Source organism: Sus scrofa, chromosome 18, assembly GCF_000003025.6.
Source record: "Sus scrofa isolate TJ Tabasco breed Duroc chromosome 18, Sscrofa11.1, whole genome shotgun sequence".
Lineage (NCBI taxonomy): Eukaryota > Metazoa > Chordata > Mammalia > Artiodactyla > Suidae > Sus > Sus scrofa.
The window spans coordinates 50,961,189-51,076,329 of NC_010460.4; the positions used below are offsets into that span (position 1 = coordinate 50,961,189).

At 55.9% G+C, this 115,141-nt stretch overlaps 6 protein-coding genes and 1 long non-coding RNA gene across 13 annotated transcripts; 3 read left to right on the forward strand and 4 right to left on the reverse strand.

Annotated features, from left to right (window-relative positions):
* On the reverse strand, nucleotides 263–10,196 carry YKT6 (YKT6 v-SNARE homolog). Its single transcript, NM_001244914.1, is given in 7 exon segments — nucleotides 263–564; nucleotides 1,422–1,523; nucleotides 3,443–3,508; nucleotides 4,114–4,218; nucleotides 5,313–5,413; nucleotides 6,574–6,656; nucleotides 9,605–10,196. Coding segments are annotated over 7 exon segments (597 nt in total). The 5' UTR covers nucleotides 9,709–10,196; the 3' UTR covers nucleotides 263–528.
* Nucleotides 17,979–63,312, forward strand: GCK (glucokinase). 2 transcript variants are annotated; one of them, XM_013985832.2, is made up of 10 exons: nucleotides 17,979–18,633; nucleotides 52,747–52,909; nucleotides 53,725–53,879; nucleotides 54,920–55,039; nucleotides 57,189–57,284; nucleotides 57,485–57,584; nucleotides 59,441–59,624; nucleotides 60,939–61,094; nucleotides 61,778–62,011; nucleotides 62,192–63,307. In XM_013985832.2, exons 1-10 carry the CDS (start codon nucleotides 18,589–18,591, stop codon nucleotides 62,334–62,336), a joined length of 1,398 nt encoding a protein of 465 aa, XP_013841286.1. In that variant the 5' UTR covers nucleotides 17,979–18,588; the 3' UTR covers nucleotides 62,337–63,307. The 2 variants fall into 2 exon arrangements, with proteins under 2 accessions (XP_013841286.1, XP_003134931.2); XM_003134883.2 differs by lacking the exon at nucleotides 17,979–18,633 and adding an exon at nucleotides 47,731–48,423 and having other exon boundaries at nucleotides 62,192–63,312.
* On the reverse strand, nucleotides 21,388–35,740 carry LOC106506864. Of its 2 annotated transcripts, XR_002340280.1 has the most exons (6): nucleotides 34,774–35,740; nucleotides 30,885–32,205; nucleotides 29,630–30,582; nucleotides 26,072–27,589; nucleotides 24,852–25,953; nucleotides 21,388–21,848 (listed from the first exon to the last, which is right to left on the reverse strand). It is a non-coding gene; the product is annotated as an uncharacterized LOC106506864 (long non-coding RNA). The 2 variants fall into 2 exon arrangements; XR_001302479.2 differs by lacking the exon at nucleotides 21,388–21,848 and having other exon boundaries at nucleotides 25,565–25,953; nucleotides 30,684–32,205.
* Nucleotides 65,248–67,729, forward strand: MYL7 (myosin light chain 7). The gene is made up of 7 exons (XM_003134885.4): nucleotides 65,248–65,352; nucleotides 65,591–65,704; nucleotides 65,898–65,973; nucleotides 66,297–66,401; nucleotides 66,813–66,891; nucleotides 67,069–67,117; nucleotides 67,554–67,729. Exons 1-7 carry the CDS (start codon nucleotides 65,350–65,352, stop codon nucleotides 67,653–67,655), a joined length of 528 nt encoding a protein of 175 aa, XP_003134933.1. The 5' UTR covers nucleotides 65,248–65,349; the 3' UTR covers nucleotides 67,656–67,729.
* On the forward strand, nucleotides 77,084–85,594 carry POLD2 (DNA polymerase delta 2, accessory subunit). 5 transcript variants are annotated; one of them, XM_021078484.1, is made up of 11 exons: nucleotides 77,084–77,172; nucleotides 78,447–78,721; nucleotides 82,343–82,464; nucleotides 82,649–82,772; nucleotides 83,042–83,156; nucleotides 83,285–83,513; nucleotides 83,798–83,878; nucleotides 84,016–84,173; nucleotides 84,303–84,430; nucleotides 84,924–85,025; nucleotides 85,328–85,594. In XM_021078484.1, the coding sequence occupies exons 2-11, from the start codon at nucleotides 78,496–78,498 to the stop codon at nucleotides 85,486–85,488; spliced, it is 1,446 nt and encodes a 481-aa protein (XP_020934143.1). In that variant the 5' UTR covers nucleotides 77,084–77,172; nucleotides 78,447–78,495; the 3' UTR covers nucleotides 85,489–85,594.
* On the reverse strand, nucleotides 85,707–95,601 carry AEBP1 (AE binding protein 1). Its single transcript, XM_003134886.4, has 21 exons — nucleotides 94,896–95,601; nucleotides 92,947–93,288; nucleotides 92,359–92,418; nucleotides 92,174–92,245; nucleotides 91,936–92,070; nucleotides 91,782–91,856; nucleotides 90,927–91,004; nucleotides 90,736–90,819; nucleotides 90,566–90,619; nucleotides 89,863–89,972; nucleotides 89,646–89,785; nucleotides 89,242–89,326; nucleotides 89,001–89,145; nucleotides 88,814–88,899; nucleotides 88,554–88,677; nucleotides 88,097–88,293; nucleotides 87,837–88,016; nucleotides 87,286–87,637; nucleotides 87,053–87,192; nucleotides 86,807–86,906; nucleotides 85,707–86,581 (listed from the first exon to the last, which is right to left on the reverse strand). The coding sequence occupies exons 1-21, from the start codon at nucleotides 95,146–95,148 to the stop codon at nucleotides 85,971–85,973; spliced, it is 3,423 nt and encodes a 1,140-aa protein (XP_003134934.1). The 5' UTR covers nucleotides 95,149–95,601; the 3' UTR covers nucleotides 85,707–85,970.
* Nucleotides 95,411–97,757, reverse strand: LOC102163456 (merozoite surface protein CMZ-8-like). The gene is made up of 2 exons (XM_021078660.1): nucleotides 97,651–97,757; nucleotides 95,411–95,737 (listed from the first exon to the last, which is right to left on the reverse strand). The coding sequence occupies exons 1-2, from the start codon at nucleotides 97,680–97,682 to the stop codon at nucleotides 95,440–95,442; spliced, it is 330 nt and encodes a 109-aa protein (XP_020934319.1). The 5' UTR covers nucleotides 97,683–97,757; the 3' UTR covers nucleotides 95,411–95,439.

Below are 115,141 nucleotides of genomic sequence, written 5' to 3' on the forward strand. Positions count from 1 at the left end.
GGAATGAAAACAAAGTCTTGGAATTTGTGAAGCCCAGTGACCGTCTCCCGCCAACGTGGAAGCGCTGGCCTGCACCCCCCACCCGCTCACCCTGACAGCGGCCCCACAGTGGCTGCCCCACAGCAGCCCGGTAGTCGGGGCCCCCTGCTCACCGGGATGCTGATGCTGCCAACGTACAAGTAAAACCACAGGTGACCTCCCGGGGCCTTGCCCAAGGCGGGGCCCGCATCCTCCCGGGGTGAGAAACGAGCCCTGCAGCATCTACGGGAGTCACTGAGCTTTATGGTTTCATTTGGGCCAAAAATACAGCTTGAGGGGCCTCGAACGACCGTCTCAAAAATTACTAGACACGTGGATGTGAACGACCCGCCCCCGGGTCCCTTCCACCACCCTCGTTCCTCCCAGGAGCCCTAGAGCGAAAACTGAGTCCGTCCCACGCTGGGTGGTTCCCCGCGGCTCCGCGTCCTGGGGGCTGCGTTCCGATGCGGATGACGGTGACGGTGGGCGCAGGGGCACTGCCAGCTGCCGTCACATGATTGCGCAGCACGAGTTTTGTTTCCGGGCCTTGAAAGAGACAAAGAGGAGCTGAAGTGGACGCCGGCAGGTGCAGTGCTGGGAGCTCCTGGGGGTCTGCGGCTTTACTGGGGGCTCCGGGAACCAGACCCCTGAAGGCCCCGGAACTGCCGAGGGGAGAGGGAGATAAGGCCTGATCCCGACCCCTGGAGGGGAGCTGTCCGGAAGCGATTCAGCCCCCGATCCTTCTGCCCGCCCCCCCCAATAACGCCATCAGTAAGGAAGTAAACTTCCCACTGCTAAGCCAAGGACAAAGACCCGTGATGGAAGTCGGACTGGCTGAAGCCCTTCCTCTGCTCCAGCCTTGTCTCCCCATAAAGCCACCTGACCCCGCAAGGCTGTTTCTTACTGACCCTGTCCTCAGAGACCAGAGTCTCCGCTTGGTTTGTGGGGCCTCTGTTACCTTCTGTCACTGCCTGTTCACGGCCACCCCCGGCCCCACGACACCTCCTCTAAGGCACACAGGTGAGCTCAGGTGTGTGGATGGACCGAGACCGCAGCGCCCCCTGCCGTTTAAACAGTGAAGGACACGGGTCGAAGGGAAATTAGAAGCGTGAGAACCTCTGTGGCAGAAGAACCTCTTTCTTCAGAAAGGCCGTGATCACGGCAGCTGGAGGGGGACCCTGCCTCTGGCCTCCGGGGAGCAGCTGGAGGCAGGGTGGAGCCAGGCCTCCGCCGGCCTTGGCTCCGCAGGGCCCGGCTCCACTGGCCACTACTGACTGGGTCTGTGCAGCTGCCTTCGGCCTCCGCAGTAACTGAACGCCCCACGGAGGCTCACTGTGCGGCGAGCCCTCAGGAGGGGCGCTGTCACCCCACTGCTCATGGGAAGGGGTGAGGGGGGTCCTCACCGTTTTATAGAAGGCTTTAGACTGCACCCCCAGCACTTCGGACTTGGACACCAGGTCATCCAGCTTCTCGCCCCGCTCCAACAAAGACTCCATGGTGTTGTGCTGGACGGGAGGCAAAGCAGAAGAGAACGCTTGGCTCGGTTCGCAGAGGCGGCAACGCCAGCCCCCTCTCCGTGAAGCTCAGGAAAGCCCTTCCTTTGGGCTCCTCCCCACTACACGAGCAGAAGACACAGTGTCCCAGACCGGAGGAGGAGACAGGACCTAGGGACCTTCCTGGACGATCTAGAAGGTTCTACCTGGGACCTAGAGCACTTCTCCCAGGTTCTGTGCAGCACAGGCTCAGAGCCACACCCCAGGAGATGGCTCACACCTGTACTTACACACATTCCCACTGGACAGAACGACCCCCGCTTCGCCCAGGGGAGTACACGTCATTACTGCCAACCCTGTGAGAGGAGCCCTGCTCTCGGGGAGGAACGGCGCGCCCCCGGCCCCGCTGCCCGGGCCATCAAGGAGTGGCCGACTCGCTCCCGCCCCAGGTGACCGTGCCGCAGAGACGCCTTCAGAGCGAGCGGCACAGATGCGGGATGAGCAAGGACAGGCCTCCTCCCTGCAACAGCCAAGCAGCTCAGATTTCCACCCCAAAGAGTGAACTGGATCAAGGACCGAATGGGACAAAAGGCAGCACACCCACAATCCAGACGCTGCCACCGCAGCCGGAACGGGGCTGGGTGGCGAGGACCCACGTGCCCTCTGCAGCGCGGAGAGAAGCAAGGCCAGAGTGGGTGCCTCCCGGCTCCGCGCTGCTCACAGGCGCCGGTTCTGAAGCCGCAGGAGGCAGACGCAGGCCTTGGTCAAAACACATGGTACAAAAGACAGATGCCTGAAAATGTTCACATCGAACTTTCATTTCAAAGCCCAGAAATGTTATTCGAGGCCTGGTTTAGAAGGCCTAGGCCTGAAGCCCCTGGGATGCTCCTTACAGAATGTAGCTTTCCGGGGGCCGCCCCAGACTTTATACCGACGCACATGAAAGCTGAGCCAGTGGTGGCAGGAGTTTTATCCTTGGGCCCGGGGTTCTCGGGGCCCCTTTCCTGGGTTTTATATCCATCACTTAGGTGTCCGGTAATAACTGGGCGCTGGTGAAGCCCTGACCCTAAGCCTAAGCCAGGCACTGTTCTGCGAGCAGGGCTGTGAAGACAAGGACAAGCCCCCGGTCCTGGGAGCTGGCACACTCGTCAGGATTCACGTAGACATGTAGTGACAATGCGGTGACATCCAGAGAGGGCCTGCCACAGCCCCCAAATCCTTGGGAAGCCTGAGTGTGGGGCGCCTGCGTAGGAACCAGATAGAAAGGGTAGGAGGCAGATAGGGTCATGAGACCATGTCAGGGAGTCTGCGCTTTAGGCTGGGGCTGCTCTGAGAGCTGCTGAAGGACTTACAGAGAACGACAGATCAAGAGCTACTGTCTGATGGGCAGACTGAAGGCAGGAGGGAAGCGAGGGACCAGTCAGAGGCAGAGGCCGCAAGAACCAAACTTGATCTGCTCAAGTGCCAAAGGCAGCTGAGAATTTTAAAAAAGCTGAAGCAGCAGTTAGAAACCAGGAGATTGCAGATAAAAATGCAGGGTTCCTGCTCCCCTAAAGCAGGCCTGTCTGACAGCTGGGTCTGTGATTCGTCCGTGCTGAGACCCTGCAAGGGAGGTGCCTGCTGGGCTGTGAGGCAGGCTGAGGCAGGCACCCCAGAGGAGGCAGAATCACCTCGAACCTGGTAGCTGTCCAGACGGAGCGGGGATGGCAGGACAACAACAGGCGCCATGAACCAAGATGGGCGCAGGAGGGACCCTGGAGGGTTGTCTGAGGGAATCTGGCTTTGAGGCCTCTGACGCATGGGGAGAGGGAGCAACCCCACTTTCCGAAAGGTGCTTTGGTCACAATTGAAACGAGCCTCGGAGGTGCGCCTGACTGCCAGCCAACCTGTCTGCCCCCAGTCTTCGGACCTGCTCGCCACAGCTTGCTTACCAGGATGATTTTGGTCTCGTCTAGTTCAGCCTGCACTTTACTCATGGGGTCAGCTTCTCGGGGGTTCTAGAAAAGAGCCAAAAATAAAAACCACGTCAGGACTGAGTGGCCACCGAGAAACAGGGCTCAAAACCAAGAGAGCTGGATACACTTTTACAAGTTAACAACCACAGGCTGTTTAAACTCGTGACAGAGAAGCAAAAGTCTGTCTAGGAATTCAGGTCCTAGATCTTTTGTTTCTTGTGTTTTAGAGCCACACGTGCAGCATATGGAGGTTCCCAGGCTAGAGGTTTAATCGGCGCTGCAGCTGCCGGCCTGCACCCCAGCCACAGCAACGCCAGATCTGAGCTGCATCTGTGACCTACACCACAGCTCACGGCAACGCTGGATCCTTAACCCACTGAGTGAGGCCAGGGACCTAACCTGCATCCTCACGGATGCTAGCTGGATTCATTTCCACTGAAACACAAGGGTGAGGCCAGGGATGGAACGCTCGTCCTCATGGACACTAGTCGGGTTCGTTACCGCTGAGCCATGATGGGAACTACAGGTTCCAGGTCTTAATGGGAGTCCCTGTGTTTTTTCAAAAGGACATCGCCCGGAGCCACAACCACCAGGGGCCTCTGGCCTTTCTGGTTCCCGTGGTTCCGGCCACCGTCTTTACACCTCACCTGGTATCTACTGAGGTGACCATCCAGGCCTGTGTAGAGGATGGTGGCAGGGGATCCCACTGGCCATTCTATCCTGTCGACCTGCTTGGAGAATTCGTCTAGTACCTGCAAGACAGAGGAGCTTAACACCGCCCCGTGCTCATCCACGAGAGGGTCTCAGGCCCCCGGCCCCAGGGAGGAGGGCACAGGCGGGCGGCGAAGGGCAAAGGGAAAATCTAGGTTCAAGTTCCTCCTTCCTCAGTATTCTAGGGATTAAAAACCCAGTAGGCCAGCCTGGTATGAACCTCATCTTGGTGAATGATAACAGTACTGGAATTTTAAACTACAGATTTCCACTTTCACCAGATTATGAATTTCCAGGAAAAAGGATATTGATTGGCCCTCTAATTTTCCAAAACAATTCTTCGAAAAGGTTATTAGGTTCTTTGAATTTAAGCAACCACCAGTTTGTTTTTTGTTTTTTGTTTTTGGCTGCACCTGCGGCATATGGTAGCTCCTGGGCCAGGGATGGCACCTGCAGCACCACACCCTTAACCTGCTGTGCCACATGGGCGCTTCCAATCACCAGACTTCACGTGCTTCGAAGAGCATGAGTGCTTTGGGAACGGTAAGGCCAGCGTCTCTGAGGAATTTACCGTCCGTGGAAGCACAGAGACACTGAGGGACGCGGTGGGGAGGCGCTGGCCCCACACTGGGGAGAGGAGCGGCTGTAGCTGCACGAGGAGCCGGCAGGGGGACTCCTCGAGCAGGAGCACAGAGGCGGGAGGAGCCTGGTGTGCGCAGGGCGGCAGGATGGAGAGGAGGGGAGGTGGGTCACGGGGCAGACAGAGCACAGAGTCTAGGGAGGCTCAGAAGGAACTGAAAGTCCTGACTGCGGAGGGCAGAGGCAGGAAGAAGGCCAGCTAGAGGAGTGACCGGGGCAAAAGCACAGCCACCGCTGACCTCAGAAGGAGAGGTGCTGTGACTCTGGGGCAGACAAGGAGCATCAAGGTGGCACCAGGAACGCTAGGGGGATGCGAGGCAGAAAGCAGCGCCAGGGAGGGAAGTGGGAAGGCTCCCGGCTGTCTCCTGGTTTCGGGTGAGAAGAGAGGCTGGAACAGGGTGACCGCAGATACACCCCTCACCCCTCGGGCACTGTGGTCACGCCTGCCCCCGATCCACACGCGTCTAGGTCCAGTCTAGCCAGGCTGCAAACTCACCTTCTCCAGCAAGGTAAAAGCCACCCGGGATGGGTATTCACTGTCAGCAATGACCACTCCCGCAAGACTGTCGTTTCTCACGTAGACGTGGCACAGATATTCTAAGGAGGCGAGAGGTCGGACACACGGAGGGTGACACGGGGCTTCAGACTTTCTCACCCCCAAAAGCCAAGTGTTACAGTGCCGGGCTCCCGCCTTCTGGGTCACTGAAGCCACTCCGAGGGAGCCGTGTGGAGAGGCCCTGCACACGGGCCAGCGCATGCAAGAGCCCTGCCTGTGCCGGGGCCCAAGACCTGCCCGGGGGCCAGTAAGTGCCCCGGGGCCCAGCGTGCAAAGCCAGGATCCAAAGAGCACCATCCCAAGCCACAGGGCCGGGTGCGTGTCCAAGTCACAACCTTGAGCTCAGAGTCAGCGTCAGGCTCAGCCGTGTCTCAGGAAGCTGCAGCCCTCTGAGGCTCTGCTCTCCTCCCCCGACAAGCTACACAGCCTCCACCTCCTTCAAAAGCCCCGTAAGACTGGGCACAACCCCGACATCAGCACTCAGGGCCTCGGGCTCCCTCATCACAGCAACCTCCCCTGCTCTATTCTATGCGGGCCTTGGCACGGAGGGAGCAGGGGAGGGAGAAGAGACAGGTCCCATCCAGAAAAATGAGCCGCTGCTGCCTGAGGGCTCAAGTATGACTGTGATGAAGTCGTCAAATCGTCCAAAGGTACAGTCTGTGCAAGAGCTGCTGCAACACAGTCACAATCTATGAAATTAATTTTCATCACTTTCAAACAATTCAGAGATGACATGGCTAATCAAATGCCTCTCAAATAACTGCCTAAAAACTTCTTGCGGGGAACTCCGAATCATGAGGAGGAAAAAAAACCTAACGTCATGAGGCAAAAACTAATGAGCTTCCAGACTCCTGGGCCCAAATCTCAGGCGTATGGAACACAGTGTGACCTCAGCAGGGCGAGGGCCCCGTCTGCGATGTCTACAACGCCGGGGGTGGGCGTGGGGGACACACCCAGGAGGCCGCTCGCTGCTCCCTCATCCGAAGGAGTCCAAGCTTCGGGCGTGATTTTAACCAAGCACCTTAGACACCAACAGTAGGCACAGAACTTTGCGTAAGAGGAGGAGGAGGAGGAGGAGGACAGAGGAGCCGAGGAGGGGGTCCTGCCGGCCGCTCCATCACCGGGCACGGCTCCCGCGGAGAGCGGCCCAAGGCGGGGCAGCCGGGCCAGCGCATGCTCACAGGGCGGCAGGTCCTCTTACCTTGTTCCTTGACAGAAGCTCTGCTGCCTTTTGCTGAGCGCTCCACAATCAGCTGACTTGTGAAGGTCATGAATTCCTGAACACTAAGAAACACAGCACATGTCACCCGCTCCTGTCACCCTGTCCCCGACACAACGGAAAGTGACCTTTGAGCGAATACGCGAAGGAGATTCGGCTTCTTGATTTCCCTCCCTTCCCTCCCCACCCTCCTAACAAATAAGAAATGCTCTGGACGTGAACGCAAACACAGGGGATTACACAGCCTCACAAGCACTCAAACCACATCTGTTTGCTACCTCGCTCACCCACGCCACCCACTGCCAGACGTCTGGGGAATTTTCTACAGGTGAAAATTGTAGATTTTCACGTGGCCAGACAGAACAGTCACAGATGACAACGGTCCAGCCGGAGGAGGTGGAATTCACATGCCTCAGACCAGGAATGCTATCCCAAGGGCCATCAGAGCAGGGTCTTGACTTGTGGCGTCCACACTTGGCCCCAGCAGATGTGGACGCTTCTGAAACCCACCAAGCGCCACAGAGAAGAGTGAGGACTCCCGACCCTGGCTGGGATCCCAGCTCCACCGCTTGTGAGACACGGCCTCTGACGGCACACTTACTGCACCGCACTTCACTATAAATCAAGATCCGCTGTAATGATTAAATGGGCACTTAGTGCCAAGTCTGGCGCATCGTATTACTTGCTACGATCATTTTGAGTGACAGTATCAAAATAATCCCTTAGAGAAAAGTCTCAAATTAAGGAAGTGCTTGCAGTAAAATGAAAAAGAGAAAGAACTTAGAGTAGAACTATAATTAGACAAAGGCAGCACTGCATTCACTGAGAGTCTGCACCCAAGGGCCAGGAGAGCTGGAAAAACCACTCAGAGGTTTGAAGCTTAGGTTCTGATAATCATGAGGCAGGCAGGATGGAAGCGAGGAAGACTTCAGAAGAAAGAAAAAAGAGCTCAGCTGGAATCCGTGTGGTTTTAAGAGACACTGGTAGAGATGCCCCTGTGCCACTGCACTTGTGTTAACCATCTGAAACTGGTCTGGGTGTCGCAAACCAGTCAGGTGACATGGCCTATGGCAAAATCTCTGCGGGTCTTCAGGACACGGGGGCAGGGGAAAAAGAAAAAGAATCAGGGTTAGCTAAGGTAGCACCAACGGCTCCATCACAGAAAAGGAGCGACACAGACAGGAGGCGTCATGGTAAAGAAAGCCAAGTTCCAGGGAGGACCCAAAAAAGTAGTAAGTTTCCAAGAAAATAACAAGAGGAATTGTTTCAGATCCTGCCAGCAAGAACAAAACAGCTGTAACAACAACAAAACAAACCCGACTGAAAAATGGGGAGAAGACCTAAATCAACCTTTCTCCAAAGACAGACGGATGGCCAGGAGGCAAATGAAAAGACGCTCAACATCGCTAATTACTAGAGAAATGAAAGTCACAACTACGAGGTTCCATCTCATACCATCCCATTAGGAAGTCTACAAATAACAAATGCTGGAGGGGGTGTGGAGAAAGGGGAACCCTCCTGCACTGTTGGTGGGAATGTAAGTTGGTACAACCACAATGGGTAACACTATGTAGGTTCCTCAGAAAACTAAAACTAGAACTACCGTATGACCCAGCCATCCCACTCCTGGGCAGCTATGCAGGCTAAACCATAATTCAAAGAGGTACATGCACCCCTGTATTCATAGCAGCACTGTTCACAGTAGGCAAGACAGGGAAACTATCCAAATGCCCACTGACAGATGAATGGATTAAGAAGATGTGGTATATATATACACACATACATACAATGGAATACAACTCGGCCATAAATGTATTGCCATTCACAGAGACAGAGATCCAACCGGAGATATCACACTAAGTGAACTAAGTCAGAAAGACAAAGACAAAGACCGTATGATATCACTTATATGTGGAATCTAAAGTATGGCACAAAGCAACTCATCTACAAAACAGGAACAGACCCACACACTTTGAGGACAGACGTGTGACTGACCAGCAGGAGGGGAGGGGGAGGGGATGGACTGGGAGTCTGGGCTTAGTGGATGTGCAAACTATTACATTTAGAACGGAAGAACAATAAGGTCCTACTGTACAGGACAGGGAACTATACCCAGCCCCTCGGGATAGACCATGATGGAAGATAATACTGAAAAAAAAAAAAATATGTGTACGACTGAGTCACTTTACTGTGTAGCAGAAACTGGCAACACACTGTACATCAACTATACTTTCACTAAAAAAAAAAAAGAAGAAGAAGAAGAAGACAACTGCACTGAAAGAATGAAAACAGAATCCAGACGGCAGATTCTACCAGACTTGGGGACTGGGTGACCACAGACCTGGATTCCGTCGGGTCCTTCTCCTTTTGCGCCTGAGTCACCCCCACCCCCCCACAATCCGGCTGGAAGTGTCTGTGGTTCTCCGAATACCCACCTTACTGCATTTACACGCCTCACAAATGTTTGAAAGCTTGGAAGCCCTACAAATCCCACGCGTCCTCCCAAACCATAGAGAGGACCGTAAAGAGCATGTAACTTTGGTGAGTCCTGGCTGGTTCGACATCATCGCTTGGGGCCTCAGTGACTTCATTCACTCGACGGGAGAGTACAGCACTCTCTCCGAGAGGAGGGTAGAAAGCCCCACCGGAACGTCTAAACGTGGCTCTTGAGGCGTGGCACACAAGCTTCCCGGGTCAGAACTACTGAGCGGGAGCTGCGGGCTTAAAACAGAGACTTCTGGGTTTCAACCTACTAGTTCGGACTGTCTGGGCGTGAACCTGGGGAATCTGCACTTTTTCACAGCCCCGTTCTACTTCTCACGCGACCGAAATCCTACAGGAGCCCGCCCTGGAGCGGGGTGCAGAAAGCCTTCCGAGGTCGAAGGGAGAAGGGTTCCTCAGAGGCACAGTCCACAGCCGGAGGAGGAGGCCGCCGCTGGGCTCCGCTACGGGGGGCCGAGCCGCGGGCCTCCCCCGATTCCGGGCCCGGCGATCCCCGCCCAGGCCCGCTCACCTGGACCTCTGGAAGAAGCTGAAGGAGGACACGTCGTACGCGGCTTTGAGCAGCACCACCTTGGGATCGCCTTTGTAGAGGACGCTGAGGCTGTAGAGCTTCATGGCGCCGAGGCCTCGGGCCGGCCACCCGCCCGGCCGCGGGACCGGCTCGCAGGGAGGAGGGCGGCGCCGCCCCTCGAGACCGCCGCCGGCTGCTGACGGGTCGGCCACCGGCTTCCTCCCCCTGGCTCGGGGTTCACTTCCGCTTCCGGTCCGGGGCGGCCGCCTGAGGCTTAACGAAGAGTTTGCGTGCCCCGGATGCAGAGAGGGGCGGCCGGAAACGTGAGCGAGGGGCGGGGCATGGTGCTGCGCGTGCGCGTGCGCTCGCCGCGGTCTCTCGGGGCTGTCTTGGGCCGCCCGGCTCTTTCTCCCGCAGTCTTTAGCCTTTTCCTGCAATCGTCCTCTCCGACGGCCGTCCCTTTTCCGACTGGTTGGTTCTGAGTCTTCTCGGGGGGTCCAGGGTCCCCCAGGACCGTCCTCCCTCCGAGCAGTGAGATCCAGAGCAGCACCCACGAGCCAGTGCTTTGTGCACCCTACAGGGGCGACTTTGATTTATGGGCGAACCGCCTTCCCGGTACCTGTTTTGTAAATCAGATCTCCTTTTGAGTAAAGGGGAGGAACCTTTTCTTCTACAGGCTCCTGCCAGAAGGTAAAGGCATGCCTCTCATTTTCAGATGATCTGATTCCGCTCATGCCCTTCCCAGGCCTTCCTCCTGCCCTCGTGGGAGCAAATCCCTGGTCACACAAGACCCTTGAGCACAACCCTGCAGGGGTGAAGGCTCCCGGGCCTGCCCCACCACCTGTGAAACCAGTTGTCAGACTAACCACTGATTTGAGAGCCAAACTGCTGACCTCACCGAGTAGCAGGGCCGCTTCACCCCAAAAGGGGCAGGTGTAAAGTGACTTGGTGTAAAGTCATTTTGCTTGAGATGTAAAAATAATGCTTTTTTCCGTGGATGGCCATAAATGAGGCTCCGTTCCCTAGGGGTACCGCCTCTTGCCCTTTTCTTGTTTATTAAATGGTAATCAGAAAGCATCTTGAAGGACACACACAAAAAGGGACCTTTTCTTTGGAAGTTGGCAGTAAGCTTCTACAACTATCATGCTAGAAGCAGCCAGATCTGAAATGATGGGAAAGAGATGGTACATTTGAAAAATCAACACCATCCCTCTAAACATTCTAAATTAGGGTGTCTCAACCTCGGTGCTATTGGTATCTTGGGTTGGATAATTCTTGTTGTTAGGGGGCTGTCCAGGCATTGTAGGCAGCATCTTAGGCCTTGTACCTACTAGATGTAGCATTCCACCCGCCACTGGGCAACCAAAAATGTCTCTGGACATTCCCAAATGCGCCCTGGGGAGCAGTGGTTTAGAGGACCATTGCTCTAGATATTCTTGTGGCTGAAGGAAGTTCCCACCACCTGCCCTTTCACTCAGCACCTTCCTCCCCAACCCTCTTCCCTGGGTATTTCCAAGTGCAAAGGATGGAAAGGGATTTTTCTTACATCTCCTTCATTGTGGTACCAAACCTCAAGAACAGCCTTTGGCCAATGCCAGGCCAGCTACCCACAGACAGCACACTAGACAGTGTCACAAGAAGACTGGATGGTGGAGAGCCGTCAGTGTAGTCCTATCCTAACTGCGCTGACACCGCTGCCCGATAGGGGGCGAGCGAGAGCCGTTTCTGAGGAAAACAGGCCCCTTTTCTTTTGCCCCAAAACTTGTACAAAAGGAGGAACCAGGAGGACAGCGTTTGGTTGGAATATATTTAAATGTATTCACTTGACACATAACAGTAGTTTCCCTTATAGCAAACACTTCCTATATGCTACCTTATTTATTTATGTCTTTTTAGGGCTGCACAGGCCGCATATGGAGGTTCCCAGGCTAGGGGTCGAATCAGCTGTAGCCGCCGCCCTACGCCAGAGCCACAGCAACATGGGATCTGACCTACACTGCAGCTCAGGGCAACACCGGATCCTTAACCCACAGAGCAAGGCCAGGGATCAAACCAGCGTCCTCATGGACACTGGTTGGGTTCATTAACCAATGAGCCAGGACGGGAACTCCTATATACTACCTCATTTAATCCTCACAAAAACAGAGGACGATATACCACCTTAGAGACATAGAAACTGAGACCCAGGTTAAGGAGATCGCTAGTAAGACGCACATACCAACACGAAACCACATAACAAACTCATAGCCAGCTCCACCCTAGCAGCTCTCTCCCTCCTCTCACCCTTGCTCAGCCTCCATCCCCCCAGAAAAACTAACTTGGCCAAAGTGGTTACAAACGCCCCACGTTCATCCATCTTTCTCAGAAGCAAGACCCACCTTCCATTCCGTCCCTCCAGCTGTCACCCCAACTTGGATTCAGTCCCAGCCCTGCCACAAACCACCAAACCACAAAAGTGAACAAACCATTAACCTCTCTGGTTATGGTTTCTCTTTCATTTGCAAAACTGGAAAAATATCTTGTTGCTGGAAATGATAAGACATTATATTCCAAGCTCTGGTCATAGTAGATGTTTAATAAGTAACAACAGCAATGATTATATGTGTCGTTATCATTCATGACAAACAGGAGGAGAGGTCACCGTAGGTTACAGGCTGTGGGAAATGGAGATTTTGGCCACAGGCTTAAATTTGTTAGAGGCCTATAGATTGCAGAATAGTATTGTATCTGTTTTAATTTCCTGATTTCAATCATGGTGTTGTGGTTATGTAAGAGAATTCTTTGGTTTTAGGAAATAAACACAAGTACCGAGGGGTAAAGGGATGTCATGTCTGCAGTGGGCTCTCAAAGGGTCCAGAAGTATTTATAATATATATGGAGGGGGAAGCAAATATTGTAAATTTATGTATTTATTTTTATTTATTTATTTATTTATTTTTTAGGGCCACACTTGCGGCATGTGGAAGTTCCCAGGCTAGGGGTCAAATCAGAGCTACAGCTACCGGCCTCCACAGCCGCAGCAACACGAGATCCAAGCTGCACCTGCGACCTACACCACAGCTCATGGCAATGCCGGATCCCTGACCCACTGAGCGAGGCCAGGGATCTTACCCACATCCTCATGGATACTAGTTAGATTCCTTTTCGCCGCACCACGGCAGTAACTCCCAAATATGGTAAATTTAAAGAGTCAGGATGAAGGGTATCCAGGAGTTTACTGTACTGTTCTTGCAGCTGTTCTGTAAGTCCGAAATTATGGGGATAGAAAAAATTGCAGGGAAGACTGGCTGACGTTCTGCATGCAGCATCCACAGGTGAGGGGGTGGCACAGCCCTCTGGAGTCCAGGCCGCCCTAGTGAGCTGGGCTCTAGAGGACCAGCTCATCCATCTGCAGCTCGTTTGTCCATGACAAATGCTTGAGGTCCCTTAAGTTGCCCCCACAGAGTGAGGCAGGCAGCCACCCACCTTCCAGGCTTTGCTCAGCTCACAGAAAGTGCTTGGTTTAGCTGCAGAGCAGAACCCTCTAGGGAGGTGGATAAAAGCTGGGAGAGAGGCACACCCCAGGAGGCCCAGCCCAGGGGGAACCCAGCCATTCAAAAATGGGCAACCGATGTGGTCAGGCCTCCAAAGGAGTTCAGAGCATGTCACCTTGAATATGACACTTTGACATACTGATTATTTTGAGTTCTTTGAGAAATAGCAGATGCAAGAAGGGCTCTCTGGTCCTCATTTTTATTTTTATTTATTTATTTTTTTTCTTTTTATGGCCACACCTGCAGCATATGGAAGTTCTCAGGCTAAGGGTCAAATCAGAGCTACAGCTGCTGGTCTACGCCACAGCAACGCTGGATCTGAGCCACGTCTGTGACCTGCACCACAGCTCAGGGCAACGCTGGATCCTTATTAACCCACTGAGCAAGGCCAGGGATCAAACCTGCGTCTTCATGGATAGCAGTCGGGTTCGTTAACGCTGAGCCACAATGGAAACTCCTGATCCTCGATTTATTCCTGAAGCAGGAGATTAAACTTCTGTGTGAAAAGTACCCTCTCTGTACCAGGAGGAAGGAAGCTATTCCTATCACCAGAGATGAATGGAGGCCAAGAGAAATCTGTACAAACCAACCCTGTTAAACCAGCCCTCATCTCCCTAGTCACTTCCCCTCAATTTACTCTCCCTACCCACCACCCCTTCACAAATTTACAGTTTCTTTCATAAAGGTATAAAAGCGTTTTCTCTGGTCATGTCTTTGGATCTTCATTCTCTTGTGAAGGCTCCAATGTATCAGTAAACATTTAAATGAAACTCTTATGCGTTTCTCCTGCTAATGTCAGTTTAATCTTTAGGCCCAGCTGGAGGCCCAGAGGGCAGAGGAGAATTTTTCCTCCCTTGCTCCTCCTTGGTAGTTCACCAAGTCTAAGGAGCAGAGGCTTGATGCCATCAGCAGACCAGTCCCCAGGAACACTGCTTACTATCGCAATGGCTCACCCAGATGTTCTGTGCTCCCACCAGGTTCTCCAAGTCACAGAGAAGACAGGCACAGACATGGCTCTGCCACCAGCAGAGAGAGAACAGGAGGTGTCAGAGCAGGAGAGAACAGGCATGTACTATAAGAAGGTTTACCCTGGAGATCACAGCCATGAAAGACAGGAGCCAGCCAGCTGGGAGCTCCCTGAAATAAAGGGTCCCCCCCCACCCCCACGAATTGCCCCTCGTGTAGGGGCTTCCCAGGAGCTGTATTTTACCACCAGGCACCCCTCCCCTACTCGGGTCTAGGGATGGATGTGTAGCCCACTCTGGACACATGGTCATTTATTTAGACCGGTTAATGGACCTGAGGCTGCCTTACCGCTGTGGAGATGAGAGTGGAAGAAAGTCTGCAGAACAGGAAGGGGGCCGGGGGCCAGGCAAAGGCCCGGCGGGTGGGGCAGAGAGGCCACGTCAGCTCGGGCCCCAGGACCTCTGAAAGCAAAAATCAAGATTGCAGTCAACACAAAGAAAACATCGCAAAGAGGACTGTGAAGCCGGGTTCGCTCCTCAGCCCCGCCTGCTCCGCTCGCTGGCACGTGGGTAGGAGGTCTGAGCCAATCAACACAAGCCCGTCCCTATTGCCGCAGAGATTGGTCTACAGACAGGCACCTGACCTAGGCTTCAGCCAATCAATGCAGACCATACCCCCTACTGGCAGAGCAGGCTGTCCAATCAGAGCAAAGCCAGGACACTTGGACGCCTCAGTGGGATTTGCGCAGTTTGAAAAGGTCAGTGAACCTGGGAGCAAGTATCAGTACAAATTCCTGGTTAAACATAGATGAATTACACGTTTGTGTGAGCTCTTCTAGAACAATACAAAGAGGGCAGGAGGAGAATGACTAAAAAGTGGGAAATGCTAACTTCTTAAAGTGGGGAAAGGCACGCAGCACAAGGTCCCGGAACGGGGGTGGGGGGAGTTCTGAAGAGGCTCCCTCCCCTCCCTGCTCCACAGATTCTTCCAGGAATGTACCTTTGGGAGTTTTGAATGCTCAGAAATTCTGACACTTTCAGGCCCTCATAAAACCTCCTGTTGTTTCAAGTAGGGCCTATTGGTTAAAAGTCTCCTGTGAGGCCACCCCCAAGGCTGTGACCAGTATGCAGTATGGTTACCCTTTGGATCAGATGACGTTTCTTTCAGTCATTTGTGATCAGGGAGGGCAGGGCTTTGCAGCAGGCCCGGGGACCTTTGCTTGAGGACTGCCTTGGCCCCTGTCCTTGGGGAACAGTGAGCATCACAGACCTTTGCGGCCCAATCCTTGAACCTTCCCAGTTTCACTACTCATGAAAGTGGTAAAAAAATAATAACACCCCTGCCCACTGTCCCAAGACTGATCAGATGACAGAATGAATGGAAAAGTACTTTGTGAATCATAAATATTTTAATCAGGTATAATGATAATTTTTCCTTCTGATAAATATGTTTCCTTTCTTTAGGAGTAATTAAGAAATGTTTAAGATCTATATGAGAAAAATAATAAAACATTATTTTAGTGAAAAGAGATGAATAGATTCTAAAACTTACATGAAAGATAAAAGGCTTATGGTGAAGAAAATTTTGTAGGAAAATAAAAGGGGATGCCTATCTGGACGGATATCAAAAAACTAAAAAATTGTGCCCACTGAAAAAGTGTGGGAAACACAGGAATGGACAGAGAGATATCCAGCTCACAGGCAGAGCTGAGGCCAAGGCAGGCAGAATATCAAGAGCTGCTTTTACATTCAGACAATCTGTTAGGCACACAGGCAGGAGAGAAGAGATGAAAAAAAGAAGAGTAGAAGAGCATCCAAGGCCACTGCTTCCCATCCTTGTCTCATGCAAAGGATGACACCCACCCAAAGAGGCTGGACGCCTGCACCCCAAGTCACTCTAAAACTTTACTTCTGACTGGAAGCCCATTCTATTTATTTATTTATTTGGGGGGCCACACCCATGCCATATGGCAGTTCCCAGGCTAGGGGTTGAATCAGAGCTGCAGCTGTCAGCCTACGCCACAGCCACAGCAATGCCAAATCTGAGCTGCATCTTCGAACTACACGGAAGCTCAACGCAATTCCAGATCCTTAACCCTCTGAGTGAGGCCAGGGATTGAACGCACATTCTCATGGATACTAGGTGGGCTCGTTACCGCTGAACCACACGGGAACTCCTGGAAGCCCATTCTAGACACAGCTGCACCTCGAGGGGCAGGGGCAGAAAGCCTCACATCTTGGAACCAGAGATTTGGGGAAATCCCAGGCAGATGGGGAAGAGAATGTGAGGTGGCCTCGGAGCAGCTCCTTACAACTGTGGCCTCAGTTCCCAGGGGATCACAAAGTGTTCTGATAGCTGTGGTTCCAGACTTGGTCTGCTGGCTTATGATCACACCTGCGAGGTGATCAGAGCTGAGCCATTCCCTCAGAACAGAGAATTACAATAGTGGAGCACAAACTGTGGCGCAGTCCACAATACAAATCAATGGAGAGAGGCTAGCCTACCCAACAAATATTAGACTCCTAGCTGTTACTATACACTAGCGAATTCTAGAGGGGCCAAAGTGTTAAATGTTTAAAAATTTTGGAAAAATATTAGAAGGAAGTGTGGAAGAACATTTTTCTAATTTTGGGTGGGAAATGCTTTTCTTAAAGACACCAGCTGAAAAAAAAAAAAAAAAAAAAAAAGAAAGCCAAGACTGAGATTCAGAAAAAAAGAAATACTTCTGTATGACGGAAGACACCACTGATCAAGCTGTAAGTTTAGCAGTAGACTGGAAGAGGGTTTTTTTTCTTTTTTTAAGTTTTACTGAGTAGAGTTGATTTACAAGATTGTGATAACAAAGTGATTCAGTTATGCATGTACACACATCCATTCTCTTTCAAATTCTTTTCCTACATAGATGATCACAGAATATTGGGTAGAGTTCTCTGTGCTATACAGCAAGTCTCCATTGGCCAATTATTTCATATACCTCAGTGTGCATAGGTCAATCAGCTGGGGGAGGTATTATAATTATAGCATATTTAACAAGCAGAGTATTAATAGATCTTATTGATGGAATATAAAAATAGTTCATACAAATTGAGAAGTAGAAGACAATTCAGTGACAAAACAGTTAATATATAATGTCATATATTATATAATATATAACAGTTAATATAAACGAATCATCCTTAGACAGATAACCATAAACATGTGAAAAAGGTGTCCAGCCCTTATGCAATTCAAATGGCAGTGATGGGCAAAAATCAGAAAGATTCTTCATCTCAAGTTTTGGCCAGTAAGTAGCCAAACTCCTAATGAAAGTGGAAGGACTCATAAATTGGTGAAACCATTTGAGGGGCCAATGCAGTCCTGTTGCACAATCACAAAACGTGCACAGCATCTGATCTAGCAATTCAGCCTCTAGGAACCATCCAAAAGAAACATGTGCATGTGTTCATGAAACAAACAAAAAATCTTGGTGAAAGACCAAGATTTATAACAGAAAAAAAACTGAAACTGCCCGGATGACCATCAACAGGAAGTTGGTTTAAAAATGTTACAGCACATCCATCTGGCGAGGTCCCACCGGGCACTCCTTGCTCCTTCTGCGGGATCCCAGCTCAGGCCGGGAAGGCAGTGACCAAAGCTCGAGGGTGGTCTGGGCACATGTGGCAATGCTGGTGGCCAAGCTATCCACTCCCTCTCCTCTGGTTCTTAGACTCATGGGGCCTCTACTTTTTAGGTCGTGAGTTTGGAAGACCCTGTGACCCTGCCATGGGAACTGTGCAGGTGGCAAAGTCTGCGATGATAAGGCGATTGGGCTGTTGCTATGGCGATGGGAATGGAGGCCCAGTTTTCTGCATGGCAGCTCTAATGACAGGATGGTCAGCCCTGTGGAGGCTGGAGGGTGTGAGCGCAGAGGCCTGCTCCTGGTTGCCATGGCAGTGTGGGCCCTCACGGGAGCACAGAAAGCCCTGGCAGGAGAATTTCCCATCCACACCTGGTTGGAGCAGGAAGTGTTGGGCAGTGACTGAGCCTTGGGGAAACAGGTTGGGGTGTGAGAGAGAAACACAGTCGCCTGCAGCCTAATTACTCAAACGCTGCCCCTCAGAGAAAGAGTCTGCTGAGTCTATTAAGAGAACACCACGCCGTCAGAGATCAGCACAGCCCAGAGAAAAAGCTGACCAGCCCTGACCAGCCCTGGAGCCCGGCGATGGCCCTGCCCTGGCCACACCCAGCCTGACGAGGCCTCCGTGGGGAAGGGTCCCGGCTGCGACCCAGAAGGGGAGGCTCTCAGGCTTGCTGGAGAACAATGAAAAGGAGGAAACTCTGTGATTGAACCTCAAGCCAGAGTCCAGCCAGAGGGTGGGCCCTATTCTCCCAGACACCCAGGCTGGCCGTGCCACTCACCTGGAAGAAGCTGGGGCTATTTCTGCCTTGGAAGCCTGTTGGGGAACGCAGAGGGGTCCCAGCTCCCACGGGCTGGCTGCAGTACAGATGCTGGATGACAGAGCCAGGATGGAGAGCGCCAAGAAGGAAAAGGTAGGTCTCTGCCCCTTCTGGTTTTCTACAAGGGTTTCTCATACTCTCCTCCATCCAGGGGCTTGTTTGGCTTGGACAAGTGTCTGCTCCTTGGTATCTGACCGTATGTGTAGCTGCTTTAGGGACGATCCACTTGGGGTGAATTGTGTGGCGCTAACTTTGTTGGGCAGACCAGGTCCTTTCTCCAGGGCTCCAGACTCCGGCCCTGTGACCTAGAAGGCACAGGCTGCCAGGAGGCCTGGGAGGTGACCCCCACTCCGTAAAGGGTCTGGGAAGTTTAGAGCCCCAGCCGGGGAGCTTGGGGCCTGGGATCTTGGGGGTAGAACCCACTTGCTTAGGGGCAGAAGCAAGACCCTACAGTCATCATGGAAAGGCTCAGAAAGCCAGGCTTCCCCGAAGAGAGCTCTCTTGCTCAGGAGCCTGAGGCCCATTGCTCCAGGCCAGGAGCAGAGAGAGTTACATTTTCCAAAACCAAGAAAAATCCAGACGTCCTCTGGGGCAGCCCTGTGCCCAAGCAGTGCGCAGAGGAGCCAGAGCTGGCGGCAGGGTGGCGGGGAGAGCAGGCCGCTCCTCCAAGCCGGGCTGGGCGGAGGCGTTGGAGGAAAGGGCCCGCGGCCAGTCCCTCCGGCGTGGTTTCCTCCTCCCCTGCCGTTTCTTCTCCTTGGGTGAAATGACGAGGTCAGCATAAACCCGGGGCTGGTTCTGCTCCTGGCAGAGCTAATGATGTCGGGAGAAAAACAACCACCCAGAGCCGGACGCCCACAGCTGCAGGCAGCAGGAAGCCCATGTCTGCCGGTCCCTGGGGCTGTGGTCAGAGCTTGGCTGAGAAATCTTGCACAAGGGGCCGTGGGGGGCACCGGGGAGAAGGGAGGTGGTGTCTTTGGCACAAGCAGAGAGCTGGTGTGGTGACAGCGGGAGATGGGGCCTGTGGCCTGCTATGGGGACCTGGTGTGGGGAGCCCACCACCTCAGCCCCATGGGGCTGGCCCACGCCCCTGCTCCTTTGTCCCCGGGGACACAATGCTCCGTGTGGGAAACCATTTCTGTTCCACCTGCACACGGGGTGCTGGTCCCCGATCAGGAGCCAGGCTGGCTCCTGAGCACAGGCGGGTGGGAATGGGGGGGGGGTTGTCTCACGGATCACTGACAGCCTTGTCAGGCCTGGGAGCATGGGGGAGGCACTGCCTCTGGAGGCGCTTTAAGAGGACACCAAAAATATCAGCCATCAAGACAAATAATGTATATATGTTTTTTATGGCCTCACCCACCGCATATGAAAGTTCCCAGGCCAAGGGTTGAATCCGATCTACACAGCGGCTTCAGCAATGCCCGATCCCTTAACCCACTGTGCCGGGCCGGAGGATCAAACCCATGCCTCCGCAGTAACCCGAGCTGCTACGGTCGGATTCTTACCCCACTGTGCCACAATGAGAACTCCAAGACAAATATTTTAATGCAAATTCCTAAGAATCAAAATTAATGCAAAAAAATTATGATGAGCAAAATGCCAAATTTCCAAAGAAAGAGGGCCTGAGTGCTGCTGGTTTTTTTTGTTTTTTTTTTTTTTTTCACTTGTCTCAGCCCTGTGTTGGCTGCCCTTAGAGCTCCAGTTAGCAAGGTGCCAGGACCAGACAGGGGAGGCATGAGACTGCGATGTCCACACCCCTCCAGTCTGTCCTGGCTGCACAAAGGACCCACCTCTTGTCTGGGCTGTGGGGTGGGGAGCAGGGCGATAGATTGCTTTCAGGGCCATCCTAAGGATCTAAGGTTTTGCTGTCAGGCCCACCCAGGTCCAGTCCTGCACCCCCAGAAAGTGCTCCCTCCACCCCAAGCCAGCATTTAGCCTGGGGCAGGGAGCAATGTCAAAGCTGTCCGGACGGGTCATCTGTGGCTGTACCCACTGCAGGCTCCCAGGCGGGGGAAACCGAAGTGCTGCCGGTTCTGCTCTGCCTGTTTCTCTGGTTCTTCTTGCCTGTGCTGAGTTTTCAGATCACCTGTGGTCAGCCCTCTGTAAGGTGCAGGAATGTGTGGCCTCCGAGCCATTTTCAGTGGCTTCCCTGCATGGATGGCCCCTCCTTACATGGTTTTTCTAGAGCTTCCCCGCATGGATGGCCTGCACGTTTGGATGCTGCTGCCCCTCCCCCGAGCCCCTGTCTGCGGAGCGCCAGCACCCTCGTTTATTCCCTTGGCATGGAATTCTAGCACGCACTCTTGTTTTTTCATAGTTTCAGCATCTGTAAATGGGTTAAAAATATCATCTTTTTCTTTAAAAAGTTTTTCACTGAGGTAGCGTTGCTTTACAATGCTTTAGGCATACAGAAGAGTGATTAGGATAGATACATGTATGCGTGTAAGTACATAGCTATCCTAACCACTCCTCTGTATAGGTGTCCTTTTCCAGATGCTCTTCCATGGCAGGTTACTACAGATATTGAATATAGTTCCCTGTGCTCGACAGTAGGTCCTTGTGGTTTATCTATTTTATATCTAGTTGCGCGTATCTGCTAATCTCAAATTCCTAGTTGATCCCGCTCTCCCCCTTTCCCTTTGGTAACCATATGTTAGTTTTCTAGGCCTGTGAGTCTATTTTGGTTTTGTAAGTAAGTCCATTTGTATCATTTTTTTAGATTCGACATATAAGTCATATCATATGGTGTTTGTCTTTGACTGGCTTACTTCATAACTTAGTATGGGAATCTCTAGGTCGATCGATGTTGCCGTAAATGGCATCATTTCATTCTTTTTTATGGCCGAGTAATATTCCATTGTATATATATGTACCACATCTTCTTTATCCACTCATCTGGCGTTGGACATTTAGGTTGCTATGGAGCTCTATCTCTTGATGGCCAGCACTTCTTGGGTGGCCTGACATTGGGCGCTAGGAGCCCCCTTGGAAGTTCCTGGTCTGTACTTCTCCCTCCCTCATCTGGGCCCTTCTGCTCGTGCACGGGAGGGATGGGGACTCCACAGCCCACACAGTTAGCCCAGGTTTGGGGAGCATGTCTCAGGAAGAAAGCTGGGAAGGTGACCCTCCAGGTGCGTTGGTCTGCCCAGCTGCCATAGCAACGTACTGTGGACCAGGTAACGACCAACAGGTGTTGCCTCCTCTCGATTCTGGAGACTGGGAGTCCGGGATCAGGGGCCGGCACAGTCAGGTTCTGGTGAGAGCTTCCTTCCTGGGTTGCAGCTGGCTGCCTTCCTGTGTGTCCTCGCCTGGTGGAGACAGACACAGAGAGAGAGCAAGCGAGCAAGCGACAGCACTAATGACTTCCCCAGTCACTTCCCCAAGCCCCCCCCCCCCGCAACACTGTACAGTGGGGGTTAGAGCTTCAACGTGTGAATTGAAGGGAACACAATTCAGCCTGTAGCCCCAGGGGTGGAAAGTGGGAGCAGCAGGGTAACTGACTCCTTCCATTTGGGCCCCCCAGCACCCCGGGCACCTTGCTGCTGAAGGAGAAGGCTCAGAGGTGGTGAGGCTATATAGTCGGCATGCTTGCCCAGGCTATATAGTCGGCAGGACTTGTCCCAGCCGGTCTGGGGCCCCAGTGGGAGAGATGCCCCACCTCCCACCCCAGGCTGCTTGGAGGCCCTGCTACTGCCAGATGTTCAGGATGCAAAGCTCCAGGTGGCCCCCAAGCAGGTGTGCTGGGAGAGGGGCCAGTGCGGGGAGGAGCAGATGGACCCACTGAGCAGAGCGGTGACAAGACCCTGAACGTGAGGGGACCAGGCTCCCCCATGGCCCACTCAGGTGTGGAGTCAGCAGCGGGGGGCTGGGGCTGTACCTGCTCGCCTTGGGCCCCTCTCAGCCAGGAGCTGCTGGCTCTGAGCAGCGTGAGAGGTTGTCCCTGTGGTCGCCAAGGGGGCTGGGAGGCCACGGGGCAGAGGCTGCCCCAGGAGAGCCGAACAAGCCACCTGTGTCCCAGGCCTCTGGGTCAAGGCCCCAGAGAAAGAGCATTACAAGTCTCAACATGTCCCTGGGGGGAGTGGTGGCACCTGGAGCAGGCCAAGGGCAGCCAGCAGTGAGACAGGGCAGCATGGACCCAGCCAGGCCCACGCCTGCCCCTGCAGCAGCAGGACCCAAGGGTGGATGGGCCTCGGAGAGACAGGCACAGAATGCTCTTGGCCTCCTTCCCCAGTTCTGCAGAGCTGCCCGGAAGCCACTCCGAGGCAAAAGAGATGAGAGCGGTGTTGAAGGGAGTCTGTCCGGGGAATATTCTGGAACCCTCACTTCGGGGCCAGGCTGTAGCCTTTGGGGGCAGCCCAGCTGTATTCTCTGTGTCCCTCCATCCCTGTGACAGAGGGACAGTCCCGGCCCGGCACCCACCTCCAGGTTTATCCCCCTTCTCTTCTCGGGGGTGGACTGTGATTCCCCCCTGGGGAACGCAGCTCTGTCTGCCTCTGCCTCTGCCTGTCTCCCGCTCTTTCTGTTTCTCTCCTCCTCTGTTTCTGCCTCTGCTTCTCTGTGTGTGTCTCTGTTGCCCTGTCTCTCTCTCTGTCTATTTCTGTCTCTTTTTCTCTTCCCCTCTCTCCCTCTCTGTCTCTGTCTTCTGCCTGCATCTCTCTCTGCCTCTGTCTCTGCTTCTCTGTGTGTCTCTCTCCTCTGTCTCCATCTCTGCTTCTCTCTGTGTCTCTCTCTCCTTCTCCTTCTGTCTCTGTCTTTGTCTCTGCTTCTTGGTGTGTGTCTCTGTCTCCCTGTCTCTCTCTCTTTCCACTTCTGTCTCTTTTCTCCCTCTGTCTTTCTGTTTCTCTGTCTATTCATCTTCTGTCTGTGTCTCTCTCACTGTCTCTGTCTCTGTCTCTCTTTCTCTGGGGCTGGGTGCACATTGAGAAGAGGCCCCTTCAGCCTCCCGAAGCCCCTGCCCTCCCTCCCGTGTCACCCCTCAGGGCTGGGCCGGCCCCTCCCAGTCCCTCCCAGACTGGAAGTCTCCCCCGCCCTGCCTCTGCGCGCCTCAGCCCGGGCTCCCCTGGGCCCACCCTCCTCGCCCAGACCTCTTCCCCCTCAGCCTCCAGGGGCCTCAGAGGAAGCTTCTGGGCGTCCACTGGTCATCTGACCATCGCTACCTCCTCTCTTGCTCCAGGTATTCTATTCCTGTATTTCTCAGAGGGCAGATGGGTTTCCGTGCCCAGTGCGTGTGCCAGCCATCAAGCTGTTTAGAGCAGCCGCCTTTATGGAACTAAATTCCAGCCGTACCGTGACGGCTGCCCTCCCTTCTTGTTTGCTTACTTCTGCTCCAGGGACTCCCTCGGTGCAGCTGCTTGTTGTCTGTGCTGCCGGCTCCCGCCTCCCTTTCTAAGTGGCCCAGTTGTCCATCAGGTTTTATAAAAAGTGCTGTCGAGGAGTTCCCGTCGTGGCTCAGTGGTTAACGAATCCGACTAGGAACCATGAGGTTGCGGGTTCGGTCCCTGCCCTTGCTCAGTGGGTTGACGATCCGGCGTTGCCGTGAGCTGTGGTGTAGGTTGCAGACACGGCTCGGATCCCGCGTTGCTGTGGCTCTGGCGTAGGCTGGCAGCTACAGCTCTGATTAGACCCTAGCCTGGGAACCTCCATATGCCGCGGGAGCGGCCCAAGAGAAAAACAAAACAAAACAAAAAAAAGACAAAAAAGTGCTGTCGAGTCATGACCTGGGGAGAGTAGGAACTGCTTCCCCAGCCCCTCGATTCAGATCGACCCTGCCTTTCAGACAGGTGTGCATATGTTTTGTCTCTTTGGGTCTTGGGCTCTTTTCCATGAGACTTGAGCTCCTGGCCCAGGCCTCTCTCTGACCCCCGAGGAAGCCAGTCTGGCTGGTCTGCCTCTGGCCGTGGACGCCAGGAGGTCCAGGGCGGGCTGAGGGCTTGGGCTCTGAGCCTCTCACAGGCTCCCCAGGGAGCTGGGGGACCCACCAGCTGCTGGGAACCAGCAGGAATGTCCTGGCGCTGACAGTGCAGCCCAAGGGAGGTGATTGGGGAGGGGCCCTGGAGGGAGGGGGCTGCAGGGGCCTCAAAGCCTCAGGCGGTGCCCAGAATAAGAGCAGTCCTGTGGGGTGAGGGGGGGCCAAGGGTCAGTTGTGGGGACAGGCCATGCCAGAGATTCCAGGCCATGCCAGAGATTCCCGGACTCCTCAGAACCCGCTGCAGTCGTCCAGCTCTCCTGCTGGTCACCATCCCTGTCCCATCCCCACACTCCATTTTCAAGCATCTTGCCCCGCCCACCTCGGCTGTGCTCCCTCCGCTCACCAGGGGGCTCGAGGCCCGTCCCAGGTGCTGGACCCAAGCAGGACTCTGACCTGCTGCTTGAAGGAAGGGCCCCAGCCCTGGGTTCTTGCTCCCAGGAGCCCTCAACCCTGGGCTGTTCTCAGGGACGGTTCTCCGGAGGCTGCCCTGCTCCTCTTTCACCGACGAGGGCTCTGCAGGCGGAGAAGCCAGCTGAGCTGCTGAAGTCACATCCGTGAGCGGTGGAGGCCTGGGCTCCGCCAGGACAGTCCTTCTGAAACAGCGGTTCGGGAGCCCAGAGGCGGGTTGCTGTGTGCGTGTGAGCCCCTGAGTGTGGGCAGGACGGGGTCCTCGCGCTCGTAACCGAGCACCGACCTTTCCTGAGCAGCTGCGTTTCCACCTGAGTCCAAGTACCAAGTCCCACGAGCAGAGAGATGGGACGCAGAACTGGAGCCGCCCCCGTGACACACCCCCTTCCCGCCCCCTGCGTCCTGGGACGTCCCTTTACCCACAGGCGGACTCAGTTAAGGCTCCGCGACTTGGCCTTGACCGCGTCAGGCTAAGTGAAACAAATTACTCATAGGTAGAATCTAAAAACTAGGGCATAAATACAGAGAACAAAGTGGTGGCTGTGGAGGCGGAGGGGAGCCAAGCTGGTGAAGGCCGTCAAAAGGCCCCAGGCTGGTTATCGGCTAAGGACGCCCTGTGGATGGACTGTGCACGGTGGGGGCTCTAGGTAATAATAGCATGGAATAGAGTTATTATTTCACATAGAGTATCATGTATGCGAAAGTTGCTCAGAGTAGATTTTTCAAGTTCTCATTCCCCTCCCCCAAAAGGAAGTAACTTGTTAAAAAACAAAACAAAACAAAGTCACTTGGGTCACATGTGCCCTCTGGTTCCTGTCCACACGGCTCCTGGATCTGGCCAGGGTTCCCCATCCTCCAGAAGGTTCCAGAGCAGCCTTGTCTCAGCAGACCCCTCCCCAGAGCACACGGGAAGAAGCTCAGTCCCACACGTCGATGGAGGCAGGAGTGCCTAGAGGACCAGGGCCTTGGTCCCCCAACCCTGGCCTGTCCCCCTCCAGCAACAGGCTCACCTGCAGGCGGGATGTCCCTTGAACACACTGTGAAAAACATGAATGCATGAAGTTGTAAAGAAAAAGTCAGTGAAAATGGGTGATGAACAGCTTTTAAAATAGCCCACGAGGAGTTCCTGTGGTGGCTCGGCCTTAACAAACCCACCTGGTATCCACGAGGAGCTCCACGTCCTGGTCCTCCCTTGGTCCTGCTGTGTCTGTCGCAGGCCCACCTCCCTCATCCCGTGGGACCAGCAGGGCAGCAGATGCTCCTAAGCCACCAGAGCCTCAGGCAGGGAAGCGTGTGGTGGGGCAGGGTTGGGGAGAGGAGCGCAGGGCGCCCAAGAACCCCCAGCCCCCACAGCCCAAGGACTTGTGACTACCTCCCTGATGAGGGGTGGCTGCCACCCTCTCCCTGAGAGCCCTGGGCACAGTGGTGTCCATGTGCCAACACAGTGCCGGTGGTCCAGCGCGTGCTGGTGGCCATCCCTGCTCTGGAACCTTTCATAGTCTAGCTGATTTGTGTTCAAACCACCCCGTGGGGAGGGGTGTGCCTCTCTGTGTTTGCTGATGATGAGCCAACAGAGGTCAGGCCCGAGGTCACACAGGTGGGCGACTGCAGAGCTGAGATGTAGCCAGACCTTTGGGCGTTGAAGGAAGCCTGGTCCCCTCCTGCATGGCTGCCGGGCCTCGCGATTCTCGCCACTCTCCGGGCCAGTGACCTCCTGCTGCTGTGGGGAGGCCTCCTCCAGGGGGAGTCCGAGGCTCGAGGCCTCTGTAAGGTGCTGGGAGCTCCCAGGAGGCCTGTGCTGGGGTGGTCCCTCCCTGCCCTGCAGCACTGCTAACCGCGAGGGGGGGCACGCCTGCGGACCCCAACACTCCAGATTTCCATTTATCCACCCGGTAGCTGAGGTAGAGATGTAAATGCCGGACCCTCCCCGCAGCCTTCTTACAGCTGCTGTAAGAAACTTCCACACGTAGTGCCTTAGAACCACACGAGTTCATCACTGTACAGTCCTGGAGGTCAGAAGCCTCAAATGGGTCGCACAGGGCTCAGAGCAGCGTGTCGGCAGAGCCCGTTCCTCTGCGGGTTCTTGGGGGGAGTCCGTGTTCTTGGCCTTTCGCGCCTCTGCAGGCCACAGGCCTTCCTTGGCTCGCGGCCCCTTCTTCCATCCTCAGAACTGGCAGTTCGGTCCTTCCAAGCTCTGCTTCCATCATTACGTCGTCTCTGACCCTCCTGCCTCCCACTCCCCTCTCACAAGGATGTCTGCGATGTCATGCCCCCCCCCCGTGAATCAAGTTCTGACGCTTTTCAGCAAAATCTTATAAAACAGACCCCACAGACCTGCTCCCCGCCCCCGCCCCGCCCCGTCCTGCACCGAGGAAGACAGGGGAGGAGGCCCAGGGTCCTTTACTTACCCAGTGAAGCGCTTTGGCCTTGGCTATTGTCGGCGCCCTCCCCAGAAATCCCTGCCACAGCCTCGTCCCCCAGCCCTCAGTGTGGGAACGAGCTGCGGGGTGCCAGAGGAAAGAAGACGAAACACCGGGAGGGGTCGCAGGTCGGGACCCCTCAGACCTGCAGCCTAGGTCTCCTGGCCTCCTGTCTCCTGATCTCCCCTGGTCTCCTGGTCTCCTGCTCTGTTGGTTCTCCTGGGTCTTCTGGGCTCCTGGTCTAGTCCTAATCCTAGAATGTATTTGATAAGAGAGTTGTGTAACTCAAAGATCACTCTGGGTGCTAAGAGGAGATGAGATTGAGAATAGAAACAGAGGGGAGTTCCCTTCATGGATCAGTGGTTAACCACCCCGACTAGGTTCCATGAGGATGAGAGTTCGATCCTTGGCCTCACTCAGTGAATTAAGGATCTGGTGTTGCCGTGAGCTGTGGTGTAGGTTGCAGGCACAACTCCAATTCAACTCCTAGTGCCTGGGAACCTCCATATGCTCTGAGTACAGTCTTTTTAAAAGAAAAAAAGGAGTTCCCGTCGTGCGCAGTGGTTAACAAATCCGACCAGGAACCATGAATTTGCAAGTTCGATCCCTGGCCTTGCTCAGTGGGTTAAGGATCCGGCGTTGTGGTGTTGGTCACAGATGCAGCTCAGATCCCACGTGGTTGTGGCTGGCAGCTACAGCTCTGATTCGACCCCTAGCCTGGGAGCCTCCGTATGCCACAGGTGTGGCCCTAAAAAGCAAAAATAAAATAAAATAAAATAAAATAAAATAAAATAAAATAAAATAAAATAAAATAAAAAAGAATAGAAACAGAGGGACTTGGGGCTGTTGCCATGATCCAGTTGTGAGAAGGTGCTGGCTCAGGTTGATGGGGTTAGGGCTAGAGAGTAATAGAACCCACTCTAGGAATTCCATGCAGAAAGGACTTGATACAGGGAATTGGATGCTAATAAAGCCACTGGGAAGGCTGAAGGAGCAGAGCTGGGCACCTGCCAGACTTGGGCTTTGCGGCCAATCCCTGCAGTACAATCCCAGGGTGGGGAGCTGCCATTGCCACTGCTGTGGCCTTATGCACTTCACGCTCCCAAGGTTGAGCCGGTGCAGGCGCCACAAACACTTGTGTCAGTCAAAGCTTTTTGGTCAGCTACCGTAGATCTTCCAAATACCATAAGAATGGGGCCTTTGGTGGACCCCAAGTCCTTTTCTGATACTTGGCTCACGAGGGAGTCTGGGAAATGTAGTTTTCAGCCTCCCAGCCCCTCTGTGCTGGAGGACCGAGGTGATGGGAATGGATGCTGAATGCAAAATGACTCCAGTGCAGGAAGCAGGAAGATGTCAGTTGGTCCCCTCAGTGGGGCTGTCAGGGATGGTTGGTACTGTGGTTTGGGGCCCAGGGGAGAGGTCAGGTCACCAACCTGATTAATAGATGGATGAATGAATGAATGAATTATGCCCTGGGAACACCATAGAAAACATAAAAGCTGTGCCCTGTGCCCTGTGCCCTTACAGGATGCTCGAGCCTAGCAGGAGAGGCAAACACGCAATGACAGAATTCCCCTGTTCTACCAGAGTAAGAATTCTAGTTAAAAAAGAGAAACCTTATAAAAATATACAGGAATGACTGAATGTTGCACTTGTTGATACTGGGTGTTGCATACACATTGGAGTTCATTGTACTGTTCTCTCAACTTTTGTGCCTGTTTGAAATTCTTCATTATAGAAAAATTTAAAGCACTACAGAAGAAAGAAAGAAAGAAAAATGAGGTTAGGAGTTCCCGTTGTGGCTCAGCAGGTTAAGGACTCAGTGTTGTCTCTTTGAGGATGCAGGTTCCATTCCTGGCCTCGCTCAGTGGGTTAAGGATCCTGCATTGCCGAAAGCTGTGGTGTAGAAGCACAGATGTGGTTCGGATCCGATGTTGCTGTGGCTGTGGTGTAGGCCAGCAGCTGTGCTTTCAATTCCACCCTTAGCCTGGGAACTTCCATAGGCCGTGGGTGTGGGCCTAAAAAATAGAAAGAAAGAAAGAAAGGAAAAGAAAGCGAGGTTAGATTTGTCGTAGATTAGTCTTATTGAGCCCGTATCAGCTCCAAGAGTCTCTCTGGGTCTGAGCCACATCTGTGACCCACACCACAGCTCATGGATCGATGACCCACTGAGCGAGACCAGGGATCGAACCCGTATCCTCATGGATACTAGTTGGACTCGTCTCCACTGCACCACGGCGGACACTCCCTCTGTATGCACTTCTAAGCTGGAGTTGCTTATAACACGTCTTACCTGGTAAGACCTGGGCCTTGACCTCCGTGCCCCGCCTTCCCCGCCAGGGGGATCTTTGCTGGAAACAACCAGTGCTCTCTGCCCTTCTGGTAAAGAGTTGGGGAAGGGCTGGTGCAGAGATCTAGAATCCTCTGCTCTCCTGGGCTCTGACCCAGGGGACGAGGCTGGGAGGCTGGTGTCTAGTGAAGACTGTGTCTTGGGCACACAGGTGTCTTCTGCCCTCTGAACACTCTGCGTATCCGCTCTAAGGACTGGGAGAATCACATGGAGAATGAGTATAAGGAATCCATGTAAAAGTTGCAGCTGAGTCCTGGGAGAGGGTGTGAGTATCCTATCTCTGCGGGTCCCATGTCATTGTCCCCACAAGTCATGTGTCACTGCCACCAGGCCTGGTGCTGCATGAAGAGGAAAATAATCTCTCTCTCTTTGAAGGAGGTTTCCGAGACACAGAGCCTGAGATCGGGGTTCTTGGGGAAGTGGCTTAGGGAGTGAGGCTCTCAGCAAAGCTGCAAGGAAATGTGGGGAACAGACTAGGAGAGGGCGGGAAGCCAGGCAAGGAGGGGATCCAGCTTAAGTGGAGCTTCAGCCCGATTCCACAGAGAGCTCTCAGAGTTGCCCACTCTCGAGGCCACGGGCCAGCCTTTCGCACCGCGGTGATGGAGTCCTTGGCTCAGGGCTACAGGGTGGGATCATCTCCCAAGCGTTTCCAGGAAACTCTCTGGAGACGGATGCGGCTGTGAGTGGTAGCAGCCACCACTCAGAGCGGCTGGCGGCTAGGGTGCCAGCCCGGCGTTTGGGGGCACCAATAGCATGCACTATGGTCCACGCCTTGCATGGCGTAGATCTACTTACCTCTCAAGTTAAGCTCACTCCCTCCGGGCACAGCTTCTCCAGGATTCTGGGGGAACTTACTTGGATTGGATGTTTACTGCAATGAACCACAGCTGCTCCTTCTGTAAATGACCCAGACTGTAAGCAGTGCTCATCACCTCCCTCCGTCCACCCGTCCTAGGGCCCCTCCTCCTGGGCTAACATCGCTGGTCCAGTGGCTCACCTGGAGGGGCAACCCGGACCCTTAGCCTTGAGGAGCCTGCCCCTGCCTCCCTCACCAGGCTGGGATTGCCCTACGTTGTCTGTTTACAGTCACAACTGGGTAGGAGAGGACCAGAGATAGCCCAGTGCAAAGCCTATGCCATCCTGCTCCATCGTATGACAGTGTTCGCGCCTCCCTCTGATGACAAGGGTCCGTCAGCACCTGGTCACGCTGGGCTCCTTGTGCAGGTCTGGTCATGCCTGTCTCTGCCTGCCTGGCTCCTGGCACAGTGAGCATGGGTGACTGGGTGGCAATCGTTGCTTTAAATTTCGTGGGATTCTTCCTGTATCTCTGGTGAAAGCATCGCGCCTCTGAGAGCCAGGACCTCTCGGCCCACCAAACCCAAGGCTGTGAGTACAGGAAGAACAGATTCCCAGCAGGGGCGTGGGGAGCGATGAAGCGTCCTTGGGGCCCAGCCGCGGGTATTTTACCCTCTGGGACACGGCATCATCCAGGAGCCGTTAGAGTGGACCTTGCACCCTGGAGGGGTCAGTGGCCTCTTCTGCAGGAGGCACCTTCAAGCTGAGAGTGCAGCTGTGCCTTCAGGAGGCTGTTGTACTGCCCTGTCAGGCTGGCAGCATCTAGGATCCCGGGATTGTGTGCCAACTGCTGAGCCTCCTTTGCCAGGAAGTGGGTGCTTCCTCTGCAATAATGTGGTGTGGGCTCTCCGCCCAGTGGGTTAGACAGTCCACGGTTCCTCTGAGGGCCTCGCTAAGACCATGAAGGTGGGGAAGGCAAATGCATGCCTGGCACATCAGGTGGCTTGGTGCCCCTTCCAGGGTGGAAAGGGTCTGGTACCATCAACTTGTCACCCAAGTAGCAGTGGTTGGTCTCCTGGGAGAACAGTGTCACGCCGGGGTGGAGGGTGGGTCTCTGACACCGGCCAGTCATACGTTCGACAGGAGCAAAAGCCAGGTCAGCCTTGGCACGAGGGAGCCTATGGTTTTGGGCAAGTGAACGGAGCATCCCTCTCTGTTGCCTGTCCGGGTCTGGTCCTCTTGGGGTTTATCACACTCCGCATAGTGTCACACCTCGGGTCTCAGGGCTGCCAGGTCACGTGGCCTTAGAATCGGGGCTGATTGTGGCCGACGAGCTGCAGAGTCCTTTCTCTGGCTCCACTTACACTGCTGGCCTTCTGTTTCATCCAATAAATCAGCTGGAACAGTATCGCCAAGTGCAGACTATGCTGCTTCCAACATCTGAAGAGGCCTGTCAAGCACCGTGCACCTTGCTTAGTGACAAGAGAAACAAGGCACAGTCATTTGTTACTCACTTTAAAGCTATTGTCCTGGTGAGTCCCAGACCCCTGGGCCCCTGGGAGCTTCACCGATGGGGCAGGCCCGAGTCTTTTCCTGGCACGCCTCAGCACGGTACCTCCCCCTTCTTGCTCAGGGTGTTCCACCAGCGTGCTGTCATCTTATGGTGAGCTCAGATGAGTTCTGTGGTCCATGTAGACTGATGGCTCAGGTCTCTTGGGAGTGTCCTGTGACAGAGAGCAGGAGAATACACATCATTTGGAGCAAGTGCGACTGCAGACTATTGTCCACCTCCTGTGGCTGCAGATGGCTTCGGCTCTTCCTTCCTGAAGGCTGTTGGAAAGCATGAATGTCTTAGCTCAGGCTGCCGTCACAAAATCCCAGCGTCTGGGCAGCTTCAACAGACGACCTTGATTTCTCATGGGTCTGGAGGCCAGCGGTCTGAGATTAGGGTACCCGCAGGCTTGGGTGCAAGAGCCCTCTTCCCGGCTTGCGGACGTCCCCCTCTCACCGTGTCCTCACATGAGGGAGAGAGCTCGGGTTCCCTCCTCCTCCTCTTATAAGGACACCAAGCTCATGACCTCATCTAAACCTAATCACCTCCCAAAGACGCCGCCTCCAAATCCCCCATCACATTGAGGGTTAGGGCTTTAACGTATGAAATTTGGGGGGGACACATTCAGTCCATAACAATAAATTTGCCAGACCAATAGCTGCTTACTATGTAAGCACCATACACTGTGTTAAGCTGTTCTAGAAAAGCTGCTATATCCAGTACATCAGCTGCAAGTGGGTCACCTGTGCAGCTGCATTTGTGGTAGTCAGTCTGCTGCCTTCCTCCTGAGCCATTCAGTTTCCAGGGATCAGATTGGAGAATTTATTTTTTTTAATTTTTTAGATTTTTTTGCCTTTGACATAAAATCTTTCTTTATTCTAACTAAAGCAAATAGAGGGGAGAGATATTCCTTTAAGTATTTTTGTCTGTCTTTAGATTTCTTTCTTTTTTAATAGTTAATTCCCAATACAATTTTTTTTCTACTGTACAGCATGGTGACCCAGTTACACATACATGTACACATTCTATTTTTGCACATTATCATGCTCCGTCATAAGTGACTAGACCTAGTTCCCAGTGCTACACAGCAGGATCTCATTGCTAATCCATTCCAAAGGCAATAGTTTGCATCCATTAACCCCAAGCTCCCGATCCATCCCACTCCCTAGACTGGAGAATTTGATGATCATATGATGTGGCTCACACCCTGCACCTTTTGATTCATTAAGAATGGCAATCACTTCTGCTGTCTTCCTAGGATTTGCTGCTGTTCTTTTGGCTGGAGTGTGTGCGCGCGCGCGCGCGCGCGCGCGCGTGGGTGTGTGTGTGTGTGTGTGAATTTTAAGGGCTTGAACCTGGCTTTTCCTATTACAAGTGTTCTCATTCTATGGGTCAAGGAACCACTGTGAGAGCTCTTCCAGTAGCTAGGCAAATCCACTCCAATTATGTGTTCAAGATCCAAAGAAATGGCCCTTGAGTGAACCCATGGAACCAGTGTATCCCACATGGGACAGACCCGGGCCAGAACCCTATCTAGCGCCTCACCCCATTGTACCCCTGTGCTAACAGGGGAGCCATGATGGCACATGGGGACCCTAGATATCAATGTCACCTGCCACCAAATACCCATCAAAAGGTCTGAGAATTACTCATCCTGTGTATTCAAGCAAATCACCATAGATCCCTAGTATATATACTTTCTGTGATGTTACACGGTCCTTCCTTCTTCATGGAGACTCAGTCCTTCTTTCAGTCAATGGGTTCTGGACCCAAGAACAGGTTGAAGTTTGGAAATTATGCTTTTCCATCACACCTCTCCATTGGGGTGGCTGATCTCAGCCTTCTGCTCATCCTTTCTTGGCCCTAAGGATACACCACTCTATTGGCCTTCAGGCTCACTCTCTCTGGTTCTTAGCCTTGCTGCCCAGTATGGTAATTACTCCTGCTTTGCGCCTGGTCTCTGCCTTTAAGGGATCTGTCACCGCCACTGTTACTCAGGAGAGTAGTTCTGAAACAGTGTCACCTACCATCAGCCTTGGTCTAGAGAAGACAGCCCCTCTGAACCTCTCTGCTGGCATCTCCTCACCACCATGTCTCTACGGGCTTGGCAAATCGAGAGTCCCTCCATTTTTCCACGGAGCATGGCCAGCGCGTGGGGTTTCCAGTCTTACAGAGCAGATCACATTACCACCCCATTTCTCTTATCCTTTTGATCTCTCCCTCCATGGTCTGCCAGCCATGCCAACTCCAGAACCTCTGCCTCCTTTCATGTGGGTCACCACTTTCTCCCAGCTTTGAGAGCCGCCCCAGCCATGTATTGGAACCTTCCCTTGGGACCCTTGTCAGGGTGTTAAATCCTGCATCACCAGAGAATGCCCCCAGAGAATGTCGCCATTCTCCTCGGAGTCGCCCTGCCTCGGTCCAGCACCTGCAGGTCGAGTCTCCCACTTCCTGCCAGACATGTTAGCCAGGGCCTGCAGCCACCCTGGCGTATCATGGCAGGTCCAAGCCTTCCCCAGCTGGGCCACGCTGAGGTTTGGCCTTGGTTGGTGTGGCCAGGAGGAGAGACAGAGGCAGGTCCCCGGGAGCCTCTTTGAGCCGTCTGCATAGTCTTCAAGCAAGACAAGGCCTCCTTCTCACAGCGAGGCGGCTCTGTAAGCCCGGAGGCTGCTTGGGAATCTGGGGATACAAAAGTCTCAAGCTCACCTACTCCCACATTTAAAAAGCCCATCGCACGTACCTTGTTTCATCTTCTCCTTCCGTGATGCCGTGTTGACAGCTTGAAATTGACCGTGGAGGGAGGATTGACACCATCCAAATGAGAAAATCCTACAAGCCAGGCCTCCGCCGTCCCGGAGAGGCAGTTGGTAACTGTTGGCCAGACACCGCTGCACGCACTCTCCCTCACTGGGCAGGCCTGCCCTCTCCAAACTTGAGTGGCTGCCCTGACAACTGAGCCCTGCCTCCGGTCTCCAGCTCTGTCAGCCTCAGGCTGCAGCTGCAGGAGACAAATATTGCCCGGGAGACCCTCCTCTCACATTTTGCTTTAAATCAAGAGATCCGAGCCTGGCGTTTTCTCTTTTCAGAGCATCGTGACACTTAGCAACAGCCACTCGGTTACCCAGTCCCCAGGGCAGATACTTCCCCCAGAACCCCGGATGCCAGACATCACCCGGGTAGTGCCTCCCCTTCCACCAGCACCCTGCCCCCCGCCCCAAAGTGGGAATCAGGGACAGGCTGCCGCCGCAGACCAAGAGCAACCAGGACGCCTTCTGACACCAGAGAAGCTCCCCTTGTTGTCCCACTGTAAGCGACCCACCTCCAGAGCCCCAGCTGATTGCTCAGGCCAGTCTGGCACCAGCTGTCTTAGGTGCTGTAAGGAAGGTCCCAGAAGGCCTGCAAGGAGGCTCCTGGCACCTATGGCTTGTGAGGGAAGGTGCTCAGGTGAGGCCAGCGGGCAGTGGGGTAAGACGGTGGTGGAGGCAGATTCGGATTCAGTGCAAGTCAAGCCCCCTCCGAGCCCCAGGGAGCTCTGGAGCATGATGGCATTGAGTTGTCCCCCCTGAGGCCAGGCAGCCTTTGCACTCCGTGCTGCTCAGTCATTGGCTGCGGGTCCTGGTGGGAGGGCTGGGGCTGCCAGGTTTAGCAAATGAAAATTCAGGATGGAGACTGCCCGTTGTGGCTCCGTGGGTTAAGGACCCAACATAGTGTCCCTGAGGATGCAAATCGATCCCTGGCCTCAGTCAGTGGGTTAAGCATCCGGCCTTTCTACAAGCTGCAGTGTAGGTCACAGATGCAGCTTGGATCTGGTCTGGCTGTGGCTGTGGCTGTGGTGTAGGCTAGCAGCTGCAGCTCCGATTTGACTCTTAGCCTAGGAACTTCCATTTGCTGAATGTGTGGCCCTAAAAAGAAAAACAAGAAAAAGAAAAAATTCGGAATGATTTGTCTGTCCCCATGGTTGCAGTTAGGATCCTTAGGCTGTACCAGACACCTGATTAACACGGAGGGCTTCCAATCACACATTAAAAAATAGTCCAGAGGTGGCTCCCAGCCCGAACAGTGACAGGGCTCTGGGCCAGCTCTGCTGATGGTCTTGCCCCCGCCCACACCATGGCTGTGAGGTTCAGCTACAGCACAAGGTACCCACAGACCCAGTGATGCGCCACATGCCAGAGGGATGGGCCTTCTGTTGCCATGTCTTCTCCAGCAGCTGCCCTCCTGGTGTCTGCAGAAGAGGTTGGGGGTGAGGCCAGGCAGGTCCATCCCCCAGTGCTGGGTGTGTTGCACCTGATTCCCCCAACAAAACGGAAGCTCCCTGAGCAATAAAGACAGGGAACCTACTGTGGGTGGCAAGAAACAGTGTCTGCCCCCACCCCTAGGAGCGTGGGTGCCCAGGGCACAGCCAAGTCTCACGTCTTTTTTGAATAGATGCAGAAATGGAAGTTTTGCAGGCATAAGTCACTTGTCTAAGGTCACGTAGGTAGCAAGTGTCCCCGGCTCCCTCCTCCTGCTCCAGGTGCCACGAGGGAGCTGGAACAATGACTTCCGGGCTCCGGGCTCCTGCAGGGAGAGGCCAGCTGCAGAGGGAGGCTTAGGAAGGTGGCAGGGCTCTGCAGGGGCCCCTCTCCCTTTCCGCCTCTAATTTGGACCCCGACGCCCTTCAACTTCATCTGCTCCTCTTCTCCTTTTAATGACAATATAAAGCACATGCGATAAAATTCACCTTTTAAAGGCTACAGTTGGACGAGTTTTGTCAAATGTACATAGTTCTGTCACTGCCATCACCTTTGAGATCTGGAATCTTGGCCTCACCCAACAGATTCCTTCAGTCCTGCCTCTTGGTGTCAGTCACCTCTTCCATTCCTAGGTCCTGAAAACCATTGATCTGTTTTCTGTCCCCCACCCCTCCTTTTTTTAAGGGCTGTACCCACAGCGGCATATGGAAGTTTCTGGGCCAGGGATTGAATTCACGCCACAGCTGCATCCTACACCGCAGCGGTGGGAACAGTGCATCCTTTAACCCACTGTGCTGGGCTGGGGATTGAACCCACACCTCCGCAGCAACCTGAGCCTCTGCAGTCGGGGACTTAACCCAGTGCACCACAGCAGGAGCTCCTCTGTCCCTTTGGTTTTGCCTTTTCTATGAAAGCAGTCCTTGCGAATACAGCCTTTGGGGTCTGTCTTCTTTCACTTTGCCTCTTTTCTTAGCATAATGCTGAGCAGTGGGCCTTTCCACCTCTCCGTCTCTGAGTCATGTTCCCCGGCAGGGATGCGTATTCGTCCATCTGTTCCTTCACCAGCTAGCAGGCACTGGCCGGCCTCTAGGTTTGGCTACGATGAATGAAGCTGCTGTGAATGTTCAATGACAGACCTTTGTGTTGACCTGAAGCTTCATTTGGGGGGATCAGTGTGGGACTGTACCATTTTGATTCCCGTGAGCAATATGTGTAGCTCCAGGTGCTACACATCCTCCCTAACACTTGGTTTTGTCCATCTCTTAACTTTTAGTCATTCTGGTGGGTACCCGGTGGCATAGCATTGTGGTTTTCATTTGCATTTCACTGGTTTACTAGTGAGATTCATATTTGCATCAGCTTATTGGGCATTCTTTGGTGAAGTTTTAAAAATTAGGTTATTGTCTTCTTATTGAATTGTAAGAGCTCTTTATATATTCTGGACATAAGGCATTTTGTCAGACATGGATTTGCCAAGAGGTCAGAGTAACTTTACAGGGAGCCTATTAGTCACCTGGAAACACATTTCAATGAACTGGGTTCACAGCCCTCTGTTCCCACTGCTGACCCCCAGGCAACAGCCTTCACCCATCACCCAGCCTTCCTGTGGTGATATCCCAGCTTGTGCCCTTTCCTCCAGCTCCTCCTGAGGCAGGGTAGCTCAGTGACTGAGCCACCAAAGACCAAATGCCTGAGTTTGAACCTCGTACCTCCGGGGTGACAGGGGCAAGCAGCTTACCTTTCTGTAGCTCGATGACTATGCCTGGCCCAGAGCCTACACAGCCGTTATTATTATCGTTCTCCCAGCTCCATCCATCCCACCACTGCCACTTTATCTCCTTGCCTCCTGTCCCTCTGCTGTCTAGACCATCCAGCCTTCCACTGTCTGCAGGACTCAGCTGAACACTCAGCCCGGACTTTGGATTCCCCACATAGAGTCAACGCCTGCCCATCAAGTTTTATCTACTTATCTCATTAATTAAGCATCTACTAAAACTTGCTATGGGCCAGACCTCGCCCTGGAAATTTCCATAGCTATATTTATAAACAAGCAAAACACTGGGTTCAACCCAGTGGAGTTCCCGCTGTGGCTCAGTGGAAACAAATCTGACTAGCATCCATGAGGATGCCGGTTCAATCCCTGACCTCACCCAGTAAGTTAAGGATCCGGCATTGCTGTGAGCTGTGGTGTGGGTCACAGACATGGCTCGGATCTGGCGTTGCTGTGGCTGTGGTGGCTATAGCTGTGGCCAGCGCCTATAGCTCTGATTCGACCCCTAGCCTGGGAACCTTCATATGCTGCAGGTGCGGCCCTTAAAAAAAGACAAAAAAAAAAAAAAAAAAAGAAAGAAAAAGAAAAAGAATCCAACTGCAGCTTATTGTGGAGTTGTGGGTTTGATCCTGGCCCGTCACGGCAGGTTAAGGATGTAGCATTATCGCAGCTGCAGCTTAGGTCACAGTTGCAACTTGGATTCAGTCCCTGGACAGGGAACCTCCATATGCTGCAGGTACAGCTGTAAAAATTAAAAAACAAACAACCCCCCCCAAAAAAAAACTAGAAAAACCTGGTATTCTTCTTAGGGGAAGGTTTTTAACATCTATTAACTTTTCTTCTACTTTTATCCATCCAGTCAAGTTTTTCTTATCTTCCTGAGTTAATTTTGTTAATTCATATCATTTGGAAAATCATTCATTTTCTCTAGATTTAAAAAATTTATTGAAGCAAGTCTTACACCTAACTTTCAGATGATATTTCAAGCTCCTCTTTATCTGTGATTATGTTCCTTTCTTATCCTTGAAGTTATTAACTGCTCTCTTTTATCTTTGATTAGATGACCAAGTGTTTTCTACGATATTGGTCTTCTTAAAGAACTAGGTTTGGGAGTTCTTAATCAAGTTTACTGTTATTGTTGTTGTTGTTTTGTCTTTTGTCTTTTTAGGGCCGAACCTGCGGCATGTGGAGGTTCCCAGACTGGGGTCGAATCGGAGCTATGGCCGCTGGCCTACACCACAGCCACAGCAACATGGGATCCGAGCCCCATCTGTGACCTACACCACAGCTCACAGCAACGCCAGATCCCCAACCCACTGGGAGAGACCAGGGATCAAACCCACAACCTTGTGGTTCCTGGTTGGATTTGTTTCTGCGGCACCGTGATGGGAACACCTACTGTTGTTTTTGTTTGCATGTTTTCTGTACAGTTTGCTTCTGCTTTTATCATATCAATTCCTTTATTCTTAGGTTTACTTTCTTTTCTGTTTATTGGTTTTCTTTTTTTTTTAACACCTCGAGAGGAATGCTTTTGCTCATTGATTTTCCACTTATTTTTTCATAAGTGCACTTAAGAATATAAATGTTCCTTTGAGTATAGCTTTGGCTATTATCCATACCTTTTCTATTTGGTACACTCATGGTTATTCATTTGTAAAGCTGTTGGGTCTGTAACCCAACTGAGATTTCCTCTTTAGCCCAAACACCATTTACAACGGCCTCATTTCCTGGGTGTGCTTTCTATGCAGGTTAGCTGAAGCCACTCTGAATATCTGTGTTTCTCCAAATGCCTCTGACTTTGTCCGGCTGGCCCCTCTGTCTGGAATGTCCATCTCCGCTGGCCACTTCCCACTTAAGCATCCAGGACTGCAGGAGGGGTTCTCCAGAAAACCCCCCGTAGTCTCCTCCATGCTGCCCAAAGACTCGGCAGCTGTCAGGATCAGTTTGTGTTATTATTTGCTTGACTCTTCTGCTAGATTGTAAGCTCCTTGAGAACTAAAAAGGAGTCATTTTTATAACCTTAGACTGAGCACAAATTGGGTGCTCAATAAATGTTAAATAAACGAGGAATTCAATCACCCATCATCATTGATGCTCTTACTCTGGGTATTAATTAGGGAGGCTTAATTGCTGTAGCTGACACCAAAACGAAATAAGCCTACAGAGCGGAATTGCATTTATCACTCACATGACAGCGCAGGCATAATCTGGCTGAGAGCTTCTCCTTTATGTGGTCACCTAGGAGTCCAGGTGTCTTAACATTTCATGGCTCTGCGGCATGCTAAAGCCTCCTCCTCCTGCGTGTGCTGATGCCCACAGAAAGGTGAGAACCAACTTAGGATATCCACTCTCTGCTTAAAAGCCTGGACCTGGAAGCGGTAGGCGTCATTCCTGCTCACGTTCCACAATGTGTCTCACAGAAAGGGAGGTGAGAACGTGGAACGCCTGGCCAGCCACGCACCGGGCGTGTAATCGCAGTGGGCAGAGAGGACATGGATTTTGGCCCACAGCTGGTGATCTCTGCCACCGTCCATGCAAACCTTTCTTCTTGCACGTAGAATGCGTGTCCTTCCCTCCCCACGGTGATGAGCCAAGGTCTCATGCAGTCCTGAATCCGAGGGAGGCGCAGGCATCGCCACCAGGTGCAAGTCTTGTTGACCGTGGTCCCGTGGTCTGGGAACGAAAGGTGAGGCACCGTCCATCCTTCCTCGCTGCTGGACCAGAGGAGCGTGGGCAGGGCATCCGTGATCAAACCCGATGGGAAAGGGGAGGAAGGGAAAGCAGAGTCGTGTTCATGGTGATGACGAGATCTCACCAGGCAGGGGCTGGGGACACCTGGCCCTGGTGGGGAAATCCTGCCCCCGCAGAGACTCTGCAGCCCCCAGCCCCGCCCTTTGGGAGATTCTTCTTGGCCCACCATCCTCTACAGTGTAATACCCTTTCAAAGCCTACTTCTTTCTGATAAAGTTTGGGGGCCTAAAGGTTATTTTTGTGGCTTGAACAATCAAAGGATTTTCAGGCCAAGCTCATGGGGGTTTTAGCAATATCTTTCCTCAAAAACTTTGTAAGCATCTCACCTCTTTGCTCACAGACAGATAGTGACAGTAACGACAATAAAAGTTCTCTCCTGGACATGGTTTTTATATCAGCTTTCTTTCTTCTTAGTCCCTGTCCTCCTCCTAGTGGCGTCTGAAGCAGTGGGTCACAGGAAAAAGTTAATCTTTGCCTCGGGGCTGAGTCCCTTTGTTTACGGAGATGATTGAGCAGGTCTTCTCAAAACCTTCTTCAGGCTTATCTCCTGTTTGTGCTGAACGCAGAAGTAATTGGCTTCCCCAACCCTGTCCATAGGCCATATCACATCCACAGAGGGTCTAGAACTGCTCGAGGCACCTGCTGGTAAATATTGTTGGGAGAATGAATGAATGTGCAGGTGTGATTGAGTGGTGATCCCATTTGGGAAAGTAAAAAAACTTGCTGTTACCATAAAAATAAATCAGCTTGTTAGTCCTTTGCTCTTTTTTTATTGTGGTAAAATAGGTAAAACACAAAATTAACCGCTTAAATCACTTTTATTTTGGCTGTACCCACAGCACATAGAAGTTCCTGGGGCAGGGATTGAACCCCTTGCCACAGCAGTGACCCCAGCCACTGCAGTGACAATGCCAGACCCTTAACCTGCTGTGCTACAAGAGAATTTTCTAAACCACTTTTTTTTTTTTTTGGCTTTTTTAGGGCCGCACCTGTGGCATATATAAATTTCCAGGCTAGGGGTTGAATCAGAGCTACAGCTACTGGCCTACACCACAGCCACAGCAACCCCAGATCCAAGCCGTGTCTGTGACCTTTACCACAGCTCACGGCAATGCCAGATCTTCAACCCACTGAACAAGGTGAGGGATCAAACCCACATCCTCATGGATACCAGTCAGGTTCTTATTGTGCTGAGTCACAGTGGGAATTCCCTAAACCACTATTTAAATGTACAATTTAGTGGCATTAATCACATTCAGGATATCGTGCAACCGTCATTGCTTTTTCCAAAACCTTTTCATCATCCCAGTTATAAAATTCAACCCCCTCCCCCATATCTTCCCACCATTCCTATAGTAGCCATTATTCTACTTTCTGTCTCTATGAATTTGTTTATTTTGATATTTCACCTAAGCAGGGTCATACAATATTTATCCTTTTGTGTCTGGCTTCACTTAGCATAAGGTCTGTCCACACATGTCGTAGTGTGCTAGAACTTCATTCTTTTTCATGGCTGAATAATATTCCATTGTATGTAATACTGCTTTTTAAAAAATCTATTCATTTGTTAATTGAGAGCTAGATTGTTTCTGCCTTTTGGCTGTTGTGAATAATGCTACTATGAAGATTAGCATATGCCCTGTTTTCAGTTCTTTGGGGCATATACTTAGGAATTCATTTGCTGGGCAATATGGTGACTTTGTGTTTAACTTTTTGCTGAAATCCAAGTCAGTTTTACAGAGCAGTGGAATCATTTTACATCCCCACCAGCAATGTGTATGGGTTTCAGTTTCTCCGCATCTTCACCAACAATTATTATTTCTGGGTTTTTTTTTTTTTTTTTTTTTTGATATAACCAGGCCAGTAGCCAAGCAAGCGGTATCTCATTATGATTTTGATTTGCATTTCCTGAATGATGAATGATACTGAATATCTTTTCATTTGCTTATTGTCCATTTATATATCTTCTTTGGAGAAATATCTATTCAAATCCTTTGCCCATTTTAAATCAGGTTGTTTGTCTTTTTGTTGTTGAACTGTAGGAGAGCTTTATATTAAACCCTGGATATTAAACCCTTATCAAATAAGTGATTTGCAAATATTTTCTCCCATTCTCTGATTTGTCTTTTCAGTCTTTCGATAGTGTTCTTTTATGCACAAAGTTTTTAATTTTGATGAAGTCTAATTTCTCCAGTTTTTCTTTTGTTGCATGTGCCTTTGGTGTCATATGTAAGAACAATTATTGCCAAATTCAAGATAATGAAGATTTGCCCCTAGGTTTTCTTCTAAGAATTTTATGGTTTGAGCTTCTTGAATGTGTATATTCATGTATTTCATCGTATTTGGGAAGTTAAGCCATTATTTGTTCAAATACCTTTTTCTGCCTCTTTCCATCTCTCTTCTCCTTTTGGAACTCCCACAAGACTTATGTTGTGTGTTTTATGGTGTCCCAAGTCTCTCAAGTTCTGTTCATTTTATTTGGTTCTTTTTCCTTTCTGCTAGGCAGATTGAGTAGGTTCAACTCCCTATCTTCACCTTCATTGATTCTTTCTTCTGCCTGTTCAAATCTATGGTTGAAGCCCTCCAGCAGTTTTTTTTTTCTTCCCATTTTAGCTATTGTGCTTTTCAGCTCCAAAGTTTCTATTTGACTTCTTTCTATAATTTGTGCCCAGTGCTCACTTACAAGCCATCAGTGGCCTCTCCCTTCATCAGGTACTCCTCTGGTTGCTACAGGTGTCCAATCAGGCTTATTTTGATTTTTTTTCCTGGGGTATTGGTTGTTTTTGTGGAGGGACTCACCCCTGGAGCTTCCTACTCCACCATTTTCTGTGATGTCATCCTCTTTTCAGACAATAAGCTTCATTGATTTACAGAGGGCGTGGCATCAAAGAGGCTGTGCCACCTGTCTGCTTCTTAGAAAACTCTGAAATTATCAGCAGGCATGAGGGTGGGAGTTTGGCTTTAGATCTGCCATAGATCTAGGACTTTGGACAGCCTGTGTTCTGAACTCTGACCCAGAGGCTAAGGATCCTTTGGTAGTGAAAATAGCTACATATTATTGAACAACTTGTATTGCCAAGAGTCTTACCTGCATTTTCCCTTCAAAGCCCCTCAATGGCCCTGTGAGGTAGGTAAGGTGTTACCTCCACTTTACTGATGAGGAAGTTGAGGCCTATACCATTTAGGGACTTATCCAAGTCCTACAGCCAGTGAATGGAAGAGACTTCACACTCAGGCAGGTGACCTCATGCTCCTGTGTGACTACAACGTTATCCTGCCTCCCTGGAAGATCCCCAAGCCTGCCTTCCTCTCCCCAGTCACACTGCTCCTCACCCACACTCTGCCTCTCTCCCTCCCATGACCCCAGCCTTTAGGCGTCACCTCTGACACCTGACCCCAGGCCTCCAGCCCACCCCTGCTCTCAGAGGCAAATGCCAGGCAATGCAAAGGGTGGCAGCTCCTGCTGCTCCCACCCCCACCAGCCGAAGCTGAGGTCTCTGAAAATCTCCAGCCCAGAAGCCGCTCTAGAGGCTATTTCCTGACCCCCAGCATGTGCTCGGCCCTGAAGGAACCTCCCCATCTAGTCAGGAAGACTAAACTGTCAGCACACCTGGAGGCAGGCTGACCTAGGGGTGAGTCCTGGCTAAGTTGCTTACGGCCCTGGGATCTTACTCCCACAGGCTTTAGTTTCCCCACATTTAAAATGACTACCTCAAGCTTGCAGGCCAGTTGTGATCCACATGCAGCTCGTAGTATAGCAGCTGGCATGTGACGCCCCTGGGCCCCCACCAGCTGTGGTCATCGTGACCCCAGCCCACTCTGCTGTCTCTCGGCCCCTCTCCCCCTTGCTTCTGTCCCTGATGCCCTGTTACCCCAGGCCCCTGGCCTGCCCTTCCACAAGGGCACCGCCAATCCCCGTCTGCCTTTGCTCTAAGCAAACACTTGCAACACTGTGCTGACCTCCTGGCCCCATTGCATCAGCTCAGGGAGTGCCCACACGGTTGCCCAGCTGGTTAGGCCACAGGAGAGGGGCTGGCATGCTGGCGGCTCTGGTTCCCAGCCCCACTTTCTTTCCCACTGTGATATGGGGACTGGAAATTTGACCCATTTAACTATGAGCCTCCATTTTCCAGAGTCTGGGCCTTAGAGCCTCAGTGCAAAATTAGCAGGTAAGGCCCAACTGTTTTGTTTTTTTAACTTCTTTTTAAAATACTGCTTTATGGAGTTCCCATCATGGCTCAGTGGAAACAAATCCAACTAGGAACCATGACGATGCGGGTTCGATCCCTGGCCTCGCTCAGTGGGTTAAGGATCCCATGTTGCCGTGAGCTGTGGTGTAGTTTGCAGATGTGGCTCGGATCCCACGTTGCTGTGGCTGTGGCATAAGCCAGCAGCAACAGCTCTGATTCGACCCCTAGCCTGGGAACCTCCATATGCCGCAGGTGCTGCCCTAAAAAGACCAAAGACTAAATAAATTAATTAATTAATTAAATAAAGTGCTACTTCATTAATGCACATTGCAGAAAAATGTAGGACTTACAGGTAAACAAGAAGGAAAATGAAGTCACTCATATTGTCACCAAGATAACTGCTATTGCCATTTTGCTCTATTTCCCCCATGTGTTTATTATGTATAATATATATATGCAGACAAAAATTGATTGTGCTATATTTTATAACTATTTTTCCTCAGTATTTATCATCCATTGCTACATAAAAACATTACATCAAGATTTTGTGGCTTGAAACAACAAACCTTTATCATCTCCCGTTATTTCTGTGGGTCAGGGACCCGGCCGTGGCTGGGCTGGGGGTGGGGGGCAGTGCTGGCTCGGTGTCTCTCCTGAGGTTGTAGTCAAGATGTTGGCTGGAGCTGCATTATCTGAAGGCTCGACTGGGGCCGCTGGATCTGCTCGCAAAGAGGCCTGCTCACCTGCCTGGCACGTGGGAGCTGCCCATTAGCAGGAGGCCTCAGTTTTTCTCAGCGGACTCCCCCCCGCTTAGAACCTGAGGGTCCTCATGGCCTGGCGCTGGCTTCCCCCCAGATGAAGAATCCAATAGGAAGGAAAGTGGAAACGTCCACGCCTTGGATGGCCTCCCTCAAAGTCCCACTCCGTCTCTTCTGCAATAGCCTGTCCGTCACACAGGCTAGGCCTGGTCGGCATGCGAGGGGCCTGCACGGGGTGAATGAAGGCCAGGCGTGGGGCTCACTGGAGGCCCTCTTAGGGTACAGTCACCACGTTTTCATTCAACAGTGTCATGAACATCTTTCCATGCCAGTGGAAGCAGATCAATCTTATCATTTTAAACGACGGACTATACATGTACCATAATTTACTTAACCAGTTTCCTAAAGTGACACGTGTGGATTATGTCCTACTTTTTGATCTTGGAAAGAGTAACCTAGAACATTCATCACCGAACTTGTCAGATTACTTCCTAGGGATAAATTGAAAAGAAAATTAAATCATGCCTGTCAGTCAGCTCCTTGAGCAACCAAGGGATGAAGATACCAACTGGACACAGAGCAAGGTCCCTCTGATCCTGCTTCAAATGCCCCACGCCTCTCTCCACATTCAATGGGGAGCTCACCATCTGCAGAGACATCCTAGCCCATTGCAGGACAGCTCTGTTTTGAGAAAGGCTAAGCAGAAGCTGCATTCATCCGTCCTCGGGATATTGTCCTGGAGACCTTGAAGACTCCGAGAAAGTCCCGGCCATCCCTCGGAAGCCATTGTCTCTGAGGCCCTCCCTTTCCTGCCCTCTTCCCTGGGGATATAGGGCTCCTCGCCTCCAGCCCAGTGCTGACCCTCTAGTGTCACTCCCTCCCCCAGAGAGGAGGCGGTGAGACAGGGCACACCTCCTGTGAGGTGAGCAGAGGAGAACTAGCATGAGGCATGCTGGCTCTGGAGGATTGATTCCAGAAGTGGGGGTGTTGGACTTCTTCCTGCCCTCGCAGGTGCTGGGGAAGGCAAGGAGGTGGCCCCACGGAAGGGCTCTGGGGAAGGATGCTTGCTGGTCAACGTGCAAGCTAAAGAAGGCACAGGAAATCCAGCAGACCAGAAAGGGGCCCTTCGGATCTCCACCCCAGCCCTTGTCCACTCCCACTTCCCAGAGGACAGAGCTGCAAGATTCTGATCCTCTTGCCAGGTGCTATGTGCCTAGACCTGGAGGAGGACAGTTGCATCTTGGCCCGGCTGGTCCAGAAGGTACCCCGCTCCAAACCCAAGTGCCAGCCCTCCGCACCTCCCACCCCCATGCAAACAGTGGCTCAGAGCCAGGGGCTGGTGGGACGGTGACCTGTCACATGCAGGTCCGGTGGAGCCCTTTTTGCTCTATTTTGGGAAAGGGATCAATCGTGTCAAGGGCTTCCTCAGGGATGACCGCACCGGCCACTGGCGGGAGAGCCTGGCATTCTGTCAAGCGGCCGTTCCCCGCCCCGGCCCTCTTGCGAGCTCCTGCTAATTTTAGCAGGGCTTGGCAGATGCTGGCCTCTCCGGACAGGACAAGTTCACTCCCAGGCGGGGAGCTGGGAGGGGGAAGGGAATGGTTCTTGAAATGAGCTCCGGCCTGGACTTTGCAGGCTCCAAACCCAAGAATGACCTTCCCCAGCTTTTGAGGCAGGTTTTGACAATTTACAGTTGAAGACCTCTGATGAAAACAAGCATTTTTTATTTAGGGGGCAGCCCTGGGGTGGGGGTGGGGTGGGGGAAGCCGTCCAGATGGTGCCCCGCCTCTGCCTGCTTCCCACCTCCTCCCCCACCAGCCCGACTCCCCCTCCTCCCCACCCCTCCTCCCCCACCCCCTGCCCCGCCCCCGCCTCTGCCCCTGGCCTGGGCCTGGCCCTCATTGACCCAAATGAGTTCTACGCATCCCCAAGCCCTCCCAACCAACCTGGCAGCCTGACTGGCCAAATGTGGAGGCTTCTCTCCTAAGAGAGAAGGGGAGAGTCCTGGGAGTCTCGCGCATCTCAGCCTCTGCACCCCTGCTTCCTGAGGGATCTACCTTGCTCAGGGCCCCTGCCACCAGCCTGCCTCTCCTGGGCCCAAGTACAGCACAGGCTCTCTGGGTGAAAATCAGCCAGGGATCCCCCAAGGCCAAGCCTAGAATCTTCATCCTGCACGGGGCCAGCTCCTCAGCAGTCCCCTGCCAGGCCCTTTGGGGTGCTTTCCTGGCCTGGGCAGCATGGCGACGGCCAACCCTGGCCTGTCCAAGGGCTGGAAGTATATAGACTGGTTCTGACCCCTCCCAGAACCTCTGGGCAGCAAATCCCCATCCTAATGGGCTGAGGTCGCCACCCCACAGCCCTGTCTCCATGTTGTCTGTCACCACCCCTACCCCATGCCGGCCTCCTGCCCTTCCGGCTCTGCCTGACCCTGTGCCAGTGGGCAGAGTATTTCAACAGCCGCCTGCTGAATGCTCTCAGTGCCAAAGCCCTGGGCAGCCCGCGTGGGTGACTCTCTGGGTAGGTGGCCCGCACCTGCACAGGTGGGCCTCAGACTCCCGGGCTGCAGCCCAGCCCTGCGCCTCTGCAGACAGGAGTGTCTCCACCTCCCCAGAACCAACCTCTTGGCCCCTCAGAGAGATGGCAACGGAGGCCACAAGGAACTGGGCCTGGACAGCCTTGAATCTGGTAAGGGTCACCCCAAGGCCAGGGCTAGTCGTCCCCAGGGCCGGGGCCGAGGCAGGTTCTTCCTGCGCCAGCAGCATGACTGGTTTGGTGGAGTGGAGGTTGGGGTGGCGCTGGGCCCTCCGGAAGGAGGCACCCTGGCTATGAGGCAGTTGGCCCCTGCTGACACCCACTGTCCAACCTCTTCAGGGAGGGTCTTCAGGGACAGCATCTTCGAGGGGACATGCTCTTGGGGCTGCCAGTGCCAGGCTGTCCCCTGAGCTCCAGCCTCCTGCACATAGCCAACCACCACTTGGCACCTGTCTCCCCGTGGCTACCGGGCCGACATGCCGAGACCCAGCCGATTTCCGCACGGCCACCCACCCCTTCTCCGTGCGTGGAAGCTCTCTTCCCAGCGCTCAGCCATCCCTATGCCATGGTCCTGAAGGCCACGGGGCGGTCAAGGCCACGGGCTGTACAGATTGGAAGAAAAGCGGGAGGGGCCGAGCTGGGGGGGCGAGGATGACAGGGACTGGGTCTGTGGGGCTCCACGCAGACAGCTGTCTCCTTTCTGCCACACTCACGCTTTGGGCTCAGGAGAGAAGGCAGGCTCCATTCTACAGATGAGGAGACGGAGGGGAAGGCCTGGAGGTGCTTCCCACCCCTGCCTCACAGAGGCCCTGGGAACATCCCCGGTTCTCCTTTAAGCCTAATCCCCTGGGGATACAGGCATTTTTATTATCGCCACTCCCTACAGGCAAGGAAACTGAGCACAGAGGCACGCCCTCCCGGGCCACAGAGCCAGAGGCTCAGTTCTGGCTTTGAACCCAGGTTCCGGCTCCTAGCCCACCACCCCTCCCCATCCGCCGGGCTACCAAGCCCCTCCCAGAGTCCAGCCCTGCGAGGCTGCAAAAGCCTCAGCTGGCTTAAAGTTCTCCTCGAGCAGCCTGGGGCATGCTGCACAGACGGAGCTTGTCCCCTGCCCCCTGCCCCACAGCCCCTGCCTGCTGGCCAGGAGGTCTCAGGAACACACTGTCAAGCTCACAGCCATGCCCAAACATGGGAGGGCCTCCTGCCCGAGCAATTCTTCCACACTCCAGCCAGGGCCACTGCCATCTGACAGTGCCATGGCCCCCTGGGACCCCGGCTTCTGGTGCCCTGGCCTGGGACTTGGCAGGAGGAGAACAGGATGGCCCCGGGGCTCTCAGGGGCTCTCCTATCCTGGTTGTCCTGGGATCCTCCAGGCAGGCCTGGCGTTGGCAGGTTGGGGATCCTCTTCCCCAGGAGTATGTGCCAACAGGCCCAGGGTCACCCACTGTGTGTACATAGCCACCCAGCTGCAGGGTGGCTCACGACAGGGCTCACCCTGCCCCCTAGGGCCCAGGGATGGGCTTTGGAGCCCTTGGGGCCTCCAGCGTTTGCAGAGGCCCCATTCCCTGGCCCTTTGACTTCAGCCCCACCCACACCCACCTGGGTACATGCCCGCACGTTGGAGCCCCTTCCTCTTAAAGTTGCAGGCTCCATGTGTGCAGCATCTGCAGGCCCCACCAACACACCTGAGGGAGGGGCTTGTACCACCTTGGAGGACGCTTCACCCAGCCAGAGGGGAGATCTGCTGGAAGCCTGTGCCAACTCGTGGCCACCTGGAGTGTTGGGCTGTGGCCATGGAACTTTCCAGCACCCTTCTCAACCTGTGCCACAGGGGCCTGGGGTGAAGCCATGGGAACATGGCCCCTCATGAGTCCAGGCTCACAGCCTCGGGGTGGGCTGCAGTGACAGAAGGAGAGCAGACGACCCCAGCAGGGCCTGAGGGCTGGGGCTTTGCAGGATGAGCATCACTTTTGTTCAGAGCCCACGAGGTCCACAGTTCTGTTTTGAGAGCAATGCCAGGCAGCCTCTTTTTTTTTTTTTTTTTTTTCTTTTTAGGCCCTGGGGCTCTCAGCATATGCAAGTTCCCAGGTTAGGGGTTAAATCGGAGCTGCAGCTGCCGGCCTTCACCACAGCCACAGCCATGCAGGATCCGAGCCACATCTGCAACCTACACCACAGCTCATGGCAACACTGGATCCTTAATCTACTGAGCAAGGCCAGGGGTCAAACTCGCATCCTCATGGATAATAGTCAGGTTCCTAACCCACTGAGCCATAACAGGAACTCCTCAGGCAGCCTTTTCTGACAGCAGCCCTTGTGCATGAGGCTCTGGATCCTGGTTTCCCATGGTGCACTGGCTGCATGTGCCTGCATCTCAACAACCAGGCATGTTGGAAGAAATCGGCAAATTAGTTAATGTTACTATTTATTCCTGACATTTTAAAAGAGAAAGATGGTCTGAAAAAAGGACAGACAGAACTTCTTTGCAGAACAGATACTGACTCACAGACTTTGAAAAACTTATGGTCTCCGGAGGAGACAGTTGGGGGGGGTGAGGGGATGTGCTTGGGCTGTGGGATGGAAATCCTGTGAAATCAGATTGTTATGATCATTATACAATAAAGATGTGATCAATTCATTTGAGTAATAAGAAAAATTAAAAATAAATAAATAAATAAATAAATTTTTTAAAAAAAGAGAAAGACGGGGCAGGCAGAGCTGAAGGCGTGGGCCTCTGAGGCCAGCCTGCAGCCTGGATCATTTCACAGGGCATGAGGGCCTCTCCAGGGCTGCACCTTGCAAGGCCAGCCTTGGGGTGGGCTACACCTCCACCCCATGCCAGGGCTGCAGAGTGGCTTAGCAAACACTGGTGTTTGATTGGGTGTTTTGTCATAGGCTTTGTCAGCCTCATCCCTTTGTGACCTTCCCTGGGTTTAAATTTTAAGTGTGGGGGTCTCAATAAAAGAATTGGTTCCTGGAGTTCCCGTGGTGGCTCAGACAGTTAAGAACCCGACTAGCATTCGTGAGGACACAGGTTCGATCCCTGGCCTCGCTCAGTGGGTTAAGGATCTAGCATTGCTGTGAGCTGTTGTGTAGGTTGCAGACATGGCTTGGATCCTGTGTGGCTGCAGCTGCAGCTCTAAATCGACCCTTAACCCGGGAACTTCCATATGCTGCAGCCACAGGTGCAGCCCTAAGAAGAAGAAGAAGAAGAAGAAGAAGAAAAGAGTTCGTTCTAAGTAAGGATCTGTATCCATTAGGAATGCTTTGGGCTGCAGGAAGCTAAACACCCAACTAGCTGGTCTTCAGTGATCAGCGTTTGCTCCCCAAACCAACATTTAGAAGTGGGTGGATCCAGGGTTGGCTCAGCACATCAATCAAGGGTGGGCTCACTCTGTTTCTCTCCTCCACCATCTATAATGTGCTGACAGCTTTTTCCCCTCAGCCTCATGGCTCAGGATGGCTGCTGCAGTGCCAGTCATCACACCCTTACAGAGCTGTGTTCACAAAGTGAGAGGGGCATTGACCTTCCCAGAAGGCCCTTCTTCTTCTAAAATCAGGCTTCCCTTCATCTGATTGGCCAGATGCCCAACTGGCCACATGCCCAACTCTAAACCAAATCACTAGCAGAAGAGGATAGGATAGCAGTGCTTGGCTTAGCCCAATCACAGGCTGTCTCCTGGGCCTGGGGAGGGGCTGCCTTCCTTTAATGTGATGGTCCCCCCACCCCCAACAACATGTGGACTCCCAAAACTGAGGAAGAAGGGGCAAATATCTCTGTTGCCTCCTGATTCGAATTCAGGGCATTTCCACCCCCAAGCTTGCATGGAAGACTGCAGGCAAGAGAGTGAGTTTTTGAGAAGAGCGGGTCTATGGCTTTTATCCAAGTATCTTCCCTTTCCTTTTTGGTCCAAATATCCAGTGAATTGTCGGAGTTCCATTGCGGTTCAGTGGCAGTGAATCTGACTGGTAGCCATGACGATGCAAGTTTGATCCCTGGCCTCATTCAGTGGGTTAAGGATCTGGCGTTGCCATGAGCTGTGGTGTAGGTCTCAGAAGAGGCTCGGATCCCGAGTTGCTGTGGCTGGGGTGTCGGCCAGCTGCCATAGCTCCAATTCCATCCCTAGCCTGGGAAACTCCATATGCCTCGGGTGTGGCCCTAAAATGATAGATAGATAGATAGATAGAAAGAAGGATAGATAAATGAATAAATGGAGGCGCCACATCTGCCCTTTGCCCCTCACCCTCCCACCTGCTGCATTTTTTGAGAAGCTGGTGTGGCACTCTGCTGTCCTCGATATTCAACTGGTTTTAATTGTGGTAGTTTGAAATGATGGGTCATCCTGGACCCAGGGTCAGGGGGCAAAAGGAGACCCCTCGGTGCATTTGAGGAAATACCCACTCCTCAGTCCCCCCTCCCCAGCGCTGCACGGCCCTTCCCCCACCCAACTGCTCCCCACCCCCCTCCCTGTGCAGGCGGAGCAGATCCTGGCGGAGTTCCAGCTGCAGGAGGAGGACCTGAAAAAGGTGATGAGGCGGATGCAGAAGGAGATGGACCGAGGCCTGAGGCTGGAGACCCACGAAGAGGCCAGTGTGAAGATGCTGCCCACCTACGTACGCTCCACCCCAGAAGGCTCAGGTACCGGGGTCCAGGGCAGGGGTGGGCCCCATGTGGGAACCAGCAGCTCCTCACCCAGAGGCAGCTGTCCTCAGGCCCCAGTGGGGAGAAGGCCCTCAGGCCCTTCCTAAGGGCTCTGACTGTCCGGTCCCCAGTATGCTGGGCTCCAGACCCTGGGCAGTTCCCAGCCTCTGCTCCACTGGCCCAGCCCTGGGGCTTTCAGACTCATCCTGGCTTCAGGAAAACTGGGTTTTTGTCTTTTGGTTTTTTTGTTTTTTTTAATATTTCACAATGAGAGGAGTTCCCGTCATGGTTCAGTGGTTAATGAACCCAACTGACATCTTTGAGGACACGGGTTCAATCCTTGGCCTCACCCAGTGGGTTAAGGATCTGGTGTTACCCTGAGCTGTAGTGTAGGTTGCAGACACGGCTCAGATCCCAAGTGGCTTTGGCTCTGGCGTAGACCGGGGGCTATAGCTCCGATTCGACCCCTAGTCTGGGAACCTCCACATGCTGCGGGTACAGCCCTAGAAAGACACACACACACACAAATTTCACAATGAGAAACTGGTTTCTCATGGTCCTTAGGGGGACTCCCAGCCCAGTCTTGAGTCTGGGCCATTTCACTAGGTCTTCAAGTGGGCCCTGGGCTCAGGGTGACTTCAGTCCAAGGCAAGTGAGTCCCACTGACTTCTCCAGTTCACCTCTGACCCTTTGCCCAGTTTACCCTGGGGTTTCCCCCACCCCATGTCCAGCTCTGCTGGTCTCCCAGTCTTGGGGTCCTGCTGGGCAACACCCCTGAGACTGATGTGCTCCCCCCCTCCCCGTGACTTCAGAGGTTGGGGACTTCCTCTCCCTGGACCTGGGCGGCACCAACTTCAGGGTGATGCTGGTGAAGGTGGGGGAAGGCGAGGAGGGGCAGTGGAGTGTGAAGACCAAGCACCAGATGTACTCCATCCCCGAGGACGCCATGACCGGCACTGCTGAGATGGTGAGCAGCTCGGGCTGGGGGCTGGGAGGCTGGGAGCCGGGAGGCCGCACCGCCCAGGATCTCAGAGCTTGCTAGTCCTGGAGGGAGGGCCCACTGGTGCATCGGGGCTGGGGGAGCGGTGGTCCCTGCTTCAGGAGGAAGAGGCAACCGAGAGGCCTAGGTGGCCGGCCCCCGGCCTGGCTCCAGCAGGTCGCAGCCCTGCCCAGTTTCCCAGAAGAATCAGAAACGTGGCAAGGCAGCTGAGAGAACACGCTGGTCCAACAGGGACACAGCTGACCGCCTCCCCCGGTGGCACCCCTCCCCACCTCAGCATGGACGCCAGGGGCATGACTGCAATTGCAGCATCTGCCCAGGCAGCGAGACCACCCTGACCCTGGGAGGGCTCAAGAAGGAGCACAGGAGTAGAATGAGCCCTGTGGGGAGTGGGGGCCGGGGAGCTGGAGCCAGAGGGGCAGGGTTTCAAGCTAGGAGGCCTGTGGCAGCCTGGTCCTCGCCACACCCGCGCCTACTGAGGAACCGGGTAGGAATCAAGGCAGCAGGGATGGTGTGGGGGCCTCTCCGGGCCCTGGCACCCATCAGGGAGCTTAGTCAATCAGCAGAGTACTCAGTAATGCCCAGTTCTGGGGACAGGCCTGCATGAGCGGGATGGCCACTGGTTCTCCCAAGAGCCAGGGATGGGGCAGCCAGGACCCTAGGAGGCAGCAAAGAGGACTCTGGGAGCTGGAATCAGAAATCATCGCCATAGCCAAGGAAGCATCTCTGTCCAAAGCCTCAAGCTGGATGTCCCTGGGTCCAGCTGGGAAGGCCAGGCTGACAGGGCACAGCTGGGCTGGGAAGTCCTGGTGTGGCCCTGTCCCCAGGGCTGCCATCAGCAGGACTCTGGCATCTGGGGAGGTCAGGGCCCGAGCCCCGAGAAGCCAGTGGTGCTCCTGGGGGACAGAGGGCAGGCCGGAGGCCATGCTTTCCTGAGGCCTGTGGCTCAGCAAGGGCACACGGCTCGCCCGCCACAGCTGACGGCCCCTTCGGCCCGCATCTTCCAGCTCTTTGACTACATCTCCGAGTGCATCTCCGACTTCCTGGACAAGCATCAGATGAAGCACAAAAAGCTGCCCTTGGGCTTCACCTTCTCCTTTCCCGTGAGGCACGAAGACATCGACAAGGTGGGGCCGGGGGTGGGGTGGGCGGGGAGGAGGGGAAGGGCTGGACGGACAGGCGCCCAGAGAAAGATGCCCGTGAACTCTGCCCTGTGCTGCCTTCACATGCGGCCCCTCATGTTGGGGGAGCGCCTCGGATTCAAAGTGTGGCTCCATCACTTACCTTCTGAGAGTCTCTGGAAAATAACTGTAATATTAGTGGATCCTTCTTTGGCTTGAGCCTCCCCACAACCCTATGAGGTATGCGTGTTGTCACCCCCATTATGGATTAGAAAACGGAGCTGCAGCGACTTGCTCACGGTGGGCAGTGCTGGGGATCAAACCCAGGCAGCCCGACTCCAGCACTCCCAGGTCATGACTTAGCTGTACCGCCCGCGATGGAGGCGGGCGTGTGCAGGGGCTGAGGCTTCATCCTGCCTCCCAGCTGGCAAGTTAGCCTGCCGGTTACACACACCTACACATGGGCACTTGTACATATGAATTGCACGTATATATGCACACACAGAGTATACATGCAGACATGCCTACACATGAAAAGTACATGTATATACACATAAATTATACACTTGTTATATATGCATGCATGTACACACATGTAAACTGTACATATGTATACACTCTTGTCAATTGTATGCACACATAAACACATAAATTGTTCATGCATATTTTTATCCATACATAAATTATACATACATAGGTTGATTATATATTTGTATATATCTACACATATGGTAGTTATGCACACATAGAAGTACCCACTGTGGCACAGTGGGTTAAGAATCTGACTGCAGTAGTTCCCGTCGTGGCTCAATGGTTAATGAATCTGACTGGGAACCATGAGGTTGCAGGTTCGATCCCTGGCCTTGCTCACTGGGTGAAGGATCCGGCGTTGCCCGTGAGCTCTGGTGTAGGTCGCAGACGCGGCTCGGATCTGGTGTTGCTGTGGCTGTGGTGTAGGCTGGCAGCTACAGCTCCGATTCTACCCCTAGCCTGGGAACCTTCATGTGCCGCAGGAGCAGCCCTAGAAAAGGCAAAAAGGCAAAAAGACAAAAAAAAAAAAAAAAAAAAAAAAAAATATGACTGCAGCAACTCTGGTCAATTCAGAGGTTTGGGTTCAATCCTCAGCCCTGTGCAGTGGGTTAAAGGATCTGGCATTGCTGCAGCTGTGGGTGTAGGTCGCAGCTGTGGCTGGGATTCAGCCCCTGGCCCAGGAACTTCCATATGCCATGGGTGCAGCCATAAAATTTAAAGAAAAATCATCACACATATATACACATGCAAATTATATGTATTAAGTGTATACACATGTACACGTGTAAATTGTACATGCATATTTATACATACAAGCATATATGCACTGTCAATCATATATACATACATATATACACATTCATAGGTCAGTTATACATCGCTACAGACACTGATTACATATATACATGTGTATTGTACATACACGCAGACGCACAATTATACACAACACACAAGACTTCTGGGTCGGAGAGGAAGCCGGGTCAGTGCTCCTGGCAGAAGCAGGAGTGACATCTCCTATTGGTTCCCGAGCCCCAGTCCCCACAATGCACTGAGGGCCGGAAGTTACCCTCGCAGGCAGACTGCTCCCCTCTGGACCTGTGCTCTCTCTGGGATGATGACTCTGGGCTTACCCATGCAAACATTCTTTGTTTGTTTATTTGTGCTTTTTAGGGCTGCATCCGTGGCATATGGAAGTTCCCAGGCTAGGGGTCTAATCAGAGCTGCAGTTGCTGGCCTACACCACAGCCACAGCAACTCGGGATCCAAGCCACATCTGCGACCTACATCACAGGTCACGGCTACGCCAGACCCTTAACCCACTGAGCAAGGCCAGGGGTCAAACCCCGAGTCCTCATGGATACTAGTCGGGTTGGTTTCCGCTGCACCACAACGGGAACTCCCATACAAGCATTCTTAAATTAGCTGAGACCCAGCCCTGCAGAAATATGAGATATTGGTAAGGAATTATTTCCAACACTTCTCAAAGGTATATGGCTGCCTTGAACCTCAGTTTCCTTGGCTTTAAAGTGGAGGCACATCCCTGTGGTTCCGGGCAGCTCCCCGTCCTTCACCCCTGCCCCCAGCATTCGGCAGCCACCAAAGCCCTCCTCCCCCCCCACCCCAGGGCATCCTTCTCAACTGGACCAAGGGCTTCAAGGCCTCGGGAGCAGAAGGGAACAACATCGTGGGGCTCCTGCGAGATGCCATCAAACGGAGAGGGGTGAGTGGCATCTGTGACTGTCCTGGGCACCCCCTTCCCCCTTTCTCCCCACCCGCCTTAGGCCAGGATCCCAGGGAGGGTCTTCCAGGTGTCCTCCTGGAAGGGGTCTCTGCCTCCTGCACCCACTTGGACCAGCCCCGAGCAGGCTGAGCCAAGACCCCCCCCCCCCCCATCACCACTGCCTCTCTGCCTCTTGGCAGGACTTTGAGATGGACGTGGTGGCAATGGTGAATGACACTGTGGCCACGATGATCTCCTGCTACTATGAAGACCGCCGATGTGAGGTTGGCATGATTGTGGGTAAGAATGTGCGCCCTGCCCTATCTGGGGGCCTCGGCCTTCACCAAAGATGGGGGCTCTCCTGTCTACAGCAGGCTGCCTGCCTCTGCCTCAGGCCCTGAGGGCCAAAGTCCTGAGCAATTGATGATGGTCAGAGCAGGGCCTGTGTGCCAGGCACGGCCCCCCAGTGGTGCAGGAGCCCTGGGCAGTCCCCGGGAGCAGCAGGGGTGTTCTGAATGCAGGTGCTGTTTATTGATAGCAAGCATTTCAACACTCGCCAGTCTCTGCATCAGATGGTACAGCAGCCCATCAGCATTTCATTAACTCACCTTATCTGGTAAATCGACCGACCTGGACAGATCTGTCCAAGCGGAAGAGGATAAACCAGAGTGGCGTCACCCCTTCCTGGACAGTCTTGCTCCCCACCCCAGGGGAAGCCTCTGCCCTGCCCAGCGTGAAGGCAACTACCGAGAAAGGAGGCAGCGCGGGGCCCAGTGGACCTTCCCACCAACCACAGGCCCTTCCCAGAAGTTCCCGAGGCCTCACAATGAGTGTTTACTCAGGAGTGCTTCCTGGACGCACAGGCGTGCGGGTATTTCCCCGGGCTCGCTGGGCTTTGGTTACCTAGGAAGTCAGCCAGCCTTAAGTCTGCCGATGCTTCCTTGGCCCCTGTAGAGCCCGCCCCGAGGGGGTCTCTGTTTGTGTTCTTAGGACCCATCTCCCAAGGCACGAACGTGTCTTACGGGGCAGCCTGGTCTCCTTGGCCTCATGAGGGTCTCACCTTTCCTCCTTTCATGCTCACCTTTCAGATAGAAGGTTCCTTTAAGTCTACACCCGACAGGAGCTCCAGGGGCCCTGGCCAGCACCCCCGGCTCCCTCCTCCAGGGCTTTGCGGCGCAGCTCCCCAGGACACCTGCACCGGAGCTCTGCGGCCGCTTGACTCAGGCTTGCCCCTCCTGGAGCAGAGATGGCAGAGGGGCGGGAGGTCACATCCATCCCGAAACACTCGTGGTTACTCTGCTCCCTGCTTAAAACCATGTTTATGATAATCACCGAGAGCTAAAATTTGAGAGAAACCACATCAAAGTCTGGATTTCTGTGGGCTTTCCCCCCATCCCCCCACAAAAACTTGGAAGGCCCTGCATCGCTGGGCCCCGATTCCAGCAGCTCCACTGGCCAGCACGTGAGTTGCTGTCCCTGATGGCTTGAGGGATATGCAGTCACGTTCAGATTGATCCTTTGCTGTCACATTTTGAAACCCTTAATTTATGAACAAAGGACTCCATACTTTCACTTTGCGGGAGACCCTGTAAATGACAAACTCCATAGCCAGGCGCGCCTTCAGTCACCCGGGTGCTGCTCCCCAGGGCCCACACTGTGCCCTTCTCACTTCTGGGTGCCCCTTGGAAACAGGGCCGTGGACGGAAGAGCTCATGCTTGGAAAGTGCCAGAAAACAAGGGAGGTGCACAGTAAAGATAAAATCATAGCATCCCACTTCCACCTCTAACTGGCAAAGCACTTTGATGCATTTTCCTTCCCTGGCTCCTTCCAACTACTCAAGTAAGAGGAGGAGTAGGTGTTACCAACTTTTGGAAGAGGGACAGCCCAGAGAGGTGGCCTTAGCTACCTGAGGTCACACAGCAAACCCAGGTCTTCTAGCTCCTGGGTGAGCTGGTTTTCCTCTGCTGAGGGGATGCAGGGAGACTCCTCGCACAGTAGTGGGGGGTGGCGGTGGGGGCTGGGAGGCTCAAGGAACCTGGGAAGACAGCCACACAGGGCTTCCCACAGGGGGATACACCCAGGAGAGGGGGCAGCCCAGGTCCCGCCATCCCCAACCCCCTGGTGGGGCCTGACGCTGCCGCCCCTTCCCCCGCAGGCACGGGCTGCAACGCCTGCTACATGGAGGAGATGCAGAACGTGGAGCTGGTGGAAGGGGACGAGGGCCGCATGTGTGTCAACACTGAGTGGGGCGCCTTTGGGGACTCGGGAGAGCTGGACGAGTTCCTGCTGGAGTATGACCGCGTGGTGGACGAGAACTCCCTGAACCCGGGCCAGCAGCTGTAAGGACCTCCCCTCCCCCGCCCAGTGGCAGCAGATGGGGCCAGCCCGCTAGAAGATAATGGCCTTGTTTTTAAACAGCTCTGGGGAAAAGCAAACTGACAATCCCTTCGTAAGCGGGCTTGTCTCTTCCTTCAGCTCACACACATGTCGTGCCCTCCGTAAACCAGGAACAGTGAGAGATGAAAGGATCTGTCCTCAAAAGAGTGTCTATGGGAGCTCCCGTTGTGGCACAGCAGAAACAAATCCGACTAGGAACCATGAGGTTGCGGGTTCGATCCCTGGCCTCACTCAGTGGGTTAAGGATCTGGCCATGCTGTGAGCTATGGTGTAGGTTGCAGACACGGCTTGGATCCAATGTTGCTATGGCTGTGGTGTAGGCCAGCAGCTGTAGCTCTGCTTGGACCCCTAGCCAGGGAACCTCCATGTGCCGCAGGTGCAGCCCTAAAAAGACAAAAGACAAAAAAAAAAAAAAGAGTGTCTATGGATAGATGAGCCAGGACCTACCCCCTTCAGACGGGTGACCCCTGGCACAGGAGGGCTCTGAGATGCCCCTAGCAATGTCAGTTGGGTTTAACCCAGAGTTTCCCAAAGTACAGATCTGAACATGTTCACAGAGTGAATGGTAGTATTTTGTAGAATGCTGGGGATTTGCAGACAGCTTGAGAACCAGCCTTCAGAGCTTGCCCTTTATCGGCTGCCTTCTGCACCCCAGGCACACCTCCGTGGCTCTCATAAACCTCTACCAAGGAGTTCCCTTGTAGCTCAGCAGGTTAAGGACCTGGCGTTGTCACTGCTGTGGCTCTGGTTACAGCTATGGCGCAAGTTCCATCCCTGGCCTGGAACTTCCACATGTTGAGGGGCAAAAAAACAAAACAAAAAAACAAAACCTCTACAAGTCGGTAGTATGCATTGTTCTACAAGGTAAAGACGTGGACGCTTACAGAATGTGTCAGCTCATTCTGTAAGGCCTAAGAGCCCTAGCAAGTGCGCGGGTGGTCACTAGCCCTCTGATCCTTAGCTTTCCCAGCTGTCACTCGGTGATGAGAACAGCACCTATCCCAGGCTGTGGAGGAACTGGAGTGGGCGCGGGGCAGGGGCCTCCCGAGGAAGGTCTCAGAGGTACTGAACTGAGGCCCTGCGGTAAAGCGTTTTCCCAGGGTCCCAAAGCGCCGATGGCTGCAAAGTGGGAACCAGGAGTTTTGCCAAAGGAGGTGGGGGGGTGCCACAGCGCCCCGCCCGTGATGGGTCAGGGGCCGGTCTCGGCCCGCTCTGGGGACCTCCCTGCGGGGGACGAACCGCTGCCCTCCGTCCAGGTACGAGAAGCTCATCGGTGGCAAGTACATGGGCGAGCTGGTGCGACTCGTGCTGCTGAAGCTCGTGGACGAGAACCTGCTTTTCCACGGGGAGGCCTCGGAGCAGCTGCGCACGCGCGGCGCCTTCGAGACGCGCTTCGTGTCACAGGTGGAGAGGTGCGCGGGGCGCGGGGGCGAGTGGGCGGGGCACTGGCGGCGGCGCGCACCGGGCGGCTTCCCGGACCGAGAGGCCTGGAGCGTGGGGGCGGGGCTCCACGGGTGGGCGGGTCCTGGGCGGGGCTCAGGGGGCGGGGCCCGGGGTAGGGGCGGGGGCCTCCAGTGGGGCTCGCCGGGCGAGAGCGCCGGGGCCGGGACTGGCGTGAGGTCCCGCGGTGGGAGCGAGCTCAGGGGCCACTTGCGGAGCGCAGTGCCAGCGGCTGGGCTCGGGAGCGAGACTCCGGGGACAAGGGCCCAGGGTGGAGGCAGGGTCCTAGGGTGGGGCGCCGGGGGCGGAGGTGGCCTCCGGCCCCCAGGGGAGTCCGCTCACGGAGCCGTTGCGTCCGCCCTGCGGCCTCCCACCCTCAGTGGATCTCGTCTCATCCACACAACGGCCCCGAGGCGCAGCTGTGTCACCCACGTTAGGGCGGAGACCCTTGGCTTAGAGAAAGGGTTAACAACTAGGTCACCGCTGGTCCCTGGCGGAATCGGACCCTCTCCCTTCCGGCCCCGGAGTCCCGAGAGAGCTTTGGCTGGGAGACGTGGTCAAGGGGCGGGGAAAAGGCCGCCGCTGTGGGGGGTCGAGCTGGCGGGGGACCGAGCGACCCTCCCTGCAGCAGTGTCCTCCCGCCCCCGCCCCACAGCGACTCGGGCGACCGCAAGCAGATCTACAACATCCTGAGCACGCTGGGGCTGAGGCCCTCGGCCACCGACTGCGACATCGTGCGCCGCGCCTGCGAGAGCGTGTCCACGCGCGCCGCGCACATGTGCGCCGCGGGGCTGGCAGGCGTCATCAACCGCATGCGCGAGAGCCGCAGCGAGGACGTGATGCGCATCACCGTGGGCGTGGACGGCTCCGTGTACAAGCTGCACCCCAGGTGAGCCCGCGCTGCGGTCTGCCCCTCCCTGCTGGGCCCAGCCTCCCCCCTTTTAAGTTCGCGACCTAAGGGCAGAGCCCCGGCTTCAGTCTCCGCCGAATCACGGGAAGGTTCCCCTTTGCTTCGCCCCTGCCCTGCATTCAGCGCCGTAAGGGCAGCCTTGCTTCCCCCCCTGCTCAGCTTCAAGGAGCGGTTCCACGCCAGCGTGCGCAGGCTGACGCCCAGCTGCGAAATCACCTTCATCGAGTCGGAGGAGGGCAGCGGCCGGGGCGCGGCCTTGATCTCCGCGGTGGCGTCTAAGAAGGCCTGCATGCTGGGCCAGTGAAAATAGAGGCTGCAAGGCAACGAGGAGGCTGTGGCCAGCCGCTGGACCTGGGCTTCAGGGGACACGCTCCTGACAGGTCCTCCCAACTGGGCTCAGTCAAGAGGTTTCTCCTTGTAAGGACCCTGGACGCTTCCTATCCCCACTGTCACCCCAGAAGATGGGGAAGACCTCTTCCAGGAATGCGGAGAGCCCCCGGCTGGCCTCTTCTCTCAGAGTCAGTTGGCAGGACAGCCCTAGGGCCCTGACTGGGTTGGGGGCTGAGATGAGCAGGTACGGAGCCCCCAGAGTACCTCGCCTTTCTTGCTGGAATCAAGGACCCAGAAGGAAGTTAACTCAGGATTTTGTTGCATGTCTGCACTGCTTGCCTCTTGGAGCTTTCAGCCTAGCTCAGCCACCCTTAGGCCCTGGCTCTGGAAAGGGGGTGCCCTCTAGACCCCGCTATGGCCTGGCTTCCCTGGGAACTCAGCCCACATGAGGAGGAAACCCTTGTGAGGAAGCCCTGGGTTCCACAGGGGGCCTGGGGAAGCTGCTGATCACCTAGGCCTGGGAAGTGGGAGGACAGAGCCGCGACCTTGCTGAAGCTGCAGCGACACTGGGCCATGGGAGGATGGAGCAGGTACCGTAGGGCCTGGAGATGGCAGCCTTTTCCCTCCCACACTGCTATTCCTGAGTGGTTCGTGCTTCTGGAATGGACCCTCCCAGGAAGTATAAGAGACAGAGCCCCCAGAGTCCCTGCCCAGAGGGTCTCAGGAAGAGGAGTCATCCCTCCACCCACACACAGGCCTGGGAGCACCTCCAGAATGGAGTCCTCAGCTCCCATGGCGCTGGCTGGGAAGGAAACCCGGGCAGCATTCAGCATACCCCCGCGGGACAACCCAGGCCTCTTTCTTCTCACCAGACCTCCATGGACCACACCAACCTCTCCATGTCTGGGATCGGGTGGGGTTTTTTAATTAAAAGTTTTAAAAGCTTAGAACATCTTGTCCATCGTTCTTTGACCTCTGTGTATAAGGACGCGTGCATACAGACACTCTGCAGGCCCAGGCGTGCCTTGGAATTTGCCGTCCTCTCCAGTGAGCTATGCCGAGTGCAAAGAGGGACAGACCAGGCTGTTGAAACAGGAACAGGGTGGCATGGGAGCTGTGGTCAAAGGTCCTGGGCTGGCCCCGCCTCCTGCCCACCAGCCGGTGGGATGTGAGTGTGGTTCCACCCTGCTCTAATCGCTTAGCAGCTCTGGGGTCTCCGAGAGCTCCAAGGGACCGTGCAGGAGGGAGTGGGGCTGTTCTGGGAAGGGGGACACAGCTGGTCTCTTGGGACTGGTCCTGCTGCAGGGGGTCCCTCGGAGCCACTTGGGTTGTGACAGTGACTGGGAGGGGCCGGGATTATAGAAAGTCATGTGAAGTTCCCGCTGTGGTGCAGTGGGTTAAGAATCTGACTGCAGCAGCTCAGGTCACCTCGGAGGCGTGGGTTTCATCCCCAGCCTGGCACAGTGGCTTAAAAGATCTGGAATTGCCGCCGCTTCAGCATAAGTCATAGCTGCAGGTCAGATCTAATCCCTGGCCCAGGAACTTCCAAATGCTGCGGATGTGGCCATTAAAAAAAAAAAGAAGTCACATGATTTCTAGGGGCCTTCCTGATGCTCCTGAATGAAATGCCTATTTTGAGCGGGCCAGCCCAGGGTCTAAGACCACCTTACACAAAACCCCAGTCGCGTATGAACACATATTTGCAAGATTTTAAGGTACACTCACTTTTCAGCGAGAGGAACCACCCAGCAAACCTGGAATGACCGCGTCGTTTTATTTAGAACTTCAGCCAAAGTTGTGATTTTGAATCACTTCCGTTGTTTTCCGGTTTGCCTCATGTGGAAACACTTGCCATCTTTTTAGTTCTCTCGAGTCTAAATTACGCATCTGAAGTTTGTGCAAGCGTCTGATGACTTCATTAGCAGTACGCGTGTTCCAGCGCTCACAGTGCTGCAGCTCATTTCGCCATCAGTTATGTCCCGGCCAGCCTGTAGGTTACGGTTCAGGGCATTGTGTTGATTTTTTAAAATTCTCTGTGGAGATGGGGTATATAGCTGATGAATTTTATTTCAGGAGAGTAAAAGAGGCATTGTGAAATACTTACCTATTATACAAAAGGGACATTAGGACTGACTGATGAGAGCTCTGCTGGCCTTCCTGCCTTCCTTACCCCCAGGGCCAGAGGGGCAGCAGTGGGCCCTCTCCTAGTCTGGGCTCAGGGGGCAGCCAGTGGCCTGCTCCTTCTGCTCTGGATGGTCCCCAGCCTCCCAGCCCTTCTCTGCCCTGGGCTGGTAAGGAGCTGCCAGCTGCTGCTCCGGCACAGCGGACGGAGCCCGGGCCCCACGCTCCGTGGGTGAGTCCCCCAAGAAGGGCTCATAACCCACTTTCATGGGGTCCGAAGGGATGTTTGGGGTCCAGGCAGCGCTCCGTGCTCCGAAAGCATCACACGGAAGTTCTGTTTGGGGTCTCAGCCAGCTCAGGGTGGCTGCCCCTTGGTCAGAGGGGCCAGCGGCCAGGGCCAAGCGTCTTGAGCCAAACCTCTGGGAGTCCCTGGGGGGTGGGGGTCTCAGGTCAGAAAGCATCCTCAGAACCACCCACTGCCCTACCCTGGGCCCTCCCCCGCTGTCCTCTTGGCCTGGGCAGGTGCTGGACTGAAATCACAGGGAGGACAGCCGATGGGGGTCACGGGGGACCCCTCATTCAGCACCCGAGTTGTGAGAGTTGTGAGCCTTCTCTCTCTCGGGAGGCACTGCATCCAGTGCTGCTGGGATGGGTGGACACCCGGATGTCACACGTCGGGGCCTGAAAGTCGCCAGGAACGTGGCTGGAATCTGCTCGGGGGCCCTGTCCTCCCCCAGCCCAAGCCGAGGCTGCCAAGTTTGGGCCTGTCCTCTCCTCCTGTCCTTATTTGGTGCTTCAGGTGATAAGGCTGAAACATAAAGGGGGCTGTGGGCCCCTTGCAGCAACCCGGCTGCTGCAGAGAGAAGATGGTGAGTGCCAGGTGGGGGGGGGGTCTCAAGGCCAGTGGCCTCCCAGGTGCTGTCCTGGGGGCTGGGGGTGCAGTGTGCCAGGGGCTCCTGTGCCTGTGGTGGGCCCAGAGAGGTGGTCTCTAGGGACAGAAAGAGGACCTTGACCCCGGCTCTCCTGGGACACTCTGGGGATCTATCTCCCTGGCAGGGAGTCTTTGGGGAGCTGGGAAAAAACCCCTCCCCATCCACGGTATTGCAGGCCAGCAGAAAGGCGGGGACCCGGAGCAAGGCCGCGGCCACCAAGCAGGCCCAGCGAGGCTCTTCCAATGTCTTTTCCATGTTCGAGCAAGCCCAGATCCAAGAGTTCAAGGAAGTGAGTCCCCCCACCCCCCCAACAGCCTGGGACCTGTCCTGGGCTACCTGCCCCACCTACACTCCCTGTCCTCTGTGGGTCAGTGGTCCTGGCCCCTGTCCTTGCTCTGCTCACCATGCGGGTCTCCCCCACCTCTCACCTCCCCTGGGGTGGGGGCTGCTCCCACCTGGAGACTGAGGCCCCCACCTCACAGGCCTTCAGCTGCATCGACCAGAACCGTGATGGCATCATCTGCAAGTCAGACCTTCGAGAGACCTACTCCCAGCTGGGTAAGTGCACCCCTCTCCCACCGGCCCTGCGCGGCTCAGGCCAGGACCCAGTGCTGCAGGGCTGTGGCGGGGAGCCTGATGAGAGGGCCAGCCTCCTGTCGATCACTGCCCCTGCCCGTCCTCCCCTTCCTGCTCACAGCTCCCTCTTCCTCTCACACCCCTCCCCCATCACACCTTCCTCCCCCTCCCCCACCAGAGCTGCCTCTCACCTGCTCCCAGTCTGGGGAGGGGGGGGAAGGAGGGTGGAAGGGGACGGAGGCTGGGCCCTACTCAGGGACACTCAAGCTTCCTGTGTCCATCTCCCTCCCCGCCCGCACCCCCAGGGAAGGTGAATGTTCCAGAAGAGGAGCTGGATGCCATGCTGCAGGAAGGGAAGGGGCCCATCAACTTCACCGTCTTCCTCACGTTGTTCGGGGAGAAGCTCAACGGTGAGCCTGGGGCAGGTCTGGCCCCCCTGGCTGGGCAGCGAGCTCGAAGCCCACCTGGACCTGTCCTGACTTCCACCCAGACCCCATCCAGACCCCACCTGGCCCTTGCTGCCCCAGAGGGGGTGGGGCCCACCCCGGGTGGGGCCCACCCCTGCATTCCAGACCCCTGGGCACTGGTCACCCCAAGTCTCGAGGTTGGGAAATATGCCTTCAGCCTCCATTCCCAAGTCCCCAGCCCCGGTCTCCCAGCCAGGCCAGCCCATCTCCAAAGGCGAGCCAAGCCCGGCCTCCCTGAGCTCTGGACACGTCCCGCCTCTCTGGGAGGTGCAGAGACCCCTCCTCCTGGGCTTCTCCTGGGTGGGGGCTGGACACTGGCGGTGTGGATGCTCACTGGCTCCCTCGGCCTCCCAGGGACAGACCCCGAAGAAGCCATCCTGAGCGCCTTCCGCCTGTTTGACCCCAGCGGCAAGGGCGTGGTGAACAAGGACCAGTGAGTAGAGCAAGGGGGGAAGGGGCACCATTCCGGAAGCAGGGAGGCGGTGGGTCCCCTTGTGAGGGTGGGCCTTCTGTGCTTTTGGGGGGGCCTCCTGGGTCATGGGAGCCTTCAGTCCCCCTCCCCATGCAGCCACCCCCCACGATCCCCCCACTGCTCCTCACTGCCCCCCAGGTTCAAGCAGCTTCTCCTGACCCAGGCAGACAAGTTCTCTCCGGCCGAGGTGAGGATTCCGGGCTCCTTCATCACCGCTTTGCGCCCCCTCGCGGGGCCCTCACCCCTCAGGGCCCCGGAGAGGCCTCGGGGACGCGCTGCCCTCGTGGGCACAGAGCCCAGCTTTCGTGGGGAAGTGCCATCTCTGCTGGGATCTGGGGGCGAAGGTGGTCAGACAGAAGGGGAGGGGGTGTGCGGGGCGGGCGAGCGAGGGGTGCAGAGGCCCCCGGGGGAGCTCGCAGTGCACCGCAGCATCTGGAAGGGGTCGTACATGTGGGGGAGGGCGGCCGCCAGGCCAGGGTGGGGGGGCTCTGTGACCCATGGCCCCCTTCAACCTGCACGCAGCCCTGGGCTGAAAAAGCCTGCGGGCTGGGTGAAGGGCCACAGGGCAGCCACGGGCCCCCAGGCCATGCTGGCCGGGCCGCCTCTGACCGACGCCTCCGCAGGTGGAGCAGATGTTCGCCCTGACGCCCATGGACCTGGCCGGGAACATTGACTACAAGTCCCTGTGCTACATTATCACCCACGGGGACGAGAAAGAGGAGTGAGCACGGCTGCCGGCCCCTGGGACTCAGGGCTGGGCCCACGGGGACCCCTCAATAAACACTGTCTCCGAATTGAACCTGCAGTGGTGGCCTGTGACAGATGGGGTGGGAGCGCCAGGGGCCAATGCAGGGATCGCTGTGAGAACCAGCCGGGCCCTCGCCAGCCGGCCTCCATTCGCACCACACTGCCCCGTGGTGTATGAATGGTGACGTGCCCAGTTCACAGATGAGGACACCGAGGCCTGAGAGGGTGGGCGTGGCACCCAAGGCCACTCCCAGAGAGGAAACTCTGGGCTTTATTCCTGCCTCCCCAGGCCTCAATGGGCCTCTACTCAGCACACGTTCAACCAATGGCCCGCTGGTATGCACTGTGACACTGGGACTCTGCCCTCCTGGGACCTCCGACCACACAGCCCCCGTCTCTGCACAAGGGCTCACGTAGGCCTCCCTGCACACGCATGTGGTGTGCTGGGCCCCGTGTGATAGGCAATGAGGGACCAGTTTGAAAACACGACCATGGAATTCCCATCGTGACTCAGAGGAAATGAATCTGACTAGGATCCATGAGGATGCAGGTTCGATCCCTGGCCTCACTCAGTGGGTTAAGGATCCGGCGTTGCCGTGAGCTGTGGTGTAGGTCGCAGACACAGCTCAGATCTGACGTTGCTGTGACTGTGGCTTCCGCCGGCGGCTGCGGCTCCAATGTGATCCCTAGCCCGGGAAACTCCATGTGTTGCAGGTGTGGCCCTAAAAAGACCAAAAAAAAAAAAAAAAGAAAGAAATGAAAACACAACCAAACTCCAGGTGAGGCACCTTGACACCGAAGGAGGGCCTGGAGTACTTGCAGACTTTGAAGGAAATACTCCAGAACTGGCCCCATGCTCCTGGGGTGACAGAGTCAGGCAGCTGGAGAGGGAGAGGGATTCTCGGCAGGAGTTGCTGGTCTCCCATCCCCCACCCCCCTCCGGAAACCAGGGGCTGGGGCCAGCCAGCTTCATCATGGGGACAGAAAGGGCAACAGAGGGCCCTCTAGAACACCCACAGCCGGGAGGGGAAGAGGGTGGGAGTGGGGGGAGAGGGGAGAGGAAGGGGCAGCAGGGAGAGGACAGCTCTGGGCAAGACCCAGACCACAGGTCCTTCTCTGGACGGGAACCGGGAATGCCGGGTAAGGAGCTCCCATTGTGGTGCAACATGATGGGCTGCATTTCTGCAGCACCAGGATGTAGGTTCTATCCCTGGCTTGGCACAGTGGGTTAAAGGCTCCAGCATTGCCGCAGCTGCGGTGTAGGTCAAACCTGTGGCTCAGATGTGACCCCGGCCCTGGAAATTCCATAGGCTGTGGGGCGGCCAAAAAGGAAAATGAAAAAAGAATGCGAAGAGCTCTCAGCCCCCTTCCTCCACTCCCTCCAAGCCCAGTCTGCCAGCTGGGTTGGTGGAGGGGAGGGGGAAAGGAGGAGCTGACCACACCTGGAGAAGCGTCCGTTCTGTTTTGATTTTCCCCTGGGACATGGTCATTTTAATGACTGCGTGGAGACCTGAGATTTGGTTTTCATGGCGCTTTCTGTTGCTTATCCAGGAACACCCCCCCCCCCCCCCCGTGGAGCAGGCTTCCCAGGAAGAGCATGAACAAGGTCAAGCGGTAGTTCTTGACCTTGATTCTAGCTCCGGAGGAGTTCTGCTTGGTCGACAACCTGATTTCAAAAAGGAAGGGATTGTTTTATAATTCAGGCCTCAGCAAGGAAGATTGGGACAGACGCTGAAAGGGATCAAAAATGATCATAGGTTCGTGAACAAAGAATAAGAAGAGACGTTCACCACCCAGATCCGCAAGGGTTAAGTCCCAAGGCCGGGCAGTGGCCCCAGACAGTGCCCCTGAAAGGCGTTCCTAATGGAAAACCAGAGCCACCTGGGCTTTGGTAACGGGGCCCCTGGATAGTTAGTTAGATGCATCTCTTGGAAGAATTCCAGGGACCCCAGATTCCGGCCTCTTGTCATCCACAGAAAAGCCCTAAAGTCATTAACTTGAGATGTCTGTTCTTTGTGATTAGCAGTAATCTTTGACCAAGATGTATGCTTGACTGTATGTATTTCCTAGTCCCCCCCGCCGCCCCAAATCATATATAAACTGGCCTCTGCCCTACCTCTTCGGAGCAGTTCCCCAGCGCGAACTGAGCAGTGGGCTCTCGGGCTGTAGTCTTCCCTGAGCCCTGCAGGAGGGCCGGAGGCACCAGGGCTGCCTGCTGAGCTGTGACGCCCCTTGCAGGTGGAGGTGGCTGTAGAGGCAAATGCAAATGAAAACCGAGCAGAAGTTCATGCTCCCTGATGCAAAGCAAGGAAACAGACTTGCCTTAAGAGTATTTCATTTAGAAAACTTGTAAGTTCTTTCCCTTCCTCTTTTGGGTAAATCCGTTTAAAGGCTAAATCAGCCTCTGGCCAGGGTTACAACACTGGACGGTCTCCCAGGGACCGGGGGACCCCTCTCCTAAGGAAGGTCGCACCCCCGTCGCCCAGTTGCCCTGGAGGTGGGAGCCTGACTTTACAGCCGGCTGGCTCTGCTCTAAGTTGCCAGCCTCCTTCATTTGCTTTTTCTCCAGAGAAAGGCGCTTGGCAAACGTGGGTGCCCCCCAGTCCCAGTGAGGGGTGTGAGCTGTGTGACAGACGGGACCCAGGCCTCTCCCTGGCGACGATGGATTGACCTGGTGTGTAAAGGGTGCGACTTCTTCCTGCTCCGCCGTCTCTGTGAGGAGCACAAAGATGGCTTAGCCCTTGTTCAGTAATACATGTCTTCTTTCTGGTGACTGGTGGAGAGATTTTTCTGGGTTGGCAGGAGATTTTGTTTTACTTTTATCCCCTCAGCTTGGCCTGAAGCTCCATCCCACCAGAGCCTCAGCCCTCCCTCCTGGAGAGGGTGTGTGGGCAGCCAGGGATGTGAGGCCGGAGTGGCCTCGCCAGGCAGGGTAGGTGCGCAGCGCTTGGTCAAGGGGGATTCGGGCCCTTGATGGTTGTATTTTCTTATTTTACAATAAGAAACTGAGACCATTCGGCCCCCAGTCCTGCCCCCACCCCAACTTAGAGGCAGGGCTCACATTCTTTCCTTAGCTGTTTTAAAACCACTGACTGATAAAGACAGGCGCTTTTATCAACTGCACCCTGGCATGAGAAATCTGAAGCTGCTTGCTTCTCCAGGAGGCGTGGCCTGTCCTGAGGGTTAGGGGAGAGGGTCTGACGGCTGTTGCCCGCCGTCTCATAGCCTCGCCCACCCTTCCAGGCTCTCTCCCAGCAGACTGACTGTCTAGCCCCTATTTGCCTGAGAGGTGCAAGAGATCTCAGCTCTGGTGCTTCGCTCTGATTTCATTGCTGCATGGATGCAGGAGTGTCTAATCAGGCTGGAGAGACTAGTGCATGGGAGGGCGAAATACACTTGCCTCTTCTTTGCCGTGAGCCTTCTAGACTCTTCTGGTCAGAAGGGCCGGGGGTGTGGAGATGCAGAGAGAAGCACTGTGCTGCGGGACGCCTTCTCTGAGGCAAAGGAGCAGGCCTGGAAATTCGGGCCCCCTCACCAGATATGTGAGTGACTTGAGTGACCCCTGCTTCCTCTCTGGTTCTCGGTGGGTTTCCTCACCCATGAAAGGGAGGCAGGTCTGGGTGTTGACGGCCTCTGATGCTCGCTGAGTACCCCTGTGCCAAGTGCCTCTAGAGCCGCACATGACAGGCTCCCCCCCAGCCTCCAGCCCCAGGGTAAGGGCTACTGTTCTCCACCTGCTTGTAGGAGGGGTAACCAGGTGGGTGTCAGTTTTGTCTTTTTTTTTGGTTTACTTTTTAGGGCCGCACCTGCGGCATATGGAGGTTCCCAGACTAGGGGTCCAATCGGAGCTGTAGCCACCAGCCTACGCCATAGCCACAGCAAGGCCAGATCCAAGCCCCATCTGTGACCTACACCCCAGCTCATGATAATGCTGGATCCTTAGCCCACTGAGCAAGGCCAGGGATCGAACCAGCATCTTCATGGATACGAGTTGGGTTCTTAACCTGCTGAGCCTCAATGGGAACTCTAGTTTTGTCTTTAAGAGACAGATGTGCACCCTCTGCCTTTCTCCCTGGAACGTGGCTTGCACACGACACGACCCCCAGGGCTGTGGGAGGCCTTGAGCTGAACCCAGGGGGCACCTCCCATCTCCGTCGTACACAAACAGAAATAAGCTTCTTTGGGATTGAAGCTCTGCTATTTGGAGTTTTTGATACTTCCAGCAGAACCTAACCCTAATCAATACAGTATGAACGGGCAGGGAAACGCAGGCACCTGTGGTTAAACAACCTGCTCAGAGCTACACAAGCTCTGAGGTGTCAGGGCCACGTCTGAACCTACTGATGGATCTTCGTGTCACCAGATCCCAGAGCAGAGCATGTGGCACGAAGGCTGTAGGTTTGGGTCTTTCTCTCCAGGAGAATGAACTGGCTGCAGGTGGCCCCAGAGAGCCTCTGGATGTGCTGAGTTCTCATATATGGAAGTCCTCAGGCCTCACACAGAACCAGGAGCTGCAAATGAAAACATTTAAACTTTACACCTCCTTTTTTTTTGAGATAGGTTTTTTTTTTTAATTTTCTTATTAGAGTTGATTTACAATGTTCTGTCCATTTCTGCTGTACAGCAAAGTGACCCCATCATACCTAGATATACATTCTTTTTATCATATTATCTTCTCTCATGTTCTATCACAAGTGATTGGCTATAGTTCCCTGTGCTGTATAGCAGGACCTCATTGCTTATCTATTCTAAATGTAATAGAATAGTTTGTATCTATTAACCCCAAACTCCCAGTCCATCCCACTCCCTCCCCCACAGCAAATACCAGTCTGCTTTTCTGAGATCGGTTTTGAGAATGTATTGCCTCTGTTTTTAATATGATTCCTTCCATTGCGAGTTATATAATGTAATTTTTTTCCTGGCCACTCCTGTGGCATATAGAAGTTTCTGGGCCAGGGGTCAATCCTGTGCCACAGCAGTAACCAGAGACACAGCAGTGACAACACTGTGTCCTCAATGCTCTGAGCCACCAGGGAACTCCGAGATATCTTAATTTTCTTTTTTTTTCTTTTTTCTTTTTCTTTTTCTTCTTTTTTTTGTTTTTTTTGTTTTTGTTTTTTTTTTGTTTTTTTTTGGCTGCATCCAGGGCATATGGAAGTTCCTGAGCCAGGGATCAAACCCACACCACAGCAGTGACAGCACTGGATCCTCAACCCACTGAGCCACCAGGGAGCTCCCTTTCACACTTTTTAGGCGAGGAAATAATAAATTTATGAGGAGTTCACAGGGCAAAGAAACCGAGGTCTGGGGTGCTCAATTAAGGAAGAATCCAGAGTTTGGGCTTGGGGTAGTAAAGTCTCAAAGTAAGCAGGTGCGTTCATACAGGCGTCTCTGGCGAATTCCCCAGTCTCTAGCGATAAGAATGTCTCACCTCCAGGTGCAGGAAGGGTGCCTTTCACAGGAGAGATGGATTTCCTGCTTTCTGGAAGACAGAAGGGAGAGTCAGGGTGTCCCTCCTGCGCTGGCCATTTCTCGAGTAACTCTAATTCCAAATGATTGCTATGCCATTGTGGCATGTTTTGCAATGGCCCTACAGGAACACTGAAACATTTTTAAGAAAGATTAACTGAAAATTGGAATTCTTTCCTTCATTTGGACCTTCAGTTACAGGAGACGAGGCCCCCTCCGACTAGCTCCCAGCTCAGTGGTACACCAGGCACCCATAGGTTTTGGTTAGAGACGTGCTGGGACCAGCTCCTCCGAGGGAGAAGCCATGCGGTGCTCAGAGTCCAGGCTAGAGGGAGCTGAGCCAGAAGGTGCTGGAGCAGTTCTGGTGGTCACTGGGCCAGGTCCACCCCCTCGCAGATCTCACATCTGGCCTTCTGGGCTCCTTGGGGGTCAGGCCCCCAGCACAGTGTCACCTCCACAGGAAGTTATTTCGTGCTGCAGGTCCGGGCCGTGGTCTGCCTGGAGCTTGTCCAGCCCACTCTTAGATCAGCCCAGCTTCCTGGCTTCAGCAAGGCAAAGACAGGGCACCAAGCCTGGCCCACAGCAGGTGTTCGGGGAATGTCTAGTGACAGTGGTATTATGAACCTCCAGACTTCTGGAGCCTGAGACTGGAGGCTCTGTAGGCTCTGTGAGTCCATGGAGTCTATGATTTCTCTCCAAGCAGACCTGTGAAAGGAAGGGGCAGGAGCTGTGGCTGTGGGGAGGAGGGGAGCTCTTCTCTGGCTGTCCCCTTCCGGTATTGCCGCCTGTTGCCCTTTAGTGCCCTGTCTGTGCCGCCCTTGGGGTGTGTGCAGTGGCCTCTGACCTGCCACTCCCCTCCACCCTGCTTCTTCCCACTGTCTGTGCAACATCCCCAAAGGATGCTCAGCGGACGTACAGAGCTCACAGCTCCAAAGCAGAATCTCATCATCCCCGCCCACCCTGCTTTACCCGGAGCAGTGCCTCCACCGTCCTCCTCCTGGGGCTCCTCCTCAACGCCCCACTTCCTCCTCCTCCCACCCCTCCAAGGCTGCCTGCCCCTGTCCCGCCACGGATACACGGCGTTTCAGTCTCTCAATTTTGAAATGTAGCCATTTGAGTTGGACAGAAAGAGACAACAGTTTACAGGAAACAACTGCCTGCAGAGATTAACCACCGGTGAAGATGCCCCGTGTCCGTCGATTCCCGTTGCTGCATTTACCCGCTTGTGAGACTCCGACGCCCACCATCATCTCACATTTGGTCATTTTCCCTTCCCCTGTGATTTTCCCTGCCACCATCACTCAGTCGTGGGACGGGACCCCCCGACCCCTTCCCCAAATTGTGTGACCTTCCTTTCAAGTTCCCGCCATAGACCCTGGACCGAGATGCCCACCACGAGCCTTTATGAGACTAACTTCTCCTCGCCCTCGGGGCTGGTGCTATCTTGAGCTCTACCCGTCTGTTTTGGATGCCTTGATAAATCTCTCTTGCTTTCCTGACTTGGCCTTGTGCGTTCTTCCTTCGGCAACCTAATATCATAGGTGAGCCTTCTAGAAGGCCCTCTGCCTGTAAGGCCGTTCTGCCCAGCCCTTGCTTTCGTGGGAGCCTGTACTTATTTCAAGGGGCCCAAACCCAAAGACACGGCTTCTGTTAAGGCTTTTGGCTGCCCTCTGCTCTTTGATAGTCCTGCACACATCACTGAGGAACACGTCACATGTCACAGTCACAAAGGCCAAAGTGGAGAACACAAATCAGGGTTCTTCTTCTTCTTCTTCTTCTTTTTTGTCTTTTTAGGGCCGCACCTGCGCATATGGATGTTCCCAGACGAGGGGCTGAATTGGAGCTGCAGCTGCCAGCCGCCACAGGGATCTGAGCCACGTCTGTGACCTAGGCCACAGCTTGCGGCAACGCCAGATCCTCCACCCACTGAGCAAAGCCGGGAATTAAATCTACATCCTCACAGAGACAAGGTCTAATTCTTAACCTGTTGAGCCACAACGGGAACTCCAGGGGTTCATTTTATAAAATGAAATAAAGAGTTAGCAATTGCAGGTCCCAGTCCAGGAGCTAAGTGCTGGCGCACATCCTTGCAGGACAAGGCCTGGCACCGTGTTCACTACAGAAAGATGAAGAAAGACAGTAGGCTGTGTCCCTCCCTTTTATCACAAAAGCAGATTTCTCAGAAGCCTGACAGGCACTCCCCCAATCCCTACCAGACTTCCCCTTATGTCTCTGCCAGACCTGATCTCATTACTACCTCTGGCTGCCAGGGAGGCCAGGGAAGTCAACACGCTAGCCTCTCCATCGTACAGCCAGCCAGGAGAAGAGAGTCAAGGACTGATGCCTTGGGGTCTAGGACAGACCCCCTTAGCTGCCCCAACTGTGCACCTGGCCCAGACCTGCGGGTAGCAGAGCTCAGTGGAAAGGCTGCACGGCTCCATGCCTGAGCACTCGCCCAGGAGAAGCAGGCAGGTGGGTTCCAATTCTAGCCCTGGGGAAACTATGAATCTTTTTGTAAAGTGGAGATAATAGTACTTGCCTCACAGGGCTAAGGTAATTCTCAATGAGATGATGTTCTTAAGACACTTAGCCCATTACCTCCCCCCCCCCCAAAAAAGCCCATATATTCATTCAACAAACATAAGCTGAATTGGGAGTCTCCGTGTGCCAGGCACCGTGATAAGTGAACTGGACTGGGTTCCCATATGCCCTTGAGGGCAGATTTATCCAAACACATCCAACTGGATGTTTGACAAGTGCCTAATTAAATGGCAGGGGCAAAAGCAAAGTCACGGTTAATTAGGTGGGTAATTCAGCTGCACATGCAGAAGGCCAGCACACATACAATGTCAGGCTGCCTTGGTGTGTGTCCTAGCTGGTATTCACTAGCCCTGTGACCTCATTGTGCCTCAGTTTCTCCATCTTCAAACGGTTATGTGAGGATTAGCTGGATTAATACGCGTCGAGAATTTCAAATAGTGTTAGGTCCATAGCAAAGGCTTTTATGTGTTATCCATCATTATCTGTCTACTTTGCGGCGGAGACGAAACCGAGATTTGGGAAACAGATGTAGTGACAGAGCAGAACAGCATGTGCCAAAGGGCACCGGAGACTACATCCCAGAGCTGGTGGGTATGGAGAAGTTTCATGGGGAAGGGCCACTCGCGCTTGCTTAGGAATTCTGGGATGGGTGGAGATGTGTAAAAGAGACATCCTCTCACCTCCCCGAAATGGGGGACGGCCGGGGGAGGCCCTGGTGGGTAGGAAGGAGCGTGGATGATGAGGGCAGCGAGGACAACAGTGACTGGGGGGTGTCGGGTGGAGGCTGGCAGAGCTGTTGGCCCTGTGCGAAGAGCTGAAGACAGCTGGTCTGCTTCCCTCACCCTCACCCTACAAGGCCTCCCCTGCCGTCCTGGAGCCCAGTGCCCGGCCCAGTTCTAGGACTTGCCTCGGAGTCATCGCTCCCCTTGGACGGTGCAAACATCTGCCTTGGTCCTCCCACCCTGTTTTCAGAAGCGGTGTCCACCAGAGTCGGGCACCAGGCCGGATCCTGGGGAGGCGCGACAAGGGCTAACACTCGGGAAAGTGCGGTGACCTCAGCGACAGCCCAGGTCGGAACGACGGACAGCACAAACGTGACCGTGAGTACCTTGACGCCAAACCAAGCCGGTTTTGCCCAAGGAACCGGGGGCGTGACCCCGCGCACGCGCAAGGCTCAGGAGGCGGAGCGCGCGGCAATGTATGGGGCAGAGCGCGCTCGGATTGGCGGGAGAGGGGGGTTGCGCGAAGGTGGGCCGGCCCCGCGGTGATGGACGGAGCTGGGAGCGCAGCGATTGGCCGGATGCAGCATGGGCGGGATGAGGTGCGCGGACTGGCGGGAGACAGTGCGCGGCGGTGGGCGGGCCCGGCGGTGAGGAGCGCGGTGGGGCGCTCGGCGATTAGCAGGATACGGCAGTGGGCGGAGCGGGGCGCGCGGATTGGCGGGAGACGGCGCGCGGCAGTGGGCGGATCGCGTCGCACAGCGAGGTAAGTGGGGTCTCGTGTCGCCCTGGCCAAGTAGGGGCCCGGGTGTCCACTCGTAGCGGCGGGTTGAGCGGCGTCTCGCTAGGGCTGAGCGGTGTCTCTGCTGTATCCCCCCCAAGACGGCCCCAGGGCGCGGGCCGAGGCCGTGGTCTGGGGCTTATGGCCCTAGGGCTCCTTCCGAGACTGCGGCTAGAGTGCCGCCCCGGCTCTGCACTTTGGGGCAGAAAGTTAATTCAGATTCCGTCTCAGCCCATAGCTGTTCGATAGGGACAGAATACAAGTCACCTAGTACCCAATCTAAAAAGGCCATTTAAAAAAAAAAAAAAAAAGAGGAGGGAGTAGAAATTGAATTTAGTGCCTGCCACATCTTATTTAACCCGTTACACGCAAACTGTTATCATCCCAGCACGCATGTAGAGTAATGACTGAGCTACTCCTTCCACTGATCTTGGAACCTGCTGTGGATTTCACGCCTGAAGCACATCTCAGTGGGGCTCGTGGCTGCTTCTGGAAAATGGGCTCAGGTGCCTATACCTCTGCGCTCCTGGAGGTTTTACTCTAGTCCGAGGAGGCAGACAGTAAACTTAAAATGTATTGTTTGTTGGAAGATCACTGCCATGGAAAACAATAAACACTGGAGAAGCAGAAGTGGCAGGGGAGGGTTACAGGTGGAGAAGGTGAGTTTTGAGCAGCCTGAAGGCAGTGAGCCACACGTGTGTGGGAGAAGAGCTGGCCACGGGATGGGGGGGGGGGGGAGGTGCAGGAGAGTGGAACCAGGAGGGCAGATCTCTTAGGCCACTGTAGGGACTGGGGTTTTTATTCTGTGAAATGGGGAATCTTTGGAGGTTTTTGAGCAGAGAAGTGAGTACTTATATTATTTAATAACTTTATAGTAGGCTTGTGTGATAACAGGCTGGCTTCACACCCTGAGATGGGGCAGATGCCCAGGAGCTGGCTGGAGGCGGAGGAGGCATTCCACTTGGGGGGGTGGAGTTTGAGACCCCGAGAGTTGTCCAGGTGGAGGCGTGCGGCAGGCAGGGGACCCTTGGGATGGTTTGGAGAACTGTGGGTGGGAGAAGCATTTCCTAGCTTTCCTCATCTCCCCTTTGGGTGAAGGGTACGGGGCAAGGCGTTGGTAGCACAGTCGAGTTCCAGGTGCTGGTCACTACAGGTCTCCCCCTCCTCCTGGTGCTCTGTGGGCACAGAGGAGCCACACCAGGAACGCAGCTGCTGTGGGCGTGGGCTGGGGCTTCAGGACTGCATTTGTGTTCTCACAGGGTCCGCCTCCTCCTCGGCCTGGCCTCAGTAGGTCTGGACGCATCAAGCATGGCCATGTTTTCTGAGCAGGCTGCCCAGAGGGCGCACACTCTGCTGTCCCCACCATCAGCCAGCAACGCCACTTTTGACCGAATCCCCGTGGTGACTTACACCAACTCGTCCCAGCCCTTCCGACTAGGGGAGCGCAGCTTTAACCGGCAGTATGCCCACATTTATGCCACCCGCCTGGTCCAGATGAGGCCCTTCCTGGTGAGCCGGGCCAGGCAGCGCTGGGGTAAGTGATGAGTTTGGGGAAGTGTTTCTGTGTTTGTTGGGCACCAGTCTCCTGTGCCTTGGGGCCGTCTTTCTTTTCATAATCACGTGGCCTGGGCAGTGCAGATCTTTCTCTTTTTTTCCCGTTTCTTCCTTGGTGATCTGTCCTGCTTTACGTTATCCTTGGTGAAGCAGGACCCCACCACCACCTTCAACTTTTGGGTGATGCTGCATCACCTCACTCTTACTGCTTATAAGAGTGGCTTTCTGGGAGTTCCCTGATAGCCTAGTAGTTAAGGATCTGGCATTGTCACTGTTGCAGCTTGGGTCACTGCTGCGGCGTGAGTTCAGTCCCCGGCCTGGGAACTTCTGCATGCTGCGGATGTGGCAAAATAAAAAAAAAAAAGATTGGCTCTTTATGTAGTTTTTGATTCACCTGTTTTGTCTTTAAACTGATGTAGGAGAGACCACGTCTTATTCATGTTTTCTGCCCCCAGCCTTAGGCCTTCTGGGTCTCAGCCCAGGTTGCACACTGGAGCCACTTGGGAAGCTTTGGGAAGCGCTGGCGACTGGGTCCATCCCATCCCCCCAGGTCAGCTGCATTCACTCTGATGTTCTAAGCAGCCGGGAGAAAACGTGACCCGGTGGAGCTGCATCATCACATCAGAGGTGTTTTCTTTACTGCAGGCACAAGTGTTACTCCTCTTTCCTCCGCCACATGGCAAGGGTCTCCTTCCTCTGGCTCCCAGTGCCTTTTGCTCACTTTCCTTGAAGGCTTTAGGGACGCCTTCCTCAAGCCCAAGGTCAATGCCATCCCTTAGATTCTTTATAGCAGCACTTGCTGGGGTACCAGGTTTCTCATCTAATAAAACTGCCCAGGGACAGAAAACAGCCATTTTATTTTGTTCACAGACTGGGGCCCACGATGAACAGGCCTTGGCTGGGTGATTGGCAGCGGGCAGTATCGTTCTCACGCTATCCTGGCTCTTGGTGCTGGCTTCACCCAGAACACCTCCACGTGGCAGCTCCGTGTGGCCAGGCTTCCTCCCCAGCGCTCAGCTCATTTCAGATTTCATTTCTCGGAGTTCCCGTCGTGGCGCAGTGGTTAACGAATCCGACTAGGAACCATGAGGTTGCGGGTTTGGTCCCTGCCCTTGTTCAGTGGGTTAACGATCCGGCGTTGCCGTGAGCTGTGGTGTAGGTTGCAGACGCAGCTCGGATCCCGCGTTGCTGTGGCTCTGGCGTAGGCAGGTGGCTGCAGCTCCGATTCAACCCCTAGCCTGGGAACCTCCATATGCCGCGGGAGCGGCCCAAGAAATAGCAAAAAAAAAAGACAGAATTCATTTCTCTCCACTCATGAGTTTCCTGAACACCTCAAGCCCTTTCCTGCCAGGCTTTCCCCGCATCTGGCATGCTCTTTGCCCAGGCTTCCTTCACCACCTCAGATGTCATGTGCTTTGAGAGGCCGCCTCAACCATCAGCCTGCTCCATTCCTTCTGCCTTCACTCCTGTCTGTTTGTGGCACATGTTGCAGCAGCTGATCCCTCATTGACTGCTGTCGCCTCTCCCTCTGGCCTGGAGCTCCGGGAGGGCGAGGAGGGGGCTGCCAGGGGCTCGGTGGACATCAGGGCTTTGGGATCTGTTGTTTCTGCTGGTGTCTGGCATCTCTCTCCAGTGCTGGTGCCCTGCTTATCTTATTTTGGATTGCTCCTCTGCTCGCCGGGGCGTAGATCCGTGGAATGTTCTCGGTTATTTCGGGACAGGAGGGGCTCGTGCTGGAGCCAGCCGGGCTAAGGAAAGGGCTGCTCCCGAGTCCACGCTGTCCCTTCACCTCCCGGTCGTGTTTTCTCCAGGCGTGGGGTCTGACGTAACAGACCCACAGGCCTTCTGAGACTTGACTCCTCAAGTGGCCCCTGCCTTCCAGGCTCTCCCGCCCCCATCTTCCTGCCCATCCCTGACACTCCGTGCGTGTTCTGGGGTCCAGGCACTCTGGGTGAACAGGGCTGCCTAACTCCACAGGAAGCGGAGTGGCGTGGATGGGGATACAAAGTTTTTTGTTTTTTGTTTTTTTGCTTTTTAGGACCGCACTTGCAGCACATGGAGGTTCCCAGGCCAGGGGTCTCATTGGAGCTGTAGCTGCCGGCCTACACCACAGCCACAGCAACGCCAGATCAGAGCTGCATCTGTGACCCACACCAGAGCTCACGGCAACGCCGGATCCTTAACCCACTGAGCAAGGCCAGGGATCGAACCTGCAACCTCATGGTTCCTAGTCGGATTCCTTAACTACTGAGCCACAATGGGAACTCCAGGATACGAAGTTTGAATTTAGAGTATCTCTGTTTTCAAAACATGAGGCATTTGTGGGGCGGATTTGTGGGGCGGGTGGAAGAATCTAAACGCTCAAAGGAAACTAATATTATCTGGGCAGAGCTGTGTTGAGCCTTGGCATACCTCTAAGAATCCCTGTTAGGGAGTTCTTTTGTGGCACAGCAGATTAAGGATCCGGCATTGTCACTATAGCTGCTATGGCGCAGGTTTGATCCCTGGCCCGGGAACTTCCACATGCCTTGGGCATGGCCAAAAAAAAAAAAAAAAAAAAAGAACCAGGAGTTCCTGTGTGCTCAATGGGTTAAGAACCTGACATAGTGTCTGTTGGGATACGGGTTTGATCCTTGGCCTCGCTCAGTGGGTTAAAGATCCGGTGTTGCTGCACACTGCAACATAGCCTGCAGATGCAGCTCAGAATCAGTGTTGCCGTGGCTGTGGCATAGGCTGGCAGCTGCAGCTCTGATTCAACCCCCTGGTCTGGGAACTTCCATATGCTGCAGGTATAGACATAAAAAGCAAAAAAAAAAAAAAAAAAAAAAAAAAAGGAGTTCCCATCGTGGCACAGCGGAAACGAATCCGACTAGAAACCATGAGGTTGCAGGTTCGATCCCTGGCCTTGCTCAGTGGGTTAAGGATCCAGCGTTGCCATGAGCTATGGTGTCAGTTGAAGTGGCTCAGATCCCACACTGCTGTGGCTGTGGCTGTGGCGTAGGCTGGTGGCTGTAGCTCTGATTCGACCCCTAGCCTGGGAACCTCGATGTGCTGTAGGTGCAGCCCTAAAAAGCACAAAAAAAAAAAAAAGCAAAAACAAGAATCAGTGTTAGAGTTTAGGTATAGGTACTACTCTGCAGTGGTTTCCTGTGGCTGCTGTAATAAGCCACAAAGCCACAAACTAGGTGGCGCCAACAACAAATTTATCCTCTCCCAGTTCTGGAGGCCAGGAGTCTGAAATCCAGGGGCCACGCTCCCTCCAGCCCGCTTCTCCTCTTCCAGCTTCTCGCAGCTGCCCCAGCTCTGCCAGGCCTGTGGCCACGTCCCTCTGGTCTCTGCCCCGTCTTCACGTCGCCGTCTCTGCATGTCTGCCTCTCTTGTGAGGACCCTTGGCCTCCAGGGCCCAGCCACATCCAGCGTCCCTGTCCTCCTGGGGCCGGGTCAGCCTTTAGGTCTGGGGGTCCTTGGCCTGGACGTTCTCTCCCCTGCGGCGAAGGCCAGGGCCCCGGGCTGCCCGTGCTGCCAGATGAGGCTGTGCCAGCCCGCCACAGGGGCTCAGGTGGGCCGCTCGGTCCCTGAGCTCGTGCCCCCCGTGCTTCAGGCGGGGGCGTCGTCGTGAAGAAGCTGTGTGAGCTGCAGCCCGGGGAGAAGTGCTGTGTGGTCGGGACCCTCTTCAAGGCCATGCAGCTCCAGCCCTCCATCCTGCGGGAAGTCAGCGAAGAGGTGAGGCCGGCTGTCCCCCGTGCGCCTTTCCTGGAACACCGCCCCGGGGGCACTGCCTTGGATCCAGGCGACTGGAGCTGGGCCACTGCCCTCGGGGCAGCGGGACCGTCTCAGTGATGCGGCACAGAAGCCCTGGTGGGGCTCTGGCCCCAGTCTGCTCACCACCCCCATCTTCGAATTTCAGCACAACCTGCTCCCCCAGCCTCCTCGGAGCAAATACATCCACCCGGATGACGAGCTGATCTTGGAAGATGAATTGCAGCGCATCAAACTGGAGGGCGCCATTGACGTGTCCAAGCTGGTCACAGGTGGGGTGTGGGGACGGCGCCCTGCGGGTCTGGGTGCTGGCGCACACTCACCTTCCCCAGGGTGACGGTTTGGGTTCAGGCAGGGGGTGAGACCCAGGTAGGGGTCAGTTCTCCCCTCAGTCTGATGGCTGCGAGCCCAGGCAGCAGATGCTCAGTGAGAATTCACCAGCACAGCAGAGGAGAACTGGCTGCGGTTGTCGTTTGGGGGCCTGAAAAGAGGTGGTAGCCCCTCAGGCCCCCCTCTTGGGTCTGACCCTGCTGCTCCCCAGGGACGGTCCTGGCCCTGCTGGGCTCCGCGGGGGATGACGGGAAGTTCCTGGTGGAGGACCACTGCTTTGCAGGGCTTGCCCCTCAGAAGCCCACACGCCCCCTCGACACAGACAGGTGAGGAGCAGTGCCCGGGCCCAGTCAGTGGGCCAGGGCAGTCGCAGTGGCTGGCCCTATGTCCCCTGCCCACGTGGAGCTCCTCTACAAGCACCACACGGCCTCCTGGGGGACCCCTTCTTCCCCAGCACCCAGGAGGACCCCCACTTGTCTGGCAGGTTTGTGTTGCTGGTGTCTGGTCTGGGCCTGGGTGGAGGCGGGGGTGAGAGCCTGCTGGGCACCCAGCTGCTGGTGGACGTGGTGACGGGGCAGCTTGGAGACGAAGGGGAGCAGTGCAGTGCCGCCCACGTCTCCCGGGTCATCCTCGCCGGGAACCTCCTCAGCCATAACACCCAGAGCAGAGATTCCATCAACAAGGTACGGCGCCCACCTGCCTGCGTTCAGGCCCCTTCTCCCCCATGGCGGGCCTGGCGGGAAGCGCCCTGCAGTGACCCAGGAGCCTCCTATGCTCGGGGGCCAGGCCTCATGCTCAGTCCTAGCTTTCTGAGGGCGGCTGGGGGGCTTGAGGCCCAGAACTCTTACTGAGCCCCTGTGGGTGGGGCTTTGCTCTGCTCTCGGTCCTCCTGGGGGGGCTCTGGGCATCCCTTTGATCTGGGCCCCCCTTGGAGCCTGACCGACCGGGTGTGGGCTTCCACTCCCAGGCCAAGTACCTGACCAAGAAGACGCAGGCAGCTAGCGTGGAGGCCGTCAAGATGCTGGACGAGATCCTCCTGCAGCTGAGTGTGAGGGAGCCGGGGGTGTGCCGGCCTTAGGACTTGGCACCCGCCGTTGGGCACTGGAGGGCGGGGGCACGGGACTCCAGCGGGGGGGGTGTGGAGGGCGCTGGGCCTACAAGCTCCCCTGCCCCTGTGCCCTCCAGGCCTCCGTGCCCGTGGACGTGATGCCAGGCGAATTTGACCCGACCAACTACACGCTCCCCCAGCAGCCCCTGCACCCCTGCATGTTCCCTCTGGCCACTGCCTACTCCACGCTCCAGCTGGTCACCAACCCCTACCAGGCCACCATCGATGGAGTCAGGTAGCCACAGTCCAGCCTGACCCCTGGCCTTTTGCCTCAGTGGCACCAGGGCTGTGGCAGGGTTGGGGGGTGCCCTGTGCGTGCTGGGCCAGCTCCCCAGGATGGGGCCAGCCGAGCCTTGCCTTGCAGGTTCCTGGGCACATCTGGACAGAACGTGGGTGACATCTTCCGGTACAGCGGCATGGAGGATCACCTGGAGATCCTGGAGTGGACCCTGCAAATCCGCCACATCAGCCCCACAGCTCCTGACACCCTAGGTAAGGGGGCCAGGCACACGGGGTGGGAGCAGAAGGCAGGGACGGCCTGAAACGGCTCCCTCAGTGCTCGGAGTTTCCCAGAGGGGATTTGCACTGGCCAGCCTTGCCGTGACCTGCCTCGGGAAACGTCCAAAGCTTGACGTTTGTTTTGGGGGCCCCTCTGGACTCTTGCCTGTCTCTGGCCAAGGCCGTGCTTGGAGCTGAAGGCCAAGGGAGCATACGGGAGCTTGAGCCAGTCGGAGCACGGCACCTGTCCCCGGGCCTCCCCCAAAGGGCGAAGGCGGCAGCAGAGCAGGCCGACCTGGCTCGGGGGTCATGGGGCAGCGTGCGGAGATGTTTTTGTTGTGACAACTGGCAGGACTACTGCCAGGGTCACACTCGTGTGAGATGGTGCCCCGGGTCCCCCTTGGGCTATCCTCACCCTGCAAGTGCAAATGTCCCCTGCGCCGAGGCTGAGAAGCCCGGCTCTCAGCAGCAGGGCCTTCTTCTCCAGGTTGCTACCCTTTCTACAAAACCGACCCGTTCATCTTTCTGGAGTGCCCACACGTCTACTTTTGTGGCAACACCCCCAGCTTTGGCTCTAAAATCATCCGAGGTAAGTTTTGTCTTCTGGGGGCCCCGGCTGTGGCCGTCAGGAGCCATGAGCTCCCGCCCGGGGCCAAGATGCACAGAGGAAGCCTCGCGGGGTGCCCGGGCCCGTGGGCGGAAGGCTCAGACTCTGTCACGGCGGAAGCTGTGTGCCAGGGCTCACTCTGGTTGGTGTGGCTTTAGCTTTGGCCCTTTCTGGTGTCCTGGGCCCTTTGTTTCTGATCCAAAGGAGCTCCTGCGGTGCCATGGGGGGACTTCCCTTTGAGGCTCACCCAGAACCAAGGTGGGCCCCATCTGGCTTCTCTGCAGGCCCCGAGGACCAGACAGTGCTGTTGGTAGCTGTCCCCGACTTCAGCTCCACACAGACCGCCTGCCTCGTGAACCTGCGCAGCCTGACCTGCCAGCCCATCAGCTTCTCAGGCTTCGGGGCAGAGGAGGAGGACCTGGAAAGCCTGGGTCTGGGCCCCTGACTCACAAAGGCGGCCTTGTCTCGAGAGGCCCTGGCCATTCCTCCCCTGTGGCGTCAGCACCGTGGCAGCTTTTGCTTTGTAAATAAAGCCTGACTGTTTACTGGTGTTGAGCTGAGCAGACCTGGAGCTGGGCAGGGCACTCTTGTGGGGTGCCTCCCTCCTCTCCCCCCACCCCCCCGACTCCCTGCTGGTCAGGATGACACGTGGTCAGTAACACATCTGCCGTGAGCTCGGTTTATTGGCGTGGCCTGGGCAGGTGGCTGAGAAGTCGGCCTGGCCCAGCCCTGCAGCGGCCCGTCCTCCAGGGGGCCGGCAGGCAGAGCAGGGGCCCGATGCAGGCCCTGGCTCTTAGGTGTCCGTCACATTCATGCCCCGTCCTGGCAGGGCCCACACACCAGGGGGCCTTCCGTGTGCTGATGGCCGCCGAGCTGGCCAAGGCGACATGGCTACAGCTGCAAGCTCGTGCGTTGGCAGACCGGTCCTCAGAAGTCCCCAAAATTCACTGTGTAGGTCTCTACTGTGGTGAAGGGAAACTCTGAACCCGTGGCCGTCTCCCCCTCCTCCTCCTCCTCCTCCTCCTCCGGTCCCAGCTCCGTCCCAAACTCCGTCACCACCTCTGTGTAGGTCTCAGTCTCCGACTCCTCCCAGGCAGCTGTGGTCTCGGGGACCACATGCCAGGGCCCCAGGGTGGAACTGGGGGCAGGGGAGGGGGCGAGGGTGGGCATGGGGAGCAGCGTGGGGGTGGTGGGGGGCGACGTGGGGGTGGTGGCCAGGCTGGCCGTGGCGTTGAGACGCCGCAGCCGCATCTGTTCGCGCATCCGCAGCCGGTACTGCAGGCGGCGGTGCTGCATGCGCCGCTGCTGGGGGGTCATGGGGCGCGACGGGTCGATGTGGGGGATGGGCCGGTTCCCGTTCATGGCCATGATCTCCCGGATGCGCTTCCAGTTGGAGCGAGCCAAGATGAAGTTGCACTGCGTGGCCCCGATGTCGTAGTCCACATTGCAGGTCTTGGAGCTCGGGGTGTAGCCCTCTGCGTGGGCTGTCACGCGGTACTCACCCGGGTTCAGGATGCGCCAGTAGTCGCCACCACTCGCTGCAGAGGGAGGATGGGTTCGGCTGCCTGGGAGTCGCCCCTTCCCAGGCCCCAGATTCCCCAGTGCCCCCAGCCCTCCCTCTGTCTGGGGGAGACCTTGGGGCTGGGGGGGGAGGGGGGTTCAGAGGAACAGGGACACGCTGGGCGGGCCAGGCTTGCCTCGCCACAACCTCGCGGCTTTGGCCCCCCGCCTGGGGAAGTGGGTAGAGCTGTGCGCTTGTGTACCTGTCTTGACTCCGTGGTTAATGCCACTCACGGAGATGGTGGCATTGGCAATGGGGATGCCCTGCTCGTCCGTCACTACCCCCTTGATGCCGCGGTGAACCTGCAGGGAGAAGGCAGGGCCATGTCCACACAGAGACCTCACAAAGCCTGCTGCTCCCCTGTCGCGGGCTCCCCCAGCCCTTCACCAGCCTCTCCCCAGATGCAGCCTTGCCCCGCCAGCTCCCCCGTTCCCCGCGGCCCCCACACCTGCTCCATGAAGGTGAGCAGAGCTTCCTTGTTATTCTCCCACTCTCGGGGCAGCTCACTCTCGTGAGGGAACTTGTCGCAGCCCAGGTAGATGGAGAGCTCCAGGCAGTTGGTGTGCAGGTAACTGAAGTCATTGATGGCTGGGCAGGGCAGACACACAGCCACCGTCAGCCACCCCCCAGCACCCCGCTGCCACCCGATGCCCCACCGCACACCCTCCGAGGCCGACTCACTCCCGGATCGGGGTTTCCACTTGGCCCCGTTGACGATGCCCATGCCGCCGGTGTAGTCCTGCGCCTGGCACCCTCCCCGGTACGGCTCGGTCATGGTGAGGTGGGTGGAGGCGAAGGAGATGGCCAGCCAGCGGAAGATGGCGTGGTCTGGGGTCTCCTGTGCCTCGGATACCTCTTCCTCGTCCTCTCCCCGGGCGGCCGCCATGGCCGCGGCCAGCAGCTGCTCCTGGCTGGGCGTGCGGGCCATGTCGTAGGGGTACGACACGAGCCGCTCGCCGCCGTTCAGGTTCGCCCCCAGCACGAACGGGTTCTTCTCCATCCAGGCGATGATGGCCCGGACCTCCGTGGACACCTGGGGCGGCCCGAGTGTGAGGTCCACCGTCTCCATCGGCCTCCACGCAGACCCCACAGCCGGACACACGCCCCTCTGTCCCTCCAAGCCCCTGTGGTCTCAGCGCCTGGGCTGCCACCCCCAGCCCACCTCCAAGATGCCCCGGGCCCCAAGGACTGGGCTGCTCCCCCAGGCCCTGTGGGCCGGGCTGTGGCCTCACCGTGGCATCTGGCGAGAGGTAGCGTTCGGGGATGGGCAGGTTATTGTTGGGGACCCGGAAGGGGACCCATTTCCTCTCCTCGGCTCCCCAGAGCACAGAGTTGAGATCCGGGAAGTCCTCGTAGATGTCAAAGCCCTCCTCGGTCCACAGTCCCAGCGCCCAGTTCCCAAACTCTGAGCCCTGGGAGAGCGAGCCAGGTCTGCGTCCAGGGCCACCCCCAGCCCCGCCCCCCCACCCTCCCCCCCCTTCCCTCCACCCACCATCTGCGCTGCCACCTCGTAGCCATCAGGGTTCAGCGAGGGCACCAGGTGGATGCGTGTGTCGTGCACCAGGCTGCGCACGCGCGGGTTCCCATCGCGGTACTCTCGGCACAGGTACTGCATGAGCAGCAGCAGCAGCTCTCGGCCCAGCACCTCGTTGCCATGGATCCCAGCCGTGTAGCGGAACTCGGGCTCCCCTGCAAGGGCAGGAGCTTCAGCAGCCAACCAGCCTCTCGAGGCCTGAGGCCCAGGGGATCTGAGGAAGGACCCAAACGGGCCTCCCTTCCAGAGGGCTGGGGGTGCCTGAGGCTCGGGGGGCCCAGCAAGGGACTCCAGGGACAGGCGGGACGTGGCGAGCTGGGAACATCAATGCGGCAAGCCCAGCTGCAGCGCCAGAGCCTTGTCTCTGATCCATTGGGTGGGGGGCGGGTCTCCAGGTGGCTGTGGGGACCCTCACCCAGCTCGTGGTCCCCGGGGTTGTCCGAGATCTCCATGGCATAGATCTTGAGCCCGCGCGAGCTCTTGCCCAGGCTGTACGTGCGGGTGATGGTGGGGCACTGCTCATTCACCACCTTCATCAGCTGGGCACAGGAGAAGACATGGAGTCATGCGGCCCACCCACCCTGCTGCCCCCAGCCCGGGGCGGCAGCCTCGCCCCAGTGGCCACGCCTCCCCGGCCCCTGGCCAGGGCTCCCGACCTCAGGACAAGCACCCCACCTGGCGCATGTCCTTGTAGCTGTGGTGCCGAAAGTCCAGGTCGTCGGTGGTCACGACCTCATTCTGGGCGTAGTAGCTGTGGACGGCTGCCGAGGCGGGCAGGTGGGGCCTTGAGTCGCCCACCTGCCAGCCCACGCTGGCTTGCCCCACCAGCCCGTCCACACCCCTGCGAGCCCCCTGCACTCACAGGACACGGGGCACCCCAGCACCTCCAGGCGCATGCACAGGCTGCCGTTCCAGGTTAGGGGGTAGATGCGGATGAAGCGCGCCACCACCGGCTCCGGGAGCTCGCTCAGCACGGGCGTGTCCTTGTCCACGTTCCCATGGAAGGTCTGGGAAGAGACGGGCCTCAGAGCAGCCCCCAGCCCTGGTCAAGAGCCCACCTGTGGCCCGGAGGAGGGCGTAGAGCCCAGGGCGCGGGTGCCCACCATCTCCTCGTAGCCGTTGGTGTACATCACCCACGTCTGGCTGTCGTTGCTGAAGCCCACGAAGAAGGAGGTCACGAAGTCGTCACTGGGGAGCAGAGGGTGGTCAGGGCGAGGCTGCCCTCCCTGCCCCAGGGCCAGGCCCTCGGGCTGCCTGGGCCGCCTCTTCGGGCCCCAGAACTTCAGAGCTAGCAGGTGTGGGGTGCTCAGCCTCGGTGTCAGGAGCAGCTGCCGGGCCCGGACGTGGCCATGGGTGCTTATCTGAACACGGGGAACTGACCGGCCGTGACCGAGGAGCGGGGTGGGGGCCCTGGAGGACCCACCGCAAGGTCCTGAACGGGAGGGACTCAGAACTGTGCCTGGAGCCGCCCACCCCCACAAAGCGCCTGGGAGCCTGGCGCACATACTGGATGCTGGAGTCTCGGCCCTGGGTGATGACGCCCGTGAACTTGGTGGTCCTCCTGGTATCCACCTCGATCCACTGGGTCTGAGAGTCGTCCTCGGCACACCACGCGCCGTCGAAGTAGTCGTCCTCAGTGGCTCCGGCCTGTCCGGGACCGCGGGGAGGCTGAGCAGGCACGGAGCCCCTACCCAGCTGGGGGACGGGCCCGGCCTGACACCCACCTGCATGTTGAGGCGGCCACGCTGTGCCCCCAGGCCGTGGCGCAGCATGGAGGAGGCCCGGATCTGGTTGTCCTCGATGCGGTGTGACTCCATCCCGATGGGGGGGCACTCTGGGGACACGGCACCCCAGGCTGGTGGCCCACTGGCTCCCTCCATCCCGCCACCAAACCCAGACCCGAGGAGCCCGGCACCCACTTGCCTCACGTCAGGAGGCCTCAGTCAGGGCAGCTCTGCCCCAGCCCGTGCTTTCCTGCCCTGGGCCTCGGCTTCCTCCTCTGGGGAATGGGCTGGTAATTCCATTCCCAAGGGGCCATAGGGCTCACAGGGACCGCCACCCCGGGACCCAGCTAGTCACAGGCATCGTCCACGTGGGGGCGTCGGCAGCTCCATCCCCGGGGGTCCCACCCAGGACAGACGCCCCAGAGCTTTTGAGTCACAAGATGGGAAGAGCAGGAAGGGGTTCTGGAGGCCTGGAGTGCCATCAAGCGGCCTCGAGTGGGTCCCTCGCCCCAACACACTTACCCTGCTGCTGTTGCTGCATGGCCCTCACACCCTCACACCCACTCTCCAGCCCCTGCACCCCCAGCCCACACCCCCATCCTGCAAACCTCATGACCCAGCCCTCGCCTCCATCCCACAACCCCTGCAAGCCCCCCGGTCCTTACACACCCCCCAGCTCCCAAACCCCCGGCCGCTCACTCACTGACTTTCTCTACTGGAGCCCACTCCTCCTCCAGCTCCTCGCCCTTTCGGGGCCCTGGGGGACAACGCAGACAGGAGGTGGTGCTGAGGCTCCCAGAGCCTCCGGGAGCCCCGCTGCTCTCCCACAGGGACCCGGCTGCGTGGGCCCAGCCGCCAGCCCCAGAGACACACCTTTGTGGTCCTTGCCCTTGTCCACGGCCCATTTGTCATCCGTGTCCTCCTCCTTGCGGCTGCCGCCCTCCTTTTTGGGTTTCTCTGAAGGGGGGAAGGTGGGAGGGGCCTGTCCGCTTAGTCCCGGGGCTTCGGGGTGGGGGCAGACCTGCAGTGGGGGCCGGGGCTGGGAGCAGCATGGTGGCACTCACTCAGCTCCTCTTTCTCTTCGTCTGTTTCCAGCCCGGTGTCCGGCTTCCGAGGCCTGGGAGGCTGGAAGTAATAGTCCACTGCGGGGAGGGAAAGCCCTGATGAGACGGCCCCGGGCTGGCCCCTGGGCCCCACACCACGGCCAGCGACCCGAGGTTCACAGGGGCCCAGAGGGCAGGGCGGGGCGGGGGGTGCAAGGCCGGGAGCTTAGATGGGGCGAGCCTTGAAGATCCAGGCCAGCTGAGGCGAGGAGGGAGGGTCCGTCCGAAGGGGAAGGCTGCCTGGGCACGGGCAGGCTGCGTGAGTCCCCGGGAGAGTAACCAGCCTGGCCCACCAGGAGGACCTGGCCTGGGGAGAGCTGGGGAAAGGCTGGGCAGGGAATGGGACATGGGCATCGGGCATCAGACACGCCTCAAGTGACAGGTGGCACCTGGGGCAGGGAAGGGGGGTTCTCGAGGGCCACGCTGGGGCCAAGAGTCAGAAGGGTTGATGGGGACACGGGGCCTGGCAAGGTCCGCAGCCCATGAAGAGGGGAGGGGTCCAATGGGGGCTGGGAGCAGGAGGGAGAACAGGGCGGCAGCTTGAAGGGGGCGGGCGTCCTGAGGGGCAAGGGGGAGGGGTGGGCAGGAGCCCTCGGGAGGGACAGAGAATGAACTGGGGCTCTGGAAGAACAGGCTGGAAGGGAGGGGACAGGTGGAGAGCGGGAAGGAAGTGAGCACAGACCCAGCCCGAAGGAGGAGAGTGGGTGAGCGTGGCCAGCCGGTGGGCACGTGGGGCGGTGAGGGGACGGCCATCAAGCTAAAGATGCAGGCGGCCCCCACCCCCGGGGTGCAGTGGCAGGGGCCCTGGGCACTCACGGTCGCCGTAGTCGGGGATCACGTAGCCGTCCCCGTAGTCGGGCAGCGGGGGTGGCAGTGGCTTCAGAGGCGGCTCTGTGGAGGTGGGAGGCAGAGGTGGGCCAGAGCCCACTCGCCTGGCACCCACCCTGCCCCGAGTCTGCTCCCATCCTACCGATCTTCTCCTCTGGAGCCTCGAACCCCCGCCTCGGCGGCTCGGCCTTCTCCTCAGGGCGCTCAGGCCAGAGTCTCTCAGGCCTCCTCCTGCTGGGGGGTGGCCGGGGCTGCTTCTGGCGCCGGATGTACTCAACTGGGGCAGAGAGTGGGCTCTGAGTGGGGCCCAGGCAGGGAGGGCGAGGCCTCTGAGTGGGGCATCCCGGACCCGGGCCAGGCGGACGGCAGGCCCTACTCACAGTCCTCGTAGTCCTCCCGCTCTATCTGGTCATTGTAGTCCAGCGTGGGCTGCTCTGTCTCCTCCTCCGGCTCTGGGGGGAAGCACTCGAGGATACTCACTGATGCCCCCACCAAGGCCCACCCCGGACACCCAGCGGGCCAGGGCGGGTGGTGCCCTGAAGCCTGGTGGCTGTCGCCCACTCACCAGGCTTGTGCTCCCCATCATCCTCTCCGAGGCCCTCCCAGGGATTTGGGGGGGCGCCGCCTGCAATGCAAACGCCAGAAACAGGTGGGTTTGTGCCCTGGACGCCGGCTGCACAGCCTCCATGAGACCTGGGCCCGCTGACCCCCCGAGGAGCTCATTCCCAGGGGGCCTGCGCTGCTCTGGCCCTCCGCACCCTGCGGGCATTTCTGGGGCCAAAGACCCGGATGGCTTCCTGGGGAGCCCAGGCTCTGCAGGCTCTTCCGTCTGGGAGGACCTGCTGCAAAGCTGCCCAAGCAGGCAGGCACCATGTAGACCTAGAGCCACGTGGGCAGGTGGCCCTGGGGTGGGGGTGGGGGTGCCCAGGGGACATTTCTCAGGATGGTAGGGAGCAAGCCTCACCCACGAGGCTGCCAAGTGCCCCCTACCCAGGGGAGGGGCGGCATTGTGTTCACGGAGGCCCCAGTGCCCACCCGGTCTGGGGGCCCTGAGGGTCTGCACGAGGCAGGGGCTTGGGGACCCACCCTCACCCCCTCTCCCTGCAGCCCAGCACATCAGAGGCCCAGGACTCTGGAAGAGCCCAGCACACACCTCCCTCCTGGGGCAGCTCCTCGAGGCCGGGGCTGGGGGGAGGGGGCAGTGGCCACGGCGGGCTTTCTGAGGGTGTTGGGATGGGGTGCTTCTTCCCAGCCAGGGGCTTCTTGGTGGCCTTGGGGGGCTTCTCCTTGGGCTTCTTGGTGGCCTTCGGTGGCTTCTCTTTGGGCTTCTTGGTGGCCTTCGGTGGCTTCTCCTTGGGCTTCTTGGTGGCCTTCGGTGGCTTCTCCTTGGGCTTCTTAGGCGGCTTGGGTGACCCCTCTCTGGGCTGCTTGGTTGCCTTGGGCCCTTTGTCCTTCTTCCCTTTCTTCCCTTTGTCCTTGGCCTTTCCTGGAGGCGCTGTCCAAGATGCAGACTCGGGTCAAATCAGTGATGAGCCTTCTCTACGTCCCATGCGACCCCCACCCCCAACCCAAGGTGCACGCCACCTGGGCAAAGGGGCACTTGTGAGTCCTGCATTTCCCAGATCGAGACACTGAGAGGTTAGGGCACTGCGGTCATGGCAGAGCTGGGGTCGGAAGCCAGGCTTTCTGGCTGCAAGACTCTGCCATTACCACCCCTTGGCCTGGGTGGCTCAGCTCCCCCGGGAGGAGGCCCTTGTTCTCCCGCCTGCCAAAGCCTCGAGCAGCACTCCTTCCCCATTCGGCCACTCGGCCAGCCAGGGCTCACTGTTCTGTGCTGGGCACGGAAGGGGCACAGGGTCCAAAGGAGGAGGCAGGCCCATTCCTGCCAAGGGCCACACAAAGTAACGCACACGAGCCTGGGCCTCCCGGAAGCAAGAAAAGCTTCAGAGAAAAGGAACTCTTGTGGGCTCTCCCCTATCCAGGAGTAAGGAGTCTGGGGTGGACCATAACCCTATAGGGGGTCCTGGGGCCACACAGAGGGCAGAGGGACACGCAGGCACCGCCACTGCTCGCCCATCTCAGAGTCTGTGGGAGGGGGCAGGGGCAGGACCTGGGGCTGCCTGCAGGAATCCTCCAGGGCCCTGAGCAAATGCTGTTGAAATGTAATGGGGGAGGGGGTCTGGACATACAGAAAAATTTATGAAATGCAGACACAGCCCGGAGAAATGGAGCCCCACAGATAGCAGTGCAAGAGGCCAGGACAACAATCCTGGAAGGGGGGCAGGGGGCGAGATGGGTCCCAGGACCCGTCCCCCAGAGGTGGGGGAGGAGCCAGGAAAGATCTAGAGCGGCACGAAGGGGAGGAGCTGCTGACCTCAGGAATGATGGACGGTGCCTTGGAGTCTCCCGGGAGGGAGATCAGCAAGACCCCGTGCCACCCTCCAGAAGGTCACGATAAACAGCTAAGATTTATTGACGACGGATTATATAAGAGGCCCTGGGCTAAATGCTTTGGTGATGCATCACCTCATTTAATTCTCCCAGTAACCCGGGACTACTGGCCACCACTCCCCGGAAGTCTTTTGGAGATGGGGTCTTCTGCCGCCCCCTCCCCTGCCTCTGTGCTCCTGGAGTAAGAGGCCAGGAGGAAGGTGCTGGGAAGCCTTTCCAGGGAAGGCTGGAGGCTGGGACTCCAGCAGTGGTGTGGGCTTGGCCAGTGGGAGCCACAATCAGTCTGAGTGGCCCCATTAGGACAGCAGGGCTGTTCACAGCTGGGAGCTGGGGAGGGGGCAAGAAAATGCCCTGTTAGCGCCAGCCTAATCCCTCTGGGGGTTTGGGGGCACTGGGAGGACCCAAGTCGCGGGGCAGCAGACCTGCTGGATGTGTCTCCAAACCCAAAGGGCTCCAAGCCAGCACCGACCTCTGCCTGGCACAAGGTCCCGTGGGACATCTGGGCTCTCTGGGGCCTTACAGAGCCATTCTTCACGCAGGGCAGACTGGCCATCGGCCAAGCCCTACGGAGGCCAGCCATTCTCACCTGCGGCGCAGGGCTCCCCGAGGTCCCCCCATCATGCCGAGGGCCACCCCACCCGGTGCTCTTACCCTCTCCAGCCACCCCGGGGCGCGCCCCGGGCTTGCCCCCCGCCTGGGCTTTGCGGACTGGAAGTGTGGGTTCAGGGGGTGGTGGGGCCTCCACGTCGTCCTCCCGGGGCTCGGACTCCAGCTCCGACAGGAAGCCCTCGAGGAACTCCTCGATCTCGTCGTCGGTCAGCACCGTCTGCGGGCGCCCCCCAGGACACAGGGCCAGCAGCGCCAGGAGGCAGCCGAGCAGGGGCGCCCCGCGCACGGCCGCCATGGCCGCGGCGCGCACCGGGCCAGGAGCGCGGGGGGCTCCGGGGAAGGGGTGCCGCGGGGTCCTGGGAGCGGGGGTAGGGGTTCCTGGGAGGGGTGGGTGGGAGGATCGGGGGTGGGTGGGGAGGTCCGGGGAGGGGCGGGCGGAGGGGATCGGGGTGGGCTCTTGGGAGGGGTGGGGGCGGAGGGGGAGATCTGGGGTAGCAGGGGACTCCGGGGTGGGGCGCGGGGAGCTAGCTCCGGGCCGGGCAGTGGCTCGGGAGTCGGTGGGGGTTCCGAAGGGGTCAGGGGGTTCCTAAGGAGCTGGCGGCGGCTGGGAGCTCAGGTCCCGCGTGGCACGCGAACCGCCTTCTCCAAAGCGCCAGTGGCGGCCCGGGCGGGGGCGCCGGGGCTTCCGGAGCCGGCTCCCCCCACCCCCGGGGAAGGAGGAGGAGGAGGAGGAGGAGGAGCCGGGCGTGGACGGAGGGGCTGCGGGGCTGCTGAGCTGTCCCGGCGGCGCCGCGCGCTTGGCATTTCCCGAAGTGGGAACTGCGGGCGGTGTCCCCGGGCTGGCGGGGGCGGGGGCGGGGGGGTGGTCGCCTGGGAAGGAAGGCCTGTAGGAGGGAGGGTGGGAGAGGATGCAGGGGGACCCCAAAGCGTGGGTCTCAGCGCCCCCACGCCCCTGTCTCACTCACTCTGTGGCACGCTCCCAAGCCCGACGGCAACCTGGAGGCGACCAGGGAACCCTGAGAGCAGAGCCAAGCCAGGGACGGTGGCCTTGGGGACCATCCCCATCTCAGAAGGACCTTGAGGGCCAACCCATGCTTTCCTCTCTCTGGAGCCTTGCCCTGGCAGCTCGGCAGTCACCAGCCATCCTTCAGGCAACCAGCTAACCTCTGAGGTCCATGAAGAGCCCGGGGCCCTGTGTTGGCCCCAGGGAGGGACCACATTTTGGGAATTCACTGTCTAGTAAGGGGCAGGTGCACAGCTGGTCTCACTCAGGGCAGGAGACCCCCACACCCGCAAGGTCCTGATGCACAAGGCCAGGTTTGGAGCGGGGTCAGCGTTGGAGCAGGGAGGGAGGGGATTTCATGTTTTATCAACTGGTATGTGTCATTCATAGGAATGGACTGTCACAAGTGGGGAGGGACTCGGCATTCACGCAGCGATTTCCGTACAAGTTCGGGGGCTTCTGGCCCACCCCTGTGCTCCCAGCAGCAGGAGAGGGGATCCCAGGTAAGATCCCCAGCAAGGAGATGGTGGGCAGCAGCCCACTTACCTGGCCTGTCTCTAGCTGGTGACATAGCCTCAGACGAAGCCAGGTCAAGTCATGGGAATATCTTAGGGGCAGTGTGTGTGTGCCCAGCTCTGTGTGGAAGATGGAGGGGCCACAAAGGCATAGGGGGTCACACAGCACCCCTGAGGACATGGATCGGCTGGGGAGAGAGGATGGGTGCCTTCAACCCAAGGAAGCTGTGTGCCGGGATCTGCTCTGGGAACGGTTTACTCCCCACCCAAACAGGAGCCACAGATGTGGGGGGGTCAGGTCCCCTCCCCTAGAGTTTCCTTTACTATTTCCCGTGATGAACATGGCTTCACCTCTAAGGCTACTGCTTTCCCACCAGCTGAGACCCCAACAAGGGCAAAGAGCCATTCCTCTCCTTCCTCTGACCAGAACCCAGTTTTTAAAAATTGTCTTTACAATAACTCCAGCTACCACATGGGCCCTGGGCACAGGGAGAGTGGGTAGTCAGAGAATCCCAGGATCGATTAGTGATGTCTGCCATGGGTGCTGGCATAGGGAGCTATGCCACGTGTGCCTGGTGTTTCCATAAGGCTTCTCGAAGGGCAAATGCTGGCTGGTTCCAAATAGGCATGACACCTAAGGCCAGAGTTCCCAGAACATTCCTCCTTGAAGGAATGAGGAAGCAAGAAAAAGCACATCTGGAGTCCACGGGCCAAGTCTGGCAGCGGTCAGTCCTGAGCCAACGTGGTCTGTGAGGGTTGGGCCCAGGTGGGAAAATCCAGGGGCCCCCGATGATGAACAGGCAGCCACCAGGGGGCGCTGTGGGGGCTGGTGGCTCACCCGGGCACAGGGGCTGGGGGTGGGGGCAGGATGCAGGGGGCTCTGTCTCCTCTCACCTCTTTCTTTCAAGGCCCTTCCTTTGCTTCTCACTGGCTCACTTGTTCATACTTAAAAGGCAGTGGGACTGTGTCAAGAGCTGGTCCCTAGAGTCCAACCGCAGCCCTGCCCTCCTGGCCATCTGATCACAGCAAGTAACCTCACGCCCTCACTGTGCAGACGAGCTGGGACTTGGCACGTGCTGTGCGGTACACAGTTTCAGCACTGATAACCCAGCTCCCAGCTCTTGTCACTTCCCTTAGGAGACCAAGTCCACCCACCTGGGCTCCCGGGGCCCACTCCCACCAGCCGGCCCCAGTCAGGCCTCCTCGTCCCTGTGCTGTCCCCGCCTGCCGTGTGTCCCCAGGCTGGTCCTGGCAGCTGCAGGATGAAGCAAGCTCTTACCCATAAATGTCCTCTGCGAGCCTCTGAATCATCGTTCTCGAAACTTTGCCTTGGAATTTGTTCTGTTGCCCCCAGTTGAGTGTGTCAAACAGGGAGCCCCAAGGCTGGGGGTGGGGGGGGTGGGGGCGGGGGCGGGGGGCGGCTGCAGAACGTCACTTCCCTGGGAACAGCTCCCGACTTCAGCTGGCTCACACATGGCTCAGATGTGGGCTCCACATCCTCTGCCAGGGAAAATAGAAGACGTACAAAAATTAAAAAAGAAAGAACGTTTTCCTCAGCCGCAGTGAGTCAACAACAAGAACATGAGCAAAGGCCCTGTGGGGGGCTGGGCCCGGGGGTCGGCCGGGCAGGGAGAGGGGCTCCTGCCCTCCTACCCTGAGGGTCTGGGCAGGTGGAGGGGAGGGGTGACCGCTCTCCATGCTGGGCCAGTATCTCCCTTCTGTGGGCAGGGCCAAGACTCCTCTCACCCGGGATGTCCCGCAGACCCAGCCTGTCCGGAGACCCCCAAACCAAACTCCCCAAGGGCAGCAGCCCAGAGCAGGAAGAGGCAGGCCAAGAGGTGGGAGGCTTGTGGCCTCCTGTGACGGCCACTCACCCTTCCCACATCCAGTGCCCACTGCCAGCGGGTGGGGCATCTGTGTCCTTGTCCAAGAGCTCTTCTGAACTAGTCTGGGAGTCTGCTGGGCATCCTGCCCCCGCCGCCCCTACTTTCCACTTCCTAAGAGGGTTCTGGGGCTCTCCCTCCCAGTGAGGTCTGCCCCAGGGGACTGGACTGGACAGGCCGAGGCAAGGGGACATCTCATTCTGGGGGACCCACCCAGAGTGGGGAAGGGGAGTTCTTGGGGGTGCCCGGCCTGGGCTGGGGTAGGGGGGCTCATCGAACTTCCCAGCAGCTTCCTGAGGGTCAGGCTGATGGAGCCCACTGAGGCAAGGGTGGAGACAGAAGGCAACAGGGCCGGTGCTCTCACCCCTGACCCGGCCTGGGTCCTGTTTCCCTCCGGGGCCAAGAGCTCACTTCGGAGGGCCGCTAAGAAGGAACCATGTGTGGAGGGGTGTCCCCACCTGGGGTCAGGAGCAAGGGCGCTGCAGAGGTTGCACTGCAGCCCGTCGGGGGAGAGTGCAGTGCAGAGGCCCTTCGGGCAAAGGGTCACACAGAGGCGCCAGGGCCACTTTGCCCCTGTCAGTCATGCCCTTAGAAGGACGGGGTTTGGGGCACCAGATGCTCCCACAATGGTGGGGGGCGGGGGTGACCAGGTGGAGCGGAAATGGGAGGAATGGGACCCGCCCACTTCCCGCTGTGGCGTGGTCAGTCCCACAGGGGTGGGGAGGGAAGACACCGCAAATAGGATGAGAAACCGCAGTCTTGGGAGTTCCCACTGTGGCTCAGCAGGTTGAGAACCCAACTAGTATCCATGAGGATGCAGGTTCGATCCCTGGCTTCGCTCAGTGGGTTAAGGATCCAGCGTTGCCGTGAGCTGTGGTGTAGGTCGCAGGCGCAGCTCAGATCCTGCGCTGCTGTGACTGTGGTGTAGGCTGGCGGCAACAGCTCTGATTGGACCCTTAGCCTGGGAGCTTACATATGCCCCAGGTGCAGCCTTAAAAGTGCAAAAAAAAAACAAGAAAAGAAGTTGCAGCCTTGCTGTAGGGTGACCTCCATGCCATGCTTGGGCCTCTCAGGGAACCCCTTCATTCTAAAAGTCGCAGCAGAATCTCTGCATCCAGGGGCACCCCATCTCAGCTTCCTGAGTCCCCAGGAAAAGATGTCTCCAGACCATCCTGCCAGGCCCGCCAGCCATGTCAGCAGGAGAGGCTGCCTCATCCACGTTGCCATGGCTGAAAGCCTGTGATCTCATCACCCTCCGCTTCCAGTCCCTCCCTGCCCCACCCCTGCCACAGCGTCGGCCCCCTCACTCTGGTCCCCTGTGATCTGTGCACATGTCTGTGGGTGTGTGTCCCTGACTGCGGCTCATTTGTTCACTGGGCAGGTCTCCACGGAGCTTTCAGCAAAGGTCCAGGCCTGAGCGCGGCCAGAGCCCCAGCAAGCATGGAAGCAGCCTTCCTCTGAAGACAATCAGACCAGAGGGAACAGGCAGTGGGCGACTGGACCCCTCAGCACAGAGGGCTCAGGGAGTGGGGGCACTGACCCCCTGGGAAGTGGAGTCCTGCCCAGTGGGAGAAAGGGAAGGGGGACCCCGGGTGGGAGCGGGGCTCTGCCCCAGGCACAGACTCCTCACATGGCCCCTGGGCCGGAAGTGTGGGCAGTGAGCAGGGCAGTGACAGTGACCAACGCTTGTGGAGCACGTGCCCCCTCTTTCTCATTTCCCCCCATGTTTCCGGAAACAGGCCCGAGGAGAAGTGAGGGATCCAGGTCACAGCATGTCAGGGGCTGCCTGTCTGTGAGGCCAGGCCGAATGCTCTTTCCATCCAGTCTACACAGCCTCTGGCGCCAGGCCTCGGGGCACCAGCTCCTCCTGCCGAGGCCCAAGCATGCCCAGGAGCCGCCCCGATGCCTCAGTCTGGGCAGAGGTGGAAACTCACCTGCCGCCAGGACCAGTGTGTCCCATTTCTAACTGGGGCAGCCACAGAGCCCTGGGACTGGGGACGGGACCGGCGGAGCCTGGGAGGCCGGGAAGAGACCCTCTGAGGCTGCCAGGGCCTCAGAGGCAGCAGCTCAGACGCGGCCCAGCTGTGGCCTAGATGAGGGCGTCTGTGGGGGCGGGTTCAGGAAGGCTCAGGGAGGCAGCTCCGCACAGCAGGGCCCAGGCTCCAGCACCAGGCCCTCCCGGGCTCCTGGAGTCCTGAGTCTGCCTCCAGGGACCAAGGGGGAAGGACCCAGGTCCATCCCATCCCTCTGTACCTCCCTTTCAGGGGAGGTCCCCTAGAAACACCCCCTGTGTGCAGTCTAGACCTCACTGGGGGATAAGGGTCACAGGAGGGTGGTTCCCCGAGTCATGGGACCTGGGGTGTCCAGACAGCGTCTAGCCATCCACGCGACTGGCAGAATGATTTTCTTGGTTTCTGCCAACTTCAAACTCATATGTGATTTTCCACAGCCCCGTGCCCCTGCCCAGCTCCCTGGGCCTGGACTGCTGAGTGAGCAGAGTTCCCCTGAATTCCTTCCACTCACCGCAGGACCCAGCCCCGGGGAGCCTGGGGGGTCACCGCAGCCGCAGGGGGGCTGAGGGGCTGAGGGGGCGGGAGGCGGGCTTCCAGCGCCTGAGTAATTCTGCAGCCGCAGACGGTGCCGAGGGCATGTGGCAGCATCATGTGACAATCAGCCGGTGTCAGAAGGGGGGTGTTCAGTTCCAAGCAGGCTCTAGTGGAAAAAAAATGTTGACCATTCCTCCCACCTTCATCTAAATTGACTCCCGATGGAGCCAAGATGCAGATGTTAAAAGAGAAACCATCAAGTAGTGAAAGAAAATACAGGAAACTGAGCCTGTAATCTTCGAGGAGAAAGTCTTTCTAAGCGGGACCTGTAGAAGAAGGGAGAATTTTGTTGTATAAAAAGCTCCAGATTTCTGTTCAAAATACCCTGAAGATGACATTTTCAAAGGTACACAAAACACTGGAAACAGATCTGCAAACCCTAGGTCAAAGAGTCAGCATTTTAGGGAGTTCTCATTGTGGCGCAGTGGAAATGAATCCGACTGGTATCCATGAGGATGCAGGTTCGATCCCTGGCCCTGCTCAGGGGTTCAGGGATCCAGCAGGGGTGGCCTTAAGAAGCAAGCAAGCAAACAAACAAACATACAGAAAGCCAAAGCAAGCATTTCAGGAGCGGGCTGTGGCCTCAGAGTCTCCCTCCCAGCCTCAGTGTCTCTCCTCTGTACAATGGGAGTTTCACCACGACCTTGCGAAAAGGGCACAAGGATTCATTTGAGACAAATCTAGAAAATCTGTGCCCGGAAACTAGTAATTCTTCAATACGGGAAGCTGTTAAAAAAGTCCTTTACACTTTTAAAGTGAATTTGACCTTGTTTCCATTTTTACAAGTGAGCCCCCGAGCCAGGCAATTCACAGACGTGGCTGATACACACATACAAAAATGTTGACCTCGCTAAAAATTATGCAAATGTAAATTAAAATACACTGAGTACTATTTTCCATTATCAACTTCCAAAGACTAAAACCTGTCTGGTGGAGGCCATCCCAGGAAATCACTGTCTGAACACTGTCACCCAGGACCATTTGATGGCAAAGAAGAGAAACCCACTGGGATGGCTAATTTTGTGTGTCCCCTCACTGCGCTAAGGGATGCCCAGACCGCTGGTGAAATATTCGTTCTGGGTGTGTCCGCGAGACTGTTTCTGCAGGAGAGTCACCGATCTGAATCCGTGGGCAGAGAAAAGCAGATGGCCCTCACCGGTGACGGGGCCCCAGTCTCTGCTGGAGCCAGGACGTCCGACTCCTGCCCTTGGAGATCGGCTCTACTGGTTCTCAGGCCTTTGGTTTTGCACTGAATGGCACCACCGGCTCCCCTGGGCCTCCAGCCCGCAGATGGCAGGTGGTGGGAATGTCTCAGCCTCCGTAATCCTGTGAGCCCGTCCTTCATGCTAAGTCTCTCTGATTCCTACAGGTTCTGTTTATCTATGTAGCCTTCTACAGCAGCTGAGCCCTGATGGACCACTGACAGGCCATCATCCCACAGCTGCCTGTAGGGCAGGGGGCCTCTGAACTCCTCCGCAGCCCAGCCTTCTCTGTCCACCGGGGCCCGTCCACACCCCAGAACTTCAGCCTGGACTTCAGCTCCATACAGTTCCCAGAGGGGGATCAGGCCAGGCCGCTGGACTTCAGCCTATGCCTTATTCCAATCAGCTGCTGGAAGGGTCAGCCATGTGCCCAGGCATGGCTGCACCAGCCACCTCCCCGGAAGGGGACTGGAGGGCTAGGTAGGCTCTGGGCTCATCTTCTCAGGAAACTGAACGCCGGTCTTATCCTTCTCTTTTAAAAATGCATGTAGGTATGTATATATTTATTTTTAGGGCCACACTGCTGCATGTGGAAGTTCCCAGGCTCAGGGTCCAATTGGAGATGCAGCTGGAGCCAAGGCCACAGCCACAGCAACGCAGGATCCAAGCCGCATCTTCGACCTATGCTGCAGCGCACGGCAATGCTGGATCCTTAACCCACTGAGCGAGGTCAGGGATTGAACCCGCATCCTCAAGAATACTAGTCAGGTTCCTAGCCCGCTGAACCACAACTGGAACTCCTGTTTACCAGCCTTATAAACGCACATGTGCCCCAACCTCTGCACCCACCCCCCACAGAGGACTCTCCTGCCCTCAGGTGCTCTGTGACCTTGAGCTTCTAGAGGTGACAAGCCTGGGAGGTCCAGCCCATGCACAGGGCTTTTAGAAATGAGGTGTTGCTTTCGCTCCTGAGAAAGGCTGCCTGGCCCACCCCGGCCGATACGCTGTGTTCCTGATGTCATCAGTGGCGGGGGGGAAGCCCACCAAGGCGGTGGGGGTGTCCTGCTGGAGGACGTGCTTCCTGCTGCTTCTGCCCACAGTGCCCGTTCCTCAGACCACCTTGCCTCTGGGTCTTTACCCGGCTTCTCACTGAAGCTTCCCCCACTGCCCTTTGGAAAACTTCAGTCCGCCCCTAGTTTTGCTGGAATACCCCATCCCTCTCCCCTACTTCATGTCTGACTCATTGATCCATTGGGTGATACTGGTGGCATTAAAGACTCAGTTACGCGACCTTCCAGTGCCCATGTCCTTCGCACTGTGCCCTGTAACTCTCTAGGCCCCTCCCACTCTGACTAGCAGGTGTGGCCATGTAATGGCTTTGGCCAGTGGGACGGGAACACACTCGGTTCAGAGGCTTGAAAAACCACTTGCTGTGTCTCCTCTCCCCTCCCACACAACTTTCCAGAACTGTGAGCACACACTTGTGCTGTCCTGCTAGAGGCCAAGACCCCAGGGGACAGACCTGAGGCCTTGCACATTGGGCTGCCCCAGCTGGTGGGACACACAAAGGAGAACCCCGAGACCAGCCAAGCCCGGCTCAGATGGCAGAGCTGCCCAGACAGCTGGCAGGCGAGTGAGCTAATCACTGGGACTCTTTCAATCTGCTGAGTTGGGTGGTTGGTGCCTCAGCAACAGCTGACCCTTATCTCAGATGTTTCTCATCTGTCTCCCCACCAGCAATGCCAGCGTCTCAAGACCAAGGATCGGAGACTGATATTTCCTACTGCATATCCTGGCACACAGAGGCCTGAGCAAGTATCTCTTAAATGGCTAAATGCAGGGTAAATATTTTAACTGACTCTTATGATACAAACAACAGTCCTGGAACTAGCTGGAAGGGAGTAGAGGAAGGAAGGGGATCCTGGCACCGGCGAGGAACATGGCAGAGTATCAGCACAAAGCGGGTCTCAATAACTGATTCGGGGCCTATATGTGAGCTTCAAGATGAAGATCAGTGCAGAGGCCTCTTCATTTTGCCGCTCCTCCATTCTCAACATCTGGCTTCCATCTCCTGATGTAAAACAGCTGCTTGAGATCCAGCCATCATTGCATCATCCCAGCCAGCAGAAAGGAATAGTCAAGCACAATTTCTTCCTTTAAGAACTCTTTCTAGGAGTTCCCATTGTGGCTCAGTGGTTAACGAATCTGACTAGGAACCAGGAGGTTGCGTGTTCGATCCCTGGCCTCGCTCAGCGGGTTAAGGATCCGGTGTTGCTGTGGTGTAGGTTGCAGATGCGGCTTGGATCCCACGTTGCTGTGGCTCTGGCGTAGGCCGGTGGCTACAGCTCCGATTCGACCCCTAGCCTGGGAACCTCCATATGCCGTGGGAGCGGCCCAAGAAATGGCAAAAAGACCAAAAAAAAAAAAAAAAAAAAAAAAAAAAAAGATCATTTTCTAGAGGCTCACACAGAAAAAGCTCCAAGTCCATTCCATTGGTCTTGGCCAGAGCTCAGTCACAGGGTTTTCTGATGACCTTGTGCCAGCTAAATGTCAGGAGTTCTGCTATTAAAAGAGAATGAGGAGTTCTCATCGTGGCTCAATGGTTAACAAATCCGACTAGGAACCATGAGGTTGAGGGTTCGATCCCTGGCCTTGCTCAGTGGGTTAAGGATCCGGTGTAGCTGTGATCTGTGGTGTAGGTCACAGACATGGCTTGGATCCTGTGTTGCTGTGGCTCTGGTGTAGGCCAGTGGCTACAGCTCCAATTAGACCCCTAGCCTGGGAACCTCCATATGCTATGGGTGCCGCCCTGAAAAAGACAAAAAAAAAAAAAAGAGAGAACAGGTTCTGAGGAATAATTAACAGACTTTGCTACAGGTGATATTATTTTCACTTTTGTTTCTGATAAGATTACTAAGATCTTAGGAAGGTGTTTAAAATAAAAAGACCCATGGAGTTCCCTGGTGGCTCAGCTGGTTAAGGATCCGGTATTGTCATTGCTGTGGCTCTGGTTACAGTTGTGGCATGGGTTTACTGCTGGGTTCCATCCCTGGCTTGGGAACATTTGCGTGCCGTGGGCATGGCCACCACCACCACCACCACCACCACCACCACCAACAAAACCCTAGTACCTGGGATAAAAGCTGAAATCCTGGGAAAGTCTAAGAAACACATCGTGGTATTAGCTGTTCTACAATCAGTCTGTGTATAAGGTATTCACACGCTCGCATGTTTATCTGCAGACCTGGGCCAGAAGTCCAGCCAACAAAAACAAGAAGCGGCAACTAGCTCTGTAGGGAGAAGGTGACCGCCAGCAGCTCCTGCCATTACAGTAAAGTGCCGGAATGTCCCCAAGGCCTTGCAGCGCCCAGAGGGCAGAGGGGCTTCGTGTAGCTGAGCAGAGACGGGCCCGCAGCTGTCCTCTCTATGCCAACCCCACACTTAATAGCCAAGCTTCTTGAAGGAGTTGTTCACACTCATTTTTTCTCCTTCCTCAGTTCCAGCCAGCTGTTCCTACGCCTGGCACTGTCACCGGGCCCCAGGGATCGCCCAGGGCCACCACAGCCCCCTTTGTGCCCTCCTTCTGGGCTGGTTCCTCTTCCTCCTCCCCTGCTTCCGAGGGGGGCCTTTGCAACGCGTGCCCCCCACCCCCACCCGCCAGGTGCACACCATGCAAACCCTCCCCACCAAAGGCCCGGATCCCTGCTGCCCTTTTAAATCATCAATCATCCACTGATAGGCTTTCATACAGACACCGTCCCCAAGACAGAAGGGGTCAGATTCAACGTCTGGAGCCTCAAAGACCTGGATTCTGGGAGATCACAATTCTACGGCCATTGGAGGCCCTTCGGGGGGATGTGTGAGCTCAGTCAGGCCACCCCCAGGCCGCACAGGCTCACCCCCAGGTGCGGGGTCATCTCCTGGTAAGAAGCACCTGCTGAAATTCCTGTTGTAGTTCAGCAGGTTACGACGTAGTGTTTGTGAGGATGCGGGTTTGATCCCTGGCCTCTCCAGTGGCTTAAGGATCTGCTGTTGCCATGAGCTGTGGTGTAGGTCACGGAGGAGTCTCAGATCTGGTGTTACTGTGGCTGTGGTGTAGGCCAGCAACTGCAGCTCTGATTTGACCCCTGGCCTAGGAACTTCCATATGCCCCAGGTGCAGCCCTGACAAAAAGAAGAAATGCCCGTTGAGGGCATTTAGAATCAGATGCATGCAGTTGGTGCCAGGACAACTGGCGGTCAGAAAGCATTGCTAGCCTGGTTCTGTCTGCAGGCACCACCACCCCAGCCCACGGCGGAAGGGCCCGTGCCCTGGGAGCCTTCTCTCCAGCAGAGGGGACAGACACTACAGCCCAGTGGGCTGGGGGACATACAAGGGGCCCAACCTGGACTCGTCTGGAGGAGGGAGCGAATGGAGAGGGCCAGGCAAGGGGCAGTAACTGGGAGAGGGGACAGCACAGATCAGGACCCAGGAGAACCTGCTGTAGGGGAGCAGCCCAAGGGATCTCAGAACGGGTGAAGTGGGCAGAGGGGCTTCGTGTAGCTGAGCAGAGACGGGCCGGCAGAGGGGCTGCGAGGTGCAGGGATGTCAAGCGGGAGATGATGCTGGCGCAGAGCCTGAAAGACCTGGGCTCCGTGGTTAATGAAGGAGGAGCCAGCAAGGCTACTTACTGGTTGGGAACTGGTGGGTGGGGATCCAAGAGGGCCGACGGGAAAGTAGGTTCAGGGGAGCTGGGAGGTCGGAGGAGACCAGCGAGGGGACCTGCCCTGAGGACAGCTGCTCACAGCTGGTCACACTGTGCTGAAACCAGGGCCATGATCTTGGCCACAAGGATGTGGGTGTGAGCAGAGTTTAGCGGAGAGGCAGATGTACCTGGGGAGTGTGTGGGGAGTGGAACATTGAACACACCCCTTCTAGGTTTTTGTTTGTCTTGGTCTTTTTAGGGCCACATCAGCGGCATATGGAGGTTCCCAGGCTAGGGGTTGAATCAGAGCTACAGCTGCCGGCCTACACCATGGCCACAGCAATGCCAGATCCGAACAATGCAGGATCCAAGTGGTGTCTGCAACCTACACCACAGCTCATGGCAACGCCAGACCCTAATCCACTGAGCGGGGCCAGGGATTGAACCTGCATCCTCATGGATACTAGTCAGATTTGCTACTGCCGAGCCACACGGGGAACTCCCCGTGCCTTCTAGTTTTGATGAAAGGATCAGGTGTGATACGGTGGTGCCCGCTTTTCCCTCTCCTCCTCAAGATGCCACATCCCCAAATGAGTCTGTGCTTTTCATGGGGCTGACAGGTCTGCAGGCACAGAGCAACGGGTCACCTGGGTCTGGGTTGGATGTCCCAGGTCCTGCCAGCCTTGCTTCTGGGTCTGAAATCCTGCCAGCTCTGGGTCATTGGAAACAGGGGGAGGGGCTGGGCGGTCTCAGGGTGACTTCCACCCTGCCCCTGCGCCAGAGGGCAGGAGCCTGGGCTCAGCACCCCCTCTAGTGCTGGCTCTGGGTCTATTGAAAACTCCTCTTATTACAAAGCTCTTTATTATGCAAGCTATGTGTGCTCATTGTAGAAAAATTAGAAACAGAAATAGACCAAAAAACAAGGTGATTGTGATAAGTTTTATGGAATTTGAAAACGTCCAAACCACCCCACCGCCACTGCCCATGCCGGAGAGATCAAGTAAGAGCTTGTTACATAACTGTCCAGGGGTTTGGCAAGTGCACAGACAGGAGTTCTGTGATGGCTTAGGCTCTCCAAGTCACATCAGTGAAACGATAGAGAAAAGATATTAGGAGTTCCTGTCGTGGCTCAGTGGTAACCAGCCCGACTAGTATCCATGAGGATGCGGGCTCGATCCCTGGCCTTGCTCAGTGGGCTAGGGATCCGGCGTTGCCGTGAGCTGTGGTGTAGGTTGCCGACGCGGCTCAGATGCAGCGTGGCTGTGGCTGTGGTGTAGGCCGACAGCTGTAGCTCTGATTCGAGTCCTAGCCTGGGTGGGATCTTCCATATGCCACGAGTGTGGCCCTAAAAAGCAAAAAAAAAAAAAAAAAAAAAAAAAAAAAGACGTGAGTCTCTGCCCTTGGTTCCTGGCACAGAGCTCCTCAATCCCTTTTCCTGAGTGATGAGAGGACTAGAAGCATATTTTGTTCTAAGATTTGATCTTTGAACCCAGCTCCTTGCACAGGGCTCCTGCATCCCTTGGACTCTTCTGGGTGAAGGGAGGAGTTTTGGTTCCAATTTGGTGACTCCGAGCGGGCTCCTGGGTGGCTTAGGATGGGAGCTGGTCACCAGAAGGATCAAGCCATGATTAGGAGCTTGAAACTTCCAGCCCTGCCCCCACCCTCTGGAGCGTGAGGTCACGATCGACCACACCTGTGCGATGAAGCCGCTTGTACACAAATCCCTAGGGTACGGGGTTCAGAGAGCTTCTGGTTGACGAAAGCGCCCATGTGAGGGGCTCACCCCAACTCCACGAGGACAGAAGCTCCTGCATGCAGGACCCTGCCAGTCCTCGTCTACCTCCTCAACAAGCTGCTCATGCAGATCCTTCCATGTCCTTCGCAACAAGCTGGTCATCTAGTAGGTAAACTGTTATCCTGCGTCCCGTGAGCCGTTCCAACAAATGATCGAATCGGAGGAGAGGGGGTGGGAACCTCAGCTTCCAGCTGGTCAGTTGGCATCTGAAGGGGGGGGGGCGGGGGAGCAGAGGGTCTGCACTAACTTCCATCAGTGTCAGAATTGAACTGAACTTAGGACACCCAGCTGGCGCTGGAGACTTGCTGGGTGTGGAAAACCCACCAGCTGGTGTCAGAAGCGTCATGTGAGAGTAGAGGAGAACACGGGTGTTTTTCCAAGACACGGTGCCAGCGCGGCTATTCACCAGCTGTGCAAACTCAGGCAAGTCCCTTGACCTCTCTGGGCCCCTCTCGCCTCCCCAGCAAGAGAGAACAGGGATGCAATCTGCTGACGGGGATGTTCTGAGCATCAGTGCGCTGACACGCGTAAAGTGCTCAGTACTGGTCCTGGCAGAGGGCACTGATCTCATGTGTGAGTGCGCATACTTAAAAAACATTTTAGTGAAATTTCAAACATGCAGAAGTGGAAAGGTGATACGCTGAACCTCCCACCCATCTCTGGCATCTAAGTTATCAACTCAGACCCCATTGTGTTTCATCTGTGTCTCACCCTTTCCTCCACCTCAACATAATTTTGGAGCAAATCCCAGACATCATATGATTTCACCAGGAAATATTTTACTGTGTATTTCTGAAAGAAAGGGCTCCCTCTGTCTGCTTCTTTTTCCATCATGCTCTCTCTTTCTCTCTGACATAACCTATTATCACTCTCAACCACGTTTTTTTTTTTTTTTTTAATGGCCATGCCCACAGCATATGGAAGTTCCTGAGCCAGGGATTGAATCTGAGCCACAGCTGTGACCTACACAGCACATGCGGCAACACCAGATTCTTTAACCCAATGCACCGGGCTGGGGATCGAAGCCAGACCTCTGCAGCCACCCGAGGCATTGTGATCGGACTCAACCTGCTGCACCACAGCGGGAACTCCTCTATCATGATTCTTTTAATACCCAGTATGAGTTTCAGTCGGGGTGCCCATGTCCCCAATTTCCCCGTCCATTTGAGTTTTCACAGTTTCTTTGTTAGACTCAGTATCCAAGTGAGGCCCATGTGCTGTGACCGACAGGTGTATTTCTTTGTCAGTGCACATTTCCTTTGCATCCCAATCAGCCCCGTGCAAGAGGGTGCCTTACAAGGGAGGAGATGGGGGCTCAGGTCGGTTGAGCGACGTAAGTAACCGGCAACAGAAGCCATGCGTCCCCTTGAAGAGGCTGGATGATGAGGGATACCTGGAGACGAGGACAGGACCTTCCTGCCATCACCAGCAGAGCACAGGCAACCTCAGCGACTCTGTCACCCTTCAGTCCTCGTCTTAGGTGAGGCGCCAGGCATCTGATACGATTGCCCTCATCTTCCACCTTGAAAGCCTTTCCACTTGGCTTCCCCCCTGCCCTGGGGACAGACAGTCTCCAGCCTCTGATTTGGAGGAGCCCCAGACTCAATGCTTGTACATCTTCTACCCCCCGGCGGTCCCCTAATTTGTAACTATAGACCGCGCCGCTCCCTAGGGGCTGGCCACAGCTGTCAGAATGGATCCTCAACTTGGTTTCTAGGGGATCTCAGGGGACCTGTTTGCATTCCCATTCCTGAGCTCCCCACAGGCTGCTCCATCTCAGGACGTGGCAACTCCCAAGTTTTCTGTGGCTGGAGCAAGTCCCTCCTCTTTCTCTCTGATTAGCCAGATCTGACCCGCTGTGCTGACCAGGCTGGTCTGTTCAACTCACAGGCTTCACCCTGGTGGAGTCATCCCCCACCAGCCTGGACCAGAAGGATCTCCTGGCTTCTGCCCTTGACTCTCAGTCTGCTCTCCGGAAAACAGTGGGGCGGCTCTTGTGAAAGCTGAGTGGGATCACATGCCCTCTCTGCTCGAAGTCCTTTCTGTGGCTGTCAAAGTTCTAGGTCAAAGTCAAAGTCCTTTCTGCGGCCGTCAGCCTCCCTTCCTGTCCCTCCCCTGCTCACCCTGCACCGGCCACGCAGCTCCTCGATCTCACTTGCAAGTCCCTGGCACAGCCTCACTGCTCCCACTGCGGGACACCTCCCCCAGGTCCCTACCAGGCTCTCTTACCTCGAGAGCTCATCACTCAAGTGCCACCTTCACCTAGAATTGCAGCACCATGACCCACCCACCCCTGCCCCCAGCCTCCCTCTGCCTTGGGCATTCCCTTTCCCCTCCCCCACTTTGGTTCCCTCCACCAACCTTGGCCCTTCTCCTGTCCCCTCAGTTATCTGTGGCTGTGTAACAAATAGCCCCAGAGCTGACCATCTGAAGCAGCAGAGACAGGTCCTTCCTTAGGAATCTGTGAGCCAGTGCATGGGGTCTCTTGGCCACCATGAGTTGCTTTAAGGCATTGGCAGGAAGCTGGTGGCCAGTGGGCTCCTATGTTCTCGATTCTTGCAGCCAGGCCTGCTGTACCTGATGGTACCACCCAGCATTCTCTGTGTTTGCCTGTCTTGCCTACCGAAATGCAGTGAAGGCAGGGAGTCTGCGTGTCTTACCAGCTCTACCACCTGGACTGAGAGCAGAGCTTGGCGAACAACGCAATTGTGTTGAATCAATGGTCGAGAGGCAGGAGCTCCCGTCATGGTGCAGCAGAAACACATCTGGCTAGGAACCAGGAGGTTGCATCCTGGCCTCGCTCAGTGGGTTAAGAATCTGGCATTGCGGGGAGCTATGGTGTAGGTCAAAGATGTGGCTCAGATCCCCAGTTGCTGTGGCTGTGCCGTAGCTCTGATCCCACCCCTAGCCTGGGAACCACCATATCCCATGGGTGCGGCCCTAACAAAAAAGCAAAAAAAAAAAAAAAAAAAAATTGGTTGAGATGCTGGCTGGGAAGTCAAACAGCCAGTGTTCAAATCATCGTTGTGCCTCTGTGTGTGCTGTAAGCTGGAAAGCCTCAATTTTTCTAAGCCTCAATTTTTCTAGCTGTGAATGGGGAAATAATAGCAGTACCAGTTCCACACAATTGGGAAGAGAATACAAACGCAATAGAAATACTTAACACACTACTCGGCCTCTACCACGCCCTCCAGAAATGCCTGCCTGTACTGACTAGGATCCCACCCCCACCCCACCGTCCCCAGATTCCATCCCTTTCCATCTGCGTGGGGCCCTGACTATGGACGCTCCCCTGAGCTGCTGTCTCCCCAAACTCCCCACTTTCTCCAGGGAAGGACAGACTCTGATCTTGACCTGCACCATACCCTGGGCAGCCTGCTGCCTTGCTAGCTAACATCTCAACATCCTCTGCTGTCCAGACTCCCTTGGGAATTCAGCCAAGTTTTCCAGCCCAGGGTTTTCCTTGAAGGCAATATACTGGAATGCCCCATAGTTGTATCTGTGTTTTATTTCAATGAAAACAGTAGGAAATGAGAAAATACCTAAATGAATGACATTGGGCCTGTTCATTCAAGAATGTAATAATGTTATATTCTGCCTTAATATCAATGGAATGACCTGCGGTGGAAAGAGTGCACAGTTGTGTCCATTTGCAATGGTGCTTCAGTCAGCACACCTCCCTGTAACTGTAATCCTTCCAAACTCCCTTCCCTGCCGTTGCCAACCATGCTGAGCCAGGACTGGTCGGACAAATGAACGCAGAGAGCCTTCATCTTAAGGACAGGTCTCTTCTCCATCATTCTCGGGCCAGGTCCCATGGCAGGAGGCAGTTAGAGTTTCTTCTCCACCCAATGGCCAGTCTTCCTTCTTACACAGATCCTGCACCAGGCTTTTTTTTTTTTTTTTTTTCGGTCTTTTTGTCTTTTTAGGGCCACACCCGCAGCATATGGAGGTTCCCAGGCTAGGGGTCCAATCAGAGCTGCAGCTGCCGACCTACACCACAGCCACAGCAACTCCAGATCCAAGCCGTGTCTGACCTACACCACAGCTCATGGCAATGCCAGATCCTTAACCCACTGAGCAAGGCCAGGGATCGAACCCGCAACCTCATGGTTCCTGGTCGGATTCGTTTCTGCTGTGCCACAATGGGAACTCCTAGGCTTCCTTCTTACACAAGCCCATCTGTTAATATCCCTACAAATTCACATGTTGGAATCCCAGTGCCCACAGCGCTGGAGTTAGGCGATGGGGACTTTGGGAGGTGATTAGGTCAAAGGGTGGAGCCGTCCTAGGTGGGGTTAGTGTCCTTAATACAAAGAGGTGCCGGAGTTTCTGTCATGGCTCAGCGGCGACGAATCTGACCAGGATCCATGAGGATGCAAGCTTGATCTCTGGCCTTGCTCAGTGGGTTAAGATCTGGCGACGCCATGAGCTGTGGTGTAGGTTGTAGATGCGCTTCGGAACCTGCGTTGCTGTGGCTGTGGCTGTGGCCGTGGCCGGCCACTGCAGCTCCAATTCAACCCCTAGCCTGGGAATTTCCATATAGCGAGGTGTGGCCATAAAAAGCAAAAAAAAAAAAAAAAAAAAAAAAAAAAAGGCACCATATCTCAGTCCTTCTGACATGTGAGGACACAGTGAGAAGTCAGCAACTCAGAGGACTCTCACCAACACCCAATCAGAGCTGTGAGAAATTGATGTCTGTAGTTTACAAGTCACCTAGTCTTTGGTATCAGTTTAGCTGCCCAACCAGACTTAAGCCACCATCCAACAAGCAAGGGGATCCACCTCTTCTGTAAAAGATGCCACGGTTTCTCAAAAATAAAGCGTATCTGGGGATCCTGCTGTGGCGCAGTGGCTTAAGAATCCAACTGCCGGAGTTCCTGTTGTGCCTTAGCAGGTTAAGAACCCGACTAGTATCTGTGAGGATGCGGGTTCAATCCCTGGCCTCGCTCAGTGGGTTAAAGATCTGGGGTTGCCGTAGTTCACAGATGCAACTCAGATCCCAAGTTGCTGTGGCTATGGCGCGAGCCCCATTTGTAGACTTGTAGCTCAGATTCGACCCCTAGCCTAGGAACTTCCATATGCTGAGGGTGCAGCCCTAAAAAAAAAAAAAGGGGATCCAACTGAAGCAGCTCGGGTTATTGTGGGGGTGCAGGTTCTCTCTCTCGCCCGGCACAGTGGGTTAAAGGATCCAGCGTTGCTGCAGCTGCATTTCAGATTCAGTCCCTAGCCCAGGAACCTCCATGTGCTGGGGGTGTGGCCATCAAAAAAAAAAAAAAAAAAAAAAAAGCGTGATCTCTTTGTGTTACATAGCCTGCCAGGCCCCTGACAAGCCACAGTCCCCACATAAGCACATGAGCACATCTCCAGCTCTCAGAACCTGAACCCTGTGGCTCTAATGGATCCTTGCTGATCAGGAAGGTCAGTCTCCCAGCCCAGGCCGTGAAGCCCATCAGCAGAGTCCAGACCTGAGTCTGGCGCAGAGCTGTGGACTCACGGTTGTGGGTTGAATGGTGGCCCTCCCCAGTTCATACCCTTGGGAAAACTCTGAACCATATTTGGAATAAGGGTCTCTACAGATGTGATTAAGATGAGAATTTCAAGATCAGGTCATCCTGAATTAAGGGTGGGCCTTAAACCCAATAACGGGTATCTTTAAAAGGAAAGGGGAGCCTATAAAATTGGATTGTGATGATCATTGTACAACTATAAATGTAATACATTCATTGAGTAATAAAAAAATAATAAAATAAATAAATAAATAAACGGAAAGGGGAAGGTACAGAGGGAAGGCGGCCATTGGAGATGGGGCAGAGGTTGGAGGGATGCAGCCAGGAACCACCAGAAGCAAGAAGAGGTGGGAACAGCCTTCCCCTCGAACGTTCTGAGGGAACATGGCCCTGCTGTCAGCTTACTCATAGAGTTCTGGCCTTCAGAACGGCGAGAGAAGACATTTCTGTTGTCTTCAAGCTCTCTGATTTGTGGTCATTTGTTGTAGCAGCCACAGGACCCAAGTTCCAGGTGCTATGAATCGTGTTCCTCCAAATGCAGGTGTCGAAGCCCCAACCTCCAATGCGACTGCCTTTGGAGAAAGGGCTTCTAGGAGTAAAAAGGTGACATGAGGTCAGAAGGGGGGGTGCAAACTCAATAGGACTGATGGCCCGATAAGAGGAAGGTTCCCTCTCTCTCTCTCTGCCTTTCTCCTCCTCTCTCTACGAGCACACAGAGATGGCGTTGGCGCACAGGGAGACGGCGGCCACCTACAAGCCAAGGGTGAAGGCCTCAGAATGACACCTGCCTTGCCAGCATCTTGATCCTGGTTTTCCAGCCTCTAGAACGATGAGAAATGTTCCTGATGCTTCAGCTGCCCTGTCTGTGGTATTTTCATGCATCAGCCCAAGGGACAGATACACCAGGCAGCCCAAACCCACAGCGATGGGGTGTGTAGCTCAGAAAGGCCCAGGGCCAGTGCTAGAGGCCAGAGCTTTGGGCCAGTGGCCCTCAGGAGCTTCAGTCCAGCAGCATCAGCAGTCTGGCCGCACACTCCCGGCTCCAGAATGTTGCTGGCGAGTAGCCCGCAGGAGATGAGAGCCGGGAGGG

Bases quoted from the DNA above. Each gene is read 5' to 3' on its own strand.
- MYL7 (XM_003134885.4), top strand. The intron at 65,705-65,897 runs GTGAGTCCCCCC...CCCACCTCACAG, and splicing joins AGATCCAAGAGTTCAAGGAA to GCCTTCAGCTGCATCGACCA. The intron at 66,892-67,068 runs GTGAGTAGAGCA...ACTGCCCCCCAG, and splicing joins GGCGTGGTGAACAAGGACCA to GTTCAAGCAGCTTCTCCTGA.
- LOC102163456 (XM_021078660.1), bottom strand. From the start codon at position 97,682: ATGATTCAGAGGCTCGCAGAGGACATTTATGG. The intron at 95,738-97,650 runs GTAAGAGCTTGC...TCCCTCCTACAG, and splicing joins CTCGCAGAGGACATTTATGG to GCCTTCCTTCCCAGGCGACC.
- POLD2 (XM_021078484.1), top strand. From the start codon at position 78,496: ATGGCCATGTTTTCTGAGCAGGCTGCCCAGAGGGCGCACACTCTGCTG. The intron at 83,514-83,797 runs GTACGGCGCCCA...TTCCACTCCCAG, and splicing joins GCAGAGATTCCATCAACAAG to GCCAAGTACCTGACCAAGAA. The intron at 84,431-84,923 runs GTAAGGGGGCCA...CTTCTTCTCCAG, and splicing joins CACAGCTCCTGACACCCTAG to GTTGCTACCCTTTCTACAAA.
- GCK (XM_003134883.2), top strand. From the start codon at position 48,106: ATGTTGTCTGTCACCACCCCTACCCCATGCCGGCCTCCTGCCCTTCCG. The intron at 53,880-54,919 runs GTGAGCAGCTCG...CGCATCTTCCAG, and splicing joins TGACCGGCACTGCTGAGATG to CTCTTTGACTACATCTCCGA. The intron at 62,012-62,191 runs GTGAGCCCGCGC...CCCCCTGCTCAG, and splicing joins GTGTACAAGCTGCACCCCAG to CTTCAAGGAGCGGTTCCACG.
- AEBP1 (XM_003134886.4), bottom strand. From the start codon at position 95,148: ATGGCGGCCGTGCGCGGGGCGCCCCTGCTCGGCTGCCTCCTGGCGCTG. The intron at 92,419-92,946 runs GTGTGTGCTGGG...TTTGCATTGCAG, and splicing joins GGAGCTGCCCCAGGAGGGAG to GCGGCGCCCCCCCAAATCCC. The intron at 87,193-87,285 runs GTGAGTCGGCCT...TGCCCTGCCCAG, and splicing joins GTGGAAACCCCGATCCGGGA to CCATCAATGACTTCAGTTAC.